Raw genomic sequence first — 144,179 nt, forward strand, 5'->3', positions numbered from 1 at the left:
AAACGCACGCAAGCGGAACCAAGAGATCCAGCCATCATGAAGTCTCCTTTCTGTGTAAGTAAGACCTTCTGGTCATGTCATTTTTAGCTCTCTCTTTCTCTACCCTCTCTGTCTTTTTCTCCCTCTTTCCCCAAAGGTGCAATAACAGTTGAGGTTCATGATGTTCTGAGAGAGAACAGAGATGTTCATCAACCTAAAATAATCATGCCCTTCGAATCGTGCAGAAATCACATTTCTTCATGTAAGTCTACCAGCTCTTGGAACTAAAACAACAATACTGAGGAAAATCTCCAGTGTTCTGATTCAAAACCCTGTATCCAAGCCATTGCCTGCATCCCAAATGGCAGTATATTCCCTATTTAGTGCACTACTTTTTACCAGGGCCCATTGGGAATAGGGTGCCATTTGCAACAAAGACATTTTTCATAATGTACTTGGAAGTAATCCCAATGCCTATTTCTTTGGCACACTGATAATTCAGTAGTTGCTAATTGTTAGAGGTGTGATTCACACATCATGCTCACACGTTATCAAACACCTGTTGCTCACAGATAGCAACAGGAGAGAATGCTGTGCCTGTGTGTCATCTGCTCAGTCTCGTGTACTACAGTCACCAAAGCGTTTCTGGGCTGTATTGAACCCTGTAGTGCTAGATAGAGACAGTGCCAAAATTCAGAAAGGGAAATGATAGATGTAATAAAAGGCTTCCATAAAATGTTATTGGATCGTCTCCCATCTCTACCAGTCGGATGTGGCTTTATTTACTGTGGTGACAGTGGATAAAAACACATCTAATACCCCAGTGCTGAGGACTTGGCCCGGCCAGCTAAACTGTTTCTCATATTCTGTACACAACATATAAATACTACAATAGCATACCATAGAATCCATACAGACATTCCACAACCACTCGTTGAGAGGGTAAATATTACCACTGTGTTATTACCTGGGGTTCGAGCAAAACAAGCAAAGCTGAAATAACAGCTAAGAACAACGTGCCTGCCTTGCTGCATCAACCCTAAGGGGCCTATGTCACCATGAATGGAAAAGTAATTATCTTTCCCCAGAACAGGGCTGCTGTGCGCTGGGAAGGACAGCATGAGGACCAGGGGATAGGAGGGTTGGTCCTCCCCTGATCACCCAGGCACAGTCTCAAAGATCAATCAGGAATGCAGCACTGCTAAGCAACACAATAGCGCTGCATGGCAGGCGTCGCTAAGCAAGCTGCTCATATGGGCTGTGCCTTCTACTGGTTTGGTATGCACTGGATGGCCGTCCACACGCATGTACAAACACACAGTCACACGTACAGACTAGACGCATGCTCATACTCTCTCTCTCTCTCTCTCTCTCTCTCTCTCTCCCTCTCTGTCTCTCTCTATGGCTGTCTCTCTCTCTGGCTGTCTCTCTCTCTGGCTGTCTCTCTCTCTGGCTGTCTCTCTCTCTGGCTGTCTCTCTCTCTGGCTGTCTCTCTGTCTGTCTTGCTCACAGATACGCACGCACAGACTCGCTCACTCGCAGACACACACACATTCCTACGTGAGACCGGCTGGAGCCCTGAGGAGGCGATAGGGGAGGCAGCTCTTTCATTAGCGGAGTGGCACGGCTGATTAAGCGTTCCCCAGCCCACATGCCTGGTTGGCCTAATCGATGATTGGTAATTGGACCTGTAGGGAGGCGACCACTGAGGCGACCAATGGCGGAGAAAGGAAGGCCCTCTGGTGTGAAATGAAACAAATGGCACCACCAGAGAGGGGGGTTGGTTGGTTGAGGATGACCACTCACGCCAATGGCTCCTAGAACTGAACTCCCCATCCTCTCTGTCTATAGGCCTACTAGGCTGCTTCTGTTTCAACACATCAAAGTCTTTTGGCTGTTTAGGTTCACAATGACCACAGATGCTAAACGGGCCTTTGAGGTTTGGTTTTTGACAGGGTACCAAGGACGAGCGGTGGCGATTTACAGGTCCAATAGAAAGGAGATCCATATACAATTGCTATGTGCAGTTGCATTGTATGTTCTCATGGAAAGGGTTCGTCAATTAGTTACAAGTGACAGAAGTGTGAGACATTGTGTAAAAAGCTATTCAAATAGCCTCCTCACCTCAGTGTAGATTGGATAAAGTGGTCATTTACTCATGTAAGTGGAGAATTTGGAAATGAGACAGAATATCCACAGTCCATGATTATGATCAAATTGGAAGGGTTGGAAGGGTAAACATTTTACGTGATAGCCAGACATGTTCTGTACCCACATAGCCTATGGGCCACCCCTCCTTCAGTGACCATAGCCTAATCTGATAATAATTTACAGTAATCTACTGTAAAATCCATAATTACCTTCATGAAGCCTATAGATTGGGTGTCGCAAAATAACAGTAAGCCTTCAGGTCGTGCCCATAGTTTAGTAGGCCTTACGTTTTCATATTCTATGGGAGCTCCACTTTGAACGGTTTTCTCAAACTTTCCTCATCATGAAACATAACTCTGAAACATCAAGAAGAGGTATCAGGGTGACTGATCTTTATCGATTATGTGGTTTACTTCTGTCTGTGCCTAGGATGATGGAAAGGGCTCGCTATCGTCATCTCTAGGCATGGTAGCCACAAGCACCGACAAGATTAGGCTATGAATGAAGTGGGCTCATAGAGAATGATAGAGGCTTCTAGTGGCCAAAGGGCAGTATGTAAACTGGGTGGGCCTTCCAACTAAGGGGCCAGGGTTCCGGCCTAAAAACACAGTTTCGACTGCTCCGACAGTTTTGCTTCGGTACTGCAGTTTAACTGACGCCCGGCCCAGAAAGACAATTTCTATAGACCGCCACATAGAGAAGTCCAATTTGAAAATTCCTTATAAGACACTTTACTCATCACCTTTGTGCACAAAACATCCATTGAATTATTATAATAACTGTCGCTGAGGCCAATTTTTTCCCCCGACACTCACAGCCGAAGATATTAACATTTTATATTCCTCCAATGTCTGCCATGTTTTTGGATGACGTGGTGACGTTGTCGCTGCTCACGCTGCTCCCTGAATGCTAGTGCACATGTCATTTTGGTCCGTATAAACCGAATGCAACCCAGATATAGACAGTCCATAAATTGGCGTATGAGAAGATTAGTAGATTACCTTGAAAACAACGGTCGACATCTTCGGCATAGTCTCCAGTTCGTATTATACCTCAATGCTTCCAACTTCATTGGGTGATCCCGCCTGGTGACCCTGGTGAAATCATGTCCAACCGGGTCATCAGGAGGGATCAGTCAATCTTGAAGAAGAAAATTGACTACTTCAAAATAGAGATTGCCTTAATGGCGTGGCCGATGTGGTCACAGACGCTATAATGGCACAGATACAAAGATGGCTCCTCTATCTATCTCTATAAGTGGGCCCCGGATTATAGACAGAATCCAATTTACAACATTTTGACCCTATACAAATGATCAGGTAATAGCCTGGCTAGTTTATATTTTATAAAGGTGTCATATAAACAATGTTCATTCTAAACTGCGCACGTGCGCTGCCGTGCACTTCCTCCAGGACTGCGCCACAGAAGAAATGCCATGCCGCACAGAAGCAAGATATTGAACTTTACTGAGTTCGCCCCATTAGTTTGCACTATCAACGTTTTTCAGTGATCGAATCAACATTATATCAGCCCCTTTTCAATGCAACAAACCAAAACAAATCTAACTTTGCAAGAGCTCAACAGAGTAGAATTCTATTGGCCGGGGCAGAGCACCAGCGGTCTTTCAATCACCCATGAGTGAATGCACTTTTCAGATCAAATCATATCAGAGCCTTGCATGTGCACACTTGATGATATTCTTTGCTATTTAGCAATTTATTAGCCCGGTTATAGATAATTATAGGTCAGCAATGGCGAGTTGCTGCTTCCTACAAGAGCGCAAAATATGTAGGCTACATTTCAAGCTGTCTTTGAAAAGCCAGTCAGGTAAAAAGATTCTAGCTGTGTTCGAATACCCATACTAACATACTGTGTACTACATACTTAATGAGTATATACTACATACTATTAGTTCATTTTAGTATACTGTAAACTAAATCTATCGTTTCAGTTGAGCGTACTAGAAATGTGCCTGTCTACCGGAAGTTGATGCTGTTGCTATGCAAACTCTTGCTAGCTTGTTAGCATAACAAATGACTAGCTAAACATTTTACTATTTTGGGTGTGTTCGTCAATTCAATCTGGAGTGCCAAAGTGCGCTCTGGACGTTTGTAAATCCAGAACGTTGTCAGATTGTCCATTCGTAAATTCAGAGCACACACTGAATGCTCTGGCCGAGGAGTAGGGTTGATCCTGTAGTCTATCACAGTACCATCCGTTTTGTCACCAAAGCCCCATATACGACCTGTTTGCTCTCGTTGGCTGGCACTCGCTTCATATTTGTCGCCAAACCCAATGGCTCCAGGTCATCTATAAGTCTTTGCTAGGTAAAGCCCCGCCTTATCTCAGCTCACTGGTCACCATAGCAGCACCCACCCGTAACACGTGCTCCAGCAGGTATATTTCACTGGTCACCCCTTAAGCCAACTCATGCCTTTGGCCACCTTTCCTTCCAGTTCTCTGCTGCCAATGACTGGAACGAATTTCAAAAATCACTGAAGCTGGAGACTTATATCTCCCTCACTAATTTTAAGCATCAGCTGTCAGAGCAGCTTACCGATCAATGCACCTGTACATAGCCCATCTGTAAACAGCCCACCCAACTACCTCATCCCCATGTTGTTCATATTTTTATTTTTTGCTCCTTTGCACCCCAGTATCTCTACTTGCACATTCATCTTCTGCACATCTATCACTCCAGTGTTTAATTGTTTAATTGTAATTACTTTGCCACTATGGCCTATTTATTGCCTTACGTCCCTAATCTTACTACATTTGCACAGACTGTATATAGACTTTTCTATTGTGTATTGACTGTACGTTTTTTTATCCCATATGTAACTCTGTGTTGTTTGTGTCGCACTGCTTTGCTTTATCTTGGCCAGGTCGCAGTTGTAAATGAGAACGTGTTCTCAACTGGCCTACCTGGTTAAATAAAAGTGAAATAAAAATAAAACAAATAAAAAATCTGAGCGTTCAACGGATAGTCAAGCACCCAAGCTAACTGGCTAACGTTGGCTAGCAACTTCCAGACACAAACGAGAGAAATCCTCACTCTGACCATTTTACTCGCCCTAGCAGATCTGGTTAGGCTGTTTTCATGTTATCCAGAGGGTTGGTGACTGTAAACTGTGCTGCTGGCAATAATTTAATTACGCCTTTTTTTGGCAACGTTTACACCGGCCATACTCAACAGGTGTTGAGCGTTTGTAAATTCATCAATTATTCTGTGCGAAAATGCTCTGAAATCTGAGTAGATTAACAATGTCCATTGAAACACACAATGACTACATACCACTTAGCTAAGAATGATGTGAATAATCAAGTCAACGTTAACGTTAGCTAAATTGACTTGAGAGTAAACTAGGCTTATTAACACTATCTAACTTCACCGTTCTGCTAGTTAACCAGCCAGCTGACCAGCCGTAACATACTGCTGCTTCGGATTTCTCAAGCCAAGCCCTGGGTGTGTTCGCTGACACATGTGTTTCAAGTCACCTTGCATTGAAATAAAAATAAATGTTACTGGTCCAATGATGAGTTTTAACACTCAGTTACTTTGTTTCAGACCACAGCACCTGAAATAATAGAGACAGAAGCCCAAGAAAGAGAAGGAGCACAAGCACGGAGGCCAAGAAAATAGTAATGTAATTAGTTGCTAATCCAATTATAGTTAATCAATAGTTAGTAATTAACAGTTTTATATTGTATTTTGTATTTCCTTGTTGGTTAAATAAATAAAAGGTTATGTATTATAGTCCCCTTTCAGTCATGTAAATAGTTATCAATCCAATCATAGTTCATCAAGAGTTAGTAGTTAACAGTTTTATATTGTATTTTGTATTTCCTTGTTGGTTAAAAAAAATTAAACTTATATAGCTGAAATTTCTTGTCTTTATTAGTTGAAGCCATCATCGCATATAACACCTATTATCAACGTTAACCAACGTTTGTTAAACATTGGCGAACGTTGATGGACGTTTGAAACCCAACCAAACCAACGTTGTAAAATACACCTATTATATATTATATTATACACCTACGTTTGTTAAACGTTGGTGGATGTTCATTAACATTTAAAAAGGAACTAATAGCCAACGTTGTAAATTACACTAATACCAACGTTTATCAAACGTTGATGAAACCTATGACAAACGTTTACAAAATGTCATCTGTGCCTTTAACCAAAACCGAACATTTATCTGAATGCATTCAGAATGTTTAGACAACCAATCCAACACATAAAAAAAACGTTTATAAAATCTGTTTTTGCTACCTGGGTGCTGCTTTAACGCTATGCGGTTCGTAACGTAACTTATTTCTTTATTACATTGCTCATCATTTTGTTAAAATGTATCATAATTAGTTAGAGCAAGGAATTTGTATCCGCTCTCTTCGGACTTCAGTTGCATATTTTCAGACATTTTCTTCAAATCTGAAAACGTTGTGAAGCCACGCCCATTTATGAAGAATTGCATTATGTTGCTCTAAAAGTGCGGAAAAAGTGTCCACTGCATGTACACTTCGTATTTTGGCGAATTTAGTACAACATCTGCGAAATTTTGGCATACTAACTATATCCATACTATAACCAATAAGCATACTATATACTCAAATATCGTCACAAATAGTACGGTTAGTGTGGTTAGTATGAATATTCGAACACAGCGTCTGTCTTAATTAAAGGGGCAGTGTTGTGTTTTGAGACAGGCTTGAATGTGTAAATAAGCCAATATGCAGAGGGGTAGCCTACATGATCTAATTCTCTGTATGGTAATAATAATTAAATGTATTTTGCAACTGGTTTCTTGCATCATACAACACAATACCGTACAATTTACAGTCATCTACTTGGCCCATGGTGTTACAGACCAAGTAAACAAATATGAATTAATGTCAAGCCCATGCAATGTATTGTACACCACTTATAGGCTACTAAAGGCTACATCATATAAATCAAAAGCTATGTCAATGTGAAAATGTTATGGGATTTGATCCATTAGTTTTGTTGGTAGGCCTGCATTATGCTCAAATAGCCGCAATAGCCCATTGACTACTGTCTAAAACTGTATGGGTACAGCCTCAGTGTTCACTGACGAGCGGAGGAAGTTGCACAAAATTCTCACAATGCTCAAGTTTCCACTCACAAGATCTCAAATTTGCTCAGTTCCCCCCCCCCCCCCCCCCAAAATTGAGGGAACATTGCATATAACCTCTCCTGTAGATAGCAACGACAATGGGTTCTGTTTCCTCTGCTATTATGAACAACATTTTGGTCCAATAGGCCTAGATGAATGCTCCCCTTTTCTTCTCCCAGTAAAATACTAATTTGTTTGAAGATTAGGCTAATTTGTGAAAATGATACAAATGAGTTTTAAGAATATAGTGATGTTTTAATTATTCTTAGCTAAAAGCAGTGGATTATTAGCCTGCTCTATCATGAATAATCAAATCATCATCACAAAATAATTTTTCACTCTTGATCCGTTTTAATCCAATAGGAAAGGAATACATTTCCTCAAATCAATTGTTTGTCTTGGCCTATTCAAATTCATATTTTGGGATTAAATCGAGAGTTTGACAATTTACGGTTAAATCATTTGTTCATTGGAATGTGCTTGTTTTATTAAATCTACTTTACTCGATGCGCCGCCCAAGTTAACGATTTCTAACAAGCGTGTGCCTCTCCTTTCAATTTGGCTCGTGCGTCCGGTTTGCGTCTTATGTCGTCGATGGCAAACACTGAAAAGAAAAAAAATGCCCGTTTTACCCTCCACCTTTAATCCCGTCAGTGAAATTTGGTCTCGTTTCTTCTTGTCTTGCTCTGACAGGCATGCATGCACCCCAATTTACCCTCGTGACGGGGGGGCTCTAATCTACCCATCCGGCAGGGTTTGATCGCAGGCCCGTGTCCTCGGTTCAATGAGACGCTTCATTAATTTTAATATGCGGAGTGTGCCAACAACTGTCAGGACCTCCTAGGCCTATACCCAACCTCACCACGTGTTACTGAAGCTCTCCAACTCGCAGACCAGTCTTCAATATATGTGTAGCCTATTATTGGTTTATTTACTGTTTTTTGGAGAGGCTGTGGTATGAAAAGCGTGGATTACCGCAGTTACAATGTGCACGGAGAAAAGGGGTCACATTTCTTTAGTGGGCACCGCTAAACGGATTAGTTTAAGCACTGCGTCTGTGGCAAGTCAATTAGCCTGCTGTTAACGTCGCGTTTTTGACACATTTATAATTATTTCACCCAAGGTTTTCCTCTCTTCTGTGAGCGCGAGGCTAGACCCGTGATTTCAAATATAAGGCCTACAAATCACTTTGTGAAGATATGAAGTTATTGTATTTGTAGGCAGGATATCTCACAAAGGCCAATATTATTTCATACAATTTATATTTTCCATGGTTGCAATTATCAAAAAGGTATGTTTTGACTTATTTTGAGCAGAAATAACAAGACATTCATAGCCTATGCTATGCCATTACCCTAAATTTTAATAAAAATAATGAATAGACAACGAGCTCTAAAAGTGGCCTGATCGCACTCCTCCCCAGAGCCAAGCCCCATGCACCCAGTAATCACTCAGATGGACCTAATCCACTTTTGATGAACTTGGTTAATAGACTTCCTGCTGACATTATCAAAGGGTTTCAACTCTATTCATTACGTGCACACGACCCTCGCCACGCCCATACCATCCTCACAAGCTCTGGCGTGTCGTCAATAAATGCTCCCCTCACACCCAAAACTTTAAGGGAAGGGTCTAGAAGTTCAGTTACACGTCTGCACCGTTGAATCTATACCCTATTCAGGACAATGCCACGCCGCAAAAGTCTCTTTGTGCCATTTATCTCCAGAGACGCAGACACTGGTGCGGATTTGAAAGTGCAAGCGCATCGTATAGACGGTCCACATGGAGCTCTTGTGCAGACCAGTTGGATAGAAGAGAGGGCAGAGCGCAGGGGCAAGTGTGACCCGTGCGCTATTGTGGAGCTCAGATTGCCAGGGCTCAGATACATTGAGCAGGACCGGAGCACCATCGATAGAGCGCAAAGGCGTCGGCGTATGGCTGCAAACTCCCGCGAGAGGAGGAGGATGCTCGGGCTCAATGTCGCATTCGACCGCCTCAGGAGCGTCATCCCCAACCTGGAGAGCGACAAGAAGCTGTCCAAGTCAGAGACTCTTCAGATGGCGCAGATCTACATCTCGACGCTCAGCGAGTTGTTGCAGGACAGGCCCTGCGGCACGGAATTCAGCACCACTGAACTTGAGAGCACCGAGCAAGTGCGCACGGTCCCAACTGGCATGCCAACAGTGAACGATACAGCAGAAGACTCAACTGTTGAGCTACCTGGGCCAGGAACATACGATACCGCATGTAGAGACAGTGGGAACTTGATGCGTGCACCCTGCGAAGACCAGAAGACAGAGCTTAGAGGGTTTATGAACCTGTGGGAGAGAACTAGTGGCACAAAATAACTGGTTTTATTTGTTTGTGCTTCGTAATTGTTTATTTTTTTCCCATAAAAAACATGTTGATTCGTGTTTGATACCTTATGTAGATTATCTGGCTCAAGTAAAAACACATTTTAACAATTTGGCATCTGACCTTTTCTCCCCCTCACAGTTCAGTCTACTTTTGCATGTCTGAAAGTTATAGGGGCAGTTTATGCTGCATAAAAGAGCAATAGATTATTCCAAAACATGACACAAAAGTATCAGACACAGATGTACTGAAAGTAGCAATTTTTATTCAAGTTAAAATTATATACAAGTAACCAAAGACATTCTTGAAATTGGTACAAAGAGCATGTTCCTGCATTTGCCTTTTTACACCTTTTTAAATCTGTCTTTCAAATAACACAACTGAAAATGCTGTATAAAATAAATTGGATTGGATTCAGAAAAGTAGTCTACCATTTCTACATTTCCAATATTTACAAAAGTATTTACATTGTTCCATCCATTTCCAGATTTGTGAATAAAGCTCTTGTAAACTTCAGAAGTGTTAATTAAGCCAATTTTTTTTTTTTTTTTTTTTTTTTAAACGACTGGTGTGGCTCCCGACTACAGCGTACATCAGATTGAAATACAAGAGGCTTAACAGCTTAGAAAGTATCGATGAGGGTGTGTGCATGGAGATGGCTGAAGCTTTAATGTCTGCGTGGCTGTGGGTGTGCGTGCGCGTCTTAGAAGAGAAACAAAAACATGTCGTAAATATACAAGGGGGAATGAACGCAACTTTAGGAAATAAAAAGAGGGAAACTTCATCTCCCCAATTCTGTACATCTTAACCCCAAACAGCCCCACGACCGACTAACCTCCGCATTCAAGCTGGGAGAAGAGGATTTTACAGTTTTATAGGAGAAAACTATGGGAAACAGCATATAACCAATGAATTAGCTGACAACGTCACGCAGCCGATAGCAGTCCCAATCAAGCCTGAATTGAACAAAACTGAGAACACTGGCTATGAAACAGGTTAGTTATATAATGGGCATCACATTATGAAACTCAGAACGGAGGGAGCATGGATACAGCAACTGTTAAACTGAGAGGCTCAGTTCATGAACAGCGCTCTTATCAATTCAAGTGCTTAAATTAAAAAGTTTGAAAAGCAAAAAGAAAACACTGTAGTCTTTTAGTCCAGTAGATTTTTTTGAGAAAAGCTTAAAAAGAAATTGCAGCGTTGAAGAGAGGAGGAAGAATATAACTTAATGCCAGACTGGCATGTATTTATTCAGCAACAGAAAACCAACACTTATGTGTTCTACAGCCTTTAACAGCTAGCTGAAGCACTGTGGTGGTCATTCCGACCCAATAGTCTCTGCAATACAAATTAAAGACAAACATCCATACTTTCCTGTTGGCCATAACCAATAATGATAAGGGGGGGGGTATAGATTAAATGATGTAGTTCTCTCACGTTAGTGAAACTACAGATGAGGACCATTTCAGGTTTGTCCTTGAAGACCTACAATCTCCGAAAGTATCGACTTGGACAGAGGTGAGGTGTACTCCATGTACTTCGAAACGGAAAGAAAATCTATTGGTTCATTTCTAAACCTTTTCACACCCTCCCCTCAACGACAGAGGGTTTTTTAGAACACACACACACACACACACACACACACACAAAAAGGACAGTCGCGAAGGCAATAAAAGAGCTTCAGTGCAGTGGGGCCGTTGGGCTCTGGGGGCTTCAGCATTTCAAAGCGGGCTGAGAGCTTTTGCTTCGTGTTCCTATTCCAGTTGTGTGGGTCACTGCTGAATGCTTTCTTCGCATTCAGGGGGGGGGGGGGGGTCAGGCACACAGGCACTTTGATGACAAATCGGAAGTAAACAGAGGAGGGAGGCAGGGAGAGAGACATCTTTTACAGCAGGCAGAAAAAAACAATGGAGGATGTGGCAGATGTAGCAAGAAGGCGACATATTGATTTGGGATAGGAGTTTTTATATAAATGTACAACCTGAATAGCACAATTAGGGGTATCGAATGAAGAAAAAGGGTCACAACCCCCCCCCCCCCCCCCCCCCAAAATCGACATTTAATGAATATCATTCTGAGAATCATAAATTACAATTTCGTGAGGGAACAGAAGACAAAAAACTGTTTGGAACACAGAACGTCTAGAATATAAACGGAAGGTTGTTCTTATTTTCTGTTATCTGCTCAGAGTTCTCCTGTTCCAAACAGACGTCATAATAGGAGCGGTGGAATGCTGAACCAGTGCTTCAGGCCTCGCCTGTTTGAAGGGAGGCCATCACAGTATGTATAGTGAACGTGGTGTTGACGATGATGAAGATAGGTGGTTGTTATTAGCAGGCTGTGTGATGTGTGTGTGTGTGTGTGATGTGTGTGTGTGTGTGTGTGTCTGGACTTGGGTCTACCCAACTGTCCTGGTGTGAGACGAGCAGTCAGCCCCCAGTGTGGTCCCTCCCCACAGAGTCAGGCCTCTAACAGTGCTCCAGATAGTCAATGACCCGAGAGATGGACTTCTGCCCTGCGGTGCCCACATCACACTGTGGAGAGAGCGATGAGAGGGAGTGAGGGAAAGAACGATAGAGCAAAGGTCAGTTACCACACACACTCGCTCCACACAAATCCCTATTCAGATATAAGGCTACAGGGGCCAGACTGGGATATTAGTCATTAGCCTGTACAAGCTCACTGACACAGAGGCCACAATAAAGACCTTTAAGCAGACACTTGTAGGAAGACATTTTATATTTTAAAATGTGAGAACTTACTGTAAGATTCATGAAATTTAGGAACTTCTTGAGCATTTCTGTCATTATTGAGAAATCTCCTTTGGGCAGGTTTTCCCTCACAGTAGTCACATTCATCTGAAAGAGAAGACAATGAATCGACACAGAATCCTTTGTTAGTTCTACTCACATTTCCAACCTCTGATGAAATAAACAACAGGCAGATGCATCACGTTGTGTCAGATAACAGTAATTCTAGTGATAAACAAATGTCCGTATCATCTCAGAGGGAAAACAAGCCGTCACTGTAACCATCCAATCCAAGGTTGGCCGTGTGCAGTAGATTACATGCTGGGTGTCGACGAACGGTGGTGATGCATGTAGAATTGTCGGGGGAAAATTAAAATAAAATGATTTCCAAATGTTCTGTGGTCAGAGGCGCTAGGACGGCCGATCCACTGCTTTTAGGTACACTCAGCCGTCCATTGCTCTGGTGTTTCCTCTTGAAAGCAGTATTCAGGCAAGTTAAGGCTAAAACTTCTGAATTCATTTAATTGAAAACATATCCAGTCCTAGAGTGAAGCTAAACCGTTTTTGGTTTTATTTTAAAGGAGTGGGACACCCTACTCCCCACATATTTTGGGGTGTTTTATTGAGGAGGACAGTGGTAGAGAGTTAACGTAGGAGAGAGCGCTACAAGAGCAATGAGCCGGATTCGAATCCATGCTGGAAGCTGTATGTCTTTCATAGGCAGCTGCTTAGACCGCTAGACCAGGCAGGCTACAACCATTTTGTTTTACAAGACAAACAGAAGTCTGAGGTGTGACCTTCCCGAGTTAAAACACAGAGCCCCTGTCCAGATTAAAACTACAGCCTGGGATCGGTAGAGGTTTGTCAGAGAGAGATAATGACCGTGGCACAATCAATCACAACCTAACGGCCCATTGGGAGAGAGAGTCCATTACTAGAGATGCACTAAGCTCTCAAGGCATCATTGAATCGCTAATAACAATCTTCAAAAGAGAAAAAGGCCATTAAAGCAGGGATAAAAATCAACTCCGCTTTTATTTTCCTCTCGACAGTCGGCCGTGAAACTTTTAAGACCGCAATTCTGAAGGAAAACATTGATGGTCCCTGAAAGGCTTTACAATGACGGATGTTCACTGCCGATGTTCGAACGAGGCGTCGCTGACGAGTCTGTGTCTTAATGATGATGTGGGTTGGGCACATTGGAAAAGAACAGAATATCCAGAAATGTATACGTATCGGGCGACCTCAGCACTAGCCAAGTGCATCTGTACACAATGGATTCGTTTGCCTTCCCTACCTCTGGAAAAGAGTGTCTGCTAAATTACCAAAATGGTACGGAAAACGTAGCCTAAATCTGTGTGTCTAGTGAACAATCCCAAACCAGGGCCATTATGTAATGATGGAACTTATTACAGAAAACTTTTTCGTTATATCTTTGATTCATCTCTTTTATTGCCTTCTGTTTTTAATTTTTATATATATATTTTTTTATCTTCTTCATTTGAATGACTTCTTTTGAAATGCACTTTGTATAAAATTCTAATTTGATTATGTAGAGAAGCCATGGTGCTCAGAACGCCAGGAGAGTTGCCTTACCGGACTGCCCTGGCAGAGACAGCCCAGTAGCAGAGCAGTGTAGGAGGCCACGATGCTGTCCTCCATGTGCTTCCCAGCATGCTGCAGAGCTGCAGGGGGAAGAGAGGAGAAAGAGTCGCCAATATTACTACAACATCCGATTCAGCAATGCCTCATTTATAATCCAAAACACAGGTTCTACTCAATCTCTTTTCAGAGTTACCTAATGTCAGTATGGATCTATTACATTAGCCTTGGTTAGTTAGTTAAACATTGTTTTTATTTATTTTGCCTTTATTTAACCAGGTAGGACATTACCTTTGGTAAGGTCTAGCTCCTCGTTTTCCTCCTCTTTCTTGGCCTTCTCCTTCTCGCTGACGGTGTTGGTGTTGGTGTTGTTGTTCTCCGAGGCCACCCACTGGATCTCGCCACCAGACTCCTGCCACTCGCCGCTCTGGTCCAGCTTGGGTTTGGGCACGTCGTTGATGAAGTCATCCGTCTCCGCCTCTGCCGCTATGGCCGCTTGCTCCCGCTGGAGGAAGAGCTGAGGGCGCAAAAACGCATACGGTCAGAAAGGTTTGCGCTTGCATGTAATCAGTTCATCCACCCTTCCAGATCTATGCCTACGAGATCGTATAACGCTCACTGAAAATGTACGCGGTCTCTACACAACCTGACCTATGAACACGCTCACACACACACACAGGCTCTCTAACCCACCTGCACCAGGGCAGCGATGGCAGTGAGCGATCCTTCCGTCTTGAGCTCCTCTTTGTCAGCCACCAGGACAGAGTTGAAGGGAGCTCCTCCGTCCATCTCCATCTCCATCAGACAGTGGCGGTTCCTGGCACTGTACTCCACCAGGTTGATCAGCAGACCCAGACCCTGCATGGAGAACCATCACACTTGAGACATACACACGCCTAGAGTACCATCACCAAGACCCAGACTCTACCAGTTGTGTCCCAAATGACACCCTCTATGGGTCAAAAGTAGTGCACTTTAAAGGGAATAGGGTGCCATTTGGGAAGCAGAAACAATCCCACCTCAAAATGGACATACACTCCAATATCATCCCCTACACTTAGACCCTCATCTATCAACTAGGTCGAGTTGAAACACATTCAAGTAAGTTCCTTAGAGGGATGGTAATAGAACTGGGGACCAAAACAACAAGAAAAATCTAGGAAGTCAGGGCCCGTATTCATAACGCGTCTCAGAGTTTGAGTGCTGATCTAGGATCAGTTAACTTTCAGATCACAATGATCCCAATTACATGGACAGGAGAGACCTGATCCTAGATACTCCTAGATACTCCTACTCCGAGACACTTTATAAATATGGGCCCTGGAAACCCATCTAACCAAAGCCGTGGCTGCAATGTGATACTTGGGTAACGATGATGCTTACCAGTACTCGGATGTCGAACCTCCTCTCCTGATGAAGGTACTGTGGGACGCGGAGCACACAGTTCAAAGCTGTCATGATCATGTCCTCCTGCTCGCCTGTCTTCGTGCTTCCCCACTCTACACACACAAGGGGTAGAACAAACAGCTGTGACAATACCAGTACGGCGATATTTTCTCCATGGCAAAAATGAAAACATGAAGTAGACCAAACTCTTTGGTCCTTTAAAAAACCTGCTGTTAGTAAAATATTGTGTGCTATAGCTTGGAAAATAAATAAAAATGTGAATCACGATGACAATGTTTGTTTCCAACATTAGAGCTGTTTTCCTAAAGAAGTTAAATCTGCTTTGTGTTATGACTCCTTGCCATGATGCTAACAAGTGCGGCGATACTGGTATTGCCCCGACCCTCGTAAAACAAAGTTACGACGGGACCTCAACAGTTATGTGCACAACACACTTTTGGGAAGCTGAATGTCTTTAGGTGTCATATTAAAGCACTTCTATGAACGAGCGGCGGGTGCACAACGTAGTGTAGGTATTAGAGATTCTGGGTTCGAGTCCAGGCTCTGTCGCGACCGGGAGACCCATGGGGCGGCGCACAATTGGCCCAGCATCGTCCGGGTTAGGCCGGGAGGGATGTCCTTGCCCCATCGCCCACTAGCGACTCCTGTGGCTGGTCTGGCGCAGTGCACGCTGACACAGTCGCCAGGTGTTTCCTCCGACACATTGGTGCGGCTGGCTTTCCGGGTTAAGTGGGCATTGTGTCAAGAAGCAGTGTGGTTTGGTTGGGTTGTTTTTCGGAGGACGAACGGCTGACGACCTTCGCCTCTCCTGAGTCCGTACGGAAGTTGCAGTGATGAGACAATTGGATACCACAAAATTGAGAAAAGGGATAAAAAAATAAAACAAAAAAAAAGATTGTGTAGGTATGCAAATTTACTCAACCATAATTGACGACCACTGCAGTGGCATTGGCCCTGTCTGGTCATCTATATCCAGATGATACTGTGTGAGACCCCTTTTGGGGACCGTGTGTGTGTGTAGCTCTCACCATTGTCGTGGGTGAGGTTGAGCAGCACGCCGATGATGGCCTTCATGCAGTCCTCCACGGCCTTACCCACATTGCTGTGGCTGGCGTATGGCAGGGCGGTGCCCGCCGAGCACAGGGCACTGTTCACCCCAGTCTCCTGGCCGTAGCGCTGGATCATCTCCTCGCAGTGCCACAGGGCCCTGTCAACAACACACAGGGGCAATGGGTTAGCAATGGGTTAGCACGCCCGCATGCTTCACATCCGAAACAGTTTGTGCATATGTTATGACGACATTGTGACATTTGTTTGTTTTGGGTCTTCGGCAAGATTTTTTCCCCGCCTGTTCGTGTACACATTTTTCTCTCGAGGCAAGCCAAAAGGTCAGTAGCCGAAGTGCATGCCCCTTTATCGGTGATTGGTTAACAACAGTAAGTATTCTTCAAATAGGTGTTTAGCAAGAGACTAATTGTTTTCATTAACATATTTCACCTGCGCCAAACATCCTAGATGCAAAAGTGCACAACTAAGAGCCAAATTACATTTTTCTTGAGTTATCTTAGATCAATTCGGACTATTTTAAAGCTATGGTGTCTCAAGAGGGACAAAATACTATTGCCGCTTTTAAAATTTGTTTTTCAAGTAAAGGTCTTTTAAGGGAGTATATGCGAGCACACTCAATTGGTTAAAATGGCGACACCAATAAGTAATTAATTTACGTATCAAGTCAAGCACAACATTGGTATTGAACTAGAGGTACTCGGCTATATAGCCAATTTCCATTTATGGTCCCTTATGCCAATGTCTATTCAAGCTTGATAGTTTCTCATTTTGGCATTGAACTTATAACCTGCCGATTTCGTGCTGGGAAATAACAGTCTTCATATTTGATGGGAGGATCTTTTGATTGACAAAAGACTGGACTGAAAGTATACGGAATCGGGCTCTGGAAGGACTTTTACACAGAATTAAAACACTAACAGAGTGCGTCTTGAAAATAAGCTTTAAAAAAAGTCAAAAAGGGCAACAATTCTTCCTATGAGATTGTTGTATTATTCAGAGACCGCGATGGTACATGGGAAACAGACCCGCAGAAGATACAAAAGCAATAACACACGTCTCTAGCGTTTCTCTTCGCATATAGACATATGCCCTACACCATTAGTCAGACAGCATCCCCGCCAATACCTTTGAAAAAGGCAGTGTGCAGCGGGAGAGCAGAGCGTAAATTTAACCTATAACAAAAAGGTTAGCAACAGCCGTGCACACCGGCTGCATGGCTAACCAGAAGCAAAACAGCTTCATGCAAAATAGCAAAATAATGAGATTAGAGATAATGGGGGTCATTTATTATTAAGGCAGAGAGGAGAGCGGAGGAAGAGCTCATTCATTAGAGTGGGGGGGTGGGTGGGCGGTTGTTAATGAGGGCATCTGAGCTGCTGTGTGGCTCGACCCCTCTGATTTCTCCCCCCCCTCCGTAATTGAATTAGCGCAGCCGCGATCAATGCCGCTAGTGAATCCTCTGTGTAAAATCTGACAGCGGTTCTTTCTTTTACCCAGTCGGAGAGGCCTCCTGGCTGGGGGTGCAAGGGCAGTTCACCAAGGGTGAGGCAGGGGTTAGGAACCAGAGCAGGGCGGTCAGGGTCCCGGCTGCAGTCAACGCACCCTGCCTGGGACGAGGCTAATTCAGTTAAAGACGGAAGAGTTTAAACAGATAAGTGGCTGTGGTGGAACGAGGCGGGTGGGGGACTGGGACGCTTGGAGGGTGGCTGACCCTTACAAGGGGAGAGAAATGGGGGTATTGGTGGAGGGCTGATGGGTCCAGTGGGGGCAGAGAAGTGGCAGAGTTTGCTTTACAGAGGGGAACACGGACAGGGCGAGGGCGGATGCTGTGACAGTGTTAAAAATGAGGAAACGGCAAAACAGAGCCCTGATGAAAATTGACATTTCCCCATGTTTCTCATAGAGCTCCATACAGAAACTTTTGTGCATGAATTATCCTTGCGATATAACCTGTCAGTGAGGAGTCAAGTGCATTTCAAATCAAATCTAAAAAAGGCAAAGAAGATCTATGTGAATTCTTGGAATGGGATGGAAAAAAGCTGTGTAAACGTAAGACATTTGAAGTATGCAGAAAAGATAACGAAACAATTTTTTTATAAAATCTTTGAGCACTAACAATCACCAAAATAAAACCTAGACGGTCAAATCATTGATTTTAGCAATATATATTTTGTTATTATGTTTGAGCAAAAGACCACGCATTAAACATGGAAAAATGCATAGAATTGCAGGACATTTGCTTAAAAACTGCAAAATTCTCTCAGCTCTATTAACGTGGGCCTCAAATTCTCTAAAAAGGCTGACCGCGCCCCCTGCCACAATGGCCACCTATGACTCTGTTTGATCCTGAAAGAATACTGCTGCCATCAGGGGTTTTAAGTCTGCAGCTGTAAAGGCAGATAGGAGTCAGTGGCTCCTGAAGCAGTCAACTGTGGAAGGAGGGGAGATTCACCAAACTGATGCATTGAATCAGCACTGCTACCAAGCAAACTCAAATGATGCCGTCTGGTGATACAGGACTGTGTGTGTGTGTGTGTGTTCCTTCGCGCTCATACAGGACACTCACTTGGCTGAGGAGCAGATAAGCTGAGAGTCCTTATAAGCAATCAGGTAGCCCTGGTTCTCTGGGTTGTGAACAGTTACCTGCACAAATCAACAAGACACAGAGAAAGTTAATTAGACAGGGAATTCAATGCATTAACAGTTCATCTCAAATCAAGAGCACACAGAGCCCCCCTATAGGAGACTCACATTGGATTCACAGACTTGAGTTTGATCAGTAATCTAACCCCAGCAACCTGCTATCTAAATATACACTGTACTCTGGCTGAAAGTGAAACAGAGCACAATTGCAGGCTTAGAGGGGCATGGGCAGCTGTTACAAAGATCAACATTTCCCATCAATACTTTATAACTGATATTAAAGGCACGCTTCGGAATTTTTGCGACTCGTGAGTATTTTTTTCCCACCTCCCGGTTTGGCCTGGATGTGTCAATGTGTAGTTCATACATGCATAATCTATGAGCAGAATTACTGTTTTACCTCAATCAGCCACGAAATCACTAGTTTGAAAGCGACTGTTTACTGGAAGCTGTACGGCGCCATTTTCCCTAAATTAACCCTCGTGGGCCAGCCCCCTAGCAATTCGAGCTCCAGCCAATGAGAATCAGTCCCTTGTCATTTGAGTGACAGCTAGCAAGATGCACACAGCAGAGCTGAAAGAGAGCAATGATGTGGTGCACATATCTGCGCGTGTGACGTAGTATGCAATTTGAGGATCACATTTGACTCATGAGCGCTACTTTCAGAACTACTGGCTAAAAAGTACCGGAGACTATCTTTACATAAGATATAGTAAGGGCTATGACTGACCCTGATTATGAATTTATGTCATTTTCAGCCTTCTAGTAGTCAGAAGTGTTGTCCAACACAGTGTGTGTGTGTGTGTACGTTTTCCTACCTCATCAGAACTACAATGTCTTAACATGTCACCAGTATTTGGGCGATATATCAAATTCATTTGAATTCATGTTTCAGGACAATGTTTCAAATCTCCTTGACTCCTGTGCTGTATGCACCTTCCCACACAGACACCAAGCCCCTCCCCCTGCCACTCACAACAACGAGACGAAAGATCACCTCTTCCTCCATTTGAGGCTTTGTCCGACATAAAAATGGGTCATATGGACACCCAAGCACGTTGAGACATTTCACTGTACTGGAGAAGTTACCCTTTGTAACAATACCCTTAAGTCTCAACTCCCAAAACGTACAACAGGGCAGACCCTACAAAGACAAGAGTATCTTTCTTTTTTTAATTAACGATTTTCTTTCTTTTATAAACAATATCAAAACACACACATACAAAACGACAACGTCATACAAACGTCAACTACATCACACCTGCCCAGACCCCACGAGCACATACCGCCACGTGGCCTGAAACGCCACCATTTTGTTTCTCTACATAGGCCACACACTTTCTATATCTAAATAGCTCATTTGATTTTTCCATTGTGTTAATGATGGCGTATTGATTGATTTCCACTTTTTTTAGTATAAGACGGGAGTATCAATTAACATGATTGTGGAAAGCGCATTATTGGTTTGTCGTACGCGGCGTTGCAGTACCACTTACAGCTAGCAGCATTTTAGCCACAGACTTATGTGCTAAGCAATCTAGTCTGTGTTTTAGAAATGTGAAATGAGCATCGAACGATGCATTTGTATAAGGATTTGGCAACTCGTTCTCATTCTGAGAAGCAAAAGCATCTGATCCAGGTAGATGTTCAAATCAAGTGGCCCATCTAAACAAAATGAACAGGCTGCTGTTGTTCAAACAGATGGAGACGGACAGGAGGGTGTATTCATAAAAGTTCAACTGTTCTAACTTGTTGGCAAGCAAATAGATCCAATTTGGCTAGACTTTAAATATAAAGATCAGCTGGCTACTGACTAGTAGTGGGCTTGTGCTTGAGAGGTTGTTTATGAGACCTGTGTTAATGTTCTATAATGCCTGTTACCAGAAGTCGGCCATTATTAGTGGATGTGCAGAGTTCTGGATACATTTGTAATGAAAAGGGCATTTTCATATACAGACTTGAAAGCCAGATTAGTGATTATTGCCACAAAGCAGGTTCAAATGATAAAATAAGTAAATGATTAGTGGGTCTTATGGTTGAAGGCTTATATTTAGCCTAAGTAGAATTTTACAAGCCCTGAATTCATGATATTATTCCTAACTGTTTGAAATGCAGTGTATTGACCTTTAACTGTGCAACAAAAGCTTGTCAAAATAAATCGATTTTAGGCCATGTCGCCCAGCCCTAACCAGAATGTCCTGACAAGGTAGGAAAACAAGAAATAACATTTTAGAAAAGGACTTTTTTCATGTCCTGAATTTGTTAAAAGGCTTTCTTAGGCTTAAGGGTCAGGGAAAAATAGGTTTTTGAATGGGAATATATTTTTACTCGCCAAAAAGTACAGAAAATTCACAAAAACAAAGATGTGTGTGTGTGTGTGTACTCACGCTCTCCAGCACACGTAGACACCTCTCGGCTCCCCACAGCGATGCCACCAGCTTCTCCTTGTCATCCTCGTGGCTCAGGTTCTCCACACATTCTTTCACTGCAGGAAACAAGATGGTTCAACCACTCAACCCCATCGATCAGGTTAGAATATAAACCCCAAAAATGGAAACGCCATTGAAGAGCCATGACCTCAACCCCATTGAACACCTTTTGAATGAATTGGAACGCCGACTTCGGGCAAAGCCTAATCGCCCAACATCAGTGCCCGACCTCACTAATGCTCTTGCGGCTGAATGGAATTCCCCGCAGCAATTTCCAACATCTAGTGGAAAGCCTTCCCAGAAGAGTAGAGGCTGTTATAGCAGCAAAACGGGGGGGGGGGGACCAACTCCATATTAATGTACATGATTTTGGAATGAGATGTTCGACGAGCAGGCGTCCACATACACTGCATGACCAAAAGTATAATTTTTGGTTGTTGCGTCAGCTGCGTCTCAATCCACCACATCTGCCGATGTCGGCCATCGGCCATCCACATTTGCGGTGAAAGGTGGCAGAGCTACGGCAGTATTAGTGAGACCATAAGACATCCAGAAAATCGTTCTGACGAAAACGTCCAGTGTTCAAAAGGTTTGGTCTACAAACTATGACCACTACGGAAAGACGACCCTCACGAACACAATGGTGTTCACCATTTTGCTCTAACACCCCCACATGCATCACGGGACTTGTCTAAAGTCGGCCCGCCGATCTGCCAACATCTGTCTGTAGCGTCAGAACTGTTTGGGATACACACTAATATGACCCGCCTGTGGAAAGGGGAGACTCTCACGAACACGTTGGTTGTTTTATTCTTGCACGCCCACAAGCCTAGTCTGAAAATAGCCCTGTACCAGTTAAAATGTTTTATGGAAGTACACAAAACATTAGGAACACCTGCTCTCTCCATGAGATTGACCAGGTGAATCCAGGTGAAAGCTATGATCCCTAATTGATGTCACCTTTTAAATCCACTTCAAATCCTTGCAGGGCTCCCGAGTGGCGCAGCGGTCTAAGGCACTGCATCTCAGTGCAAGAGGCGTCACGACAGTCCATGGTTCGAATCCAGGCTGTATCACATCCGGCCGTGATTGGGAGTCCCATAGTGCCTTTGAACGGGGTATGGTAGTAGGTGCACGGGTTTGCGTGTGTTAACGTCAACGCTGCTGGGTTTTTCACACTCAACAGTTTCCTCTGTGTATCTAGAATGGTCCACCCCCCATTCTGTGGGAAGCATTGGAGTCAACATGGGCCAGCATCCCTGTGGAAAGCTTTCGACACATTGTAGAGTCCATGCACCAAGGAATTCAGGCTGTTCTGAGGGCAAAATGGGTTGCAACTCAATATTAGGAAGGTGTTCCTAATGTTTTGTTCACTCAGTGTATATGGAATTAGCTCAGTGCCAAAAAAAGAGGGGTTAAATATGTTAAAATATAAATAAAAAAATCCTGGTCTTATCGCTCTCGGACATAGCCTTTTGACTGTTTTTCCATGTATGAATCGGTTATTCAATGTTAAATCAAATATTCCAATTTTTATTTTATTTTTAAACCTGCAAACTCATTCCTTGGAGGGCCTAGCGTCTACAGGTGTTAGTTCTCCTTTCAATGAAGCCCTGAACAACCAGGAGTGGGGAGTTACTTAATAGTCAATCACGTACAAGGTAGGAGTGAAAACCCACAGACACTCGACCCTCCGTGGAATGAGTTTGACACCTGAACTTCAAAATCAAATAACTAAAAGATCCTTGGTATCACCATCTTAAAATAATTATATATATATATATATAATTATATATAATTATTTTAAGATGGTGATACCAAGGATCGTTTAGTTATTTGATTTTGACTAGCTCTTACCTTTGACTAGGTAAGCTAGACACCGACTAGATATACATATATATATATATATATATATATATATACATATATATATATATATATATACATTGACATCCGGTTTGGAGCGAGCGGTCGCATTTGCATTCGCTCTGCAGGTAGTATAACTTTTCATTACATTTCATTATAGTACAACGGTTTAATTTGTCCAACCTTAGCAATTTCTTCTTAACTAGCTACATAGCCGTCTGTGTATCAAAGATAATTGCGTAATTATCGTATTTCGTCGTCTATCGTAGTCCACACTGCTATCTGCCCAGCAGCTAGCAAACGTCCACCGTCTACCGAATAGTAGTATAACTTTTCATTACATTTCATTATAGTAAAACGGTCTGATTTTCATTTTCATTACAGTACAACGGTTTGATTTGTTTGATCTTAGCTAGCTACATAGCCGTCTTTGTATCAAACATAATTGCGTAGTTATTGAGGTTCGCTAGCCAGCTATTTTCGTCCTAACGTAACGCAACGTAGCCAACACTGCTAGCTAGCCAGCTTGCCACCGAATAGCAGCATTGTAGAAACGAGTGCATTACAACGGAACGACTTGATTAGTGTAGTGTTAGCTGGCTACACAGTTGTCTTTGCTATCTTTGATTTGTTTGATCTTAGCTAGCTACTTAGCTGGCTACATAGCCGTCTTTGTATCAAAGATAATTGTGTAGTTATCGAGGTTCGCTGAGGTTCGCTAGCCAGGTATTCTCGTCCTAACGTAACGTAAGGTAGTCAACCCTGCTAGCTAGCCAGCTAGCCACCGATTAGCAGCACTGTAGAAACGATTACATTACAACGGAACGACTTGATTTGTGTAGTGTTAGCTAGCTACATAGTTTTCTTTGCTAGCTTTGTATCTAAGATAATTGTGTAGCTTTGAGTAATTATCGGTTAGCTAGCCAGCTATTTTCGCCTGCCGCGCTGCCGTCCTCCTACCTAGCCAACACTGCTAGCTAACACTGCTAGCTAGCCAACTTCTACCGAATAGCAGCACTGTAGAAACTTACATTACAACGGAACGACTTGATTAGCGTAGTGTTAGCTAGTTGTCTTTGCTGTCCTTGTATCCATGATAATTGTGTAGTTTAGAGAAATTTAGAGAAATTGTCGAGGTCACCTAGCCAGCTTCACTTTCAACAACGCAGCTACTGCTAGCCAGGCTACTTCACCAGCCAGCAGTACTATATCATTTTAGTCAATAAGATCTTTTATTTTATTTATTTTTTGCAACGTAAGCTTAACTTTCTGAACATTCGAGACGTGTAGCCCACTTGTCATTCTAATCTCCTTTGCTTTAGCGTAGCCTCTTCTGTAGCCTGTCAACTATGTGTCTGTCTATCCCTGTTCTCTCCTCTCTGCACAGACCATACAAACGCTTCACACCGCGTGGCCGCGCCCACCCTAACCTGGTGGTCCCAGCCCGCACGACCCACGTGGAGTTCCAGGTCTCCGGTAGCCTCTGGAACTGCCGATCCGCGGCCAACAAGGCAGAGCTCATCTCAGCCTATGCGTCCCTCCAGTCCCTCGACTTCTTGGCACTGACGGAAACATGGCTCACCACAGATAACACTGCTACTCCTACTGCTCTCTCTTCGTCTGCCCACGTGTTCTCGCACACCCCGAGAGCTTCTGGTCAGCGGGGTGGTGGCACCGGGATCCTCATCTCTCCCAAGTGGTCATTCTCTCTTTCTCCCCTTACCCATCTGTCTATCGCCTCCTTTGAATTCCATGCTGTCACAGTTACCAGCCCTTTCAAGCTTAACATCCTTATCATTTATCGCCCTCCAGGTTCCCTTGGAGAGTTCATCAATGAGCTTGATGCCTTGATAAGCTCCTTTCCTGAGGACGGCTCACCTCTCACAGTTCTGGGTGACTTTAACCTCCCCATGTCTACCTTTGACTCATTCCTCTCTGCCTCCTCCTTTCCACTCCTCTCCTCTTTTGACCTCACCCTCTCACCTTCCCCCCCTACTCACAAGGCAGGCAATACGCTTGACCTCATCTTTACTAGATGCTGTTCTTCCACTAACCTCATTGCAACTCCCCTCCAAGTCTCCGACCACTACCTTGTATCCTTTTCCCTCTCATCCAACACTTCCCACACTGCCCCTACTCGGATGGTATCGCGCCGTCCCAACCTTCGCTCTCTCTCCCCCGCTACTCTCTCCTCTTCCATCCTATCATCTCTTCCCTCTGCCCAAACCTTCTCCAACCTATCTCCTGATTCTGCCTCCTCAACCCTCCTCTCCTCCCTTTCTGCATCCTTTGACTCTCTATGTCCCCTATCCTCCAGGCCGGCTCGGTCCTCCCCTCCCGCTCCGTGGCTCGACGACTCATTGCGAGCTCACAGAACAGGGCTCCGGGCAGCCGAGCGGAAATGGAGGAAAACTCGCCTCCCTGCGGACCTGGCATCCTTTCACTCCCTCCTCTCTACATTTTCCTCTTCTGTCTCTGCTGCTAAAGCCACTTTCTACCACTCTAAATTCCAAGCATCTGCCTCTAACCCTAGGAAGCTCTTTGCCACCTTCTCCTCCCTCCTGAATCCTCCTCCCCCTCCCCCCCCCCCCTCCTCCCTCTCTGCAGACGACTTCGTCAACCATTTTGAAAAGAAGGTCGACGACATCCGATCCTCGTTTGCTAAGTCAAACGACACCGCTGGTTCTGCTCACACTGCCCTACCCTGTGCTTTGACCTCTTTCTCCCCTCTCTCTCCAGATGAAATCTCGCGTCTTGTGACGGCCGGCCGCCCAACAACCTGCCCGCTTGACCCTATCCCCTCCTCTCTTCTCCAGACCATTTCCGGAGACCTTCTCCCTTACCTCACCTCGCTCATCAACTCATCCCTGACCGCTGGCTACGTCCCTTCCGTCTTCAAGAGAGCGAGAGTTGCACCCCTTCTGAAAAAACCTACACTCGATCCCTCCGATGTCAACAACTACAGACCAGTATCCCTTCTTTCTTTTCTCTCCAAAACTCTTGAACGTGCCGTCCTTGGCCAGCTCTCCTGCTATCTCTCTCAGAATGACCTTCTTGATCCAAATCAGTCAGGTTTCAAGACTAGTCACTCAACTGAGACTGCTCTTCTCTGTATCACGGAGGCGCTCCGCACTGCTAAAGCTAACTCTCTCTCCTCTGCTCTCATCCTTCTAGACCTATCGGCTGCCTTCGATACTGTGAACCATCAGATCCTCCTCTCCACCCTCTCCGAGTTGGGCATCTCCGGCGCGGCCCACGCTTGGATTGCGTCCTACCTGACAGGTCGCTCCTACCAGGTGGCGTGGCGAGAATCTGTCTCCTCACCACGCGCTCTCACCACTGGTGTCCCCCAGGGCTCTGTTCTAGGCCCTCTCCTATTCTCGCTATACACCAAGTCACTTGGCTCTGTCATAACCTCACATGGTCTCTCCTATCATTGCTATGCAGACGACACACAATTAATCTTCTCCTTTCCCCCTTCTGATGACCAGGTGGCGAATCGCATCTCTGCATGTCTGGCAGACATATCAGTGTGGATGACGGATCACCACCTCAAGCTGAACCTCGGCAAGACGGAGCTGCTCTTCCTCCCGGGGAAGGACTGCCCGTTCCATGATCTCGCCATCACGGTTGACAACTCCATTGTGTCCTCCTCCCAGAGCGCTAAGAACCTTGGCGTGATCCTGGACAACACCCTGTCGTTCTCAACTAACATCAAGGCGGTGGCCCGTTCCTGTAGGTTCATGCTCTACAACATCCGCAGAGTACGACCCTGCCTCACACAGGAAGCGGCGCAGGTCCTAATCCAGGCACTTGTCATCTCCCGTCTGGATTACTGCAACTCGCTGTTGGCTGGGCTCCCTGCCTGTGTCATCAAACCCCTACAACTCATCCAGAACGCCGCAGCCCGTCTGGTGTTCAACCTTCCCAAGTTCTCTCACGTCACCCCGCTCCTCCGCTCTCTCCACTGGCTTCCAGTTGAAGCTCGCATCCGCTACAAGACCATGGTGCTTGCCTACGGAGCTGTGAGGGGAATGGCACCTCAGTACCTTCAGGCTCTGATCAGGCCCTACACCCAAACAAGGGCACTGCGTTCATCCACCTCTGGCCTGCTCGCCTCCCTACCACTGAGGAAGTACAGTTCCCGCTCAGCCCAGTCAAAACTGTTCGCTGCTCTGGCACCCCAATGGTGGAACAAACTCCCTCACGACGCCAGGACAGCGGAGTCAATCACCACCTTCCGGAGACACCTGAAACCCCACCTCTTCAAGGAATACCTTGGATAGGATAAAGCAATCCTTCTGCCCCCCCCCCCTTAAAAGATTTAGATGCACTATTGTAAAGTGGCTGTTCCACCGGATGTCATTAGGTGAATGCACCAATTTGTAAGTCGCTCTGGATAAGAGCGTCTGCTAAATGACTTAAATGTAAATGTAATATATATATATATATATATATACATATATATATATATATATATATATATATATATATATATATATATATATATATATATATATATATATATATATACATAAAAGTTTAGTAGAACCCCCCCCCCCCCCCCCGCCGGCTTAGACTCTTGGGGGTTAACCATGACTGCTAAACGGAATGGCATGTAACTTGCATTCGGAAGTAACCATATTTTGCTAGCATTGCAAGGCATACATATTCTCTCACACACACAAAACTTATTCAGTCGCCTGCTAAATGACTCAAATGTAAATATCTAGGTCTAGCTTACCTTTATCCACTATGTGGTCCAGGCCTCCCAGGAGCCTAAGCTCCTCTTTAAACCAGTCCCCAGCCCGCTTGGAGGTCAGCGATAACAAGGTCTCCATGGCTAAATGCCCCGTCTGCGCACACACAGGGAGTAATGAAAATACACTTACTTCACACACACGCACAGGGTATAAGTAGACATGACTGACTCTGTGTGTTGTGAATCAAAGATGCTAACTATAACAGACGATAACAGGGTGAGGAATTGGAAGAAAAAAAGATTTCCTTCCTCCTAGTGATGGGAGTCAGGAGAAATCTAGATTGCATGTAGAGTTTGGGTCCAACCACAACAATACTGACATCTTGAATTTCACTGTCGATAGAGATATTAATCATGAAAGTGTTAGCTTCTAACATTAAACATTTTAAAACAAACTGTTGAGCTCAAACGATAAGCGAACATTCAGTTCTTCCACCAAATTTCAATCAGATTCTCTAATGATTAATTCAACATGGACGCTTACAGAAATATAAAAGAGAGTGAGTCCCTGTGATTATTCCGAAGAGAGACCACTTGAATTCATCAAAATCAGTTGGGGGGGGGGGGCCTTGATGCAAATGGTCAGTTCTCTCTCTATGAAGAATAGGGCTTCATCCCAAACATCACCCTATTCCCTACATAGTGCACTACTTTTGACCAGAGCCCTATGGGTGACATTTGGGACACCAACTAGAAAATTAGTGGAGAGGATATTTATAGAAGGAAAGGAAACCAAAAGGCTAAACATCCAGATATCAAGGGCCCCGTCATCACGTCGTCAGATTGAACCTGGTGTTAAAGGCTGTGCAGTATCGCCAGTCCCGATTCAAATACATTATTTCCATTGGCTCTAACGTGCAAAGCCATTGTGCGTCAGGGGCGACTTCATCTCTCTCCACAAGGGGATATGTTATCATTTCACAAACAAAAGTCATGTTTTTTTGGTGACCATCACAGAGACCTCTCATTGCATCAATCAAGCAGTGTTTTTCCCCCAACAATGCTGAAATAATTATTCAAAACCTACAGCGGCGACGGCCATTAGAGGAGCCAAAGCAGGAAGATTATTAACGTAAATCCAAGATTACATCTACACAACACCTGCTAATCCATACTGGTTTAAGGCCTCCATTTAAACCTCTAGTAGTCCATCTGTCGCAGGACAGAGGGGGAGGAGAAGAGTTAGAGATAGACGGGGAGAAAACGAGGAAAGAGTCTCGGGCTCTGAGCTACAGCTAGTCTCCATCCTGTAAGCATAGACCAGGGTTATATTCATTAGGCACCCCCCCCCCAAAAAAAAATAACTGGCCTGAAACGGGGAGGGACTACCTGAACTTGTCCAACAAGTAATTTTTGTTTTCCGTTGCATACCCTAATGAATATGACCTAAGGTAGACTCTCTCTAGGGAACCCGTACCGTGATGTTCTCCAGGTCCAGGTGCTTGTTGTGCACCGTGTCGCACAGCTTGCGGATCTTCTCCTTGACCTTTGACATCTCCTTGGCAGTGAGCTGGTTGTCCTTGGACACAGAGTGGTCCCCCTCCAGCTCCAGCAGGCGGATCATCAGGTCTAGACTGGCCCGGTCCAGGTCCATGTTGAGTCGGTCTCGGCTCAGGATGTACATCAGACTGGCCGTACACAGGGAGAGGTTCTGGGTGAGGGGGGGAGTAATGGAGAGAGGAAAAAGGGAGGAGGAGAAAGGATACGTGAACATGATATCTGGATTTTAAGTTGTGTCACTAACACAGGTTGTGTTACTAAGCGCCAATGCCGTTTGTCACTTGGCAGGCTCGTGTTAAAGGTTTGAGCTTCAATACTGATCGGACAGAAACCAAGTCAAGTCAGGCACAATCTATGGAGGAGCAGCCTTAACTTACCGGGTGCTGTGGGGCATCGTTGAGAGTCTTGAAGACCTGGGCCACCTTCCCTCTGGCCCGCAGGTGCATTCTGAAGCTGGGCATGGCACACCTGGTGGCCAGGCTAATGATACTGCAGGAGAGGAGAGATGAGTAAAGTTGAATTGAACAGAGAAGAGGGGAGAGGAGGGTCACTCTGCTAGATCATCGTCTAGTTTGCCATCGTCTGATGGGAAAGGCAGCGCTGCGAGGAAAACCGTGTCGTTAACCGCAGACCTAGGATCAGATGAACCTTCACTTAATCATTATTTTAAAGCTGGAATCCTTGAAGTGGAACTCTAGCCTTCGTTTCACCTCATTTACTTACAAAGGTACATCTCAATAGGCGGTCCGGGTATGTCATGACCGTAAAAGTTCAACAATCAATGTCAAAGGATGTCTAATGGTGAAACTGCCACATCCGTTTGCAATATTACAACAAAGTTAGTGCAAACACTTTCCCCCCCTGACATCATTGACAAAACAGCAGAATACGCACTCGAATTTTCATTCTCAAGTCATGCGACGCTCCTCACCTCCACATTGTCCACAAAACAAAAACAATAAGAACGGCCATGGGGCGGACAGTGGTGTCGTTTCCCCTACTGAGGATTCCATCTTTAACCATCAATGAGAAGCCAAAGAATCTGACCCCGTATCAGCAGTTAGAGCATTAACTAGCAGCTAGTCTTACCTAAGGCAGCGTGTGTTGAGAGGCTGGCCACTCTTCAAGCCAGTGGCCAGGTACTCAAAGTCATCGGTGAACTCCTGGTTCTCGCCAAACTCCACCACGTCGTTGAAGTGCTTGACATGCTGGACTACTGTGTATAGCTGGAACAAAGTGTTGATGTCATGTCAATGCATGCTGGGCTCATTAAATCACATGGTACAATGCATTTGTAAGGTATTCATACCCTTTCTACACATTCTGTTGCGTTACAGCCTTATTCTAAAATGGATTAAATAAAACATCCTCAATCTACACACAACACTCCATAAAGACAGTGAAAACTGGATTGTAGAAAAGTAATACAAATAAAATTTAAATAACTTATTTACGTAAGTATTCAGACCCTTTGCTATGAGAGTCGAAATTGAGCTCAGGTGCATCCTGTTTTCATTGATCATCCTTGAGATGTTTCTACAACTTAATTGGAGTCCACCTGTGGTAAATTCAATTGACGGGACATTATTTCAAAAAGCACATACCTGTCGATATAAGGTCCCACAGTTGACAGTGCATGTCAGAGCTAGCAATGAGGTCGAAGTAATTGGTCGTAGACCTACGAGACCAGATTGTGTCGAGGTACAGATCTGGGGAAGGGTACCAAAACATTTCTGCAGCATTGAAGGACCCTAAGAAGTTTGGAACCACCAAGACTCTTCCTAGAGCTGCCCGCTTTGCCAAACTGAGCAATTGGGGGAAAAGAGCCTTGGTCAGGGAGGTGACCAAGAACCCAATGGTCACTCTGACAGAGCTCCAGAGTTCCTCTGTGGAGATGGGAGAACCTTCCAGAAGGACAAACATCTCTGCAGCACTCCACCAATCACGCCTTTATGGTTGAGTGGCCAGACGAAAGCCATTCTTCAGTAAAAGGCACATGACAGCCCGCTTGGAGTTTGACAAAAGGCACCTAAAGGACTCTCAGACCATGCGAACAAGATTCTCTGGTCTGATGAAACCAATACTGAACTCTTTGGCCTGAATGCCAAGCGTCACGTCTGGAGGAAACCTGGCACCAGTCCTACAGTGAGGCATGGTGGCAGCATCATGCTGTGTGGATGTTTTTCAGCAGCAGGGACTGGGAGACTAGTCAGGTTTGAGGGAAAGATGAACGGAGCAAAGTAGAGATCCTTGATGAAAACCTGCTCCAGAGCGCTCAGGACCTGACTGGGGCAAACATTCACCTTCCAACAGGACAACGACCCTAAGCACACAAGCAAGACATTGCAGGAGTGCCTTCGGGACAAGTCTCTGAATTTCCTTGAGTGGCCCAGCCATAGCCTGGACTTGAACCTGATCGAAAATCTCTGGAGAGAACTGAAAATAGCTGTGCAGCGATGCTCCCTATCCAACCTGACGGTTTGAGAGGACCTGCCAAGAAAAATGGGAGAAACTCTCCAAATACAGGCGTGCCAAGTCATACCCAAGAAGAATCAAGGCTGTAATTGCTGCCAAAGGAGTTAACAAAGTACTGAGTAAAGGGTCTGAACACTTCTGTAATGACAAAGTAAAAAACTGTTTTTGCTTTGTCATTATGGGGTAGTTTGTGTAGATTGATTTTAGAATAAAGCTGTAACGTAAAAATGTGGAAAAATTCAAGGGGTCCGAATAATTTCCGAATGAACACTACATATACATATAGTAGTGCCCTAGTTAAAGTATAAGTGAATCGGGTGCAATTTCAGACACAGCCCAAATCCCCCTGATACAATGTAACAAACAATAAGGAACCATGCCAGCATCACCAAGTTTCTCACACATATTAATTGCGTAACACATTTCCCTTACTAGTTACGCAACACACTTCAATTGTTAGCACGCTAATGACAAATTCTGATGTGGGGGGGGGGGGGGGGGGAGTAGGGTAAGAGTTTGTGGATTCGCAGTGAATGTGAGGCAGGGATGAGGTAGATACTAGATCGAGCTAGAGAGCTCAGTCCTGCTATTCTTAGCATGAGAGCTATGCACCCGCAGCATGCCTTTTCGGTCGCGAGCCAAGTGTACAAGCACAAAAACAGCAAATGTTAACTGCAGGTGGAATTTAAGAACGTGGGATGCCCATTACGCTGTTCCTGATTATGCGACGGCCCACACTGCAGTTTCTAGCGGGGATAATACTGCTTAGCATACAGACACCCCTCAGACTCATAAAATAACCAACTACAGATGGTTACATGAACCATTGTTTAGGGATTGAGGGATCCTGCAGTATATGGTCTTATAGGAAGGTGGAGTAATTGATGCACGGCCTCAGAATTCACTGTGGTTTGTTTCAAGAGTCTATATTTAAATAAGATGATCTACACCTGACCAAACCAGGTAGATATGATCAGGACTAAACTGGTGCTATTGTTCAAATCCATTTTTAAACATTGTAGACCATGGCCCATTCTCATAAAGTGATCAAGGATCAGGTCCACCTGTCCATAAACATATGAATTATTATCTGGAAGGAAAAACTCATCCTAAAATCAGCACTCCTACTCTGAGGCTTGATCGACAGTTCCAGGGCAATATCTTGTGTTTTTATTTTATTCAACTTTCATTTTAAGCATGGAGTCACTTACAGGCTGTGCTTTATAGATGCCAAGTTACAGACCACAGTGATGGGTTGATGGCTAGAACAGAGAGTGTTGTGTTGGTGCTCACCTCCTTGTGCTCTTTCCTGCATTTCAGTGCAGTGACAATGTCCTGGTAGGGCTCGGTGGGGAACGACACAGACTTGATGACTTTGGGCGGCGGGCATGGCGGCGCTTTGAACAGGCCGTCGTCTTTGTGAGAGTTGGCATCCTTGCTGCTCCCGCTCGACTGGCTTGCCTGGTTGAGAGAGAGAGAGAGGAAGATATAGGAGGGGGGGTTAAAGGGAGGGAGAGAGAGGCAGAGTAGGAAAGACAGGGAAAGGGCAGAAAGAGAGTGGCAGAGGGAGAAAAGCTAAACCAAACACCTGCTCAGCACACGGCCCTGCTGCTGCTGCTGGCAATTCATGTTGTTGAACGCCAGCCAACAGCCTCCTACCCCTTACATAAGAGATAAGGCGCAGTAAAAACTCACGTCCCCCCCCCCCCCCCCCCCCCCCCCCCCCACATAGGAACCGAGTCCCTTCAAGCAGTCTGAGGGAGGAGGGCATTATAGGGCCCTGTAAAACATGACTAACATTATCTGTAAGACTGAGAATTCAACATTCAGAGCAGTGTATTTTTAACAGGCTAATGAATTCCAGGGAAGGCAAGGTGCCACAATGGCTTCTAATGACATTTGGTGCATTATTCAGATCGTGTGCCAAATGGTACCCTAGTGCACTACAAAAGGAAATAGGGTGCCATTTGGGACACCAATTGGAGTAGAGTGGCCTTAAGGGGGCAAACCATGGTTAAGAGACCAATACGAGCATGTGTTTACTCTGGAAAAATGTGTAGCAGTGTGTGGGGGAGGCTCAGTTCTGGTGACTTTACATAAAGGATATTCCACTCCAAAATCAATGAAAATAAAATGATGCTGACACCATCTAAAATATAATTTCCACCTCCAGAAATTAGCCAAATAATAATTAAACATATCGGACCACGTATATAGCCTATGCATGGTCCATATTATCAGGTATGCTATTAGCAATCAAATATAAATTGTTATTTAACAACATTTTATTTGGGATTTACGGGACATCCGCTACAAAGCAACGATACCCACTATAAAAACAACAGTAAGGTAAACCTGTTTAATAAGGTAAGGTAAACCTGTTTAACTTCTTAGGTACAACTTAAAGATGTGTTCATCTATAGCAGCGGATAAGAAGTATGCAAAAGTGTTTGCGTTAAACCACCACAAGGGGTGGCTGGCTGAATGAGTTCAACATAGTCAATCTGAAACGGCACTGTTCACAAGTTGAAAGCATCAAGTTCCTTGGTATCCACATACCAACAAACTAGAATGGTCCAAACATACCAAGACAGTCGTGAAGAGGGCACGACAAAGCCTATTCCCCCTCAGGAAACTAAAAAGATTTGGCATGGGTCCTGAGATCCTCAAAAGGTTCTACAGCTGCAACATGGAGAGCATCCTGACTGGTTGCATCACTGCCTGGTACGGCAATTTCTCAGCCTCCGACCGCAAGGCACTACAGAGGTTAGTGCGTACGGCCCAGTACATCACTGGGGCTAAGCTGGCTGCCATCCAGGACCTCTACACCAGGCGGTGTCAGAGGAAGGCCCTAAAAATTGTCAGACTCCAGCCACCCCAGTCATAGACTGTTCTCTCTACTACTGCATGGTAAGCGGTACCGGAGTGCCAAGTCTAGGACAAAAAGGCTTCTCAACAGTTTTTACCCCCAACCCATAAGACTCCTGAACAGGTAATGAAATGGCTACCCGGACCATTTGCATTGTGCCGTCTTACAGGTACCATATTAAAATATACTGTTATTCAATACAAAATTAATTGGCTATACATTTCAACAACAATGGCATGCACTGCTGACTAAAAACGTTTATGCAGGCAAATGCTTGCCGCACTGGTTTTAGTCCCATGTTCTAACTTAGCTACGGATCTCATCATGAATGCAAGGACATTGCCTGAATGATAGACATGTGCCAACTGTCTTGCTTTTTGCAGATTGCATATTTAAGAAAACAAACTAAATAAGCCCACTAAGTTAGCTAACATAATAGGCCCAGACAGTAACATTGTCACTTTTGTATCAAAGACGAGTGTTCACTTTGCCGGCAATCGAGGTTTAGCACATACGTAGCACAGATAGCTAGCTAAGCTAACTACCTTGCTGGCTAGATAACTAAACTAAATAACAAACATGCTGGCTGGCCAGCCAGCGTTAACTAAGTTAGAATGTGATGAGGACAGGGCTGCTTGCTTGGTGAAGTGTACTTTTGATCATTTACTTATTCAAATACACTGGCTGTGGCAAGCTACTCACCATCAAATCACCACACTTACCATCTCTCTCTCCCCGTTGTAACCTAGGGCTGAATGGTGTTCAACGAGCAGCTTGTAGCACACCCTCTTCAGGAAACTATTAACATTGCTCACTTGCGGTAATTTGGAAACTTGGCTGATATTAGTCGGTCAACCAATTTAACGGTCGGACTACACAGTTAATTATTGCATTAATTCAGGCTTTCGTTCATTAGACCGTACACGCAGGCCATATAAAGTGTAAACCAGTGTGGCTGGTGAAGGTTTGAGCAGCCTACTAAATAAAAATGTAGCCTGTTTTTGCAGCCTATATTAGATTTTGGGAATTCCCTCCCTATGGCATTCGTAATTGGAATATTTATCTCCATAGAACACACAAGCAGACTAGGTAAATAGATAACCCATTAGAATATTTTCAGATTTTTCTATTCATTAGTCGTTTTGTTTTCTGAGGAAAAGAAACTGTGGACTGTTCCAGAATCTTCAAAGTGCGCCTCAGCAGAAATATTAGTTTCAGATCTTTTGGGCCGTGGCGGAAATTATTTTGCTGTGTCGCAGCGCCCCAGCTAAATGACTGCAGCGGAAACACTGACGAGCATCACTTGTGGTGGAGGGTGGGTGTGGGTGAAGCTGGGGAGAATGGGCAGGGTGCAGTGTTCACGAGCTGCAGAAATCTCATACCTCTAGCTAGCTGGGGGGGGTAGCGTCTGTGGTGAGCGACACCCCTTGGTGTTGACTAGGAGGTAACTTACGGGTGCAGTGGTTGATCGGGGTACGTGTGGCGGGGGCAGCTCCTCTGGCTCTCTGTTCCAGTGTCTGGCGTTGTACACAGCTTTAGTGGGAGACTGCAGGGGGAAACAGAAAAACAACTAAACTTACACCGTGATGAGGTAAGTCCATGAAGTTTTACTTCACATTTAAAAAATTGAATCACACAAAAACCCATCAGCCCTTACTACTAGAACCGTGTTAAAACAAATATGAGAACCATTGATCAAAACATACTCCATCCAGCTGCAACAGCCAATTTAAAGTTTATTCAATTTCCCCTAATTCAAGGTGATTTATTTTTACACTGGGAATGATCAGTGTCTTGGAACAGTGCACCTTTTATTTCATTAGTCAGAGGGAGATGTAACAGAGAGATAGAGTGCGGATGGGGTAGAAAACATTGGTCTTTGTTGGTTCGCGTAACAAAACGAGCCCTGTGGGGAGAGAGTGCGCGTCTAAATGAATGCCTATTAAACCACGAGGCAGCCAGGACAGCTCAAACAGCAGGACTGGTTGGAGACAACTGCCAGCACCGTGTACAGACACAGGAGTGCACAGAAAAACCTTGGCTCCTCTCCGCTATGCTTAACAAAAATCCCATTGGCTGTATCTGTTGCTGGGATATTAATAATGAAAAGAAAATAAAGAGAAAAAAAACATTGCTGGCACAGGATAGAGCACTGCAGGAAACAATGAACTGAGTGTACCTCAACTTTCAACCATGATCCTACTCTAAATCAAGTGGACACAGACCGGCAGGTTCACCAGACCGGCAGGTTCACCTTTTTTCTTTCAATTAGGACCTAGACAACCAGGTGAGGGGAGTTCTTTACTAATTAGTGACCTTAATTCAAACAAGCACAAGGGAGGAGCGAAAATCCACAGACACTCGGCCCTGCGTGGAATGAGTTTGACATACGTTAGCCAATAAATACCAGCTTTATATATGTAAAACTGATAATTAGAATTGCTACCAGCCAAATTGTCCAGGAGAAAAAAATAAAGATCCATTGAAAAAAATAATGCTTTTTATTCATTGATGGAAATACTCCCAACTTCAAAAGGCAAATATATCCTCAAGTTAAATAGAAATTAGTGTGGGGGTGTGTGTTTCTATTTTTACTCACGCAAAATATACGAGGTCCTAATAAGGGATTTCAGCTAAGTGAACCCCGACTCTGCAAAATTGGCAAAGACTGTGTTGATTATTCCATCAAGAGGGGATTGTTTCTCCACAACAGAGGAAAGATGGCTTCAAGATCGCGCCTTCTTGAGGAAAAAGTAACGAGGCTAAAGCGCATTGCAAGCTGCTCCAACAGCAGCAGCTCATTTTGAGCAGGCCAAGGCCCGCCCCAAATGCAAGTAAATTAGAGGAAAATTGTGTTGGTCAGGCCCAGTCCTAGCAGTTCGGCTGCAGCCCTAGGCAAGATCAAGATGTGGCGCCCCTCTGTCATGTATAGTATAAAGATTTGGAATGGATTAAAATACTATAGTACAGTAATGATGTGTAGCATGCGCAATTGGTGCATTTCAGTTAGTTTATGCAGTAGCACTTGTAAATGAAAAACTGTTTCCAACTATTCACATCGGAGAATTGATGTTGCAAATCACTAGGCAGCCAACTGTCTATAGTAGGAAAAAGTTATCAATAAGCTTAGGAAACAGTTTCACAGAAGTATTGTAAAAAACTCTCAAATGAACCAACCTTAACGAATTGTTTATTTACATAATCGGATATTTCCTTAATTTTGTGGCCGCCTAGTGTCCACTTTCCACTGATGGTTCTGAATCGTAGTGGGTCGGAAAGGTCATGGCTAGACGGGATCCAGCTTGTCAAAATTAATGTCAAAAGTAGATTATTTTAGCTACACTTAACCTTTTTCCTAACCTTATCCTAACACATTAATATTCCTAAGAATGCTGTGTAAATTCTAACCTGCTACAAAAAGTAAAATCTGCAGTTCATTTGACAAAAGCTGAATCTCTTCTAGCCGGCCCTGGTGTCAGAGAGCCATGTTTTGATATTTATTAGGCCTAATTAAAATGTTCATGCCTACACTAAATTAGAGGCCTAGATTGCATTTGAAAACGGATGTTTTTTTGTTACTTATTCATTCAAAACGTCTCTACAAATAGCATTTAGGACAGATCATTCAAAGATTATATTACACAAATATTAGATTTTGAAGATGTATTTTATTACTGTGTAGGCAACTTGATCTTCTAGGCTAAATGTTTAAAAAAAAAAATATACAAATCTAATGATATTCATTTATGATTTATAGCAGGGATGAAGACAAAGGGCAATGTTTTGCTTTTCACTAAAAACCTGTCATGTTGGTATAAGAACATTCTACTTCATTTCATTAGCACTTTACAGGCTCATTTATATTCTGTTAAAATGAAATAGAATAATGTAAATGTGATTTTGTGCACCGTGAGTGGACATCTTAATGCATCACACCCCCAATGCATATGGATTGCGCTAAATAGAAATCCTACCCGTCCTACATTTCACCGGTGCCAAATTTCCCAAACGGAAACCCTGACGCACACGAGAGGGTTGTTTGTGTGTGTAACACATACATGGCAATTAGCCCTAAGTGCACTACTTCAGCTCCCCCTCCCCAACACGTTAATGTTTACCCAAGGCCCTCTTCATAAGTTAGAGACGAGTACAAGCAAGTACACACACACTACTGTCTTGGACAACACTGACCACTAGAAGGCTGAAAGAGAAAGAGGCTGAGTGCGAGAGAGAGACACGCAGCAAAAGACTGAGGATCATTTACAGCTGCAGAGGGGGGGGGGGGGGGAGACTCACTGGTGAAACCAAACCACTCAACCAGCCATCAGCTGTTGTGGTCCAACACCACCCGAGACAGTAACAGGAGCCCTGCTCTGGCCTTAGACAGGCAAACATTTTATGACGCATGTCTACACCATCTTACACACACACACACACCCAGGGTTTCCTTTAGCCAGTAATTGCTGGCTTTTGTCCTCTCACTCCTTGCGCGCTACGAGAGAGCGAGGGGCCTAGGCTACTGTTGATTGCAAAGATGGAGGCGTTTTACATTGAAGTAAAACAAAAGTTAGAGGAAAAAGAGCATACATATATAGAGAAAAGCCTACAAGGGGGATTTAATACTGCAGTGGACAAAGATGAAAAGAACGTTGGCGCGGCCAAATGCAGGCTAATGCTAACTAGCGTTAGAGCAACGACTGGAAGTCTATGTGTTATCTACTAGCATTCTAGCAGACACCCATAGACTTATATTCTGGGGACGATGACTGATGCTAGACTGCCGTTTGACAAAAAAATAAAAGTCTTGCTCTTTTGTCCATAATAATCTTGTCATGTAGGAATTACCCACAGTACATCTGCAAGCTGTTCTACAGACTATAACGCACGTGCCAATACCAGAGTGGGCACACTTACATAACGCAACATTTGAGACAAAACAATCAGAGTTGAAAAACGAGCGAGCGCACGTGTGAGAGAGCGCGACATGAATTAATCAGAGGTCATGATAACGACGCCCATTAAATCAACCTCTAACATCTGACAGCCGACATCAAAAGACAGGCATATCCAGAGCGCACAGAGGGCCAGAACGTACATACACAAATAATGCATGAAGCACAACTGGTTATGCAGAATGAAAAGTAGAATGGGGAAAAAAAGACAGGGCATTGTTGGATTATCATGCAAAACAGACACCTTTTTTTTTAAAGCAATTTGTAAACAAACTGCAAGAGAAGAACATTCATTGTTAAGCATCACATTTAATTGGTTTTTCAGAGGGTTCTTACAGGCTGCTTCCCAAATGGCACCCTATTTCCTACAATACATAGTGCACTACAGGCCCTGCTCAAAAGTAGTCCACTATATAGGGAATAGGGTGCAATATGGAACTACCCTAAACCGGCACAATTATGCATTACCGCTGCATGCGCCAGACTGCCACTTCACTACCCCTGCAGTTAGCCCAGTCGTAATCGAAAGCGCTACTTTTTGACGACTCATGAATACCCAGGTCATTTTGGAGGGCTATTGTTTATTTTATGTGTTCAGCTCGCCCATTATGTTATCTGCAGGGCAAGGACATTACAGGGCAAGAGATGAGGACTGTGGAGAAAGCCTCTCGGGAAGACTTGGAAGGCACTCTACAGGTTTGTAGTAGCCCAAATGCAAAGAAAAACAATTCATGACAAGCTGCCTTCAAACTATCATTATACGGTTCATTGTATAAACTATAACCTGCACCTAACAACTAGGGTTGTGACGGGAAAAAAAATATTGCGATATTAGTATCATGGCAAAAATGAAAACAAAGCACATCACACTCTTTGGTCTACTAAAAACCTGCTGCATGTCAAATAATGTGTCCTATAGCTTGGAAAACAACTTGATGTTTCCAACATCGGGGCTGTTTTGTGCTTAATGTTTTGTTTCCTTGCCACGATACTAATTAGTACCGCAATACTGGTATCATCCCAGCCCCTACTAACAAACCCAACTCGTATAATGTGTCTGGCTTTCCCACAATATGATTTCAAATCGCATTCTTAACAAGGCCTTGCTCTCAACTTTAAGTCTAAGCCCTGTCTAAGCTAGCGTTTGTTCTGAAGTGTCTGCCCTACATTTGAGATATAAGAAAGATCAGCAAACAAATGTTATATGTATTAAACTATTTATTTTGGGAACTAAACTATCTCCATATATACAGCGCATTCAATAATAGTGGAGCTCTTCAAGATCAAGTCCATCAAAGCGATTGGAGAACAGGCATTACTGGTTCTCTTGATAAATGAGAACCATCTCAGAGACTACAATGACCGTTCATCCCTTCATTCATCTACATATAAATAATCCAACAGGCCGTTTTGGCCGGGCATCTCTTCAGCTCATACAGAGTGTAGTCTACTCCTTCTCTGCTGAAAGTTCTGGGTCTAGTTCATTAGGCACCGAACGGACGGAAACAGGGAGGGACTACCTGACCGTGTCCAACGAAAAGCGCTCTTTTTTTGTTTTCCGTTGCAAAGTGTTTCGCTATGATGTGCCGTTGTGGCCTGGTTAACGCGACCCTGGACTAGTGTTCTATAGGAACTCACCCCGCACTCTTACCTTTTTGGGTCCACTGAAGATCTTCCTATTGGTCTCCCTGCTCTCCTTTGATTTCTCCAGCTGTTTTGCCTGAGGTCTCCTGGGCATCTCTAGGCCCACAGAGGCAGAGTTGTCCTCTGGGAAGTCCATCACATCTACAGGGGACATGCCAAATGTAAACGTGTGTTAGACTAGGGCAGAACATCACAGTTCATTACCAAGTCTATATAATTACATATAGAATTGTGAATCTTTGTGACCAAGTCATTAATCCAATTTGTAAGTCGCTCTGGATAAGAGCGTCTGCTAAATGACTTAAATGTAAATGTAAATGTAATTAATAGCCAAACGTATTTCATTAGAATAGATTAATGAAAATCTATATTCAGATCTACACTGGCATGTATGCGGCGAGATAGACACACAGCGCCTTCGGAAAGTATTCAGACCCCTTGTTAAATTAGCCATATTCTAAAATAGATTTTTTATTTATGAAATCCCTCAATCTACACACAATACCCCATAATGACAAAGCGAAAACATTTTTTTCGAAATTTGAGAATTCATTGAAAATAAACATTAATACCTTATTTACAAAAGTATTCAGACCCTTTGCTATGTGACCCGTAATTGACCTCAGGTGCATCCTGTTTCCATTGATCATCCAACTTCATTGGACTCCACCAGCGACAAATTAAATGGATTGGACATGATTTGGAAAGGAACACACCTGTCTATATAAGGTCCCACAGTTGACAGTGCATGTCAGAGCAAAAACCAAGCCATGAAGTCAGAGGAATTATTTGTAGAGCTCGAAGACAGGATTGTGTTGAGGCACAGATCTGAGGAAAGGTTCCAAAACATTTCTGCAACATTGAAGGTCCCCAGGAACACAGTGGCCTCCATCATTCTTAAATGGAAGAAGTTCGGAACCACCAAGACTCCTCCAAGAACTGGCCGCCCGGCAAAAACTGAGAAAATTGGGGAGAAGGCCCTTGGTCAGCCACGTGACCAAAAACCTGATGGTCTCTGACAGAGTTCCTCTGTGGAGATGGGTGAACCTTCCAGAAGGACAACCATCTCTGCAGCACTACACCAATCAGGCCTTTATGGTAGAGTGGCCAGAAGGAAGCCACTCCTCAGTAAAACCACATGCCAGCCCACTTGGAGTTTGCAAAAAGGCACCTAAAGGACTCTGACCATGAGAAACAGGATTCTCTGGTCTGATGAAACCAAGATGGAACTATTTGGCATGAATGCCAAGCGTCACATCTGGAGGAAACCTGGCACCATCGCTATGGTGAAGCATGGTGGTGGCAGCATCATGCTGTGGGGATGTTTTTCAGCGGCAGGGACTGGGAGACTAGTCAGGATCGAAGGAAAGATTAACGGAGAGAAGTACAGAAAGATCCTTCATGAAAACCTGCTCCAGAGCGCTCAGGACCTCAGACTGGGGCGAAGGTTCACCTTCCAACAGCACATCGTCCCTAAGCACACAACTAAGAAAACACAGGAGTGACCTGGGGACAAGTCTCTGAATGTCCTCGAGTGGCCCAGCCAGAGCCCGGACTTAAACCCCATCGAACATCTCTGGAGAGACCTGAAAATAGCTGTGCAGCAACGCTCCCCATCTAACCTGCAGAGAAGAATGGGAGAAACTCTCCTAATACAGGTGTGCCAAGCTTGTAGCGTCATACTCAAGACTCCAGCCTGTACTCGCTTCCAAAGTGATTTAACATAGCGCTGAGTAAAGGGTCTGAATACATATGTAAATGTCATATTTCAGTGACATTTTTTATAAATTAAACATTTATATAAACCCATTTTTGCTGTGTCATTATGTGGTATTGTGTGTAGATTGAGGGGGAAAAAACAATTTAATCAAGGCTATACCGTAACAAAATGTTGAATACTTTCGAAAGGAACTGTATATATTCATCTATCTCTGACATGTCTGTCTTGTATAGGAAAGAGCTGTGAGTGGGTGAGGATGAGTCTCAGTTTTCTTATTAGGGCTGTTTTGTTTGTTTGTGCTCATCCCAAACACTGCCCCCCCAAAATTGCCCCCGCTAATGGCCTTACAGAACTACCATGAAGGTTGAAACAAAACGTTACTCGCTTTCCTAATTAGCTTTGGAGGACCATACTAACAAAACATTAGCATTTATTGAGGCTCCTGTGTAGAGATCTCGAAGTTTGTGTTATTGACCTCGCCTGAGGCCTAAGTATGCCCTGTAATGATGCCGGTCTGTGGTTTCCCAAGGGGGGTTGGTAGTACTGACCTCGCCTGAGGTCCTGTCCCTGACCTGTGTTGCTGCTGGTCTGACTGTCCAGCTCCTCACTGCTGGACAGGGGGCTGTCCACCCTCATCTCCATGGCAGCAAGGGAGGCTGTGGCTGCAGCAGCGGTGGCTATAGCCCTCTTAGCCTTCCTCTCTTTGGCGTGGGAGTCCTCGTCTTCGTCGCTGTCACTGCCGCTCATATCGTCAAAGCCAAAGTACTTAATCTTGTAATTGGAGCTGCCGGATGCCACAGGGTCAGAACTGCCCTCCTCCTGGTTGGCACCACGGCCTGCCTCGTTTTCCTCGAAGCCAAAGAAGTCCAGCTTGGTGTCTTTCTTGGCCTTGCTCTGTGTAGGTCTGAACCTGGGAGAGAGAGAGAGAAAAAGGATATAATATTGTCCAAAATAATATTACAATATGTAACTATCGATCCGCCCCCCATCACTATTAGGTAGCAGGTCGTCACCTGATGGGCTTGGCCGGTGCTGGTTCATTCTTCTTTTTCAGTCGGCCAGCCTCTCCCGGGTCTGTCAGGGGGGCAGCCACGGCGGAAGCGGGGGTGTATTCCTCCATGACCCGGTCCTGAATAGTGACGTTAAACATCGACAGGCAGGACGGGTGCAGCACTGTGTAGTCTCTCGTCCTCCCACGGCCCGCCGGCTTGTTGCTGTTCTCCGTATTGTTGGTCTTGAGTAGGCTAGATCCGGGCCCACTACTGAAGGATGTGCTGGTACTGGTGCTAGTACTACTGGTGCTGTCAGAGTCCCCGGCCTGCTTGCCTTTGTTGGGCCGGTGGTAGGTCCGGCAGTTGGTGCTAGCCCTGAGGAGAGACTGGGAGTGGTCCTGGGACTCGGAGGGCTCGATGGGGACTTCGAAATCCCTCTGGCCCACTACGTAACTGGGGGTCGGCTCTGGGGATGGCTTGTCCTCCCTGGCCAGACCCAGGCCGTAGCTGCCCGCGCCACCCCACATTGAGGGGTTTCTAGTGGGCTCTGGGGTGGGCGAGGTGGGCCCCAGAAGCATCACAGCATCCCAGTTGTCGTACGAGTACTTGGCCTCACTCTTTAGGGTGGTGGTCTGAGCGATGGGCTTCTTGTCGCTCTCCGAGGCGTTGCTGTACCATGAGTAGCTATGTTTCTCTGCAGTCGCACCCTCATTAGACCAGCTCGGTTGGCTTGGCTTGGCTGGAGGAGAAAAAGCAATGCATTAGCACCACATAAGTCTTGGCAGTTACCGTCTCTGACAGAGATGTAGCATAGAGCAGCTGAAGTGCTCTAAAAACAAAGTCGATGCCTGTCACAATGCCGCATGGGTGCCATTTTCACAGCAGAAAGTGGAGATAACCATGTATTAGGGAGTGTTAACTGCTAGGGCTGTGAGAGGAGCAGCACACCCTCGAAGCTTTTAGCAAAGCTGGAAAAAACCTCAATGCTGAGTCAGATAAACATCTCCAACTTGATTGGTCTCATTCACCACAACAGGAGCAGACCGGGTTAGCCTACATGTGAAGACAGGGTGTGGACATTGAAAACACGGGCACCTGTAATTATTTATGTGGGACAGCAATGACTTCCTAAAAAACTATACTTGCAGTTGAGTTCCAAGAGGCTGCTACATACCACTTGCATGCAGGAAAGCACATTCTGGTGAATCCCCCCCAAAAGGAATAAGACACCCCCAAAAAAAGATTTCTATGATTTACGGTGTTAAATAAGTGTTAAACGGTGTTAAATAACACTTAACATGTGCTAACAACATTTTTTTGTCAGTATAATAAGGTTGGGAGCAACGTGAAAATAGTTTAGGAAATATTTTGCAGCTCAAGATGAATACAAAACTCACAATGCAATGCTCTCTCTGGGCAGACTGGCTGGCCAGCTAGAAAGCAAATGTAGCTACACACAATAATACCAAAGTCAATATGAGCATGTGATTGTAGATAGCTAGCTGTAAAATAACCTAAATAAAACAGCAGTATCAATTTAGGAGTGTATAATCTCACCATGTTCAACCTGGTACAGGTAACTGCCAAAATAAAAGATAACTCTGAGTAAATGAGGGATACAAAGTATGTTTGCGTTGGACTAGTAACCGAAAGGTTGCAAGATTGAATCCCCAAGCTGACAAGGTAAAAAATGTAAATAAAAAAATGTTGTTCTGCCCCTGAACAAGGCAATTATCCCACTGTTTCTAGGCCGTCATTGAAAATAAGAATTTGTACTGACTTGCCAGTTAAGATGTCTAAACAAAATACTCCAATTAGCCAGATGATTACATGACACAAACTTAGCCAGGTGTGTCTGGTGGTGATATGGCAATCTATTTTAGTTCATGAACGTGTGAACAGGTCTAGACAATAGCAACCCATCCACTTAGCTAGATGTGTCTGGGGGATGGTTTGATATATAGTGAATGTGAAGAACATGTTCAGATTTTTTTTCGCCCTAACGTAACGCAACGTAGCCAACACTGCTAGCTAGCCAGCTTGCCACCGAATAGCAGCATTGTAGAAACGAGTGCATTACAACGGAACGACTTGATCAGTGTAGTGTTGGCTGACTACACAGTTGTCTTTGCTATCTTTGATTTGTATTTGTTCGATCTTAGCTAGCTACTTAGCTGGCTACATAGCCGTCTTTGTATCGGTGATAATTGTGTAGTTATCAAGGTTCGCTGAGGTTCGCTAGCCAGGTATTCTCGCCCTAACGTAACGTAGTCAACCCTGCTAGCTAGCCAGCTAGCCACCGATTAGCAGCACTGTAGAAACGATTACATTACAACGGAACGACTTGACTTGTGTAGTGTTAGCTAGCTACATAGTTTTCTTTGCTAGCTTTGTATCTAAGATAATTGTGTAGCTTTGAGTAATTATCGGTTAGCTAGCCAGCTATTTTCGCCTGCCGCGCTGCCGTCCTCCTACCTAGCCAACACTGCTAGCTAGCCAACTTCTACCGAATAGCAGCACTGTAGAAACTTACATTACAACGGAACGACTTGATTAGCGTAGTGTTAGCTAGTTGTCTTTCCTGTCCTTGTATCCATGATAATTGTGTAGTTTAGAGAAATTTAGTGAAATTGTCGAGGTTACCTAGCCAGCTTCACTTTCAACAACGTAGCCACTGCTAGCCAGGCTACTTCACCAGCCAGCAGTACTATATCATTTTAGTCAATAAGATCTTGTATTTTATTTTTATTTTTGCAACGTAAGCTTAACTTTCTGAACATTCGAGACGTGTAGCCCACTTGTCATTCTAATCTCCTTTGCATTAGCGTAGCCTCTTCTGTAGCCTGTCAACCATGTGTCTGTCTATCCCTGTTCTCTCCTCTCTGCACAGACCATACAAACGCTTCACACCGCGTGGCCGCGCCCACCCTAACCTGGTGGTCCCAGCCCGCACGACCCACGTGGAGTTCCAGGTCTCCGGTAGCCTCTGGAACTGCCGATCTGCGGCCAACAAGGCAGAGCTCATCTCAGCCTATGCGTCCCTCCAGTCCCTCGACTTCCTGGCACTGACGGAAACATGGCTCACCACAGATAACACTGCTACTCCTACTGCTCTCTCTTCGTCTGCCCACGTGTTCTCGCACACCCCGAGACCTTCTGGTCAGCGGGGTGGTGGCACCGGGATCCTCATCTCTCCCAAGTGGTCATTCTCTCTTTCTCCCCTTACCCATCTGTCTATCGCCTCCTTTGAATTCCATGCTGTCACAGTTACCAGCCCTTTCAAGCTTAACATCCTTATCATTTATCGCCCTCCAGGTTCCCTTGGAGAGTTCATCAATGAGCTTGATGCCTTGATAAGCTCCTTTCCTGAGGACGGCTCACCTCTCACAGTTCTGGGTGACTTTAACCTCCCCATGTCTACCTTTGACTCATTCCTCTCTGCCTCCTTCTTTCCACTCCTCTCCTCTTTTGACCTCACCCTCTCACCTTCCCCCCCTACTCACAAGGCAGGCAATACGCTTGACCTCATCTTTACTAGATGCTGTTCTTCCACTAACCTCATTGCAACTCCCCTCCAAGTCTCCGACCACTACCTTGTATCCTTCTCCCTCTCGCTCTCATCCAACACTTCCCACACTGCCCCTACTCGGATGGTATCGCGCCGTCCCAACCTCCGCTCTCTCTCCCCCGCTACTCTCTCCTCTTCCATCCTATCATCTCTTCCCTCTGCCCAAACCTTCTCCAACCTATCTCCTGATTCTGCCTCCTCAACCCTCCTCTCCTCCCTTTCTGCATCCTTTGACTCTCTATGTCCCCTATCCTCCAGGCCGGCTCGGTCCTCCCCTCCCGCTCCGTGGCTCGACGACTCATTGCGAGCTCACAGAACAGGGCTCCGGGCAGCCGAGCGGAAATGGAGGAAAACTCGCCTCCCTGCGGACCTGGCATCCTTTCACTCCCTCCTCTCTACATTTTCCTCTTCTGTCTCTGCTGCTAAAGCCACTTTCTACCACTCTAAATTCCAAGCATCTGCCTCTAACCCTAGGAAGCTCTTTGCCACCTTCTCCTCCCTCCTGAATCCTCCTCCCCCTCCCCCCCCTCCTCCCTCTCTGCAGACGACTTCGTCAACCATTTTGAAAAGAAGGTCGACGACATCCGATCCTCGTTCGCTAAGTCAAACGACACCGCTGGTTCTGCTCACACTGCCCAACCCTGTGCTTTGACCTCTTTCTCCCCTCTCTCTCCAGATGAAATCTCGCGTCTTGTGACGGCCGGCCGCCCAACAACCTGCCCGCTTGACCCTATCCCCTCCTCTCTTCTCCAGACCATTTCCGGAGACCTTCTACCTTACCTCACCTCGCTCATCAACTCATCCTTGACCGCTGGCTACGTCCCTTCCGTCTTCAAGAGAGCGAGAGTTGCACCCCTTCTGAAAAAACCTACACTCGATCCCTCCGATGTCAACAACTACAGACCAGTATCCCTTCTTTCTTTTCTCTCCAAAACTCTTGAACGTGCCGTCCTTGGCCAGCTCTCCTGCTATCTCTCTCAGAATGACCTTCTTGATCCAAATCAGTCAGGTTTCAAGACTAGTCACTCAACTGAGACTGCTCTTCTCTGTATCACGGAGGCGCTCCGCACTGCTAAAGCTAACTCTCTCTCCTCTGCTCTCATCCTTCTAGACCTATCGGCTGCCTTCGATACTGTGAACCATCAGATCCTCCTCTCCACCCTCTCCGAGTTGGGCATCTCCGGCGCGGCCCACGCTTGGATTGCGTCCTACCTGACAGGTCGCTCCTACCAGGTGGCGTGGCGAGAATCTGTCTCCTCACCACGCGCTCTCACCACTGGTGTCCCCCAGGGCTCTGTTCTAGGCCCTCTCCTATTCTCGCTATACACCAAGTCACTTGGCTCTGTCATAACCTCACATGGTCTCTCCTATCATTGCTATGCAGACGACACACAATTAATCTTCTCCTTTCCCCCTTCTGATGACCAGGTGGCGAATCGCATCTCTGCATGTCTGGCAGACATATCAGTGTGGATGACGGATCACCACCTCAAGCTGAACCTCGGCAAGACGGAGCTGCTCTTCCTCCCGGGGAAGGACTGTCCGTTCCATGATCTCGCCATCACGGTTGACAACTCCATTGTGTCCTCCTCCCAGAGCGCTAAGAACCTTGGCGTGATCCTGGACAACACCCTGTCGTTCTCCACCAACATCAAGGCGGTGGCCCGTTCCTGTAGGTTCATGCTCTACAACATCCGCAGAGTACGACCCTGCCTCACACAGGAAGCGGCGCAGGTCCTAATCCAGGCACTTGTCATCTCCCGTCTGGATTACTGCAACTCGCTGCTGGCTGGGCTCCCTGCCTGTGCCATTAAACCCCTACAACTCATCCAGAACGCCGCAGCCCGTCTGGTGTTCAACCTTCCCAAGTTCTCTCACGTCACCCCGCTCCTCCGCTCTCTCCACTGGCTTCCAGTTGAAGCTCGCATCCGCTACAAGACCATGGTGCTTGCCTACGGAGCTGTGAGGGGAATGGCACCTCAGTACCTTCAGGCTCTGATCAGGCCCTACACCCAAACAAGGGCACTGCGTTCATCCACCTCTGGCCTGCTCGCCTCCCTACCACTGAGGAAGTACAGTTCCCGCTCAGCCCAGTCAAAACTGTTCGCTGCTCTGGCACCCCAATGGTGGAACAAACTCCCTCACGACGCCAGGACAGCGGAGTCAATCACCACCTTCCGGAGACACCTGAAACCCCACCTCTTCAAGGAATACCTAGGATAAAGCAATCCTTCTGCCCCCCCCCCCCCCCCCCCCCCCCCTTAAAAGATCTGATGCACTATTGTAAAGTGGCTGTTCCACTGGATGTCATAAGGTGAATGCACCAATTTGTAAGTCGCTCTGGATAAGAGCGTCTGCTAAATGACTTAAATGTAAATGTAAAAAATATAGGCCAAGGACTCTATAGCGTATTTTTACCTCGATATGTTACTTATTGTAGGCTACTACTTTCACCCCTTGTTTACTACACTACCTTAAAACCACAACATTTAGCACATGGCCTCACATGAATACTTAGACATGGGTGGTGCTAAGGCTTAAGAGGGTGTGAACATGAATGGACATACTAAAAAAAGATGCTAGTGTAAAACACATTTGAAATAAGCACAACTTTCCCATGTTTCCCCCAACTCCAGTGTATAATTTATTTTTTAAACGTAATCTTTATTTAACTAGGCAAGTCAGTTAAGAACAAATTCATATTTACAATGACAGCCTACACCCGGGAGCCCATGACTATAATATACCATTTTGAAGCAGTCTGTACTTTAATAAAATGTACAAAGCCAATCTTGTAAATGGTACATAAAACTGAAATTGGGAAATGTAGTCACAAAATGTGTCTCATCCAGTGATCCAGTGATGCCAATTTACCAATTTTGTTGCTAGATTTAGCAACTTTTCAGACTACCCTGGCAACTTTTTTCCCCCCCAAACAGCACCTAGCAACAAATGGAGGTACTTTTAAAAATGTATTTGGAACTATTAGCAACTTTTGAAAAGTGACTCAAACGCTAAAATGCACGCATTTTCCCACTAAATGACACAAAAACGATGTTCTCTATCACACACTCAGTCACAACACACGTGCCTGGCTGCAAAATTGCATTGTGAGTGACGTCTACAGCAGGCGCTCAGCTCGTGCACAGGCATCACCCGGCCAGCAGCAATTTCCTCAAATTGCAAATCATTGTTGGCTGACTGCAGCTGCCTGTGCACAAGCTGAGCGACGTCACTCACAATGTACTTTTGCAGCCAGGCATGATAACTACCAATACACTGCTTAAAACTATAATTGTTCAGAATGTGTAGGTTTACTAGATAAAAAGAAAATAAATTTTAAAAAATCAATAATGTGTAATGGTTAAATAATTAAATGTGCTGTGTTTACAAAAATATCTGCATTTCTAAAATGTGTTGTGTTTATATTACATGGCCAGTCAATTTGAGTAACGTTATTACGCAATGATATCACAACGTCATTTAGCAACAAATCGACCTGCCTCTAGCAACTTCCCCTAAAAATGAGTTGGCAACACTGCCCTTATCATAGCATGCACGGTACATGCTCCACTTACTCATTGCTAGCCTGCATTGGGAGTGGGCTGCATCATGTTAGCGCCCCACTCCTACTGCACAGAAGTTAACGCACTTGAATAATCTGACACAGCATGTAGAAATATGTAAATTTAATTCCTAGTCGCAAAACAATGTCCATAGAGGCTAGAACACTTTACAATGCAAGATGATACTGGTAGCGTTCAGCTTTGTAGTAGGTCAACTTTTTCTCCCTAGCTGACGCTAAAGCTAACATCAATTCGCTACCACTAGTACTTTGGTTGTGATAGCCACAATGCAAAATATGCTGATTTCAAAGCTGATTGCAACCAAAAACATACATTCACTTTGATTATCCATTATCTCAGCTAACTGACTACTCCAACTCGGCGCAGGTCTGACAATTAGGCTACCATTAATTCAACATGTCTTGTCAATGGTGAGCTGACATCACATCATTAGCAGCCTACAGCTATATCAAGAGGACATATCAATAAATATTAGTAGGCCTATGTTAATTAATCAGTTAACAGTCTAACAACTTTCTGTTTAGGACGGTATTAGCGAAACATCTCTGCAATGTCAGTTACCATCTATGCTAGCGCACGTTTCCTTGCTCGCCATAAAGCTACTACCGGTGCGAAGTGCCTGGAAGCTGTGTTTCCAGCTGTGCCTGGAAATTATGTAAAAATGTACCACCAGCCACTTTAAACAATGCCACCTAATATAATGTTTACATACCCTACATTACACATCTCTTATGTATATGTATATACTGTACTCTATATCATCTACTGCATCTTGCCATCTTATGTAATACATGGACCACTAGCCACTTTAAACTATGCCACTTTATGTTTACATACCCTACAGTACTCATCTCATAGGTATATACCGTACTCTATTCCATGTACTGCACCTTGCCTATGCCGTTCTGTACCATCACTCATTCATATATCTTTATGTACATATTCTTTATCCCTTTACACTTGCGTGTATAAGGTAGTAGTTGCGGAATTGTTAGGTTAGATTACTTGTTGTTATTACTGCATTGTCGGAACTAGAAGCACAAGCATTTCGCTACACTCGCATTAACATCTGCTAACCATGTGTATGTGACTAATAAAATTTGATTTGATTTGATTTGATTTGAAGTTCAAGCACGTGTGGGGATCGGAATCTGAGGTAATCCTCTCTTGAATTAATGTTGTCTAATATTTGCTTTGTGAATGCTGCAAACTGCGTTTTGAGATGCATAACTTTGAGCTGGGTTGTCAGTCTTAGTAGTAAATCCGCTATGGAGATTCCTTAGTACTTCTGGTAAGTGACGTTTGGGGGTTACCAGAAGTTTTAATACAGTATCTTTCGGGATGGCACATGCACGGTATGGAAAACTGGATACCGCCCAACCCTAGCTGATCCATATGGCGATAGGGAGTGCAGGTAATGTTTCAAAAAGAGTTACGAGTATGATAGGGAATAACAAACTTCTCTCCAGTGATAAGCACCGTGATGACATGGCACAACACGATTTCCTGATTTTCTAGACGGACTACTTAGAAGTTATATCCTGGGGAAAATATATGTTTTACCTACTCATAGAACATAGACCAGTCGTCACCAACCGGTTGATTGCGATCGACTGCTCATTCTCCCAGGCATTCCTAGGCGATCTCCAAACATTTCTGTAAAAACCAACAATAAAGCGTTCCTATTTGTATTTATTCGTCTCGCGCCATTGCATGTAGGTGCACCCGATTTTGCTGCCCTGCACGCCAGGTAGGCGCAGTGTTGCCATTTCATTTGTCTGAAGGTACAAACTGCCTTCCCGGCAGGCCCGGAGAGCAAATCAAGTGCACTATGGGCCTACCCCTGGCCAATCGGATGGCTCACATTACCATGTCTGCAGTAACGTAGCAAGCAAAAGCAAAGTTGATACTGTGAGATTTCAAAAAACCAAGACTAGATAGTTCTCTCTATCAAAGAGCTGCTGTTTTTATGAGTGAGCTCATGTGTAAGTTCTTACTCAGCACTGTCACTTTTATTCAACATTTTATAAGCCATAAAATGCCGTCTTCCTACACTCGCGCTACAACCAGCACTGCAGCTGTAATGAATGAGTAGGAAAGTGTATCGATAGGTTTGCTGTTGGTATTATTAGCGGCTTGGGTCTTTTTAAATATCGCTCAAAATGTAACTTTCTCTGTTCATAGGAGTAACATGGATTTCTGCATGAGAGAGAAATAATGCGGTGCGACTCAAGTTGTCATCATGAGCTGGAAGACGGTGTCCTTTTTTGGTCAGTGTCAAATGGAGGAAAGGGAGAGCGGAGGGACGTTGAGGCTGAGCATCAGATGAGGGCAAAGTAAAAAATACTAAGCAAATTATTTAAAATGTATTCTCACTCAGCTGTGCCTCAAGTACTACAACAGATGCTCTATTACCGGTGTGATTATATAGCCTACCTCAAATTCTCATATACAATTTTTTTCTGAATTGTTATATAAAAACAAATGTATGGTCCTTACAACATGTGCAGGGCAATTCAAGCAAAGACAAAATGCAGTGATATTGTATTGGGCCAATAGCAATGAGGTTTGTGCGGTAGGCTAAGGTACTGTTTTTAATAGGTTCATGTTGCATAGGCTTACATTTTTGAAGTCATGTTAAAAACAAATCTAAACGATAGATCTCGGCATGCATTTTGACTCAAAGTGATGTTGACTCAGAAAATGGTTGTGACCACAGACGCATCACCAAATTGACAGGAGTTTCATTCTGGAGTGGACTATCCCTTTAACCCCGACACAGATTGAAAAATGGCAGATTTGGAAACCGATTAGCGCCTAAATTGGAACACAGTGGCTGTACAGTAACATTATATAAATTACATCAGAGCTCAGGCTCTGCGCTTCAAAGCTGACTGGATTTTTACTGACAGCTATTCTGAGCACCCCATGCGACAAGTTGCCCCCATCCCTCCCGCTAATTGGGCAACTTTTGCAAATGTTTTGTTGTCTGAATGAGGCAAATGTTGTAAATTAGGAGAATTCAATGTATTTCGAAAGATGAGACGTTGAGGAATATAATAAATACTGCTTTGATGTCATACAAGCAAGCCAAACACCCGTTAGTCCAAATGTGCACTTCACATTTCCATATCAGTGTCAACGTTCATGATCACAACACCATCATTAAGTTTGCCGACAACGATGAGAGCCTATAGGGAGGAGGTCAGAGACCTGGCAGTGTGGTGCCAGGATAACAACCTCTCCCTCAACGTGAACAAGACAAATAGGAGATTGTGGACTATAGGAAAAGGAGGACCGAGCACGCCCCTATTCTCATCGACGGGGCTGTAGTAGAGCAGGTTGAAAGCTGCTACTCATGCATAGTCAGTCACTTTACCTCTACCTACATGTACATATTACCCCAATTACCTTGACTAACCTGTGCACTCGCACATTGACTCTGTACCAGTACACCCTGTATATAGCCTCACTACTGTTATTTTATAAATAAATAAATTGTAAACACTTTAAAACATTTTTCTTAACTCTATTGTTGGTTAAGGGCTTGTAAGTAAGCATTTCACTGTAAGGTCTACACCTGTTAATGTAGTTACAAGTAGAGGTCGACCGATTGGAGGACCAAAACAAAAACGATACCTATTAAATCGGACAATTTATTTATATATATTTATATATTTGTAATAATGACAATTACAACAATACTGAATGAACACTTATTTTAACTTAAAATAATACATAAATAGAATCTATTTAGTCATGTTCAATATGGTTTAAATAATGCAAAAACAGTGTTGGAGAAGTAAAAGTGCAATATGTGCCATGTAAAAAAGCTAATGTTTAAGTTCCTTGCTCAGAGCATGAGAACATATGAAAGCTGGTAGTTCAATATTCCCAGTTCTTCAATATTCCCAGTTAAGAAGTTTTAGGTTGTTGACATTATAGGAATTATGACGAGTCAACTACACTGCTCAAAAAAATAAAGGGAACACTAAAATAACACATCCTAGATCTGAATGAAATATTCTTATTAAATACTTTTTCTTTACATAGTTGAATGTGCTGACAACAAATCACACAAATGATCAATGGAAATCAAATTTATCAACCCATGGAGGGCTGGATTTGGAGTCACACTCAAAATTAAAGTGGAAAACCACACTACAGGCTGATCCAACTTTGATGTAATGTCCTTAAAACAAGTCAAAATGAGGCTCAGTAGTGTGTGTGGCCTCCACGTGCCTGTATGACCTCCCTACAATGCCTGGGCATGCTCCTGATGAGGTGGCGGATGGTCTCCTGAGGGATCTCCTCCCAGACCTGGACTAAAGCATCCGCCAACTCCTGGACAGTCTGTGGTGCAACGTGGCGTTGGTGGATGGAGCATCATGGATGGACATGATGTCCCAGATGTGCTCAATTGGATTCAGGTCTGGGGAACGGGCGGGCCAGTCCATAGCATCAATGCCTTCCTCTTGCAGGAACTGCTGACACACTCCAGGCACATGAGGTGTAGCATTGTCTTGCATTAGGAGGAACCCAGGGTCAACCGCACCAGCATATGGTCTCACAAGGGTTCTGAGGATCTCATCTCGGTACCTAATGGCAGTCAGGCTACCTCTGGCGAGCACATGGAGGGCTGTGCGGCTCCCCAAAGAAATGCCACCCCACACCATGACTGACCCACCGCCAAACCGGTCATGCTGGAGGATGTTGCAGGCAGCAGAACGTTCTCCACGGCGTCTCCAGACTCTGTCACGTCTGTCACATGTGCTCAGTGTGAACCTGCTTTCATCTGTGAAGAGCACAGGGCGCCAGTGGCGAATTTGCCAATCTTGGTGTTCTCTGGCAAATGCCAAACGTCCTGCACCGTGTTGGGCTGTAAGCACAACCCCCACCTGTGGACGTCGGGCCCTCATACCACCCTCAGGGAGTCTGTTTCTGACCGTTTGAGCAGACACATGCACATTTGTGGCCTGCTGGAGGTCATTTTGCAGGGCTCTGGCAGTGCTCCACCTGCTCCTCCTTGCACAAAGGCGGAGGTAGTGGTCCTGCTGCTGGGTTGTTGCCCTCCTACGGCCTCCTCCACGTCTCCTGATGTACTTGCCTGTCTCCTGGTAGCGCCTCCATGCTCTGGACACTACGCTGACAGACACAGCAAACCTTCTTGCCACAGCTCGCATTGATGTGCCATCCTGGATGAGCTGCACTACCTGAGCCACATGTGTGGGTTGTAGACTCCGTCTCATGCTACCACTAGAGTGAAAGCACTGCCGGCATTCAAAAGTGACCAGAACATCAGCCAGGAAGCATAGGAACTGAGAAGTGGTCTGTGGTCACCACCTGCAGAACCACTCCTTTATTGGGGGTGTCTTGCTAATTGCCTATAATTTCCACCTTTTGTCTATTCCATTTGCACAACAGCATGTGAAATGTATTGTCAATCAGTGTTGTTTCCTAAGTGGACAGTTTGATTTCACAGAAGTGTGATTGACTTGGAGTTACATTGTGTTGTTTAAGTGTTCCCTTTATTTTTTTGAGCAGTGTATTTATCTTTACCATTTGTATTTCATATACCTTTGACTATTGGATGTTCTAATAGGCCCTTTATTGCCAGCCTAATCTCAGTATTTGATAGGCTTGAAGTCATAAACAGCGCTGTGCCGCAAGCATTGCGAAGAGCTGCTGGAAAACTCAGTAAAGTGCTGTTTGAATGAATGCTTACGAGCCTGCTGCTGCCTACCACCGCTCAGTCAGACTGCTCTATCAAATCATAGACTTAATTATAATAAACACAGAAATACGAGTAGTTGGACATTAATATGGTCAATTCCGGAAACTATAATTTCGAAAACAAAATGTTTATTCTTTCAGTGAAATACGGAACCGTTACGTATTTTATCGAACAGGTGGCAACCCTAAGTCTAAATATTGCTGTTACATTGCACAACCTTCAATGTTGTCATAATTATGTAAAATTCTGGCAAATTAATTATGGTCTTCACACAGTTTGCAACGAGCCTTTACACCTTTACATTTATGACTTCAAAATAACTAGTTATTTCATGGTGTTGTGGTTTTTGCTGAGAATGCCAAGACATTTAATGAACTGGCTGTGATTGGCATTTCCCTTCCTCCTGTGTAAATTATTTTAAATGGGAATGTTTTATTATTTCCAAATCCTTTGCACTTGAGAAAATACCTGATTAGAATCTAACCAGAGCTGTAACAGACCTTGTTCATTATGCAGTCGGTCCTTTGGAGGGATTGAGACAACCCTCTCTCTGTGTCTGGGCACTCAACGCAGAGACGATCACACCTTCATCACCATCACTGAACGCCTCAAGCGTTAACGTTTTTTGGGGTCAAATTAAGCTTATAAACGATTAGCCACATTAAAAATGGGCGGAACACTAAGCTTGATGAATCCTTAATGGAGCTCAATAAGTATTACCATCATTACCAAGTTCTGGCTCTGAAAAGTGTCCTTTAATCTCTGGTCTGCTCGGATTGATTTCCCCGCCAGCCAAACAATGAGTTTCTACAGGTGGACAAGTGAACACTGGGCCTTAGAGGATATCCTGGGTTTGTGTAGGAACATGGCAGTGTTGTTGCTAAATGTGCAAATGATTGATACTTTCAGTTCTCATAGACTGAAAGAATATACACTCAGTGGCCAGTTTATTAGGTACAATTCACAAAATTGGTTCGCTCCAACAGAGTCAGTCACGTGGCTTGCTTTATAAAGCAGGCAGACAGAGGCATTCAGTTACTGTTTGATTGAACGTTGGATTGGGCAAAACTAGTGACCTAAGAGACTTTGAGCGTGCTGTGTTTGTCGGTGCCAGGCGCATCTCAGAAACGGACGGCCTCCTGGGCTTTTCACGCGACAGTGTCTAGGGTTTACCGAGAATGGTGCAACAAATAAAAATGTGTGTCAGCGGCAGTCCTGTGGGCGAAAACAGCGCATTGGTGAGAGAAGTCGAAGGACAATGGCAAGAATCGCACAAGCTAACAGGCGGGCCACAATTAGGCAAATAGCGGCGCAGTACAACAGTGGTGTGCAGGACAGCATCTCTGTATGCACAACCCGTCAGTCCTCGTCATGGACGGGCTATTGCAGCAGACGACCACACCAGGTTCCACTACTATCAGCTAAAAACTAGAACAGGCGGGCACACGATCACCAACACTGGACAATTTCATATGATACAGGTAACTGCCAAAAAAGGAAACAGTTTATATACAATAAAAATAGTTTAACAGTTCTTTTAAGTGATAGCCTACAGTCCAGTTAAAAAGTGGTGTGCGCGCGAGACAGGAAGAGCAGTTCTTACACCATTGTTCGATTCAATCACCCTCAGCCAGTTCCTTCAAACAAGTGCACAATTATCAGTTATCTGGTTTCAGTTACCCATTCACGTCATTAATTTAGTGAAGAAAGAAACATTAGCACCTGGCACCAAAAGTAAGATTTCTAACTCCCCCTTGCAGTGACGCAATGTGCCAGACATGTACCTTAATGCGCTGCAGTATAAACTTAATTGAGGAACCACTGTACATCGTTTTCATGCTCATCAAACCCTTCAGTGACCACTCGTACCCTGTGGATTAGGACATTGGCTATGCCGCCATAAGATGATATGGTAGACAAAATAATGGCCTGCCCAGCATTTTTATACATGACCCTAAGCATGACGGGATGTTAATTGCTTAATGTACCCCTAAATTACTTAACAGACACCACACCTGGGTCAATCTCACAACTGTTTTTTTTAAGTGTCATTTTTCACTGAGATTACAATATATACTCATATTTAATACCCTTTTTAAAAATTAGATACTATACAACTATACATTAAGAACATTCACAAAATTCTCATTACCGTAACAGTTTTCGCAGTCCAAAAGAGTAAACAAATCCATAGTATTTGTTTTACATTGATCTCCCAATGAAAAAGGCCAAAGTTAAACATAACACTGAAAATAAACATTTTAAATGAAATTATATAATTCTAAACTAAAAAACATCTGCCTTTTCCCCCAATTTGACCATGTCAGTAATGAGAAGGCCAAGTGGGATAAAGGGAGTGTTGGAGAACTTCAAACATCATTCTGAAGGCATATAAGCGAATAAATTAACGTAACATCATCCTCTAGATCAATGGTTCCCAAACTTTTTATAGTCCTGTACCCCTTCAAATATTCAACCTCCAGCTGCGTAAGGGGCTAGCACCAGGGTCAGCGCACTCTCAGATGTGTTTTGCCATCACTGTAAGCCTGCCATGAGTGTGAGTTTGTCACTTCCCACGAGCCAGGTTGTGACAAAAAGCTCTTATAGGACCAGGGCACGAATAAGTTTGCTCTTTATTTAGCCATCTTACACATGAAACTTAATTTGTTAATCAAAAATAGTGAATACAGCGCCTTGCAAAAGTATTCACCCCCTTGGCATTTTCACTATTTTGTTGCATTACAACCTGTCATTTAAATTGATTTTTTATTTGGATTTCATGTAATGGACACAAAACAGTCAAATTGGTGAAGTGAGAAAAATAAAAACTTGATTCCAAAAAATTCCAAAACAGACAAGTGGTGCCCCCTTTGCTATGAAGCCCCTAAATAAGATCTGGTGCAACCAATTACCTTCAGAAGTCACATAATTAGTTAAATAAAGTCCACCTGTGTGCATTCTAAGTGTCATATGATCTGTCACATGATCTCAGTATATATATATATACACACTTGTTCTGAAAGGCCCCAGAGTCTGCAACACCACTAAGCCGGGGGCACCACCAAGCAAGCAAGCGTTACCATGAAGACCAAGGACCTCTCCAAACAGGTCAGGGACAAAATTGTGGAGAAGTACAGATCAGGGTTGGGTTATTAAAAAAAATCTGAAACTTTGAACATCCCAAAGAGCACCATTAAATCCATTATTACAAAAATGGAAAGAATATGGCACCACAACAAACCTGCCAAGAGAGGGCCGCCCACCAAAACTAAAAGACCAGGTAAGGAGGGCAATAAATCAGACCAAAGATAATCCTGAAGGAGCCACAAAGCTCCACAGAGGAGATCGGAGTATCTGTCCATTGAACCACTTTAAGCCATACACTCCACAGAGCTGAGCTTTACGGAAGAGTGGCCAGAAAAAAGCCATTGCTTAAAGAAAAAAATAAGCAAACACGTATGGTGTACCCCAAAAGGCATGTGGGAGACTCCCCAAACATATGGAAGAAGGTACTCTGGTTAGATGAGACTAAAATTGAGCTTTTTGGCCATCAAGGAAAACGCTATGTATGGCACAAACCCAACACCTCTCATCACTCCGAGAACACAGTGAAGCATGGTGGTGGCAGTATCATGCTGTGGGGATGTTTTCCCATCAGCAGGGACTGGGAAACTGGTCAAATTTAAGGAATGATGGATGGCGCTAAATACAGGGAAATTCTTGAGGGAAACCTGTTTCAGTCTTCCAGAGATTTGAGACTGGGACGGAGGTTCACCTTCCAGCAGGACAATAACGCTAAGCATACTGCTAAAGCAAGACTTGAGATGTTTATGGGGAAACATTTAAATGTCTTGGAATGGCCTAGTCAAAGCCCAGACCTCAATCCAATTGAGAATCTTTGGTATGACTTAAAGACTGCTGTACACCAGCGGAACCCATCCGATTTGAAGGAGCTGGAGCAGTTTTGCCTTGAAGAATGGGCAAGAATCCTAGTGGCTAGATGTGCCAAGCTTATAGAGATATACCCCAAGAGACTTGCAGCTGTAATTGCTGCAAAAGGTGACTCTACAAAGTATTGACTTTGGGGGGGTGAATAGTTATGCATGCTCAAGTTAACTTCTTATGGCTGCAGGGGCAGTATTGAGTAACTTGGATAAAGGTGCCCATTTCAACCGGCCTCATTCAATTCTTGCTCGTACAATATGCATATTATTATTACTATTGGATAGAAAACTCTAGTTTCTAAAACCGTTTGAATTATATCTGTGAGTAAAACAGAACTCATTTTGCAGCAAACTTCCTGACAGGAAGTGGAAAATCTGAAATCGATGCTCTGTTCTAGGGCCTGCCTATAAATGGACTTCATATATATTAGTATACATGCACTTCATACACCTTCCACTAGATGTCAACAGGCAGTGAGAAGAAATGGAGTGTATAACATGATCTGAGGTCGAATAAAAGCTCTTGGCATGACGCGACCCCAATTTCCTGTTTCCTGGAACGCGCGAGAAGGGACCTGGTATTGCCCTCTGTAAAGCTGTCGTTATAGACGACTAATATCTCCGGCTTTGATTTTATTTGATAAATGTGACAATATCATCGTAAAGTAGGTTTTTTCAATATAGTTTTATTAGATTATTGAATTTTTTTTCGGGACTTTAGGCGTGTTGCTTTGTCTGCCTTTGTTCAGGAAGGAGAGCTTCGCGCTACTTTGCTAGCTTTCCGTGCTAATTGACTGGAGAAGAGGACATTCTAAATCCAAACAACGATTGTTCTGGACAAAGGACCCCTTGTACAACATTCTGATGGAAGATCATCAAAAGTAGGACCCATTTTATGATGCTATTTCATATATCTGTCGAACATGTGAACTAGTAGTTTGCGCCCAGATTTTGGGCACTCTCTCGCTATAACTAAGCTGGATGTCGTAATGAAGTTATTTTTTTAATTCTAACACGGCGATTGCATTAAGAACTAGTGTATCTATCATTTCCTATACAACATGTATTTTTTAGTAACGTTTATGTATAGTTATTTGGTCAGAATAGTTGTGTCATAAAAATATCCGCACATTCTGGGAAAAAGATGCTACGTTAGCACAATGTATAACCACTGATTTCAGCTCTAAATATGTACATTTTCGAACAAAACACAAGTGTATGTATAACCTGATGTTATAGGACTGTCATTTGATGAAGCTTATCAAGGTTAGTCAAAAATTATATATATTTTGCTGGTTTGTTACGATCGCTAACTTTTGCTGCTGGTAAACGGCTTGTGTTTCTAGCTATTGTGGTAAGCTAATATAATGTTATTGTGTTTTCGCTGTAAAACACTTGACAAATCGGAAATATTGGCTGGAATCACAAGATGCCTGTCTTTCATTTGCTGTACACCATGTATTTTTCAGAAATGTTTTATGATGAGTATTTAGGTATTTGACGTTGGTGTCTAATTACTCTGGCTGCTTCGGTGCTATTTCTGACGGTAGATGTGATGGTAGCTGCAATGTAAAACTGATTTATAGCTCAAATATGCAAATTTTTCGAACAAAACATAGATTTATTGAATAACATGTTATAAGACTGTCATCTGATGAAGTTGTTTCTTGATTAGTTAGGTTGGCTTTGTGCATGCTACCTGTGCTGTGAAAAATGTCTGTCCTTTTTTGTATTTGGTGGTGAGCTAACATAAATATACGTGGTGTTTTCGCTGTAAAACATTTTAAAAATCGGACATGTTGGCTGGATTCACAAGATCTTTCATATGCTCTGTATTGGACTTGTTAATGTGTGAAAGTTAAATATTTCTAAAAAATATATTTTGAATTTCGCGCCCTGCACTTGAAGTGGCTGTTGTCATATTGTGCCCGGCTTCTGGCTTGCAGCCCAAAGAAGTTAAGTTGTCTTATTTCTTGTGTCACAAAAATATTTTGCATCTTCAAAGTGGTAGGCATGTTCTGTAAATCAAATGATACAACCCCTCCAAAAAATATATATTTTAATTCCAGGTTGTAAGGCAACAAAATAGGAAAAATGCCAAGAGGGTTGAATACTTTCGCAAGCCACTAACTCACCACAGGTCAATGAGAAGGGTGTGCTTGAAAGGATGCACATAACTCCGCAATGTTGGGTTGTATTGGAGAGTCGGTCTTAAATCATTTCCCACACACAGTCTGTGCCTGTATTTCGTTTTCATGCTAGTGAGGGCCGAGAATCCTCTCACATAGGTACGTGGTTGCAAAGGGCATCAGTGTCTTAACAGCGTGATTTGCCAAGGCAGGATACTCTGAGCGCAGCCCAATTCAGAAATCTGGCTTCTGATTCAATTACATTTCCACAATTGTTGCAATTTTGATGAGGCTTTCTTGTTCAGCTATCAGTAAGTCACTGGAGGCAGGGCATGAAAGGGATAACAAATCCAGTTGTTTGTGTCATCCGTTTCGGGAAAGTACCTGCGTAATTGTGCGCCCAACTCACTCAGGTGCTTCCCTATATCACATGTGACATTGTCTGTAAGCTTGAGTTCATTTGCACACAAAAATCATACAATGATGGAAAGACCTGTGTGTTGTCCTTGTTAATGCAGACAGAGAAGAGCTACAACTTCTTAATCATAGCCTCAATTTTGTCCCGCGCATTGAATATAGTTGCTGAAGAAGTCTCTGTAATCCTAGATTCAGATCATTCAGGCGAGAAAAAACATCACCCAGATAGGCCAGTCATGTGAGAAACGCATCATCATGCAAGCGGTCAGACAAGTGAAAATCATGGTCAGTAAAACTTTAAGCTCATCTCTCAATTAAAAACTTGATAGCCAGCGCACTTCTGTATGTTGTAAAAGCGTTACATGGTCGCTGCCCATATCATTGCATTGTGCAGAAAATACAGAGAGTTCAGGGGCCTTGCTTTAACAAATGTAACCTTTTTCACTGTAATGTCCAAAACGTCTTTCAAGCTGTCAGGCATTCCTTTGGCAGCAAGAGCCTCTGGGTGGATGCTGCAGTGTACCAAAGTGGTGTCGGAAGCAACTGCTTGCACGAGTGTTACCAATCCACTACGTCTCCCTGTCATGGCGTTCGCGCCATCAGTACAGATACCAACACATCTTGACCACCAAAGTCCATTTGATGTCACAAAGCTGTCCAGTACTTTAAAAAATATCCTCTCCTGTTGTCCTGGTTTCCAGTGGTTTTCCTTAATTGACCCCCCATAAACATAACAGACATATACCAGGTGCTGTGCCAGGCCCGCCACGTCTGTTGACTCTTCAGCTGTAACGCATAGAATTCACTGGCTTGTATGCAAAGCAGTGATTGTTTCAAAACATCTCCTGCCATGTCACTGATGTCTCATGGAACAGTGTTTTTTGACGAAGGCACTGTCTTTATAGATTTTTTGGCCTTTTCCACCAGCATTGTCCCAGCCATATCTGCGGCAGCACGAAGAATTAAGTCCTCCACAATAGTATGGGGCTTGCCTGTCCTAGCCACTCGGTAGCTCACCATATAAGACGCTTCTAGCCCCTTCTCATTAAATAGTATCTGTTGCTTTTATACATGTCTTACTACTCAAGTCTTCTTAATTCTCACATGTTTTGTTTCTAAAATGTCTGCGCAAGAGTGAAGGTTTTGGCGAGTTGTGAGATAGTACTTTTGCACATATAAAACACACCGTGGCTAAGGAAAGGCACTACTCCTAATAAGTGAACCCCAAATCAATGTAGTTCATCATATTTGCCCCTCTTCGATGGTCCAACGTCCCTGTCTGTTGTTCTGTGCTTTCCCAGGTAAGGGGGCAGTAGCTCTTTGGGCTGCATCAGATTCACAACTGTCAGTGTCCATGCTAGCTGGGCTAACAGATGTAGAATTACTGATGCTAGCATTTGATGTACTCGTGGAAGCAGAACTTGTCGCCGACAGGTGCAGTACTGCTGGTAGTAACAGTACTACCAGTAGCACTGGTATGTCTCTATGGATGCTGGCCTTACTTTTTTAAACCATTTATCAATTTTCAAGCTAACGGAATGAGCAGCAGCTACGTTTGCCATTAGTGGAATTCCCGTGAGAGAGTAACGGTTAACGTGATTGGATGTTAATTATTTGACTAGGCTACCTGTAATTGACATTGTGTTATTATTTCGCTGAACACTAGGCAGTTTAATTAGATTTTTGGCAGTGAAACGAGGCAACTCAGGGGGGGGGGGGGGGGGGGGACCTCACCCAAATGTATAGCCCCGTTGGAAAATATAAATGGAATGTTTGAAAAAAATACTATTTCGTTTTATTTAATTTTTTAAAATGTGAATCACATTTTTATTTATTTGGCGTACCCCCGACGGCATTGCGCATACCCCAGTTTTGGAATACTTGATCTAGACGATGCATCATGGGTGAATAAACGTTTTTTGTTTTTTTAACTGCCTGGAGATTTCACAGGAACGTGAGAAAGTGTTACGTAATGACATGTCCACAAACACTATGTTATTAATATTAGTTTAAATGTAAACTTCAACTAGTATACCATTTCTAGGATTTATGGACAAACTACAGTAACATTTGTGTTTTATTCAAAAGTTGTTTTGCTAAAGAATTTTTACGCATTTCAGTAATGAGAATTTGGGGTGAAAATGTACAAAGTCAAGTGTAAAATGTATTTAAAATTAGACACTTCCAAAACCTACATCTCAGTCCTGAATGATGACAGTTTATTTTTGCAAATGCATCATGGTTTTGCAACTCAATCTGACACAGACATTTTAAAAACTGGTTTCATGAGAATCACCCACCTGTGTGGAAGCACCCGCTTTCAATATACATTGTATCCCTTGTTTACTCAAGTGTTTCAATTATTTTGGGAGTTAACTGTAGGGCATACAGCAATATGCAGGGATTTTAAATTATGCAATACTGTTTTGTGGTGGACAAGGCACACACCAGCAAGCAGCATTGCTTTGAAACGGGCCCGTAACTAGAGCAACAAGTTGCTGCCTTGATGCAGTAAATTACATTCAGCGTGTCTACTTAAGCCTGTTCCATGCTTCCAAGTCGAAACAGTTGGCGCATATATTACGACGAAATTTGAAGTTGTCGTCCGTTGGTGTTCAGCAGGTTTTATATCAAAGTTTGGTAGGCAAAGTCTGCACCCCTACGTCTGTGAAGGATCAACAGTACTACGACGCCTAGTAGGAGTGGGAACTATGTACGGGATTCTTCAGTGAAGCGGTTGTTGCCATTCAACGAGAGACATTTTTTCACTTGAGAAATACTGTACCAAACATCTTAGGTAGATGTAAAATTGCACGACTAAGACCTCAGCAAAAACATAAAAATTACAGATTTCTTGATTTATCTTGGATTCATTTTGAGGAAGGGTTTCTGGCTATGTTGTTGCTACGGTTGCTCAAGAGGGACAAATGGCAATATTGCCCCTTTTTGTTTCTCGAGCGAAAGGTCTTTAGGGAGTATGCGAAACAGACTTTTGCGTCGCCTAGCCGAGTTTTAGGGGCAAACAACCTAATATGCGGGCGCCTTTAGCAATGCTGAATACAATCATGAGAAGAGACAGAGAAGCCGGCCTCCTAAAAACGAGGCTACCCCTGTCAGGTGGACTGGTTTTATATAAGTGAAGCGCGTCAACATAAAGACTGCACATTCTGATGGGTTTGCATCTCCCCAGTGAACACGCTTTGGAAGTAACCCACGAGAGGCTGCCAGGCTGACAGTTTGTCCCCAATATTCCAGTCCAAAGGGAGCCTGTTGAAGCCTGCTCCAAAGACAGAGACAGATTAGAGGTTTGTCTGTTCCAAGAGTTGGGAAACTTTTCCAAAGTCAAAAGCTAACAGTGTTTGCAAAGTGGTAAATTGTCACAAGGCAGGGTGTTGCATTCAAAATGGCCACTCGTCTGAATCATGAGGTCAGCTACCAATCTGATGACTAAATCAGATGGGTGGATGACATATGGTCTGAAATGAAGAGACTCAATTGCATCCTAAATGAATAACTATGCATATTCTTTTGTAACCTCACTAGAGGAAATGTCTTCTTTACTGCCCAGGATTGGATCACTAAATCTAAGGACAATCAAAATATTTAGTACCTATAATTACCTTGTATTCATTCGCTTGTAATGAATTACAGGAAATCAATCTATTTCAATAATTGTAACTAAGGATGGCTGACTTGGCACACTATTTCATCTTAAAGACATGCTCCAGAACTTTGGCGACAACTAAGTATTTGAGCTTGGTGTGTCAATGTGTAGTTCATACATGCATAACCTATGAGCAGAATTACTGTCTTCTCAATTAGCTGCAATTAGCCCTTGTTTGAAAGAGTCTTATTCTGGAAGCTGTGCTGCACCATTTTCCCCCTCGTGGGCCAGCCCCTAGCAATTTGAGGTTCTTGCTAATGAGCATCAGCCCCTTGTCATTTGAGTGACAACTAGCAAGATGCACAGGTCAGAGGGAGAGAGAGCAATGACTTTATACGCAATTTTCAGGGACCACTTTTGGCTTGTAAACACTACTTTCAGTACTGGCTAAACGTCTACAAAAGTACCTAACAAATAAAAACTGCCAAATTCCAAGGCAGAGGAAAATTCCATGCATGCACAATATTTAGATATGTTCGACCCTACACCCTCTGGAAGCCAAAGTCTTCTGGTCCCATCTAACATTCTACAATGTATTATTAGTCCTACTTTGCAACATGAGTTGCCTCCTACCTGTTGTGGGGGTGGTGTTGAAGAACCTGGCTGTGTCCTCGGTGACCCTCAGTTGGGTTCTGTCAATCCCCAGACTAGAGGTTGCTCTACTGGGAGCAAGGCTGGTTCTGCTGCTGGACTCCAGGGACAAGCCTGGCCTCCCTGCCGGGGGCAGTTCTGTGGATGCCGGCTTGACTGGGGAGGCTTTTGCCTGTGGGACGCGAGAGGTGACCGTCTTTGACTCCTCATCGCTGTCAAACCCAAAGGGGTCCTCGGAGCTCTCGTTGGAGAGTTTGGGCCTCTTGGGCTGCTCTGCCACCTCAGTCTTCTGGCCGGGGCGCTTGGAACTCACCTTGGCCTTGTATGTCGTCTCGCCCCATTTGGTGCTGAGCGTCGCTCTCTTGTTGGACAGGACCTCGTCAAACTTGGATGATGAGCCGTCGCCTCCCTTACGGCTGTAGGTTTTACCAAATCTAGACGTCATCGTGACACCTGTCTCATATTCTCTGTGATGGGTACAAAATATGAAATGCATTATTTGCAGTCATCATATGCAATTTCTCATCAAAACAATTAAGTTCACTTTTACTGTAATGTTTTTATGTAATAAATCTGGACAAATGGGGTTTTAGTTCATCTCTACCCAAATACTATTTGGAAGCTGTCATTTCACCACAATTTTTTTCTACCGTGTGATCCTTCATTTTCAGGTTCAGCAAACTGAGGCTCCGACTGCTCTGGAAGTGGCTAACGCAATGTGCAGTTAGGTACAATACATCCCCATTAACATAGACACTATAACATTAGGTAGCTAGTCAACTAAATCAATCAACTAACGGTATTAAAGAAACAATAGTGTGTCTAACGTTAGCAGCAGGACATAAACGAAGTTTACTAACGTTAGTTGGGATAATATAGTAGCTACATACTACTAGCTAGTATTTCAGTGTTCAACAACCAAAACAGACCCATATGGCTAGCTAGTTACGATGTTAGCTACCTAGATCAATTAGCTAGATAGCTAATGTTCACTAACTAACTAGCCGCTAGCTTCAGATGACACAGTCGAGGCTGGCTACCTAACTAGCAACATAACGTAAACAATTCTCGCGAAAAATCAAAAATAATGCAGCCAGTTACAGTAACTAGCTAGCTTACGTTAACTACTTGGCTAGTAGCTAGCTAGCTTACGTTAGCTAGCTGGCTCAAGCTAACAGACGCAACATGATAGATGACATCCAATGCTCACATTGATTTTAAGGTTAAGTAGTTTGAAAATCTGTGTATATTTCACAATTGCGTTGAATATACAACTGCCTCACTTACTTGGTGAGCGAATAGACCGAACCACTCAACAACACACTCGGAAGAAGGCGGTCGCTTCCCGCACCAGATTGGGCCTCCCGACCCTGTTCAAAGCTCGCTTGCAAAACAATATAAACAAGGCTCAACTGCCTGTAGTTATGACAGATATAGGACAGTCAAATACTGTAAAAAGTCCCGTGTATCCTGGGTAACAATGTTATTTTGATAATGTTGGTTTTACGTCTGATATAGTCATTTTTTAAAGCTCTATCAAACTCGATTGTCTCCTCTGTGTTGCACCGACGCCTTCCATTCGAGTTCCCCCTCCCTCGTCTTTTTGCTTCCAACGGCATTGAGGGAGTTATTTTACCCTGTCTCGGCTTGAACCGGTCAATGGCCCGTTACGTGTTCGGGCTAAAACTGGGAAATAGTAGCGCCCTCTTAAATCAAACAGTAATCTGCGCCACTCCGTTATGTTGTCAACAAGCCAGCATGGTGCATCTTTCCATAAAATAAATGTTTGCATTTTCAAACAATTTTTTATTGGGAAAGCAGACAACGCATTTTTGTCTAAGCAAATCACTTTTGCATGGGAAAACAGAATCCTACTAATTACTACACGTCCTTAATTACGTCACTTTTGTTTTGAGCCCGTCGTACAGAGCGGGGTACCTGGATCACGGCCGGGAGGCAGCCCATTTCCAAATCGAATGAATCAACTTTCAGCCGGTGCAAAATACGCCAGCACGCGCGCCCGGACGAGATTAATCGAGCCCCCTCACTGTCACATCACCGCAAGTACAGTGTGGTCCAATCAGGAAGAGAGATCTTTGAATGTGACGGAGAACTATCGCTGCGAAGCACTATTCTTCCTTGTGATTGGTTTGAAAGCCGAGAACACCTGAACAACTTCTTATTTCATTGGACTATGGAAAGTGCTCTCCGGGATCATTGGGACGCCCCTACCATAAACCCTAACTCCTACCCTAACCTTTACCTAACCTGAACCTTAAAGGCCCAGTGCAGTCAAAAAGTAGATTTTCTGTGTTTTATATTTCCACACAATGAGTTTGGAATAATAGGCTACTGTGAAAATGATAATGCCCTTTATAAGAGCTGTTTGAAAATACCGCCTTAAATGTCAGCCTGTTTTGGTGGGATGTAGTTTTGGCCTGCCTGGTGACATCACAGAGGAGTTCCCAACAACTGGATGTTCTGGTTTTCAGGAGAAATGGAAAGAGAGCCTGTGACACAACTTCTGCTTTTGGAAAAAGACAGCACTCCATCTTAGCTCCTCCTCCACATTTACTGGATTGGTTGAATAGCGCAGAAGAGAAAGTCAAGACCAGTATGTAGGGGATCTAGTTTCAGACATGTATTTTTTGACTACTACATTAGGTTATTCCCAGACTGTCCAAGCAAAATTGTTGCTTTAGAAATTGCTCTTTGCTAAGAAGCTATTTTTGACAATTTTAATTGCAAACAATCACATTAAGTTACTTAATTGTTACCCAGAAATTATTTGATATTGATTTGATACAGCATTGGACCTTTAACCCTTACCTTAACCATTTTAAATTTGAACTTCAATGGGGTAGGGATGTCCCAACAATTCTGGATAGCAAGGACCATTGGACTGTTGGTGAGAGGTGTCCTCTTTGGGGGTGTCATCGAAGCTAGTGGAATGAAATGAGTATGGTAACTGTAGTGAAATTTGGTACTGAAATAAATAATCAATCAATCAAATTACATTTATATGGCACTTTTGACTAGGTGCTGGCCTAGATCCCAAAGTAACAATTAGCCTACAGTGACAAGGAGAGAAAAAACACTTGAAGACCCTATCAATAGCCAAAATTAGCCGCAAAATAAAGTGCATTCTAACATGAAAGACACTCGACCATAAAGTAGATGAAAATGTGTCCACCTGTCCTGGAGAAGTCTATAGGCCTACAATCAAATAAGTGATGGTTTTATGGAGAGCCATAGTTTGATGGGCCAGTTCCATTGAATTATGCATCCCACCAGAACATACGTCCCCAGCTACCTTGTCAGAGTATCATTCCTCTGAAAAAAGAGTCAGTCATTTTTTTGAAATGTTTGTTTATGGTCATGTGGGCGGCCGAGTACGTTTTAAACATAAATATTTACTGTTGTAGGTGCCCATTCACCAGATAGATTTGTAGGCTGACTCTTCTGCGATTCATACATGTAGCCTGCACATTATATCATTTCTTACATCTTTGATGTGTGAAGTACATTTTGTATACAGTAACTACGTTGTATTGTAGGCCTATCCACACCCACTTTTCGTGTTGTTTGAAATGTGAATATATTTGGGTATGTGTGCACTTCTGTTTGACCTGATCAAGTTTCAGCCAGATAGGTGGTAATTCTGTTCTTTTCAAATTAATTGATACCCAGTTGTGAATTACTTGGAGATAATATCCCTCACTTAATTTCTGTCCTGACTGAAGTTGTTGGGCCCACATAGTTTGTGACATGAAGTTGAGAGTCAAATAAGTTCACTGCCATCTACTGGAAAGGCTTTTTGACACGGCGACTAATGTGTAGTCCGAGACATGATCCCTATGATAATAATATGGTTGCACAGATCAATTACATTTCAAAGATCAAGGAATGGAACAGAGCACCGATCCTTGCGTGCGTAATAATCACCTGTCGCTAGTAGAACATCTTGATTCTCTGTCCATATCGGAGAGAGTTTGCCGGGGTTTTTTTTGTCATCCAAGTCACACTTTCCAAACAGTCCTTTTTTTCTGTGGCTGGTGTGAAGGGGAATCTTTAGGGCGACGACGACGACACATATATTGCCAATGGGTGGGTGTGGATGCAGCTCGCGCAACGCCGTGGGAAAAATCTTCGGAAACCATTTCTATCATACGGGTGTAAAGTATGGCTTTCAGTCCATGTAAGTCAGGGGGGATAAAATACATGACTCTGTGATTAGCTGTTATTAACGGTACGGAATACACATTCCTGATCATGTTGTTCATAAGGTCAGTGTTGAAGGTTCCTCTCAAGGCATTCCGAGGCGGTCTGTCCCTGGAGGGAACAGTAAGAGACATGTTGTAAGCACCACGTTATCCTTACCAGTGCTGATAGTTACTTTTGTCATTTGTTTTTATTTGACTCCTAAGTAGGACTACAGGGGTAGTTAGTTGTAGGACTGGGAGTGAATAGGGATGAGAGGAGCATGGATGTGCGGCCTAACATTTCTATCATAACCATATGGGTCCTCGTTTTTTTCCCATCTTCTTCTATCTATCTAATCGCTTTTGACTGGTTATGTGTGTCCAACCGTCTGCCTGGTCACATACGGGTTGTCAACAGAGACGAGCAGGCCACACCAACCGAGACGAGCAGGCCACGCCAACCGCTGGCAACTGTGGTCACCCGCTTGGCAGTGACCTGCTGGGGCACGCGATAAGCTGAGAGAGCCGTGAGAGTGGGCATCGACATATCCATCACGACCATAAGGACAGATGTGTGTGTATGTGTGTGTGTCTGTGGCGGTCAACAATGTCTACTGTGTGGCAGAAGTGTTGGCATTTTTTATCCTGAGATGGTTTTGAAGGGTACAGTATGGAGATTAGTTCAGGTTGGCAGAGGGCCCAGGGTTCTTCTAGGTACTCCTCCTATGTTACCACAGAGTTCTTAGCCAGCAGAAATCTGTACGTAGCATGCTGTGTCCGGAGGGCCAAAGTCAGTGTACCCCAGCCAAGAGCCGTGCGTACCAGGAGGGATGCTAGACACGATCAGTGCCAACCACGCCAACCTGGTGTTGAGAAACTGGCAAAGTTGTGTGGAGATTGGCACCTGTCTTTTTCCAATGAGACTGGCAGTGCCATCCCAGAGACAATTGGGCCTTTGACCACTTCCAGATACGCTGTGCGAATCTGTGAGAGCAGAGAAGAGTCACAGGGGAAACAGTTACAGAGAAATGCAACTATTATGAATACTTTGCAAAGGTTCCATTGGGATACAGAATACCAGATCAAGTTGAAATGAGAAGCTTTTCAACCCTGGTCATTTGGGGGCTTTTATATTATCATAATTTCACCTCTGAACTTAAAATAAAAGTTTGCCATTGTTACTGTCACAGTAACAATGTTACTGTTGAGTCCAAACCCCACTGTGTATCACCACCCTCCTCACCACACCTCCTCCTCCTTCTGTCTGTTTTCCAGCTGACTCTTCACAGTCCTGCACGCATGATGAGCCCCCCCTACCACAGCTTACCCTCCCAGCAGGCACCAGCCTGCCCAGCAGCCCCAGACGCTGGTACGCTGCCAGGCCCACAGGGGCACATACTGACAACCATAGAGAAGCAGAGACAGAGGGAGGACAGTTGATCAGACATTTGGGACACATCTCCCACCACGGGCCTGCTGCCAGCTGCATGCAACCAGTATGGAGCAGGCTGCTTGCCACATTGGAACATGATTACCTTTCATTTGGTCTGCTTTTGTGTGGAGTACAATGGCCACCATAAAGGGGGCAGAGCCACCTGTAGAGTTAATGAGATGGTCACGCTTGGAGCATTTGGGCTGGACGGGAGGGGTGATTTACGATGGTTGTGTTCTGAAGTGCTCACCTTGTTTGTTTGTTTGTCTTTTCAAGTCACAGACAAGAGTTCACACACAGTGTTTACAGGAAATAAGTGTCTACAGTTTTGAGTTTTCAATTAGCATCTGTGTACGCTTACGATGTTTCTTTCTTTGTATGTGTAGTGTGCCAGGTCATCCCAGCAAGGCTACTCCAGAGGACCTGCTCCTCCTCCTGTCGCGCAGGGTTGTCCATAACAACCAACCAGGTTTTTATTTGCCCGTCCATCCGTCTGTTCTCTCTTTCTCTTTTCTACTCTCTCTGGCTCTCTCTCTCTCCCCGTCTCCTCTCCACGAATGTGGTTTTCATTTATTATGCTCACCTTTTGCTCCTTTTAATGAAGTGAAATATTTTCAATGTTGAAAGTACGGCAACGAAATGCTTGGAGGGTGCTGCCTCACTGAAAGGTTGACGACCCCCAGTGGAAAAATGTGCCATGAAAGGTCATGATACCGTAGCAGTGGGAGCTGTCAGAAAGCGTAGACAACAACAACAACAACTCGCCTGGCTCAGTGTGTTGTCTGTCTTTTTATGGTCAATGGGTTGTCAGACGTGGTGTTGGAGTGCCTGGGGAGCCAGTGGGAGCTGCACTGCCCTCATCTCACCGAGTCAGGCACCCTGAGTGACCTCTACATGTCAGCCAGGCAGAAGAGGGCAAGGAGCCTTCAGGACAGTGCAGGTGTGGCGCTTAAATGTCGCCCCCCCCCCCCCCCCCCCCCCATCTACCAGAGTTTATCCGAGTACAGCATATCTGCAGAGTTTATCTGAGTACAGTATCTCTCCATCTCTTACTGACTTTGCCATTTGATCTCCATCATAACCCAATGAGCACAACTGTAAGTCATTTCTCATTGGTTTCACACACAACGCACATTTTTGCAAAACAGTAAACACAACGCTCTACAAAAGATGCCAAATTCAGTTGAGTAAATCACCCAAAAAAACGGAAGAAAAAAAATTGTCACAGCTGATACAAATTACTCCCATGAATGTGAACCTCTTCCGCACATGTGCTAAACTTCTTTGCACAATTGTTCAATCAGTCCTTATTCATGCATAAAAGAGGTCACCTCTGAGATTGCTGTTTGCAAGAATGGATCAAGTAAGAGGCAGAGGGAAAGGAGAGGGAGAGAGGGGCCCTTAGAGGAAGATTGTCAATAGTTCAGCTCTCAGTTACAAAGGTCAAATAAAGCCTTTTATTGACAGATATTCATGCTCTTGAGTGACATTCTTTCTGCATTGGTCATCTTTGGTCAAATAATTTTAGGTAAAAATAATACAGCCCATGCTGTGATATGTTTACTTGCCCTTTATGGTGCACACTATAATTATAGTATCAACAAATGGCACAGACATTGCTAGGGTATATTGATAGCTGTAGCTAGTATTTATTGGGCCACTGTGTACCGATTGATTGAAATAACTTTTCATTAGATAACAAGTTGTATATTTTGATGGAGGTAGTTGATTTTGTGTCATGTTTTGAATGTTTTGAGAGTCTTAATGCATTTTGCAAATGAAATGTGTCATTTTGACCAACGTGTTTCAGTTCAGGGCTGCGTATTACTTGTTTTGAAAAAAGTTGATTCTGTTTGGACAAATCAAGCAATCGAGAAAAACTATCTGCACTGGAGTGTTGGAGATAACAGTATTAGAGTCCTAATGTCTCTGCATCCTATCATTGGGCCTATCTGGTGTGGGAGACAGACATGGCCCTAGTCACAGGAGTTAGTGCCAAATACTTATCCTCTGATAACATTTTGAGGAAATGTATGTTATAGTGACAATCCGGAATTCATTTTATATGAGGATAGACAATTTTTGTCAGTCCCTTCTGCAAGGACAGAGGTGATTAGGTTATTGGCTTTGTTCTCCCTCGGCATATTGGTTTCATTTTCTCATTCAGTAAATCCAACCAATAAGTGTTGTCTTGTTAAATATATAAAGGGTTATTTTTCATCACTGCCTTATCTCAATATTTGTATTTTAGGTGTATGTGTTTGTGTGCATATCTATGTCATCTGATTACTTCTGCCATAATTGTAGCATGTGTTTGTTCTTGCATGGACCAGACAGTGGTAAGAGTGGGAGTGACAAATCACACAGTCGACCAGGCAGCAGCAACTCGAACAAGGACAAACAGAATGGGGGGGGGGGAAACACACAGGCCCCCTGGTCCTCCAACTCTCTGTGAAAGATGCCACCAGCACCCATAACATACATTTTTCGTTGGGGACATCAACACTCCTGTTGTGTTCGTTTCATTTTTAATTCCTTCTGTGTTCCCAGTCCAAAATGACCGCCCCATTATAGCTGATTATAAATCCATAATAATACATATATTATCACCTAATGTTGTGTTAGATCTTTTTATCAACTTAAGTTCTTGAGAACATTACAAGTTTTGAACTTCTATTTGCTATTTATGGCCTGTAGGCCTCATTGACCTGAGTTCATGCAACAAATTTTTGAGTAAAATAAGCATAATGTACAGTATAATGATTTTGATTATTTTGACTATAACAAATACTCAGATGAGACATTGTGCTAATTTATCACAGACTACTTTGTGTCAAAGTTTAACAAGGACTCTCTCCTCACCAGTGTCATGATCAAACAAGAGCCTCACATACAGTATATCATTTGGTCATTGTACTGCCACAGAATGGATTGTGAGCAAGGCCTCAAAAAAGCTTTATATACCAGAGCTTCGAGAAAAGTTCTATATATTATTGAAACGTTGTTGCGATTGTTTGAGAATGCCAACAGGTGTGGTTCCCGTGGGGGACAGATTCTATTGGGGAAAGGTTCCTGTGGGGGTTGCCATGGAAGCTAAGGAGGGGAGTGAGGTGTGTGTGCTCAAACACACATGCATGTGGGGGTCTGGGAGAGGAAGTGTGTCCACCTGATGAATGGGCATGTGCCTGAACTCAATTTTATACACTAATTGTAGTCTCACCCAATCATTTCTAATGGCCGGTCATTTTTGACCGGGAACACCACAAGTGTACAAAAGTTAAATACAACACCCAAAATTTTATGAAAATCATCAAAATATATTTTGTGTGTTCAGATCCCCTATGTGGACAAAGTCATGGAACCTTATGACAGATTAAATTAACTACATTTTTCAGAGAGAACTTCAACCGGAACACAGCAGGAGGGTTAAATTAAATCCTAACTCCAATTGACAACCCGTATATTTGGTTAAATTTCAGTTCATGTACCCATAATCGCTCAAACAGTATACTGATAACCGATGAATGAATTGAATGGTTAGACTGTTAAGCTTGTGGTTTCCCCCAGCCCTCTCCTTAGCCGTCGGGACCTATAACCCAGAGGCATTTCCTGAACACTGGGGAGAGGGGGTGCTCTCTGCCATGGCCCTGCCACACCTCTTCCAGAGGAGCCAGACTACCACAACACACTATTCCTGGGAAACCCATAGGAGTGCATATTTGTAGCACTGAATCACCTGATTCAACAAATCAAGTGCTTGATGAGTGTTGAATCTGACAAGCTAGTACTGGGTTAGAACAAATATGTGCACCCCTGTGGGTCACCAAGTTCCATGTTTGAACTTCACTATACTAGACTGTCCAGCAACACTGTTGGGAGGGACTCCACACTGTAAACAGTGCTGTGGCTTGTAAACACAGGCAATCACTCAGCCAAAACCAATACATCCTATTTTCAACAATAACAAGGTCAAAGAGGTACAGGGATTAACTTTTCCCCTGCTTGTATAAAGTGATGTCAGATTGGATAACTCATTTTGTAACTTATACTATGATGCCTCCAGAATACACCCCATCTCTTGTGGGACTGACCTCAGTTGGATCAATCCATGTCAAACTTGCCCATGTTTCCTCAGCTTGTCCTGGAATGTACTGTAAGATATTTCAAGCTGAATTCATAAACGCCCATACAAGAGTCCCACCCAGTCAGTGGTGTAGCGGAGGGTATACGCCTTATACCCACTTGTTTATTCAGTTAGCATTGAGTAAACAATACATTGCACTATAACGGTGACAAGGATGCCCACAAACTGTCTACGGCCTACATAAAACTGTCCCAACAGCAGAGCTTTCTTTTCAGCACCATGGAGTGAATCCTTACCACCGCTACACCTGGTTATCAGCGGAGCCTTGTCTGGCAGCAAAACAGTTCATTCAGCCTCATTTACTAACTTTTTAAAAAACATAGCTGATATGGCTGACTTGCTTGAACAAATGTGGCTTCTACTGGTAATTGAGATGCACAAACTATGGCATAAGGGGATGACGAACGGATAATCCACAATTTCGATTAAGACATTAATGAGCCAGCTAAGACGGACATAGTCAATATAACTATTTGTTCAGCACTTTTGAAATGTACAGCCATATAATTCAGAACACGGGAGTTCTTACAGTGTTGTCCCTGCACACCAAGTCAGAACTTTAGGATAAATAAAGGGGGCATATAAGCAGACAATGAAAGCTCTTACAATAGTCAATGATTGCATTTCTCCAAGACAGGTTATAGGCTACATGTGCACCACCAAGTTAGAACAGTAGGATACATTATAAGGGGGAAAGGGACCAAATTATTAGGGTAAGGCACATGGGCTACTAACAGCTTATTACACAACATGCACTTAGTATTACTTTTTTAGCTACAGTACCGGTATACATATCTCCCTGGTATATTACATAATTTATGCAGCAGCATACAATACATTTTTTGGAATCACCTTGTTGTGCTGTGCTCATTTGAACAGGAAGGTGGCACTGCGGTCCTTGTGGGCAAATTTTGTAATCAAACTTTGTCATCAAAGTCTGACATTCTCTGGATTCATGCTGCTTTCAAGACAGCTGGGAACTCTGGGTTGAATCATGACGTCAGTGATCTTCATGTCGGAGCTCTAGAAAGAGGCCAGAGTTCCCGACTTGGAATTCCGATTTGAATGACTGTTTAAAATGTATTTTCCCAGTCGGAGCTTCTGAGTTTTTTTCCTCCAGTTGTCTTGAACTCACTGATGTATGAGATTTCCCAGTTCAGAGTTTCCAGTTGTTTTGAACGCGGCAGAAGTCATGCTGGATCGACAGCAAGAATGTTTATCCTTTTAAGCTTGGAAAAGAGACCCTTAAACCCAGACTTGGACCACACACCCACTCCACTGTATAGCAGGCTAGTGATTGCTTTGCAACCCCTGCAGTTAGCCATTCATTCCTTCAAAACCACTCATTGTTGAATTTTCAATTTACAACTTGTTGTGCAATGTTCATGTCCAATTGCCAATGAGTACCGATACTCTTTATCTATAATTTCTCTTCATATGACAACGATTGAAAAGGATTTGCAAGTAGATTGTCGACGGGATTCATGATGATGACTGCTTGCTAAGATTTTGAAAGAATGATGTTGACATGAACAGTCCAATCAAAGCTATGGTAGATATAACGTGATTTGACGTAATTTTATCTGTGGTCAATGACCTTGAGCCTTCTTGGATGGGCACTTCTAATGTAACTCTATGGCAGCACTCAATGAGCTTGAATTTTTCGAGATCTCCCTGTAGATTTTGCGGTGAGACACTGACCCATGAGTGACAGCACACTGAGCCAATCACGGCGCAACTAGAGAACATGACGAACCCCTACGCTCCGTATTTTCCGCTGGCTGCCCCACCACAGAAAGCACTGAGCTAGACTGAAACATCTGCATTTTGGAGCTGCCTTACTCAGGAAAGCAAAAAAATAGACCATAGCTGTGTTGGAATACCCATACTAACATACTGTATATTACATACTTAATGCTACATACTATATACTAATAGTTCATTTTAGTATACTGTAAACGAATGGTTTCGTTTCAGTTGAGTGTACTAGCGCTTCGCCTGTCCCCCGGAAGTTGATGCTGTTGCTATGCAACCTCTTGCTAGCTTGTTAGCATAACAAATGACTAGCTAGACATTTTTCGATTTCGGGTGTGTTCGTAAATTCAATCTGGAGTGCAGGGGGTGCTCTGGGCATTCATAAATCCAGAGCGTTGTCAGATTGTCCATTAGTACAGCACACACACTGAATGCTCTGGCCGAGGAGTAGGGTTGATCCGAGCGAGAGAACACCTCACTCTGACCATTTTACTCGCCCTAACAGAGCTGGTTCGGCTGTTTTCATGTTATCCCTAGAGTTGGTGACTGTAATTGTGCTGCTGGCAACAATTTAACTATGCTTTTTTTGGCCAACATTTACTGACACCACCCATATTCAACAGGTGTTGACTGTTCTGAAATTCATCAGTTATTCTGCGCTCTGGCACACTCAGACAAGAGTGCTCTGAAATCGGAGTAGATAGCCAGAATTAATAATGTCCAGCGAAACGCACAACAACTATACCACTTAGCTAAGAATGATGTGAATAATCAAGTCAATAAACAATGGGTAGTTAGTTAGATATAAGATACAGTAGTTAATATACTGCCTGGCAAGTTTGATGTAGTAGTAGTAGCCAACTAACGTTAGGTAACTAATGGTACATACTGTAGTAATGCTATGCAGTTCGTAAGGATAACGTAGCTAACAAATTGTCAGCCAATGTAACTTATTTGAAAAGTCATGACTTTATGACATTGCTCAACATTTTCTTAACATTTGTCATAATTAGTTAAAGCAATGAATTTGTATCTGCTCTCATCTGACTTTTTTAGCTAAACAGGTGGCGCTAACCTGCCCTGAACGACAGGAATATTACGTAAAAATTACGTAAAAAGCCCAGGTTTCAAACGATTAAGGAACAGGAAAAATATAGAGATGCTAATGATAGGCCTAACCGTACTCTGGTAGATACCCTTCTCAATAACATTTGAACTAGCTACGAAGTAGCCTATGCCTACTTGGCAGAATTATATCATTATTATTTGCATCAATTCAGTGGCCATTTTGTTTTGCTTCACCTCATATGCTACAGAAACACCTCTAACTAAACAACAGTGCTTTGTGCGCTTGAATTAAAGGGTAACTACACACACAAATATATATATACACATTCTGTTCAAAAGTTTGGGGTCACTTAGAAATGTCCTTGTTTTTGAAAGAAAAGCTATTTTTTGGTCCATTAAAATATCATCAAACTGATCAGAAATACAGTGTAGACATTGTTAATATTGTAAATGACTATTGTAGCTGGAAACGGCAGATTTTTTATGGAATATCTACTTAGGCGTACTCAGTCTCAAGGTCAACAGTGAAGAGGCGACTCCGGGATGCTGGCCTTCTAGGAAGAGTTGCAAAGAAAAAGCCATATCTCAGACTGGTCAATAAAAATAAAAGATTAAGATGGGCAAAAGAAGATAGACACTGGACAGAGGAACTCTGCCTAGAAGGCCAGCATCCCAGAGTCACCTCTTCACTGTTGACGTTGAGTGGTGAACCACTCCCTTATTGGGGGTGTCTTGCTAATTGCCTATAATTTCCACCTTTTCTCTATTCCATTTGCACAACAGCATGTGAAATTTATTGTCAATCAGTGTTGCTTCCTAAGTGGACAGTTTGATTTCACAGAAGTGTGATTGACTTGGAGGTACATTGTGTTGTTTAAGTGTTCCCTTTATTTATTTGAGCAGTGTATATATATATATATATATTCGATTTTCCCAGAACTTTAAAGTGGTCTCATGATGTGGTTTAAGCATTGTTATGGATTTACAATATCCAGTTTTGTTGTTCTATTAACAAAGTGTGACTTTGAGAGCAAAACCCAGAAAAAGCTGAAACCTGTGAATTTCTGACTCGGTTGACAGCCTCGTTTACCTGTTGCAATAGTAGGCCTACTATTAGTCTACTTGCACAGTGCAGCTTGGGTTGGCCTGACTGTGAAAGACCAATATGGGATTTACAATTTCAGGTCATTCAGAGTGTCAATGTTTCTCATAGAATGTTATTTTTTTGTGCAAAATTATAGTATACCCACTTTTCCAGGCACCACTGCACCCTGCCACTTAAAAACCCTGGCCTGTATCGTAAATAGAGCAGAAATGCATTATGGTCTATAACAGAGGTGACAGACAATACTTGTGTGATTGACAGGTGCCTAACGGAGATGATAAATGAGATAAGCTCTTCCACTGCGTGTGACTTTCGCCGGGTACCTGCAAGGTAAGCTGCGGTAGATAGCGCCTGCTTTGTGTGTGGGTGGGTGGGTAAAAAAGTTGATTCTCAGAAATATACAGTAGGGGGAGCCAAATCTCCTCCAACACATATCCATTGCTTTAAAACAAAAAAGGAAAGATTATAACCATAAACAGGTGCTGAGTGGCATAGGACCCATTTGTGGTCATCGTTTTTCCTTTTCAAATACGATTCTCCTTCAAGAGCACTTGTGGTTGTTGTGGAATACCTGAAGAGCTCCTGATACTTTTCTTCAGCGTGTACACTGCTGTCTGAAATGTGTGTCCATCCATGTTTGTCTGTTGTTGTTTCTGTGACATTTTGTTTGTGTGCATGTTGATATATGTTTTTGTGCACATCTGTGTGAGTGTGTGTTTGCTTATTTTTCTGTGTGGTTCAGTGTAACGAAACCAGTCTTCAGAGAGCATGTGAACGATGGCTGGAGCTTTACCTGGTGACTAAGTTGACATGTTTCATCTACCTTAGAGACTTACCCTTTGAACTCCTCCACGAGACCGTAAGCTCACCCAGGTAGCTGCTAGGGGCTAGTACCACCCTTAGAGTAATGTCAAACTCAAATGACACCCTATTCTAGTCATAACTCACACAGTTGGTTGTCTACGGCCTTCTCGGGCTCCTGAGTGGGCCAGCAGTCTAAGGCACTGCATCTGAGTGCTAGAGGCATTACTACAGACCCTGGTTCAATTCCAGGCTGTATCACAACCGGCTGTGATTGGGAGTCCCATAGGGCGGCGCACAATCGGCCCAGCGTCATCTGGGTTTGGGTTTGGCTGGGGTAGGCCGTCATTGTAAATAATAATTTGTTCTTAACTGACTTTGTTCTTAACTGACTTGTTAAATAAAGGTTAAATAAAAATATTCTCCAGGGTCTTTGCTGCCTGTGAGTACCAGCTCCTGAAGACAGTGCTGTACTGGGTATTGCTACAGTGCTGCTCAGATCCTTTCCTACCATAGGTTCGTTATGACCTTGTTCTCCAGGTACAGATCACATAGGGCTCAAGGTGGGAGTCTTCAGGCGTAAGTTTCGTTTTATGTCCATTCAAGTGGAGGGAATTCATAGACAGTGGTGTTAAGTACTTAAGTAAAATCATTTAAATGACTACTTTAGTAGTTTTTTTAATATATGTACTTTACTATTTATATTTGTGACAACTTTTACTTCACTACATTCCTAAGTAAAATAATGTACTTTTTACTCCATTCATTTTCCCTGACAACCAAAAGTACTGGTTACATGTTGACAGGAAAATGGTCCAATTTACACACTTATCAAGAGAACATCCCTGGTCATCACTACTGCTTCTGAACTGGCAGACTCACTAAACACAAGTGCTTTGTTTGTAAATTATGTCTGAGTGTTGCGGAGTGCCCCAGGTTATGCGTCAATAAAAAAATAAATGATAAATGTGACGTTTTTTTGCTTAATATAAGGAATTTGAAATGATTTATACGTTTGATACTTAAGTACATTTTAGCAATTCAATTTACTTTTGATACTTAAGTATATTTTAAACCAAATACTTTTAGACTTTTACTCAAGTAGTATTTTACTGGTCATTTTCTATTACGGTATCTTTACTTTTACTCAGTATGAAAATTGAGTACTTTTCCACCACTGTTCGTAGGCAACTGTCCATGGATAACATGTTCGTTCTGTTTGTTTGAACATTGATTCTGGTAGACATGTAACTACACTGCCCCACAAGCTTTCTCTCTCTCACTCCAGTTGGCCGAGGGCTGGCGTCTTCCTTCTTTTGCTCTTGTTAACTTAGCGCATTAATTCATGTTCAAAAGGCCTTTCATAGTGCAATGTGTTCATTATTACTATGTCGCAATGGTGTAAGGAGAAGGACTTAACTAAAGACAGACCTGTTGGCCGTGGCCTCTGTATGTGACTACAACACACTGGAGCTCGTGTCCGTCCCATCGTGCAGCTGGAGACACATGCAATGTGTTGCTGCCGGGGCCGGCTGACTAGTGGTCCTTAGGCGAGCAGACAGTTTTAATATCAGTTTAATATTAAAGAACAACACAACGTGACTAGCCTCCCAGTGTAATTCTGATAAACAGCCTCCTCTACTGTGAAAACCAAGCACAGTACACACCTTGGCAAATGCCTAAGTGGGCAAGCTCCCAGGCAAATAACAAGTTCTCAGCCTCTGCTTAGATTCCTGGAATCATGGTGTGACTCATTCTGAAACTCTGCAGATGTCTTTTCTTTTCATTGACTTGAGGCACTGAATGTGTTAGTCAACATTAAATGAATCTCAGACCACTGGCGCCAGCCATAGATTATCACTGGCGGGTTGTGATTTTGTTTAGGTGTTACATGGCAACTGTTAACAGCTTCCACGTAGTTGTTTGGCAGTCATCAGAGGTGGTGTTGTGTGTGCGTGTGTGTGTTTGTAAAAGGGTAAATGTGAGTGACGTTATGGTGAGTGTTCGCTTGATGCTGAACCCTTACCTTTGACCCCCACCTCTCTTATCCCAGCTCCACAGTGGAGGAGACATGCAAGGAACAGATTGCTCCCAACAAGCAGTGCGCTTCAGCATGGTCATTAAGAGGGCAAGTCTAAATTACTGTTAGGTACCTTACTTGGTAAAATGGCAAATGGTGAAAACACATTTTTTTGTAAGTCATTGGTGTTATTGTTTTGGTGTCATCCTACAGGAGCCTCAGTATTGCACGCAAACCATTGAACTGTATGGCTTCTACTTCCTGGCCAAAGCAGCCAACGTGAGAAAGCCAGACTCGGATAGCTTCTCTTTGCAGGTCAGGGTACATCAACACTGTGTCTGCGTCTAAAATGGCATACCATTCACTATGGGCCCTGGTCAAATGTAGTGCACTATCAGTGACGATTTTCGCATGTAAATCTTGGTGTGGCAAACTCCCCCCGATTTCTTTTGATGCATGCCAGCAAAGCCACTACACACCACAACACTAAACAATATATGAATTGCACTACTGATGGTGACAAGCGGTGCCCACAAACTGTTAGGGCCCACATAAAACTGTCCCAACAGCAGAGCTTTCTTTTCAGCACCATAGAGTGAATCCTTACCACCGCTACACCTGGCTAACAGCAGAGCCTTGTCTGGCAGCAAAACAATTCATTCAGCCTCATTTACTGCCTTTTTAAAAAACATATCTGATATGGCTGACTTGCTTAAACAAATGTTGTTTCTAATGACAATTGAGATGTACAAACTATGGCATAAGGGAATGATGAGTGGATAAGAGGAAATCCGTCATTTCGATTAAGACATCAATGTGCCCTAAGACGGACATAGTCAATATAACGATTTCAGCACTTTGGAAATGTACAGTGACAGAATTCAGAACATGAGCCTTTTCACAATATTCTCCCTGAACACCAAATCAGAACCATAGGATAAATAAAGGGTGCATATAAGCAGAAAAGCAAAGCTCTCAATATTCAATTACATTTCTCTAAAACAGGCTATAGGCTACATGTGCACCACCAAGTCAGAACAGTAGGCTAAGTTATGAGGGGGAAACGGACCAAATTATAAGGGTGAGGCACATTGGATACTAACAGCTTACTACACAACATACATTTAGTATTACTTTCTTAGCTACAGTATACATATCTCCCTGGCATATTACGTCATTTTTGCAGCAGCATAACAAGACGTTTTTGGACTAACCTTGTTGTGCTGTGGTCACTTGAACAGGAAAGTGGCGTGGTGGTTCTTCTTGTTGGCAAATTTTGTTATCAATCGTTGTCATCAAAGTTTGTCATTCTCTGGATTTATGCTGCTTTCAAGACAACTGGGAACTCGGAAAAAAACACGGTTGAATCATGATGTCAGTGATCTTCAGGTCTGAGAGGCTCGAGTTCCCAAGTTGGATGACCGTTCAAAATGTATTTTCCAGTCATGGCTATTTTTTTTTTTTGAGTTCGCAGTTGTTTTGAATGCGGCAGAAGTCATGCTGGATTGACAGCATGGCCAATGTATTCAACCTTTTCTGGCCCATTGTGTTGCATTTGAATGTCTATCCTTTTAAGCTTGGAAAAGAGACCCTTAAACCCAGACTTGGCCCACACACCCTTCCCACTGAACAGCAGGCTAGTGATTGCTTTGCAACACGTGCAGTTAGCCACTGATTCCTTCCAAACCACTCATTGTTAAATTTGCGATTTACAACTTGTTGTGTAATGTTTATGTCCAATTGGCCGATGAGCACTGATACGTTTTATCTATAATTTCTCTTCATATGACAAGGATTGAAAAGGATTTGCCAGTAGATTGTCGACTTGATTCATGATGATGACTGCTTGTCTAGCTTGCTAGCTAAGATTTTGAAAGTATGATGTTCACATGATCAGTCCAATCAAAGCTATGGTAGATATAACGTGATTTAACTTAATGTTATGTGGCCAATGACCTTGAGCCTTCTTGGATGGGCACTTCTAATGTAAATCTATGGCAGCACCCAAGGGGCTTGAATTTTCAAGCTCTCCCTGTAGATTTTGCAGTGACGTAGTGTCCCCATGAGTGACAGAACACTGAGCCAATCACGGCGCAGCTAGAGAACATTACCAACCCCTACGCTCTGTATTTTCCGCTGGCTGCCCCACCACCACAGAAAGCACTGAGCTAGGCTGAAACACCAGCATTTTAGAGCTGCCTTACTCAAGAAAGCAAAAAAGAGACCATGTTTGTATGAGGCTTTATTAACTTAACATTGTTTGCAAACTGATATGTGACCGTATTAAATGACAAATTAACATGCAAAACAGGAAAAAATACGTTTTAGCTTGACAGGTGGGGCTCAAAACAGGTGGGACTCGGCCCCACCGGACCTGAATGATGGGTCGCCACTGTGCACTATAAAGGGAATAGAATGCCATTTGGAACACAACCTGTGTCATCAATAAATGCTTCAACACATACGTCAGCCAGACAGCTCCTCACAAAGTATAATCTACCGATCACTGTCCATGGTCCTGAAATTGCGACATGTCTATGCAAATCGATGATAGGCTTTCCGGGGTGCCAGAGCATGTAGCCTACAGCTTTGCTTTAGCTCATGGATAAATGTTTATTGGTAGGCCTATCTGGTCGTCATTGTCTTATGTTAAAGCCTAATATTTCACGAAAATATACACTGTGTCGCAAGGCTGCCATGCTGGCTGGCGGCAATAATGTTGTTACTTGTTCAGTAATTAAAGTTGGAAATTCAAACGTTGCAGATTGCAAAATGTATTTCTATACAACATCATACTAATTAGCAACCAATAGATTGTTTTTTTAATATACAATTATCCTGTGTAGCCTACCTGAAGCTAAACGCCATGAACCGTCCTCGCTAGAAAGCTGTGCGTAAAACCAGTCTGTTTATGCCAGATAATACAGTCAGTCCACCCTCCACACTAGCATACTATGGATTGTTTCATTATGCGGTCTAGCCTACCATCTATATACAGTATTTAGATGCTATTTATAATATTTTTATAAAAATTACACATCAAATAGCCTAAAAATTAGGGGAAAAGTAGTCAGCTTGATGACAAATGAATCCACTATTGTTGAACTTAGCAGGTTTTGTCTGGCTAATAGCCTACACCAATGGGCTGCAATCTCTGGTAAATTAAATTAAATCCAATCCTCACCTGGTCTTCTGAGGTCCTTTTCCTGCTTCTGCTTTGCTCTTTCTTTCTTTTAGAAAAAAAGTTCCCTCGTTTGTACTTGTCTCTCTTTTTTTACACATACATTAGAGGCCTATAGTAGCTACAGTATGCGACTGCGTCTCCTTGCATTCTTGTGTCAAATGCTTTCACCACGGCCTGTAGGTCCAGGTTGCGGGCCTGTTTTCCTCACTGAGAAGAAACAAATACTTGGCTTCCTAGTAAATATGGATATTAAAAAGGTTTATGAATTAATTTTTGGGGGGTTAATATCAAAATGATTTATAAAATAAAATAGAGCGCCCCCCCCCCCACCTTGTGTGGGCTGCGGGTGTGTCAGGTACGCCAGTGATCTCAAGACATTTCTTGTACATGATCTCATTTGTACTACAGATCAGTGGCAGGTATATGCTTTTCAAACTAACTCCACTAGGTGTCACTAGGACTATTAGAACCATAAATCAGGATATTTGCTCTCAAAAGTGGAATAGGGGATACCTAATCAGTTGTACAACTGAATGCCTTCAACTGAAATGTGTCTTCCTCATTTAACCCAACCCCTCTGAATCAGGTGCAGGGGGATGCCTTAATCGACATCTACGTCTTCGGCGCCCATATTTACCTTGTCAGCTCGGGGATTCAATCCAGCAACCTTTCGGTTACTGGCCCAACGCTCTAACCACTAGGCTACCTGCTCAAGTGCATATGGCAAGGTTAAAAGCAATAAGCAGCAGATAAATTACACCAAGTGAACACAGTATTGAACGAGGAGTGAACGGCTGTGTACCTGTGGTCCACTGCAGAGACTGAAACACTGGGACATTGCCATGTCTGTGCGGGCGTGTGAGAGGCACCCCTTCAGTATGATAACAGAGCTGGTCGTGTCCTATCAGATCAATATGCAGGCCCGTGTGCTCGTCCAGTGGCAGGAGTTCAAAGGTAGTCCCATCAACCAGGAGTTTGGGCTGAGTAAGCACACCTGCAAGAGCCAGGTATGAAGGGATGATGCAGGAAAAGGGAGGGTGGAGAAAGTGTTTGTGAGATTTCAGTACAGGAGATAGGGTCTAGTACTTTCAGGATATGAGTACTGCAATGTTGTGGTTTAGTTGGATAAAAGGAAATTGATAACTTGGGTAGCTTAAACAAATAAACTTCAAGATGATTGACTCAGATACTAGCTAACAGGGCATTGTTTTCAAACTGATGTTGTATTTAGAGGGTTCTGATAGATGAATACTGAACTGCTTTACCTCTTCTTTCCTCCGTGTGCAGGTGTTCATGGCCACAGCTTGCCCATCTTCGTGACCTTTGCCCTCGCCTTCCCTGCAGTCTGATCCCCTGCCAGACAGTCTCCATGGTGCTCATTAACACACGTAAACATCACACTTCCTGTCTGATTTAAAGTATCCAGACATATCCAGGCAGGAGGACTTTTCTCCGTGGTGTAGCCTTGATAGAAAAGAAGATGTGGTTATCTGTTAGGCAAACAGCCTGTTTTAACCCAAGCCAAGCGCAACCAAGCTATGCCCATTGACTAAACCAGTTAAAAGAGCAGTCTTCCTCTGAGACAGGTCATGGTTTACTCTGTCGAAGTAAAAGGGACACAATTACAGTAATTAGACAAGGAGCAGATTCATGCACTTTCACATCACTTGGCAGTAGTTTTGACCAGAACTCTATGGGCCCTGGTCAAAAGTAGTGCACTATAAAGGGAATATGGTGCCACTTAGGATGCAAACTGTGTTGGCTGTAATGTATCCTAACCACACAACCCGGTCTCAGAGCATTTTGTCTTATTATGTATATGTAAATCCGAGACATTCCATTTAGTATGATAAGTTAGGTTTCGTATGGTATGTATTAATTTGTGGATGTATGATATGTTACAAATTTGCAAAAAGTACAATATTTTAAGATTTTGCAAAACGTATGATATGTTAAGAATTCCAATTTGTTGTTGCTAACGTTGGCTAGGCAGCTAATGTTAGCTAGCTGGCTAACATTAGCTAGGCTAGGGGAAGGGTTAGCTAACATGCCTAGTAGTTGCAAAGTAGCTAATTAGCTCAAGTTGTCCTTGATGAGATTCGAACAAGCAACCTTCGGTTTGCTAGACCTTCGCACTATATGCCTACCCATCCACCCACTCTCCTCTCGTGTTTGCTTCAAGTAACCTTATGTCTTATGTAACCATCCTAAATGTAACACATCACACTAATTTGAGTGTCCAGGATTTACATTCACTAATGATGTTACATTTGATACCGGAGCTCTGAAACATGCGAGCAGCGAACTTCGAAGCAGTGTGCCAATGCGTGTATAACTTTATCAGAAGCACATCATCAGGGACGTCCGAAGCTTTGCTTCATCACATGCTTTTTTTTTTTTTAAACCGTGTGTTGCAAAATGCAAGATCCCTCTGATTTCGTTGTGGTTCTGGTGCTTTCTTCAATTCCAAGCTGCTTTCAAACACTGACCCCTACTGAACACCGTACTTATAAATATAGTAAGGATTTTTTTACATGCAGGGTGTTTCTCAATATGCTTACTACCATGCTCCACACTAATGCTCCGAGTGCATTCTCCGACCACCTTCTCTTGAGTACATTCTTGTGAGGACGAGAGGGTGGGGAGTGCATAAAACAATACATTTGAGAAGCACCCGCACTCCCCCTACTGTATTACCTCTACAGTAACTAGGCAGGTAAACATGCCAAAATTAACATATTAATTTTTAACATATTAACATACAAAGATAAAATAGTGTAGTCAGGCAACTTATGAGATAAGAATAGGCCACATTTCATTCTGAATTCAGAGTTGATCTTCCCTCGCGTCAAATCAAAGTTTATTTGTCACGTGAGCTGAATACAACGGGTGTAGACCTCACAGTGAAATGCTTACTTACAGGCTCTAACCAATAGTGCAAAAAAGGTAGTAGGTGAACAATAGGTAGGTAAAGAAATAAAACAACAGTAAAAGACGGGCTATATACAGTAGCGAGGCTATAAAAGTAGCGAGGCTACATACAGACACCGGTTAGTCAGGCTGATTGAGGTAGTATGTACATGTAGATATGGTTAAAGTGACTATGCATATATGATAAGCATAGAGTAGCAGTAGCGTAAAAGAGGGGTTGGCGGGTGGTGGGTGGGACACAATGCAGATAGCCCGGTTAGCCAATGTGCGGGAGCACTGGTTGGTCGGCCCAAATGAGATAGTATGTACATGAATGTATAGTTAAAGTGACTATGCATATATGATAAACAGAGAGTAGCAGCAGCATTAAAATACGGGTTGGGGGGGGCACACAATGCAAATAGTCCAGGTAGCCATTTGATTACCTGTTCAGGAGTCTTATGGCTTGGGGGTAAAAACTGTTGAGAAGCGTTTTTGTCCTAGACTTGGCACTCCGGTACCGCTTGCCATGCGGTAGTAGAGAGAACAGTCTATGACTGGGGTGACTGGGGTCTTTGACAATTTTTAGGGCCTTCCTCTGACACCGCCTGGTGTAGAAGTCCTGGATGGCAGGCAGCTTAGCCCCAATGATGTACTGGGCCGTACGCACTACCCTCTGTAGTGCCATGCGGTCAGAGGCCGAGCAATTGCCGTACCAGGCAGTGATGCAACCAGTCAGGATGCTCTCGATGTTGCAGCTGTAGAACCTTTTGAGGATCTCAGGACCCATGCCAAATCTTTTTAGTTTCCTGAGGGGGAATAGGCTTTGTCGTGCCCTCTTCACGACTGTCTTGGTGTGTTTGGACCATTCTAGTTTGTTGATGTGGACACCAAGGAACTTGAAGCTCGACACCTGCTCCACTACAGCCCCATCGATGAGAATGGAGGCTTGCTCGGTCCTCCTTTTCCTGTAGTCCACGATAATCTCCTTAGTCTTGGTTACGTTGAGGGATAGGTTGTTATTCTGGCACCACCCAGCCAGGTCTCTGACTTCCTCCCTATAGGCTGTCTCGTCGTTGTCGGTGATCAGGCCTACCACTGTTGTGTCGTCTGCAAACTTAATGATGGCGTTCGAGTCATGCCTGGGGACTGAGCACGCACCCCTGGGGAGCTCCAGTGTTGAGGATCAGTGTGGTAGATGTGTTGCTACCTACCCTCACCACCTGGGACCGGGCCGTCAGGAAGTTCAGGATCCAGTTGCAGAGAGAGGTGTTTAGTCCCAGGATCCTTAGCTTAGTGATGAGCTTTGAGGGTACTATGGTGTTGAACGCTGAGCTGTAGTCAATGAATAGCATTCTCAAATAAGAGTTCCTTTTGTCCAGGTGGGAAAGCGCAGTGTGGAGTACAATAGAGATGGCATCATCTGTGGATCTGTTTGGGCGGTATGCAAATTGGAGTGGGTCTAGGGTTTCTGGGATAATGGTGTTGATGTGAGCCATTACCAATCTTTCAAAGCACTTCATGGCTACGGACGTGAGTGCTACGGGTCTGTAGTCATTTAGGCAGGTTGCCTTTGTGTTCTTGGGCACAGGGACTATGGTGGTCTGCTTGAAACATGTTGGTATTACAAACTTAATCAGGGACATGTTGAAAATGTCAGTGAAGACACCAGCCATTTGGTCAGCTTAAATAATTGATTTCAATCAATTTTACGTAATTTTTTACTTGGTTGCATCATTTCTTTGCATACTTTCTGTTGAAGTTTGCATCGATGCATGCGAGAAGTGCCCTCCGCTTCGTATACTTTGATTTGGACTCGTACTCTGACCAACTCATGCTCGGCATTTTGAGAAACACCCATAGTTTCACCTGACCGGTATCTTAACAGGTAGAGTAGGGAACTATGAAACATTCAGGAACATGAGGGTATGACGTTGAATCCCATTAAAGGAACACTATTTTGAAAGTAGTTTTATGTGAAATGACACTTTCTGTACTGTTTTTTAAAATTTAGTTAGGTATAAACTTCTGTCTTACAATGCCATAGATTCTGTTTAAAAAAAATAATAAACTTTAAGGCAAAAAAGAGAAGCATAATGTGAGAACCTGGTATTCCAACTTATTATAGGCTGTGCCACGGAGTTTTGATGAAAACAGTGGAGAAAATAAAATATCTATCTGATTATCACACACTGCTATTTATTGCTGACAAGCAGATGTCACTAATGTGCAATGTAAACCGATAATGAAGCTCTGTGTAATTAACTGTTTTTCAGCACAATTTGATGAAAGCTCTGAAGCCTTCAGAAAGCCTCGGTCTCCAATCACTACCGTTTACTATGTTACATCTAGTGTATAAGACCAGGATGAACCACAAGGGACATTGCACACCCTCTCTGGGGAGATGGCTCTTTGAAGGCAGTTGCTGGCCTTGTGGTGAGCAGTTGTCTGGAGGCTTTATAAATGTTGACCCATGTGGTTCAGGCCCCTGCTCTACCAGGAAGCAGAGTAATAAGTCTCTCTGTGTCTAAAAAATGCTGACTGTCAGTGGGTAAAATTCTGACCAGTGGAGTTATGTACTGTAGGGTCAGGTACAGCTGAGAAAACACAAATGTAGAGCCGCCCAGGAAAACGGAGGTTTATTGGCAAACTCATGAGTCAATGCAGTGGCGGTCTGTGACATTTAAGATGAGGGAGGACGAATATTTTTTTTATGAGCATGGCCTTATTTCTATTACAGCATATTGGATGACTTTCATTAATTTTCCATTCACCCACCTCAATGTAACATCGACTGGTTTAGGTTACTACATGATACAAAATGTTGACCTATACCCATCATGAGGTTACTACAACCTAGCCAATGAATGAAAGTTTACAACGTAGGTGCACAGTTCCACAGAATTTGTTTAGTAATCAAGGTGACAGTGACACATTCAATATAGCAAACTCTTGCCTGTATCTAGCTTATCTTGCCTGCATCTAGCTGATGTAGGGTGTAATCATTAGTCCAACAGTTGCAAATGGAGTTTCTATTGGAAAAATTCAGGTATGTTTATCCCTGTTTTGTTCCATTTGCTTCTGTTTAAGAAACGTTTTTCAACAGAATCGGCGGAATGAATACACCCCCAATCACAGGCAAACCCAGTTCACTTTCATAGCAGCCACATACAGCATGAACATTTCGCACGTTGTATAATTCCATCTCACCTTTTCCCTTCACTTGTGGACTTCAGTGCACAACACATCAGCTGTCTGTGACAAGGTGAAAAAAACAATAATAAAGCTTACCTTAACTTGGAAGAGTTCCAGTGTTGGATAACTATAGCCAGCTAGCTAACATAACATCCCTCTCTGTTTGAGCCGGGTGTTTGAGTAGGATAAACTAGCTAGCTGCAGTCCCTAGCAAAGTGAATGTGAAAAAAAATGCTCTCTCTTATTTCTCCATCATTTTTAAAGGAATCAATTTCTTCAGAACTGTTCAACTATTGTCTTTCTCTCTCTTTGAGTCAACTACTCACCACATTGTATGTACTGCAGTGCTAGCTAGCTTCTGCTTATGCTTTCAGTACTAGATTCCTTCTCTGATCCTTTATCGGGTGGTCAACATGTCAGTTCATGCTGCAAAAGCTCTGAAGTTGTCATAATTACTGTGCATACGGAAGGGGGTCAGAACCATGAGCCTCCTAGGTTTTGTATGTAACTTAATGTCCTCCGGCTACACAATGGTGCTACCCTACAGAGTGCTGTTGAGGCTAATGTAGACCATTGCAAAACGGTGTGTTTTAATCAATTATTTGGTGCCGTTAATATATTTAGTCTAGTTTAATCTAAAAATGATTACTTTTTTAATGTTTCACAATTTAAATGTTTATTAAATTCACTGTGGAAGATGGTTAGCCCCTTCCACCTCTGAGGAGCCTCCTTGAGTGACTGATAAACATGGTTCGTATTTATATACACCTGGCAGGAGCACTTCATGTGGATTGACTGTTCTTTAGATGTACAGTTTTCGTGAGCAGGTCATTAGCAGGGCCTGCCAAGACTCCAAATTTCTCATTTCTTTTACCACGGATCTATCCAACCTTTTTATGCGATAAAAAAAAAACATTCAAGACAGGCCTAATGGAAACAGCAAATTTGTGTACATTTTCCAAATTGCGATTAAACAAAATACGCTAGACAACGTGGAATCTTTTTGTGTTGGTAAAATTAATTATGCGATTAATGGCGGTGGAAACCAATTTTTCGCGCAAATATTGATATAATAACCATCATATTGAAGTAAACTTGGAGTCACGCAATGACATGTGTGGTCCTCCCTCTACGACTCGGGAAACAAGCACGCAGTTTATTAGGTTACAGATTAAATAAATGATGATGAATTTCACAGGGTGGTGAAAGTGCAAAGTGATGAGCTTGATGCTCCTTTCCAATACATATTGAGAGTGTTATTCTGGTGAAATGCTGATCGATGCTTGGCTGCCTTTTGACGAATAAAAATTATAAATTATTTTGCTCTTTTGTCCACAATAATCTCATGTAGGTTATATCCTCACTATACCGTATATGCACGCTGTTGACTAGAGTGGGCACATTCGCTATATAACGCAAAAACATTTTGTGGGGGGAAAAAACAGAGTTGAAAATGCGATGCAAACCAATTTAATGTTGTTTTTTATTTAAACCGCAAAAGTAATTTTTATGTGCACTACGTCATCACGCACAATTTCATTGGTTGGAAACTGCGCATATTGTTTTTATGCAGATCTTTTATTGTCACATGAAAATCTGTTGCCAATTGGATGAAAACCTAGCTAGTGATGCCAGTTCATCTAAAATGAACATGTACCAGAACATACACGTTGAATATCGTCTCAATTGTAAATGCTAGTTTGATTAATTTAGGAAACATAAGTCATACCATTCATAAATTACTTATTGTTAAGTTGCACACTAACCTAAATTTCTATATTGCTCAAAATAGAGTGCATAACCTCAGGCCTTTCAGTTCAAATACACTGAGTGTACAAAACATTAGGAACACCTTCCCAATATGGAGTTGCACCCACTTTTGCCCTCAGAATAGCCTCAATTAGTCTCGGCATGGACTCTACAAGGTGTCAAAAGCATTCCACAGGGATGCTGGCCCATGTTGACGCCAATGATTTCCATAGTTGTGTCAAGTTGGCTGGATGTCCTTTGGGTGGTGGACCATTCTTGATACACACGGGAAGCTGTTGAGCGTGAAAAACCCAGCAGCGTTGCAGTTCTTGACACACTCAAACCGGTGCGCCTGGCACCTACTACCATACCCCGTTCAAATCTTTTGCCTTGCCAATTCACCTTCTGAATGGCAAACATACACAATCCATGTCTCAAGGCTTAAAAATCCTTCTTTAACCCGTTTCCTCCCCTTAATCTACACTGATTTAAGTGGATTTAACAAGTGACATCAATAAGGGATCATTGATTTCACCTGGATTCACCTGGTCAGTGTATGTCATGAAAAGAGCAGGTGTTTCTAATGTTCTGTATGCTCAGTGTATGTTGCGTGCACGGCTAATGTTTAAGAGAGCTTCAATTATAGGAAACAAGGGAGCATGGTTTCTCTGTAGTTGATGTATTGGGCAGACTGCACTAAGGAAGAGTCCAATCCTGTAGCTCCTATCGTGGACCAGCCCCAGCCCAGAACTGAGTAGATATTTCAGGACGGACCATTGCAAATTCAAAGTTGTTACACTGCTGCTCCATGCTCCCTAAGGCTGTGCAATATTTCCCCCACCCACTTTGTGGCTCTGGTAACCAACACACCACTCTCAACTCCTGTAAAACACCCATCATGTCAGGATGCTGTGCAATATTTAACCGACCACTTATGCCGGGGAGCTAATTGCCATGGAAAAACTGGTGTCTGCATATCACAAGGGACTGTCAAGAATGGATTAAGCGATGCCTCAAAAATCTAATTGCATCTATATTCCGATCTCTCCATTGAGCCTATGATCTCCTTTTTAAGGTTAGAGAGACTGAAAATGCACTGTAGTGGAAATGCAGTGCACGGCTCCCACAGTGAGTGGGTACGAGAGGATTCTAGGTCACACTGTCTGCCTGTTTTAGCGCAAGTGTGCATCTTGCTCACGTCTTTAAACTTGGTTAAACTCACGTCTTCACAAAGACCCTACTGTCTAAACACAGAAATGCACTGCATCCGAGAGCAACTCGCTGCATATTAAGGATCAGTTGAGGGCTGGGAAGTCCCCCTGTCAAATGTAAAATGGTAAACCAGATGTTGTTTCCTTGTTATGCCTTCATCCAGTCCCAGGTTGCGCCCTGATAGAGAGCGAGACATGGCACATATTTCAGTCAATGTACAATTCTCAGGAAAGTATTCGTCAGCAAGTAACTGGGGTGCTCTGACCAAAGACCAAAATATTTTGTACCCAAGAAAGTGAATGTAACTGAACTAAATGACTATTGCCCCGTAGCACTCACTTCTGTCATCATGAAGTGCTTTGAGAGTCTATTTAAGGATCATATAATCTCCACCTTACGTGACACCTTAGACCCACTTCAATTTGCATATAGCCCCAATAGATCCACGGATGCCACAATCTCCATGGCACTGCGCACCGCCCTATCCCATCTGGACAAGAGGAATACCTATGTAAGAATGCTGTTCATTGACTATTGCTCAGCATTCAACAACATAGTACCATCCAAAATCATCATTAAGCTCAGGGCCCTGGGTCTGAACCCCTCCCTGTGAAACTGGGTCCTGGACTTCCTGGTGGTGAAGGTAGGCAACAACACCTCCACTACACTGATCCTCAACACGGGGGCCCCACAAGAGTGCGTGCTCAGCCGCCTCCTGTACTCCCTGTTCACACTTGCCTGCGTGGCCAAGCACGTCTCCAACTCAATCAACACGTTTGCAGACAACACAACAGTGGTAGGCCTGATTACCAACAGCAACGAGACAGCCTACAGGGAGGAGGTGAGGGCCCTGGAGGGGTGGTGCCAGGAAAATAACCTCGCCTTCAACATCAACAAAACGAAGGAGCTGATTGTGGACCTCAGGAGACAGCAGTGGGAGCACATCCCCATCGACGGGGCCGCTCTGGAGAAGGTGAAAAGCTTCAAGTTCCTCGGTGTACACATCACTGTCAATCTGAAATGGTCCACGCACACGGACAGTGTGGTGAAGAAAGAGCAACAGTGCCTTTTCAACCACAGGCAGAAGAAATTCAGGACATCTACAGCACTCGGTGTCACAGGAAGGCCAAGAAGATCATCAAGGACCTGAGTCATGGCCTGTTCACCCCACCTCCATCCAGAAGGCGAGGTCAGTACAGGTGCATCAAAGCTGGGACGAGAGACTTAAAAAGAGCTTCTATCTCAATGCCATCAGACTGTTAGATAGTCACCACTAGCCGCCACCCGCCCAGTACCCTGCCCTGAACATTAGTCACTGTCACTAGGCGGCCACCACCTGGTTACTCTACCATGCACCTTAGAGGCTGCTGCCCTATGTACATAGTCATGGAACACAATGCTTGTGGTAGGTAGGAGGTAGGAGGTAGGAACACAAGCATTTCGCTACACCCACAATAACATCTGCTAAATATGTGTATGCGACTGATAACATTTGATTTGATTTGAAGCATGCATCCTTTTTTACTGGGAGGCTATGTGAAATAGTTGTATTTTGGTGAGTTAGAGGGGATATAAAAGTCTTTGATAGGTTTGAATTCTGCTGGCAAAGGACCTTAGTGGCTTTCCAGAGAGCAGAGTAGAATAGAAGGATCCGAAGGGAGTAGAATAGAATAGACAGAAACCAAATTAAATAGAAGAAGGGAACACAATAAGCAAAAGTATGATAGGTTTGAATGAATCTGTCTCATTATACGTTTGAAGCATATGAACTAAGGTGGGGAAATTGAATATGTGGCCTCATAAAGTTTGTATTTTTTAAATGTAACCTTTATTTAACTAGGCAGGTCAGTTCAGAACAAATTCTTATTTACAATGACGGCCTACACCTATGGGACTCCCAAACATGGCCGGTTGTGATACAGCCTGAAATAAAGGTTGGTCTGCCGTATAAAAAAATATTAATGCTAGCCTACTCTAACCATAAAAACTGTAAGCTCTCCTCTACACGCCCCACCTGCCTGCCCTCCACCCTCTACCTATTCCCAAAACGTTGGGACAGGAAGGAATATACACCTGTGTGAAGCTAGCCACAATAGGGAATAAAAGTCCTCCATTGAAAGTAATTTCAAAATGATACAAATAGCAGAATCATGCCATTTTTAGGCTAGATAATGTTAAACATTATGATCTTATATAAATTCAACAATTCAACAAAATATGTCATATGAATGTTTAGTACATAGTAGGTTGACTGGTGACTTAATGCTGCTCATTTCATACCGATTTCAAAGTCCAGCAATATGTGCTACGACGCAAATATTTGTGAAAACCCTTCATAGTTGTGTTCTGTGGGTGTCCCCGAGTAGGCTGATACCCCATTTCATGGGTGCACAATCTCTAGTTTAGGCTGTACAGTCCAATACGTATGTTCAATAAACACAATAGGCTGTGTAGTGAGCTGATTTCCCACAGTTAAAGTTCCCTAATAAGCTCTCTAATAAGAGCTAAGATGCTAATATTTGTGTAAACTCTACATAGTTGTGTTCTGTGAGAGTCACCGAGTAGGCTGATAACCCATTCCATGGGTGCAACATCCATAGGTTATGCTGTACAGTGCATTCGCTCTGCATTCGCTCTGCAGGTAGTATAACTTTTATAACTTTTCATTACATTTCATTATAGTACAACGATTTAATTTGTCCAACCTTAGCAATTTCTTCTTAACTAGCTACATAGCCGTCTGTGTATCAAAGATAACTGCGTAATTATCGTATTTCGTCGTCTCGTTGTCCACTGCTATCTGCCCAGCAGCTAGCAAACGTCCACCGTCTACCGAATAGTAGTATAACTTTTCATTACATTTCATTATAGTACAACGGTCTGATTTTCATTTTCATTACAGTACAACGGTTTGATTTGTTTGATCTTAGCTAGCTACATAGCCGTCTTTTATCAAACATAATTGCGTCGTTATTGAGGTTCGCTAGCGAGCTATTTTCGTTCGAAATTAACGCAACGTAGCCAACACTGCTAGCTAGCCAGCTTGCCACCGAAGAGCATTGTAGAAACGATTACAATACAACGGAACGACTTGTTTTGTGTAGTGTTAGCTAGCTACATAGTTTTCTTTGCTAGCTTTGTATCTAAGATAATTGTGTAACTCTGAGTAATTATCGGTTAGCTAGCCAGCTAGTTTCGCCTGCCGCGCTGCCGTCCTCCTACCTAGCCAACACTGCTAGCTAACACTGCTAGCTAGCCAACTTCTACCGAATAGCAGCACTGTAGAAACTTACATTACAACGGAACGACTTGATTAGCGTAGTGTTAGCTAGTTGTCTTTGCTGTCCTTGTATCCATGATAATTGTGTAGTTTAGAGAAACTTAGAGAAACTGTCGAGGTCACCTAGCCAGCTTCACTTTCAACAACGCAGCTACTGCTAGCCAGGCTACTTCACCAGCCAGCAGTACTATATCATTTTAGTCAATAAGATTTTTAATTTTATTGATTTTTTGCTACGTAAGCTTAACTTTCTGAACATTCGAGACGTGTAGCCCACTTGTCATTCTAATCCCCTTTGCTTTAGCGTAGCCTCTTCTGTAGCCTGTCAAATATGTGTCTGTCTATCCCTGTTCTCTCCTCTCTGCACAGACCATACAAACGCCTCACACCGCGTGGCCGCGCCCACCCTAACCTGGTGGTCCCAGCCCGCACGACCCACGTGGAGTTCCAGGTCTCCGGTAGCCTCTGGAACTGCCGATCCGCGGCCAACAAGGCAGAGCTCATCTCAGCCTATGCGTCCCTCCAGTCCCTCGACTTCTTGGCACTGACGGAAACATGGCTCACCACAGATAACACTGCTACTCCTACTGCTCTCTCTTCGTCTGCCCACGTGTTCTCGCACACCCCGAGAGCTTCTGGTCAGCGGGGTGGTGGCACCGGGATCCTCATCTCTCCCAAGTGGTCATTCTCTCTTTCTCCCCTTACCCATCTGTCTATCGCCTCCTTTGAATTCCATGCTGTCACAGTTACCAGCCCTTTCAAGCTTAACATCCTTATCATTTATCGCCCTCCAGGTTCCCTTGGAGAGTTCATCAATGAGCTTGATGCCTTGATAAGCTCCTTTCCTGAGGACGGCTCACCTCTCACAGTTCTGGGTGACTTTAACCTCCCCATGTCTACCTTTGACTCATTCCTCTCCGCCTCCTTCTTTCCACTCCTCTCCTCTTTTGACCTCACCCTCTCACCTTCCCCCCCTACTCACAAGGCAGGCAATACGCTTGACCTCATCTTTACTAGATGCTGTTCTTCCACTAACCTCATTGCAACTCCCCTCCAAGTCTCCGACCACTACCTTGTATCCTTTTCCCTCTCGCTCTCATCCAACACTTCCCACACTGCCCCTACTCGGATGGTATCGCGCCGTCCCAACCTTCGCTCTCTCTCCCCCGCTACTCTCTCCTCTTCCATCCTATCATCTCTTCCCTCTGCCCAAACCTTCTCCAACCTATCTCCTGATTCTGCCTCCTCAACCCTCCTCTCCTCCCTTTCTGCATCCTTGGACTCTCTATGTCCCCTATCCTCCAGGCCGGCTCGGTCCTCCCCTCCCGCTCCGTGGCTCGACGACTCATTGCGAGCTCACAGAACAGGGCTCCGGGCAGCCGAGCGGAAATGGAGGAAAACTCGCCTCCCTGCGGACCTGGCATCCTTTCACTCCCTCCTCTCTACATTTTCCTCTTCTGTCTCTGCTGCTAAAGCCACTTTCTACCACTCTAAATTCCAAGCATCTGCCTCTAACCCTAGGAAGCTCTTTGCCACCTTCTCCTCCCTCCTGAATCCTCCTCCCCCTCCCCCCCCCCCTCCTCCCTCTCTGCAGACGACTTCGTCAACCATTTTGAAAAGAAGGTCGACGACATCCGATCCTCGTTTGCTAAGTCAAACGACACCGCTGGTTCTGCTCACACTGCCCTACCCTGTGCTTTGACCTCTTTCTCTCCTCTCTCTCCAGATGAAATCTCGCGTCTTGTGACGGCCGGCCGCCCAACAACCTGCCCGCTTGACCCTATCCCCTCCTCTCTTCTCCAGACCATTTCCGGAGACCTTCTCCCTTACCTCACCTCGCTCATCAACTCATCCCTGACCGCTGGCTACGTCCCTTCCGTCTTCAAGAGAGCGAGAGTTGCACCCCTTCTGAAAAAACCTACACTCGATCCCTCCGATGTCAACAACTACAGACCAGTATCCCTTCTTTCTTTTCTCTCCAAAACTCTTGAACGTGCCGTCCTTGGCCAGCTCTCCTGCTATCTCTCTCAGAATGACCTTCTTGATCCAAATCAGTCAGGTTTCAAGACTAGTCACTCAACTGAGACTGCTCTTCTCTGTATCACGGAGGCGCTCCGCACTGCTAAAGCTAACTCTCTTTCCTCTGCTCTCATCCTTCTAGACCTATCGGCTGCCTTCGATACTGTGAACCATCAGATCCTCCTCTCCACCCTCTCCGAGTTGGGCATCTCCGGCGCGGCCCACGCTTGGATTGCGTCCTACCTGACAGGTCGCTCCTACCAGGTGGCGTGGCGAGAATCTGTCTCCTCACCACGCGCTCTCACCACTGGTGTCCCCCAGGGCTCTGTTCTAGGCCCTCTCCTATTCTCGCTATACACCAAGTCACTTGGCTCTGTCATAACCTCACATGGTCTCTCCTATCATTGCTATGCAGACGACACACAACTAATCTTCTCCTTTCCCCCTTCTGATGACCAGGTGGCGAATCGCATCTCTGCATGTCTGGCAGACATATCAGTGTGGATGACGGATCACCACCTCAAGCTGAACCTCGGCAAGACGGAGCTGCTCTTCCTCCCGGGGAAGGACTGCCCGTTCCATGATCTCGCCATCACGGTTGACAACTCCATTGTGTCCTCCTCCCAGAGCGCTAAGAACCTTGGCGTGATCCTGGACAACACCCTGTCGTTCTCAACTAACATCAAGGCGGTGGCCCGTTCCTGTAGGTTCATGCTCTACAACATCCGCAGAGTACGACCCTGCCTCACACAGGAAGCGGCGCAGGTCCTAATCCAGGCACTTGTCATCTCCCGTCTGGATTACTGCAACTCGCTGTTGGCTGGGCTCCCTGCCTGTGCCATCAAACCCCTACAACTCATCCAGAACGCCGCAGCCCGTCTGGTGTTCAACCTTCCCAAGTTCTCTCACGTCACCCCGCTCCTCCGCTCTCTCCACTGGCTTCCAGTTGAAGCTCGCATCCGCTACAAGACCATGGTGCTTGCCTACGGAGCTGTGAGGGGAACGGCACCTCAGTACCTTCAGGCTCTGATCAGGCCCTACACCCAAACAAGGGCACTGCGTTCATCCACCTCTGGCCTGCTCGCCTCCCTACCACTGAGGAAGTACAGTTCCCGCTCAGCCCAGTCAAAACTGTTCGCTGCTCTGGCACCCCAATGGTGGAACAAACTCCCTCACGACGCCAGGACAGCGGAGTCAATCACCACCTTCCGGAGACACCTGAAACCCCACCTCTTCAAGGAATACCTAGGATAGGATAAAGCAATCCTTCTGCCCCCCCCCCCCCCCCCCTTAAAAGATTTAGATGCACTATTGTAAAGTGGCTGCTCCACTGGATGTCATTAGGTGAATGCACCAATTTGTAAGTCGCTCTGGATAAGAGCGTCTGCTAAATGACTTAAATGTAAATGTAAATATAAGCATATACGCACGCCCCAATGCAATTCTAAAGTCTAATACATCCACAGTGCGATTTTTTTGTGTTAAATTAGTTGTCTTTTGTTGCATTTATATAACAACATTCAGACCTTGTTTAGCATTATCTATTGCAAATATGTCATGATTCCACTAGTTGATTCCACTAGTTTGAATCACTTTCAATGGGGGGATTTTATTTTGAAGGCAAACCGCAAATTCCTCTATTGTGTCTTATCCTTATTGTGGCTAGCTTCACATAGATGAAATATACGTGGTGGAGAGATGTGCTGAAACTCCTTTCGGTTCATCCAAAAAGATCTCTCAAGCTGCCAATAGCATTCCGAAAGAACATAAATATGTAAGTATTCCTGAAAGGTTATTTAATGTGTTAGCATTCGATGTTAGGATACAACGTAGCTTCGCATGAACACGTAGAGCTCGAGGGACATTGCACGCACCCTGAATGTAAATATAGCCTACATAGCCAATTTTACAGTAGCCGACTTCATTCGATGTTACACTTTTTGATACTGTGTATCAGTACATTGTTAGAATCAAAGTTACTTTATACAATGTTACGGTCGCACATGATATTTAGGCCTATGCGTTTCTCGTCATATCAGGGGAAGTATTATGGTTGTGTGGAATGCTGAACTGTCCTCAATGTGTCACTGTCTGTTATTGTTGTTCATACAAACTGCTACGTAACAGGAGCCTATAAATCTATCAAATTCAAAAACAACCCGCTAAACCTGATCTACAATGGGCAATTCCACGAGAACGGAATTACGCCGAGACTCTCAGATGTTTCACTTTAAACTGTATGCCAAACAAAAACCATTAATTTCAAAGTGTAACAAATCATCCAACTCTATGCACAAGGACTACGTTGGAACAATTTACACATACATTTTCACAAAAACACATTTACTTGGAGAACTGTGCAGATGCAACGTTTGGGAACGGTATTACGGTCAGATCTCCCTCACGTTTTCCAAAAACGGTTAATTATCTGCTCAGAATTAAGATTCAAAGATGTCTGCAGAAAGAATGCGGTGTCAGCTATGACATGACACCTTGACTTTGAGAAAATCTATTTTGGTTATTGAACTACACTGTCAGTGACGTGGATTTACACCCAGTAACGGAATTAAATCATAGGTCCCCCTTTCTGTACATAACATAAATTATTAATTATGGATATGAACGTCATTCTCTACAAGGTTATGCATCCTGAATAGGTACACAAAGGTAGAAATATGCAATATCAGCCTTTGCATATATGGGTATTATTCTACACACTGGCTATTATTCTAATGAGCTCCGCCCCCAAACAAGACTACATTTGGGTCGCTCAGTAAAAGACCAAATCTGAACCAATCATAGACGTCTATATTTTACAAGTCTAGACATCACAATACAGCACATCACAGTAGAGTTCAGTACATTATACTGTACTGCACTCTACTGTACTTTTCTTTACTGTACTATACTGTGCTTCACTGTACTGTCCAAGAATGCATAATTGTGAGGGATATAGAGAGCAGGTGTAGCTTCGAGGTAACTCTACTTGAAAATACAGTACATGATCCAAGTGATTCAATAGTTGATATTCAGCAGTCATAAAAGTATGCCTTATTTACTTTGAAGAACTACAAAATAGGGATTTTGTTAGACAGCATAGACAGCAGCTCTATAGAGATGAGATGAATGAAATAATAGTCATCAAATAAAACCAATGTAATATTCACAACTGAAATATTTTTGTAAAGTAATGTGAATACATATGGTTAATAAGTGATAAGCAGTAATGGGAAGTCACTAGCCTCATGGGACTTTTATTCATTGTTTTATTCTGTGTTATAGCATTCAACCAATATAATCGAAAGCGAAATGGAAAAAACTATTATTTTTTAAATAATCGAACCAAAACCATAATGACCTCCAAAAAGCACTAATTGCTCAGCACTACAGGGTAATCAAATTAAGATCCTACATCTGTATATGGGTCATTCTACAGAAGTGGTGCAAATTGGTGGTTAAAAAAAAAGCTAATTTGTATCCCATTTTTCCCAAACTTTCAGCGCACATGCCTTCCAACATATCTCAGGTAGAAACACCTGTACAATACAGTGACTTGCGAAATTATTCCCTTGGCATTTTTCCTATTTTGTTGCCTTACAACCTGGAATTAAGATAGATTTTTGGGGGGGTTTGTATCATTTGATTTACACAACATGCTTACCACTTTGAAGATGCAAAATATTTTTAATTGTGAAACAAACAAGAAATAAGACAGAAAGACAGAACGTGAGCGTGCATAACTATTCACCCCCCCAAAGTGAATACTTTGTAGCACCACCTTTTGCAGCAATTACAGCTGCAAGTCTCTTGGGGTATGTCTCTATAAGCTTGGCACATCTAGCCACTGGGATTTTTGCCCATTCTTCAAGGCAAAACTTCTCCAGCTCCTTCAAGTTGGATGAGTTCCGCTGGGGTACGCAATCTTTAAGTCATACCACAGATTCTCAATTGGATTGAGGTCTGGACTTTCACTAGGCCATTACAAGACATGTAAACGTTTCCCCTTAAACCACTCGAGTGTTGCTTTAGCAGTATGCTTAGAGTCATTGTCCTGCTGGAAGGTGAACCTCCGTCCCAGTCTCAAATCTCTGGAAGAATGAAACAGGTTTCCCGCAAGAATTTCCCTGTAATTAGCGCCATCCATCATTTCTTCAATTCTGACCAGTTTCCCAGTCCCTGCCGATGGGAAAAACATCCCCACAGGATGGTGTTCTCGAAGTGATGTTGGGATTGCACCAGACATAGCGTTTTCCTTGATGGCCAAAAAGCTAAATTTTAGTCTAATCTGAGTACCTTCTTCCATATGTTTTGGTAGTCTCCCACATGCCTTTTGGCGAACACCAAACGTGTTTGCTTATTTTGTTCTTTAAGCAAGGGATTTTTTTCTGTCCGCTCTAACGTAAAGCTCAGCTCTGTGGAGTGTATGGCTTAATTTGGTCCTATGGACAGACACTCCAATGCCTGCTGTGGCGCTTGGCAGCTCCTTCAGGGAAGGTAAATGGTTACATCAGATCTTACTTAGGGGCTTCATAGCAAAAGGGGTGAATACATGTGCATCATTTTTTTTTCATTTCACCAATTTGGACTATTTTGTGTATGTCCATTACATGAAATCCAAATAAAAATCCATTTAAATTACAGGTTGTAATGTAACGAAATAGGAAAAATAGCAATGAATACTTTTGCAAGGCACTGTATATACTACTGGCACACTTTATTTGAAGTATTTACCTGAATTCTTTAACACCACTAAATTTGTCACTACATAAACAGAGTGGAATGTTGCAATAAAGGGAGAATCATGCACCGTGGTGATCATTTTGATTAAGCTCATATTACAAACTAATTTTAGAGATATTATCTCTTGTTCTCTGTAAAAATGTTCAATGTTGATTGTATGAATCTGAAACTTAAATGATTGAATGAATAATGCATCTAATGATGTGGTTAGATGTTTCAATTATCACTTTACCTATCTTTATTTGGCAGAATAACAGGCATTTCGGTGTCAAGTGTCAATCACAGAGAAATGAAGAACTGTAGATGGATATAACTTGTTTTAGTATAGATATTGCCTTTGAGGGCTTCCACTGTTTAAAAGTAGTCAACTGGGTGGGAATTCCTATGGGTTGGGAGTGATCAGCCAATGATAAGAAAGCATTGTCTTCAAATTGGGTTGCCCATGGTTTGTAAACCAAAGACTAAGGTAATATCCAGGAGCCAAGACCAATATCTATACCAGGACATTGATACCAAGATCCAGACCCAGTATGTTGAGACCATGACAAGTTAAAGACCGAGTTCTTGTTGTCCATTGGCCTTGATCAAGAGTACATTGGCCCGGTCTTCAATTGTAAGAAACTCAAGTAGAGTAAACTTGAGTACTGTACATTAGGGTACAGTACAGTAGAGTACATTACAGCAGTGGTTCTCAACTGGTTTTGTATCGGGACCCAAATTGAACCAGGTTGTCTGTCACAACCCAATATTCGCATGAAAATAATAGGCCAAAATGCAATCTGTAAAACAATTTTTAGTGCTATATTGATAGTAAATGTGACAATAATGACAAGGGAACAACATTCCCACCTTTTCCATTGTTTATAATTACATTTTGCCCATATTCTTGATTTAAGAATATTAAGAAGCTCACTGGTTTGAGACCACAAGATCAACTACATCTGCTAAATAGCGTTAATAGCTCTACATTGAAAATACTGGGATTAAATAAAAATTGTTCAGGGATTAAGTTATTTTAAAATTTAAAAAGTATATTAATTATAATTTCTAAACACTTTCTACCTGGTTTTAGTCAGTTCAGTTCAGACTGGAGTATTTTTTTTCATTAACATTTATTTTTTAGACACCCGCTACCCACTCAAAAACCATTCAAAAATGTGGGTTGTGACCAATCAGGTGAGAACTGCTGCATTACTGTACAGTACATTATAGATGTCTATGTTTTGGCCATTATTTGGGCTCTTGGAGCGTTTGAGCCCCCTTGCTGGCTATGCATCTCAATAGTCTACACTTTTTCCTATAGTGTGCACTTGTCCACAACCCACATGGAGGTCCTCTGTAGCTCAGTTGGTAGAGCTTGGCGCATGCAACTTCCTGTCACAGACGCCATAATGGCACAGATACAAAGATGAGACCTATATATATTTCTATGGTGTCTATTGTTTCAATTTTGACCGTTCTGGTTTGGACAATTTTTTTTTTTGGGGGGGGGACTTTAAAGAATCCCCCATAGCTAACATATGGCTGGCTATCTTTAATTTGGACAGATGTATGTCCTAGGAAACATATATTTAAATCCCAAAACGGTAGTTTGAAAAATACATGAAGATATACCAACTTGCGTACTCATATTCTCCAAAATGTTTGCAGACAGACTACTCACCATGTGGCCATGCTGGAGAGGTGTGCAATCCCATCACATGGAGCTATTTGTAGGGGTGTGGCTTAAGGCACATTCATTCTACAATATTTGTATGTACAGTTGAAGTCGGAAGTTTACATACACTTAGGTTGGAGTCATTGAAAGTCATTTTTCAACCACTCCACAAATTACTTGTTGACAAACTATAGTTTTGGCAAGTTGGTTAGGACATCTACTTTGTGCGTGACACAAGTAATTATTCCAACAATTGTTTCCAGACAGATTATTTCACTTATAATTCACTGTATCACAATTTCAGTGGGTCAGAAGTTTACATACACTAAGTTGACTGTGCCTTTAAACAGCTTGAAAAATTCTAGAAAATGTTGTAATGACTTTAGAAGTTTTGATAGGCTAATTGACATAATTTGAGTCAATTGGAGGTGTACCTGTGGATGTATTTCAAGGCCTACTTTCAAACTCAGTGCCTTATTGCTTGACATCATTGGAACATCTAAAGAAATCAGCCAAGACCTCAGAAAAACAATTGTAGACCTCCAAAAGTCTGGTTCATCATTGGGAGCAATTTCCAAATGCCTGAAGGTACCATGTTCATCTGTACAAACAATTGTATGCAAGTATAAATACCATGGGACCACGCAGCCGTCATACCGCTCAGGAAGGAGACGCATTCTGTCTCCTAGAGATGAACGTACTTTGGTGCGAAAAGTGCAAATCAATCTCAGAACAACAGCAAAGGACCTTGTGAAGATGCTGAAGGAAACAGGTACAAATATCTATATCCACAGTAAAACGAGTCCTATATCGACATAACCTGAAGGGCCGCTCAGCAAGGAGGAAGTCACTGCTCCAAAACTACCATTAAAAAAGCCAAACTACGGTTTGCAACTGCACATGGGGACAAAGTTTGTACTTTTTGGAGGAATGTCCTCTGGTCTGAAGAAACAGAAATAGAACTGTTTGGCCATAATAACCATTGTTATGTTCGGAGGAAAAAGGGGGATGCTTGCAAGCCGAAGAACACCATCCCAACCATGAAGCATGGGGGTGGCAGCATCATGTTGTGGGGGTGCTTTGCTGCAGGAGGGACTGGTGCACTTCACAAAATAGATGGAATCATGAGGATGCAAAATTATGTGGATATATTGAAGCAACATCTCAAGACATTAGTCAGGAAGTTAAAGCTTGGTCGCAAATGGGTCTTCTAAATGGACAATGACCCCAAGCATACTTCCAAAGTTATGGCTTAAGGGCAACCAAGTCAAGGTATTGGAGTGGCCATCACAAAGCCCTGACCTCAATCCCATAGAAAATTTGTGGGCAGAACTGGAAAAGCGTGTGCGAGCAAGGAGGTCTACAAACCTGACTCAGTTACACCAGCTCTGTCAGGAGGAATGGGCCAAAATTCACCCAAACGTTTGACCCAAGTTAAACAATTTAAAGGCAATGCTACCAAATACTAATTGCGTGTATGTAAACTTCTGACCCACTGGGAATGTGATGAAAGAAATAAAAGCTGAAATAAATCATTCTCTCTACTGTTATTCTGACATTTTGCATTCTTAAAATAAAGTGGTGATCCTAACTGACCTAAGACAGGGATTTTTTACTAGGATTAAATGTCAGGAATTGTTCAACTGAGTTTAATGAATTTGGCTAAGCTGTATGTAAACTTCCGACTTCAACTGTATGTGTTTCGGTAGTGACCACAAAAGGTGGGACAGCTTTATTTTAGAGAAATATGTTGAAAAAAGTGTAAAAAATTACAAGTTAGATCAGTATCTTTCAATGTAATAATACTCAGTGTTTCCCCTAGGATATTTTTTTGCATAGTTGGTAAAGTTAGCGTTGGTGGCGAGGTAGTGGGCGTGGCCAATGCTGCAGCCCTCCTCTCCTCAGATTTAGTTTTTTAAAAGCTAATGTCCTGCAATTGTACACATTTTGGCATGGGACTGAGAACATTTCTAGACATTCTGTCATGGAGCTGAGAGTACATTTGTAGTTTTAAAGCTTTCCTGCAATTCTACACAGGGATAATGCCGTGTTCTTATGCGATCTGAGTAACTCAAACATTATAACAAAATCAATGCAATTTTTTTAAATGTTAGATTATCCCTGTCTTTTTTTTTTATGGTTGTTGTTAGTTCTCAAAGATGATTTTATAAGTATATAGGTCCATTACCCTGCATACCACTGCTGGCTTGCTGCTGAAGCTAAGCAGGGTTGGTCCTGGTCAGTCCCTGGATGGGAGACCAGATGCTGCTGGAAGTGGTGTTGGAGGGCCAGTAGGAGGCACTCTTTCCTCTGGTCTAAAAAAATATCCCAATGCCCCAGGGCAGTGATTGGGGACACTGCCCTGTGTAGGGTGCCGTCTTTCGGATGGGACTTTAAACGGGTGTCCTGACTCTCTGAGGTCATTAAAGATCCCATGGCACTTATCGTAAGAGTAGGGGGTTAACCCCGGTGTCCTGGCTAAATTCCCAATCTGGCCCTCAAATCATCATGGTCACCTAATAATCCCCAGTTTACAATTCATCCCCCTCCTCTCCCCTGTAACTATTCCCCAGGTCGTTGCTGCAAATGAGAATGTGTTCTCAGTCAACTTACCTGGTAAAATAACGGTTAAATAAAATAAAAATTATCTTTTCTAAATACTTTATCTGGTTTTATTCGTTTAAGTTTACACTGAAAATGTTTTACCATCCCTATTATTTAAAAATCATATTTTGGAGTGGCGGCAAAGATTTAGCAGTGGCGTCCCGCTAAATTAATATAGGGGACACATTGATAGTAATATTAGAACAACTCAAGATGTTTTATTGAATTAAAAATATACAAAAATCAGTAAATTCTTTATTTTCAAACATGAAGTTTGGGAGTCAGAGTTTGGGACAGCCACCTCTAAATAAAAATAGCTGTATAAACAATACATTTGTACTACATTAATTAAAAAATGTTTATTATTGCCTTGGATTAAATTATAGCATAATATGATGTGAATAAATGTCCTAAATTTGGAGACTTAACTGTTTTTAAAACCTTTTTTTGGAGTTGGGACTGCAATTTGCAGCACTTCTTTAGAATCACCCATTTAGGGAGTAGGTTGCCATTTGGTACACAGGCCAAGTGTGCTGTGCCGCTATGTCTGATGGAAATAGTGATGCATACTTCAGGCGAGGCGATACTCCCACAAATCCACTGTAACAAGGTTGAGGCTGCGCCCTTCAACCACTAGACAGCTGTTTGAATACCAGCCAGCACAAGTGGGCAATGCTGTAACACAGTAGTCACACCACGGTTATGGTTTGGGGTTTTATAGGGAAATAGATGTCATACATTTGAAAGACCATCTCATCATGCTGAAGACAAATGGGAGACATTTTTTAAAAGTTGCTCGGCCTGAAGAAAGTGAAAAACAAACACACATTCATACAATGTGTGTAATCAACCACGACGAGGAGGATCTTTGCACCTGTGCCTATGTGTGTAGCCAGCCTATATCATTCTGAAACATATTAACACATCTACCATTGTCTGGAGCTGAATGCAATGGAACCATGTCATTTGCGTCCTTTTCATATAGGCCTACATAGCACACTGGCTGAGAACACCTACGCCAGAGGAATTTCAACCTTTCCTAATGTAGCAGTAGGTATTCATATACTGTATAGTCAGCTAAGCAGATGATTGTATTCAGTGAAGTGACAGGAAATGGAAATAACACATTGAAGTATTACAATGTAAATGTACTTTTTAATCCGTCTGTCTGCATATCTCAAGACATGGCATATTTTGGGTGCAGTGAGATACCCGACGGGTTGGACGATACTTTTCTCGTCAATCGTCTTCAAATCATTTAGACTTTTAACTGTAAATCAACCAATCCTCCAGCGTTGACACAATGGAAAGGTCAAATTCTTTATTATCTAAATGCTGAAAGTGCGTGGGCGGCGGAGAGAAACTGATGGTGCCATTTGAGGCCATGTGGTGGAGAGTGATACGGGCGCTGGAGATGGGGGTGTGAGCAGGTGGGTCCGGACAGGGCTGATGTTGTGCATACAGGGTCCGGGCAGGGCTGATGTTGTGCATACAGGGTCCGGGCAGGGCTGATGTTGTGCATACAGGGTCCGGGCAGGGCTGATGTTGTGCATACAGGGTCCGGGCAGGGCTGATGTTGTGCATACAGGGTCCGGGCAGGGCTGATGTTGTGCATACAGGGTCCGGGCAGGGCTGATGTTGTGCATACAGGGTCCGGGCAGGGCTGATGTTGTGCATACAGGGTCCGGGCAGGGCTGATGTTGTGCATACAGGGTTCGGGCAGGGCTGATGTTGTGCATACAGGGTCCGGGCAGGGCTGATGTTGTGCGTGCTTGTATGCATCTGTATTGTTATCATTTGGATGTGTATATTTTGTATTATTAAAAAAATCCGTTATCATAAATAAAAATTTAAAAAAAGGAAATAACACATTGGGAGTGTGAATCAGGGGTGTGAGCACGTGGTTGATGTGGCCAAAACCAATAAAGGCCAATTGTCTAGAAAAAAAACGCCACATGTTTAATATAATAATATTAGCTATAATAGGCCTAACCATGTTATTACACCAATCAATTGAACACTGACGGGAGTGAGGTGTATTTCAGGCAAAGTCAATTTCTTCGTACTTCATACCTGTACATTGCTCGTTTGTTAGCCCAAAAAACACACCATGACTGTTTGAATAACCGAAACCCCCAAACCACACCTTTTCATTGCGCTGTTCTATATGTCCCATATACTGTCCCCTATCAGTGATATGCAAAAGTAAGCATATAACATAATGTAGGAGGGCGTGTGTTGATAGGTATTGGTTACACAGCGGTTGAGTTCAGGGCCTTGTGCACTCGCAGTGGAAACAAGGACATGAGTCAAAGACGTGTGTGTGTGTGTGTGTGTGTGTGTGTGTGTGTGTGTGTGTGTGTGTGTGTGTGTGTGGCAGCTTGCATGTGTGGTCGACTATATAAAAAGGTTGAACGTCAGCTCGGCCACATTCAGGTTCTCTTTTCTCTTACTCGCTTTTTCACTCTCTGTTTTCTGGTCCTAAAAATAATACCAAAAACCCAATTCCCTGGAGGGTGTGTGTGTGTTCAGGCAACCATGAGATCTGGGAGGCTAGGACTAAGTCACAGCTGTACACATACAGAGAGAGAGAGGGCGAGAAGAGAAGGGAAAACTGCAAAGAGAGAGAGTAAACAAGGGATAAAGTCAGAGGGAGGAGAGAAGCAGATGGAGAGGGAGGGAGCTATTCTGAGGTCCTGGTACTTTGGCCCCAGGAGGGCCCCTGCTCTGCTCTGTGTGTCGCTCTGGACATAGGTCTGCAGCCAGGTGGCTAGGTGGTCTTGCTTTTGTTCCAGCGCAGCACTGACACCTGATTTCAGCTTGTCCACTTATTATGGTCTTCAGTTTAGATAGTTAATTGAAGTCTTTAATTGTCTCATATTTTGACAGTTAGTTTTCAGGAATGTCTTTCCACAGCTAACACAGGTAGCATACAGTGTTGGTTTTCATTTGACGGTTTCGCCTTCTTTGGAAGCTGGTGTACAACAAAACAGTGGTGTATCTATCTTTCTCATGCTCGCTCTTTCTCTCTCCACCCCCCTCTTTCTCCCTCTCTCCTCCCCCTCTCTCATTATCTTTGGTTGGTATGCAAACACTGTTTATCTTCCTTGTGTGACCCCATTAGACAGATATTTTTGTTGCATTCCAAACACACTGTAATTAGGCTGAATGACTGAAAGCACATCCAAGTTGTTACACTAGGCCTACAGTACACAAGTTAGATATGAAAAGAGCACCCGGTCTATTAACTTAGTGCGGGACCCGTCCAGGCAGAGGGCACATTCGTAATGGCACTCTATTCTCTAAAGTGCTCTACTTTTTGACCAGAGCCCCTGGTCAAAAGTAGAGCACCATCTACAGAATTGGGTGGCGTTTTCAGAAAGCAGCCTGAGCGTATGGCCCAGGGAAGGCAGTGAATGATCCATGAACACCCGAGCTTTTACATTTACATTACATTTAAGTCATTTAGCAGACGCTCTTATCCAGAGCGACTTACAAATTGGAAAGTTCATACATATTCATCCTGGTCCCCCCGTGGGAATTGAACCCTGGTCCCCCCGTGGGAATAGAACCCACAACCCTGGCGTTGCAAGCGCCATGCTCTACCAACTGAGCCACACGGGATATAATGGATATGTGCTGTAGCATTCAGGCCCATAGCCAGAGACCCAGTCAAGGGGCATCAGCGTGTCACAAGTGAACAGTTGTCGTGGAAATCAGCCTTGTTTACATAGCGGGGATGAAAAGAACCTCATTTTGGCTGTACTGGTCTTCCGTAATTAGAAGCATTAGCGCATCACACTGTTCGTATAGCACTGGACGCTAACAGCTCGATTCCCGTTGTGACGTAGTGGTGGACACTTTGGAGTGACAGGCCCCAGGAATGTTTTCATGGTTTCAAATATCTGTCCACAACGCCTCAGGCGACCTGTCATCTCGACACCCTAACCTCACGGAAATGTCTGGAGGCTGAGAATGACTGACTCTTACATCTTACTGGGCGTGCCTCTGCTTCCTCACCACAATGCACACACACACACACACACACACACAGTCACACACACGCATGCACTGAGCCGTGCATTGTTTGTACCGTCACTGCAGACTCTGTTCCTCATTTCCTTCGTTATAGCATAGCTGCAGTGTCCTGTTTGCAGGACACCGCTGCTGTACAGACCTGTGTGTGTGTTTTTAAGTTTTAACGTCACGGGCACAAGTACAGTGGAATGGCTTTATTGCAAGCTTTAAACGCAACAATGCAGTAACGGATATCAATGTAGTACTAAAAATAACAAAAGGTAGAACAAAAACACTCAAGGTATGAAAATAAGAAGAGCACGAGAAAGTAAGTAAGCATTATATTTACAGGGTCAGTTTCCGTACCATATTTACAATGTGCAGGGATACTGGAGTGATAGAGGTATAGGGGTAAGGTGACTAGGCATAAGGATATATGATAAACAGAGTAGCAGCAGTGTATATGATGATCGTATGTAAGTGTGTGGCGAGTCAGTATAAATGTGTGTTCATGTTATGTGTATGTGAGCACATTGTGGGTGTGGGCGTGTCAGTGTGCGTGAGTCAACTCCCGATTTGTCTGTGTATCCATTTTGTTTGCTATTTATCAGTCTTATGGCTTTCGGGATAGAAGCTGTTCGGGATCCTGTTGGTGTCAGACTTGATGCACCGGTATGGCTTGGGTGGCTGGAATCTTTTCAGGATTTTCCTCGCCTTCCTTTCACACCACCTAATATAGAGGTCCTGGATGGCAGGGAGCTCAGCTCCAGTGATGTACTAGGCTGTACCTCACCACCCACTGTAGCGCCGTGCGATCGAGGGCGGTGCTGTTGCCATACCAAGCAGTGGTGCAACCATTCAAGATGGTCTTAGTGGTGCAACTGTACAACTTTTTGAGGATTGCCAAACCGTGCCAAACCGTTTCAACCTCCTGATGGGGAAGAGGCACTGTCACGCCTTCTTCACGACTGCGTGCGTGTGTGGTCCATTTAAGTCCTTAGTGATTTGGACACCGAGGATGCCTACCACCGTTGTGTCGTCAGCAAACGTGATGATGGAGTTGGAGGCGTGCGTGGCCACACAGTCGTGGGAACTAGGAGTACAGGAGGGGACTAAGAACACACCCCTGTGGGGCCTCAGTGTTGAGGGTCGATGTGGCGGAGGTGATGTTGCGTACCCTGGGGTCGGCCTGTCAGGAATTTCAGGATGCAGTTGCAGAGGGAGGTGTTCAGTCCCAGGGTCCTAAGCTTGGTCATGACAATGGTGTTTAACGCTGAGCTGTAGTCAATGAACAGCTGTCTCACATAAGAGGAATACCTATCTAGTTGGGTGAGGGCAGTGTGGGGTGCAATTGAGATTGCGTCGTCTATGGATCTGTTAGGGTGTTATGCAAATTGGAGTGGGTCTAGGGTGTCTAGGATTATGGAATTGATGTGTGTCATAACCAGCCTCTCAAAGCACTTCATGATTACATATGTGAGTACTAGAGGGTGGTAGTCATTGTGGCATGAAGCCTTAGAGTTCTTGGGAACAGGGATGATTGTGGTCATCTTAAAACATGTGGGGATTACAGACTGGGGCAAGGAGAGGTTGAAAATTACTGTGAGTATGCCTGCCAGCTGTTCTGCGTATGCTCTGAGAACGCGCCCTGAAATACCACCCTGCGGTGTGTGTGTGTGTGTGATCTCCAGGGCACCTGGCCAGGCTAAGTGTGTTAATCCCAGTGTGTTTACTCACCCAGCAGTGCTCTTCCTGTGCATCAGCCTGAACCCCTGAGCCACAGCCTTAACGCTGTGTGTTAGTTATTCCCACTGGGCCAGAGGTCACGTCACTACCTAGCAGCCCCTCTGAACACCAAACGCTCCCCCCAACACTTCAGGCTCAACTTCAACGTTCCCCGATGCCCGTGATTGACGGAGGAGGGCGACATGGGAAACTGGCCTTGGAGAGATCCCATGGTCTGGGGGCATGCCATCCCGCCAGCTGAGCCTCGCACTGGAGCGGGGCGGCCTGTTTGTAAGTAGTCCCATGCCCCAGCCACGCTCACACTTCCTCCCCCTGGACAGACCCGGGGCGGCAGGAAATTTGGACCGTTGGTCTGTGTGCATACGTGCATGGCCGGGCCTAGCTTTCAGCACCATTACCTCAACACCACATACAGGAGCTGGGGCCTCAGGCCTGGGCCCTTTGATGTCAGAAGGCTTTGGATAGTTGAAGATGCAGTCTGGGATTTTAAGCACTTACAAATTCGTAACATATTGTACAAATCTGAATTGCATTTTTGTTTTTAATATACTGTATATATTTTTTTGCAGGATGTAACATAACATACTAAATGGATGATACAGTACACAACTGTGCACAATTTGTGGGGACCTGTTTTGGCTCGTGAGCACTTCTTTCAAAACTCCTGGCTGAAATGATAGAAAATCTCTCGAGCGTCACTTTAAGCTACACAGGGACAGCATATACTCTACCCTGCCTGTATGGCCTCAATACAGCACGCTCACCATGGTCGTGTTCATGGGCACACTAAATGTTCAAACATTTTGCAACTAAAAGAGCGTGTCTTATTGGACAGTTCCAGGTAGTCCATCCCTGTTTGGTCTGTCTTCTGTTTGGTGCCTAATGAACACGACCCAACAGCCTCTGGTATTTGCAGTGTCATTTTATAACCGTCGAGAGCATCAGCAGATGCACCTTTTTGAAGCTTTGCACGGTGCGACAAGGACAGGGACTATGCAGGGAGAAGTTGTGTCTACAAGGACAGGGACTATGCAGGGAGAAGTTGTGTCTACAAGGACAGGGACTATGCAGGGAGAAGTTGTGTCTACAAGGACAGGGACTATGCAGGGAGAAGTTGTGCCTACAAGGACAGGGACTATGCAGGGAGAAGTTGTGCCTACAAGGACAGGGACTATGCAGGGAGAAGTTGTGCCTACAAGGACAGGGACTATGCAGGGAGAAGTTGTGCCTACAAGGACAGGGACTATGCAGGGAGAAGTTGTGCCTACAAGGACAGGGACTATGCAGGGAGAAGTTGTGCCTACAAGGACAGGGACTATGCAGGGAGAAGTTGTGCCTACAAGGACAGGGACTATGCAGGGAGAAGTTGTGCCTACAAGGACAGGGACTATGCAGGGAGAAGTTGTGTCTACAAGGACAGGGACTATGCAGGGAGAAGTTGTGCCTACAAGGACAGGGACTATGCAGGGGGAAGTTGTGCTGTAGTTAGTCGACTAACCTATTGGGGAAAGTAGAAAAGGTCACTGAACGTTACCACATTAACATTTAGATGGCCTCTTTTTCCTGTGCTTCGCGTATCATTTATGGAAAGAAACACTTTGTTTTCAGAGAGATTATAAAGAGAGTTGGACTTGTGTTGAACTCATCAGTGTTTGGCTGTCATGACATTTTAAAGGGGCAGTCTGGGATTCAAGGGGCTACAGGTGAGTGGGAGTGCGTAAGCAGCATAAGCCTTCCACCTCTCTCTGTAGCCAGCGTTGAAATGTTGACTTATGGCATTATAAACCCTCCCAAAGCCCCTTGTGAAATCTGCCCGCTTGTATTCATATCAGGGATAAGCCGTGCCTCTCTGCTATTGGTGTGGTAGAGCGAGAGAGAGGGGGAGGGAGGGGAGTGTTGAATGTGACTGTCCCATAAAGAGTAGGAATGGTGTAGTAGCTGTGTACCGTTGACTACAGCTGTAGACTAGACTAACTTAACGCTTCTTTGGCTGCTTAGCTGAAAGACCTATTTTTGACTCCTGCTCGCTCTCTCTCCCTCTTGTCTCTCTCCTATCGCTCTTCCACTTCCTCTCTCTATCACCACACGCATACTCCTCTTCCTCTCTCTCTCTCTCTCGCCTCCTCATCATCTCCTCCTTAGCAGCAGTGGAATGAGCAGGCTGAGGCGGGGAGATGCCTTACGTGGATCGGCAGAACAGGATCTGTGGCTTCCTGGACATCGAGGAGAATGAGAACAGCGGCAAGTTCCTCCGACGCTACTTCATCCTGGACACCAAGGAGGGTAGCCTGGTATGGTACATGGACAACCCACAGGTAGGACAGCAGAGGAGTGCACAGGAGCAGACGCAGTCACACACAGAAGCAGACACACATACATAGAACATACCCTGGGACGTGTAGTTCTGGACTACATACATTTCACAGAGGAGATCATGAGTTGGGCTGTGACGCTCTCACTACCCTCAACAGTCGTCATTGTCTGTCTGTTTGCTTAACGCATGCATTTAGGCTGATGTCATTACTTGAATGGGCAGCAGCTGAAGCTGACTTGTGTACTTACTGTGTGCACTGTAGTAGGACAATAGCAGTAGGATGGATTGAATAGCTGCTTGTGTTTGGACTGAGCTAATCTCATAACGTGTTGGACTGGATTGATCCGTCTGGTCTGGCCAGACCTCTCTGGGCCCCATCAAGAAGAAATGTGTGTGTCGTCCGCTGGGGAGATGATGTTACATCTGGGATAACAAATCCCCCCCCCCACACCGCAACCCGTACGTCTGCCCAGCCATCCGTCGGTCCATTCGTCCGTCTACCTGTCCCTCCCCCAGGTCTCTACTCTCGTGACGTGTGAAGTAAGGCTCGTGACTTGAGCTTTTTCATCTCTGAACTTGTGGGATTTTACGCTCCCGTCGATATATAAAGTATAGCTGCTTTACAGTTGGAACAGTATAATAGTGCTCTTTAACAGGGGTACTCGCGTACTATTTGAGAAGGTCCGGTCACCCAAATTTCCTAGGTGGCAAAGGTCCGGGTGGATAATGTAATTTATCGGCATAGTAACAAACCCCCACACCGCAACCAATGCGACCCCCCCCCCCCCCCTAAACCCTCTTGTTGGCGGAAGAAAATGTTGCTGTTTTAAAGCTAACTTCCTGTAATTATATGCGTTCTTTCATGTCTTGTGTGCTTGTGATACCGGGGTCGAAGCCTGACCGTTCTGGTCCGTATTGACCCCGTTCTGGGTCCGGATCCGGTCTGTGGTCCGCCAGTTGAGTATGGAGGCTCCTATAGTATAACAGCAGTGTTACTGATTTGGACATTCCTTTACATGGCATAAAATGACAAGAGAAAGGATTCATCTTGTAAACCTGATGTAGATGCTAACCAATCAATCAAACTTCGGTGTAAACAGAAAAAGAACTCTCCTGAGAATGCAGGCCATTTTAAATGCATGTCATCTTGTTTGGCTGGGAGTGGGAGCTCAGTGAGGAATACTTGTACAAAGACCGATTTGGTCATGCCCCCAAAAAATATGTAATTTATTGATGCTGCCCTGGGCTCTGAATTATTTAATTCAGTTTAGTTTCCATCTCCTTCTCCAAGACCTGCTAAAAGTTTCATGCTTTATCACTGTTGAATTTCTTTGATTCTCAGACAGTTTTCCGACTCTTAAGTTCTGTTCTCAAGTTCACTCCGGTTCTATTCTCCTTCCGAACCTTCTCTAGCTGTCCCTTTGATTTCCTGGTCTACCACTGTCCTATTTAAGCACTTTATATTATGTTGTTTTCAGGTTTGCGATCTCACAATTTCTCTCCTCTCGCTTTCTCTGTCTCATGTTTAGAACCTGCCCAAAGGAGCTGAACATGTTGGCTCCCTCAAACTCTCTTACATCTCAAAGGTCAGTCAAGTTGTCGAATTATATCTCGTCTGACAGACACAGACATGGCAAACCACAGTCTTAGGTGTGAACATCCAGTGTTTCCCTTAGGTTTTTATTTATTTGGTGGTGGCAACCGTCGTGGGGAGTGGTGGGGGTCGTAATAGCCATGGTCAGGCCATTGGCGTGGTTTAAATAGGTCCATATTTGGCGGCAGAGAGAAAAATGTGCAGTTTTTTTTGGCACATTTCTTATTATTCTGTACATTTCCATGGAGCTGAGACATTTTTTTTTTTTTTTTGTGAAAACAAATTTCCTGCAATTCTATGCGTTTTTCCATGGCTAATTTTGTGTTTTTATGCTCAAACATTCTAATATAAAACCTTTGGGGACGCCAATCGTTGTCCCTAGGGATGTGCCCTGCGTGTCCTGTCAGTAATCCAGCCACCACAAAAATGCTCCTAAATTCTTATTTACTTTTTAATTCTCCTTGACAGTCTAGCTTTTATTTATGGGGTTTTCTAGTTCTTAAAGATTTATATTCCAAAACAATATATAGGTAAATGATCTAGTCTACATACTTTCTGTTTAGTCATTTTTAAGGTTCTACTGAAAGGGTTTTTCTTTCCCGAAAATGAATAGCCTCGATCAGGTGCCGTTGCTAAGTGTCTTTATGGGAAAGATTAACATCTGCCCCACTTTCACTCATTCTCTTCCTCCTCTTTCTATCACTCTCTCTCCTAGGTGAGTGATGCCACCAAGCTGCGACCGAAGGCGGAGTTCTGCTTCGGTAAGTCCTACAACCTCTGGATTTGACACAGTGGATCCGTGAACCAAATGTTTGCGACACTCGACGGTGGTTTTTATATGTGTATGAGTACTGTATGTTTTGGCCAGCGCAGAGGTAAGTATTGTCTCTCAGGTTGGCGCTGGTTGGTGGCATTGTGCTGTCTGAGGGGGCTCTGAAGGAGGAAGCAGGGGGCACTGGGGAGGGAGCGCTCGGGGATTGGTAGTAGGCTTGTAGCAAGGAGGCCCCTAACCTTCAGCTATTGTTCATCAGAGTAGACCGGACAAACACACTGTAGGGGGCTTTGTCAACTCCTCCCCAGGGGATTCAAATGAGAAACCAGGGCCTCGTAACATGTGCTTTACACACACACACACACACAATACTTTGTCTTCAGTGTCATTCTCTCAGGGCCCCTTTATACTAATTGGACTAGAATGAGTTAGTTCACTAAGGTGGATGATGTGAGGCCCCGTGCAGCTCATAGATGGTAGCCAGTAAATGCACTGTTCACCTGTCCCCTCCTTCCACAGTCTCCTTTTCCCTCTTTTCCTCCCTCCCTACGTTGCGGAGGTTTGGATGGGACAGTTTCCTATATGACGTGCTGTTGTTCTACAGGCCCTTTGTCCCTCAGCGGCCCCACTCAAGAGTATAGCTCCCCCACACTCAATAGAAGGAAGCAGTAGGATGACCCGCCAGTGACTGCAAAGCGCTGGCTCGACCCAAGCATGTCATTGGATGAGGGGGGTTGTCGGGGTCTCGCGCTTTCCTGCATGACAGGATGCTGGCGTCCCAATCGGAACCCCCCCTCTCTAAATCTCTGGGATATTTTTAGCCTAGTTATTTGCATGATCCAGATCCACTTTTGGATTCCTCCCCCAATAGTCCCATCAATCTATTCTGCCACCACAGTTTTGTGTTGTGACTGCAGTTTTAGGACTAGCTACCTGACTGTCGAGGTTAACCTCTCTAGGGGGTGTGGGACGGTAGCGTCCCACCTGGCCAACATCCAGTGAAATTGCAGGGCGCGAAATTCAAAAATACTCAATTCAAATATTTAACATTCTTGAAAATATGTGTTATACATCTTGTTAATCCAGCCGCCGTATCAGATTTCAAAAAGGCTTTTTGGCGAAAGCAAACCATGCGATTATCTGAGGACAGCACTCAGCACACAAAACATTACGTACAGTTATCAGCCAAGTAGATTAGTCACGAAAGTCAGAAATAGCAATACAATTAATCACTTACCTTTGATCTTCGTATGGTTGCACTCACAAGACTCCATGTTACACAATAAATGTTTGTTTTGTTCGATAAAGTCCCTCTTTATATCCAATAACCTCCATTTTGTTGGCGCATTTTGTTCAGTAATCCAATGGCTCAAATGCGGTCACAAGAGGCAGACCAAAATTCTAAGTAGTATCTGTAAAGTTTGTAGAGACATGTCAAATGATGTTTATAATCAATCCTCGGATTGTTTTTAGCCTAAATAATCGATAATATTTCAACCGGACAAAAGCTTTGTCAATATATAAGGAAAACAAGAAAGGCGTGCTCTCGGTCGTGCGCAGTAACCAGCTCTGAGGACATCCCAGGGTCCACTCAATCAATGTTGTCATTCTCCCTCATTTTTCAGAATAAAAGCCTGTCTAAACAATGTCTAAAGACTGTTCACAACTAGTGGAAGCCATAGGGAATGGAATCTGGGTCCTATCCCTTTAAATGGTGGATAGGCTTTCATTGGAAAACAGCCATTTCAAAGTAATGGCACTTCCTGGATGGATTTTCCTCAGATTTTCACCTGCCATGTCAGTTCTGTTATACTCACATACATTATTTTAACAGTTTTAGAAACTTTAGAGTGTTTTCTAACCAAATCTACCAATTATATGCATATCATAGCTTCTGGGCTTGAGTAGCAGGCAGTTGACTTTGGGCACGCTTTTCATCCGGAGGTGAAAATAGTGCCCCCTACCCTAATGAAGTTAACCTTCCTCAGCCCTGACTGAGTCTAACATACTGCGCCATGTTTTTATTTATTTTATTTCATTTAACATTTATTTAACTAGGCAAGTCAGTTAAGAACAAATTCTTATTTACAATGACGACCTACGTTAAGGATATGCTCGTCATCGACAAGGAGTAGGGAGTTTTTTAGGATGTAAAGAAACTGAATAGAGCTAAGCACAGGCAAAATCCTAGAGGAAAACCTGGTTCAGTCTGCTTTTCAACAGACACTGGGGGACAAATTCACCTTTCAGCAGGACAATAACCCAAAACTCAACTTGTAACAGAGTAAAATGTGGAAATAGTCAAGAAGTGTATCACTTCATAATCGCTGCATTCTATAGATGGTATCTAGTTACACTGTTTATGCAAAATAGTGTATTGTAGTATAGGGCCACTGAATAGGTATTGATTAGTGGCTCTTGAGGGTTGTTGAGGGCATCCGCAATGGTCCAATTGATGTAAAAGGCTGGATTTTTTTTTTTTATCACCAATTGCATAATTTCTATTACATTTGTTAACCAGCCACTGAACTAATGGCTACAGAATGATTCGGTAACATATTTCATTAAATAACTTGTACGGGGCCTCCCGGGTGGCGCAGTGGTCTAGGGCACTGCATCGCAGTGCTAGCTGCGCCACCAGAGTCTCTGGGTTCGCGCCCAGGCTCTGTCGCAGCCAGCCGCGACCGGGAGGTCCGTGGGGCGACGCACAATTGGTATAGTGTCGTCCGGGTTAGGGAGGGTTTGGTCGGTAGGGATATCCTTGTCTCATTGCGCTCCAGCGACTCCTGTGGCGGGCCGGGCGCAGTGCGCGCTAACCAAGGGGGCCAGGTACACGGTGTTTCCTCCGACACATTAGTGCGGCTGGCTTCCGGGTTGGAGGCGCGCTGTGTTAAAGAAGCAGTGCGGCTTGGTTGGGTTGTGCTTCGGAGGACGCATGGCTTTCGACCTTCGTCTCTCCCGAACCCGTATGGGAGTTGTAGCGATGAGACAAGATAGTAATTACTAGCGATTGGATACCACGAAAATTGGGGAGAAAATGGGATAAAAAATAATAAAAATAAAAAAAATACCTTGTACGGTCAGAGAGCATCACTTTAAAATCACGATGGTCAGGGACATAAGAGATCATAATCACCAATGTTCCTTTTTAGAGAACATTTGTGTTTGCATATCTTTGTGTTCAGAATATTGGTTTTATTAATTGCCATCTGTAATAGTCTGTTGTATAGCAATGACCAGCATTCTAAAGGTGTCCTGTCATTTGTTGAGTTATCCCAGGATGTTCCAGATTTGGATGACTGGGGCTTGTATTATTTCTCAGTATGACAAATTTCCCCTAAAACAACCCCAATTATGTTTTGTAACATTATTGTTTCAATGATGGATCATTAGATCTGATGGCAAATATTTACCAAATTCCGTGGTTTTTAAGACAAGATCCACCCAATACAATGTTCCATTGTTGTTTGAAACGGTAATTTTCAATGCGAATGTTTACATTCCCACTTATCTCATCATTCCTTTATCAGCCGGCAAACATTCTATTGCGTAGACTCCCATAAACAAGATATAGAAAAGTATGAAACAAAAAAAAAAGTGACTATTTTGGAGTGGCTATCATATTTTAATACCATCAAACCTTTGCCACCCCAAAGTGGACACATTTTACCTCTGGCCCGTGGACTAATAGATTGCTATTTGGGATGCAATAAAAGTTCTCTCTGGATTCCGAACTTGGGATCCAGTCGACTGTTAACAGCATGATATTCTGAGTGTCAGACTAGTTAGCAGGAATATATTACAGCGACGCATATGGGCCTGACTGGCAGAACTGCTACTGTTCTCTGTTTGAAAACTGACCGGAAATCTGTCTCTTTCTCTCTCTCAAGTCGTCAATGCTGGTATGAGGAAGTTCTACCTCCAGGCCAACGATCAGCAGGATCTGGTAGAGTGGGTCAACGTGCTCAACAACGCCACCAAGATCACAGTGAGTGCCCCGCCCTGCTACCTGTCATAAGTAGCACTTTGTCACAGCCCCCTACAGGCACCACCTCCTGTAGTACAAGACTGCTCCCATCTCAACCCCTCTGGGAAGGATCTGTTATCCCATTTCAGCTAGCGTGAGTGGAAGTTTTACAGGACAAGAAGGGCGTGATGGAGGAGGATGACAAGACAGGGCATACCACACGTGTCTACTGTCAAGTCAACACGGGAGAGAAATACCTTATGAAACAGTCATTGCACACAGTGTTACGGTCTGCTGGGACCAGGAGCCCATGTCTGTCTCCTAGAGGGCATCCAAACCCCTCTGGACGGGGGGGGGGGGATCATTTCCCTGAGTGCGTCACTGAGGGCCAGGGCAGCGAAAGTGGCTTACTCTGCTCCTCTCCCTCCCCTCTGACTAGCCCTGGAATACACGCGTGCACACATACACACAGGCAGGCACGTACACGTGCACACACAGACCAGAGCAGGCAGGACAAAGGGGAAGGCGAGTGTCGTGAGTCACGGACTGTCTCTACAGATTTGAGAGAATAACGCTCTCCCTTTGAAAAGGCGGTGCAGGGACAGAACAGAGCTGTGTGCCTATGGATCAGCTTTGACAAAGATTCAGTGGAGAGGATGTCTCACTCCAATTACTCTTAAACCACATCCATTTATGAGGAAGGGACTGGGCGTTGAGCATAGTAACGTAATAATGAACTTTTATAATGACTTCAATACAGTGTTGTGCTCATCATTGAGTTATATCCTGCTGCTGACAGACTACAAAACAGCCGCACTGTTACTCAACAAGCTCCCATACACAGTCTCACTGTTACTCAACAAGCTCCCATACACAGTCTCACTGTTACTCAACAAGCTCCCATACACAGTCTCACTGTTACTCAACAAGTTCCCATACACAGTCTCACTGTTACTCAACAAGCTCCCATACACGGTCTCACTGTTACTCAACAAGCTCCCATACACAGTCTCACTGTTACTCAACAAGCTCCCATACACAGTCTCACTGTTACTCAGCAAGCTCCCATACACAGCCGCACTGTTACTCAACAAGTTCCCATACACAGTTGCATTGTTACTCAACACGTTGACCATACACACCCGCACTGTTACTCAACAAGCTCCCATACACAGCTGCACTGTTACTCAACAAGCTCCCATACACAGCCGCTCTGTTACTCAACAAGCTCCCATACACAGCCTCACCGTTACTCAACAAGCTCCCATACACAGCCACACCGTTACTCAACAAGCTCCCATACAGTCGCACTGTTACTCAACAAGTTCCCATACACAGCCGCATTGTTACTCAACAAGTTCCAATACACAGCCACACTGTTACTCAACAAGCTCCCATACACAGCCGCTCTGTTACTCAACAAGCTCCCATACACAGCCGCTCTGTTACTCAACAAGCTCCCATACACAGCCGCTCTGTTACTCAACAAGCTCCCATACACAGCCGCTCTGTTACTCAACAAGCTCCCATACAGTCACACTGTTATTCAACAAGCTCCAATACACAGTCGCTCTGTTACTCAACAAGCTCCTATACACAGCCGCTCTGTTACTCAACAATCTCCCATACACAGCCGCTCTGTTACTCTACAAGCTCCCATACAGTCACACTGTTATTTAACAAGCTCCAATACACAGTCGCTCTGTTACTCAACAAGTTCCCATACACAGCCGCACTGTTACTCAACAAGCTCCCATACAGTCGCACTGTTACTCAACAAGTTCCCATACACAGCCGCACTGTTACTCAACAAGTTCCCATACACAGCTGCACTGTTACTCAACAAGCTCCCATACACAGCCGCACTGATACTCAACAAGCTCCCATACAGTCACACTGTTATTCAACAAGCTCCAATACACAGTCACACTGTTATTCAACAAGCTCCAATACACAGCCGCTCTGTTACTCAACAAGTTCCCATACACAGCCGCACTGTTACTCAACAAGTTCCCATACACAGCCGCGCTGTTACTCAACAAGTTCCCATACACAGCCGCGCTGTTACTCAACAAGCTCCCATACACAGCCGCGCTGTTACTCAACAAGCTCCCATACACAGCCGCGCTGTTACTCAACAAGCTCCCATACACAGCCGCGCTGTTACTCAATAAGCTCCCATACAAAAGGCCCTACTACACACACACACACTCCATATATTGTGCCACACACTGCTATTAATAGACCGATGGCTGTCAATGTTTGACTGTGTGCGTGCACTGGAGTGTGAGCCCTGGCCACTAGTAGAGGGGTGGGGATGTTCCCTAATGCCTGCGGGCCACACACACACACACACACACATCAATCGATGACCCCAGTCACCACAGTGTAGCAGTGGCTCTCTGAATCCCCCAGGCTAGAGTTGATGGAAAATACACTAACAAGCAGGCAGGGAGTACATCACATCACTACAGAGACTGCAGAGGGACACATCTAACAAGCTATCGGAGCGTGTTGTCCACTCTGCTAGTCCTGGACTCCTGGCTCCTGATGCACTCTGGGAGTTGATGTTTATTTAACATATTCCAGGTGCCAAAGTCGGGGGACGGCCAGCCCAGTGCAGAGATGCCTCAGGAGGTGCTGGGTTCCATGAAGCAGATCTCCTATAAGACTGAGATCATAGGAGGGGTACCCATCATCACTGCCACACAGGTAAGGAAGGATCACCAGTCTGGCCCAGCACTTAACGAACCCTAACCTTGCCCACTCATATGAACATGCAAAAAATTCAAGTAACTTTAATGAAGTTCTCAGGTTTTCCAGAAGTCCTGGTTAGAATATTCCTGGAATCAGCAGGATATCCAGGATTCCTTCACCTGGGATTTCTGGAGAAAGTGGGACATTTCTGGCATTTTGGGAGAGTTACTGTTAACTTCTGGACATATCTGACATCTTGACATATTTATGTCATATCTGACATATATTTGAAGGCCACCTGCTCTGTTGTGCCTTGGAACAGTTCAGTCAAGTGTAGTTTCAGACAGTTACACGCAAGGACATTCCGAGACTTGTCCCGAAGCCACTCCTGCATTGTCTTGGCTGTGTGCTTAGGTTCGTTGTCCTGTTGGAAGGTGAACATTCACCCCAGTCTGAGGTCCTGAATGCTCTGGAGCATGTTTTCATCAATGATCTCTTTGTGCTTTGCTCCGTTCATCTTTCCCTCTGGGTCTCCCAGTCCCTTCCGCTGAAAAACATTCCCACAGCATGATGCTGCCACCACTTCACCGTAGGGATGGTATTGGCCAGGTGATGAGCGGTGCCTGGTTTCCTCCAGACGTGACGCTTGGCATTCAGGCCAAAGAGTTCAATCTTGGTTTTATCAGACCAGAGAATCTTGTTTCTCATGGTCTGGGAGTACTTTAGGTGCCTTTTGGCAAACTCCAAGCAGGCTGTCATGTGCCTTTTACAGGATTGGCCTCCGTCTGGCCTGATTGGTGGAGTGTTCCAGAGATGGAGATGGGAGAACCTTCCAGAAGGAAAGCCATCAGTGTGACCATTGGGTTCTTGGTCACCTCCCTGATCAAGGCCTTTCTCCCCCGATTGCTCAGTTTGGCCATGCAGCCAGCTCTAGGAAGAGTCTTGGTGGTTACAATCTTCTTCTATTTAAGAATGATGGAGGCCACTGTGTTCTTGGGGACCTTCAATGCTGCAGAAATGTTTTGGTACCCTTCCCCAGATCTGTGCCTCGACATAATCCTGTCTCAGAGCTCTACGGACAATCCCTTCGACCTCATTGCTTCGTCTTTGCGCTGTGACATGCACTGTCAACTGCGGGACCTTATACAGACAGGTGTGTGCCTTTTCTAAATCATGTCCAAACAATCGAATTTACCACAGATGGACTCAGTCAAGTTGAATAAACATTTCAAGGATGATCAATGGAAATAGGATGCACCTGAGCTCAATTTCGAGTCTCACAGCAAAGGGTCTGAATACTTACTGTATGTAAATCATGTATTTCTCATTTTTTATTTTGAATGAATTTGCTAACATTTCTAAACATCTGTTGTCACTGTGATTATGGAGTATTGTGTGTAGATTGAGGATTTTTTATTTTATTTAATCCATTTTAGAATTAGGCTGTAACGTAACAAAATGTGGATGAAGTGATGAGGTCTGAATACTTTCCGAATGCACTGTAAATAGACTGTCTGTCTGAAGGTGTCCATGGATCAGGCCATCTTTTAGCTAGACAGACAGTGACAGACATAGAGGACATACTGTTCCACTGACTGAGGAGCTCAGTCACTGTTTGTTTGCCGCTGTGTATGAGCTATGAGCAGTACAAGTCATATCCTGTCTTGTGCTGGTATCTGGTGTATAGCCAGCCAATAGTAGCTGAAAGTGAAAATTCACATCCAGATGCACAAGCTATGGCCTCTGATGTCACTTCCTGTGTGGGTGGTGGTGGTGCAGTGGGCCTCGACTTCTGCTTGACACATGCAACAGGCAGTGAATTCTCTATCATATCTCTAGTCACTGTAGACGATGTGGTGGGGGGCTTTTCCCACACACATCTGATTCTGTGTGTCTGTCTGTCTGCGTTGGCGTGCCAGATTGGTTTTGTAGTTGTGTGTGTTTTATTTATTCAACTTTTATTTAGTAATGGAAAATGCAATGAGACCAGGGTCTCATTTTCAAAGGTGCCCTGAGCACAGCAATACAACAGTACGAAAAATCCATTTTTTAGGTATATGTGTGTTTGTACTTCGTACACTTATAAACTCAGCAAAATAAGTTATCTTTTTCTGGACCTTGTCTTTCAAAGATAATTTGTAAAAATTCCAAATAACTTCACAGATCTTCATTGTAAAGGGTTTAAACACTGTTTCCCATGCTTGTTCAATGAACCATAAACAATTAATGAACATTTGTTAAGACACTAACAGCTTACAGACGGTAGGCAATTAAGGTCACAGTTATGAAAACTTAGGACACTAAAGAGGCCTTTCTACGCACTCTGAAAAACACCACAAGAATGAACTGCATGAACGTGCCTTAGGCATGCTGCAGGAGGCATGAGGACTGCAGATGTGGTCAGGGCAATAAATTGCAATGTCCATACTGTGAGACGCCTAAGACAGCGCTACTGGGAGACAGGACGGACAGCTGATTGTCCTCGCAGTGGCAGACCACGTGTAACAACACCTGCACAGGATCAGTACATCCGAACATCACACCTGCGGGACAGGTACAGGATGGCAACAACAACAACTGCCCGAGTTACACCAGGAACGCACAATCCCTCCATCAGTGCTCAGACTGTCCGCAATAGGCTGAGAGAGGCTGGAAACTTGCATATGCCTTGGTGGAAGAGTGGTGTAACATCTCACAGCAAGAACTGGCAAATCTAGTGCAGTCCATGAGGAGGAGATGCACTGCAGTACTTAATGCAGCTGGTGGCCACACCAGATACTGATTGTTACTTTTGATTTTGACCCCCCCTTTGTTCAGGGACACATTATTCAATTTCTGTTAGTCACATGTCTGTGGAACTTGTTCAGTTTGTCTCATTTGTTGAATCTTATGTTCATACAACAATTTACACATGTTAAGTTTGCTGAAAATAAACGCAGTTGACAGTGAGAGGACGCTTCTTTTTTTGCTGAGTTTATGTGAATGTGTCCTCCCTCCTTCCCTGTGGTGCAGGAGCAGGGCGACGGGGGGCAGAACGGAGCAGACAGGGGGGGCCTGCGGAAGGCCCACAGCCAGCTGCCCTACTTCCTGGGGCGGGGGTTGCAGGACCAGACGCTCATCAAGGCTGGGTACTGTGTTAAGCAGGGAGCCCTGGTAGGTAGACAGTAGAGGAGGACGCTTTCTGGGGGGGAGGGGAGAGAGTGCTGTAGCAGCCTACACTCAAAACCATGGACGTATTCATAAAGGAATGCATTGAAAAACATTTTGCACAGACACTGAAAAGGAGTGTTTCTTATTGGACAAGTCCAGGTAGTCGCTCCTGGTTTTTGTCCGTTTTCCTCTGGATGATACCGAATGAATACACCACAGGCTCAGAGAGATTCTCTGTCAGCTACAAGCATTTAACACTACCAGCGCTGTGTGTTTGTTGTTGTGTTAGGATGATGATGAGTTAGAAAGCAGCTGAGCAGATATTTTGGACACAGCCAGGGTGCTGAGGGTGATTTATATCCTTAATTGTTGTCCTACCCTTAAACTACTGTACCTTCTCTTATCCCCTATAAATAGACCATATTAACCACAGTAATCCAGCCATTCTAAAGCAAACCGTGGTCCTATACAATATCAGAATAGCAATCAATTAGCCACGTTCTTAGCAAGTCGAAGGATTTGGAGGTGCTGGAAATGTTGATGGCCATTTTGTATATGACTTTCGAATGTTTGACTTTCGAACGTTTGTAACTTTCTCTTGCGCAGATGAAGAACTGGAAGAGGAGATACTTCTTACTGGAGGAGAACGCGGTCAGCTACTTTAAGTCAGACCTGGTGAGTGGGAATGTCTCTCCTCTCCACTGCTGCGTCTGTGAGCGAGGTGACACACACTCCACATAAAATGTCCTTGAGCTGCCCACCCGCCTGCCCCATCACACACACACACCACACAATACAAAGGCGCTGTGTGACCCCGTTGGCCAGCAGTTCGTCTTTGTGTTGCACCTGTGTTTCACAGAGCCCTAGAGCCCCGGACAGACGGACACACACACACACACACACCAATCAGATAAGAGTTGACTCCAGGCCTGTGCATTGTTCACGGCTCCCAAAGCTCTTGGCACAGCCACTAATAAATAGGACTTCCAAATCGACAAGCCTGGTTTTGACTTCTCCTCTATGAGGGAAAGGTTAGATTCTTAGCGTTCACATTCTGAACTGTGGCTAAATGACTTCTAGATTGTTTGATAGATCTGTTTTTGTCCCGCTCACATTCTGCACCCCCTCTCTCATGATCTGAGAGGTAGAGAACGAGTTCAGACAAGAGGGACACGTTGTCTGCCTCTTCCCCCTCCCTTAGGAGTGGTTGGTGTGCTGCCGCAGTGGAATTAGCTTGACTCCCATTGGCCCTAACACTGGGCCTGAGTGTGTGCTTTCTCTGTCCAGACCTCTTTGTCTCTCCATCCTCTCCTACTGAAATGCCATTAGTGCCTCTATCCCAGGGCCAAAGACATGCAGAGTTTACGTCTCCTGTAGAAATGATAATGCTGGGGTTGCGCTATTGACTGTCCACGGGATTGCAACGTCAACATATCCAGACAAGTGTAACCGGTCTGAAATGGCTAGCTAGTTAGCGGTGGTGCGCGCTAATAGCGTTTCAATTGTTGACGTCGCTCGCTCGGAGACCTTGAAGCAGTTGTTCCACTTGCTCTGCAAGGGTCGCGGCTTTTTGCGGAGCGATGGGTAACGCGCAGAAGGTCCCTGGTTTGAGCCCAGGTCGGGGCGAGGAGAGGGACGGAAACAAAACTGTTACACAAAGCAGACACACAACATATCCAGACAAACACACACACTGTAATTTCATAGTGTGTGTGTGTGTGTGTGTGGGGTGTTATAGGGGGACTGGGGTATTGCCTTTGGGGATTGTTGTCTCAGCACGTCGTGGATTCCATTCCTGGTGCTCCACTTGTGGACAGCGTAGCATGTCCCAGCCTGTGTGTGTGGATGGGTGGTTGGCAGCAGGTGGGCAGGGATCCTGTTATGTTCCTAGTAATCTAGCATAATGTCAGAGAGCCTATTGTCAATGATCATATGCTTAGTCCTAGAACCTTTTAGCAGATGGGGAAAATGAGGCAAGTCCTCAGTTTAGTCCTACGGTGGATGCATTTTTTGTCCTCTAGCTTCATTCTAGGCCTGTGATAGCTGTTGTCCAGGGTGTCACGTGCTGTTGCTGAGCTTCCCGTAAAAAGCAAGCGTGACGAAACGCCCTGGATCAGAGCTAGGCCTGTGAGGGCAGATCATGAGTACTCCCCTTCATCCCCCTTCTACCCCCTCAGCCTGTCCTCTCTGTTCAGGGCACATCAGGGACTAGCTCCTGTGCTGTCATGTTACACGTTGGATTGCTCATGTCATGTTGCTTGTGTTGAATGAATTATGTATTGTGATGGTGTAACATGTTCCGTGGCTATTTCCTCTTCTCCCTTTCTCCTTTCTTTCTTTCTTTTCTCTCTCTCGTTTCTCTCTCTCTCTCTCAGGAGAGAGAGCCACTGCGTGTGATCCCACTGAAAGAGGTTCACAAAGTTCAGGAGTGCAAACAGAGGTCAGTGTCTTTTCCTCTTTAGTCACTGAGCTAGACAGATTGGTTATCGACACCGGCGGGACAAGTGCCAAGGTGATAGGGGCTGGGAGGGAGATGTGGGCTGTGTCCGTAATGGCACCCTGTTCCCTATTTGCTGCACTGCGTTTGACCAGGGCCTACATACACTATATAGGGAATAGCGTGCCATGTGGGACGCAGACATGGCTGCCAACTGTAGCGTCCTCACAGATGAGAAGTGTAAATGTTGGATATGGACTCACAGAATTGGCTTACTGTCGTCCTTCGACGGTGCTCTCTTACGTTCACACCCAGTGATTTACGTTACTGGGATGTTTGAATATTATTGAAAGAGGTGTTCATGTCTTTCTATCCAGTGACTTAATGCAGAGGGACAATCTATTTGAAGTGGTCACTAGCTCAAGGACCTTTTACATACAGGTGAGACAATTTCTTTCTCCAGTTAATGTCTGCCTATATGGACTGAATTCCATTGAAGAGATACAGTAACTGTCCATTGCCATTGGCACACAGTAACCGATTCCTTTCTCTTTCTTTGTGACCCCTCTTCCTTCCTCTGTAGTCGGACAGTCCAGAGGAGATGCACAGCTGGATAAAGGCCATCTCTGGAGCCATTGTGGCCCAGCGGGGGCCTGGACGCTCAGCTGCCTCTGTACGTATTCAGTCTGGGGCTGGGCCTGAGCCACTGGTCCTCCATACTGGCTCTGCCTGGGACCCACAGGGTGTCACAACTTTCAACACTTTAGTTCCAGCCTTGTATTACATGACACACCTGGTTCACTAACCAAGGGCTTGATGGTTAGTTGAATGAGGTGTGTTTGTGCTGGGCTAGAATAAAAGCCTGCACGACATGTGGGTGCCCAGGAAGAGTATTTTGAGATCTCTGCTCCGAGATGGAGACACTTGACTGTCTTTGCAGGGAACCATATTTGATCGAAATCCGCTGTTCCGGTTTGGCTAGAGTGTCTCTAGTTAGTCTGTTTCTGGCTGTTGAAGAGTAAACGTTAAGATCCGGGTTGGATGTAAACCATTCACCCACCCACCAGCCCAGCTTAGAAACTCCAATCACAGTTGGGGGAGGGGTTCCAGGTTTTTCATTGACATACTGCAGGTGTAGCTTACACTACAGTACCCAAGGCAGTATTCTATCTCTACTCGACCTGGTGACGCTGCTAGATACCCCACCTCGAACCGTAACCGACGGTCACACCCGCACAGAATAGAAACCTCCACCTCCAAATCCAGCCACTCTCCTGTTCTCTCTCTCCTCCTTGCCTCTCTCCCTCTCTTGGCCGGAGTGTCCTCCCCCCATTCTCTCTCTCTCTCTCTCTCTCTCTCCTAACGAAGCTGTGCACTACTGTGTTGTTGCAGATGCGTCAAGCCCGTCGGCTGTCGAACCCTTGTATACAGAGGTATACATTCCGCAATGGTGAATGCAGCACGTATGTGATCCCCCGTGTCAGTCGAGCAGCTTAATTTCTGTTTTGCCAAGTAGTAGTCCTAGGTTGCGTCTGAAATGGCACACTATTCTTTAAACAGTGCGCTACTTTTGACCAGGGGGAGCTCTGGTCAAAAGATGTGCACTATGTAGGGAATAGGGTGCCATTTCAGACACAGTCCTGGTCCAGTATAGTGGAATGAAGCTTTGACTGCTTATTCCCCTCTGAAACACCCAAGCAAGCCCAGTCACTAGATAATAGATAGACTTCCATCTCATGCTTGAGTGCTGTTCATTAGCCCCTCCCCCTTCTCCATCCTAACTGTTCTGGACAGACATCCTCTAATCTGCCATTGATTGACCAGACTAACTCGCCTGGTCCACATGACCTCACTCCTCCTCCTTCCAGAGATCAGTATCGACTGGTCTGTTTTTGACTAGGCTTCTTGGAAAACTTCCTCTGGCATCACTGGTTACCTTCTTCCTCAACTGATTTGAACACATTTCTAACACATTTTGTGACTTCCAGGTCAGTTTGTGGCCATTTTTTTTTACTGAGATCCAATTCCTTTATACAGACAATGGAGGGATAAAATGAAAAGGGCCTTCTATCTGGCCTCCATGTGCAAGCAAATATTCCACATAGATACCACTTACGTCACTGGGTTCCAATGTAGGGTGGGGCGCTGTAGTGCAGTAGTCTGTAGTACAGTAACCTGTCGCTGGTATCTAGGCCTAAGGCTGGTGTTGCATGTTCCCCGATCTATCCTAGAAACACACGCACACACACACACACACACACACAGTATATCTTCATTCATTCTTTCATTCATTCATTGGCTTCAACATTATACACTTACCAACTTTGAGACTTTTTAACACTTCCACGTGTCTTTTAAAGTCTCTAGTTACCGTTTTGGTTTGGGGAAAGTGTGTCTAGTAGTTTGAAGCCTTTCATGCTCTCTAATGACCCAGTAGTACTGTGATTCTTGTCAACATGTCGTCGTGCACCCCCACCCCTTCAACACACACTTACGTTCTCCGAGCTCTACCCATTTATTCTGGTTTCATCCCTCTGTCCTTCTTGTCTCAAATCTCACCCTGTGTGTCACTTTTTCCACTTTTTCACTCGCCATTCCTCAACAGGTTTTTAGCTCGTCGTAACCGGTCATCTTTTCGCTAACGTTTGGCCATCTGTTTTCTTTGTTTTGTCTCTGTCGTGTTTTTCAGAGAGTCAAATGTGACAGTGAGATACTAACATTTCCCAAGTGAGCTCTACTGTACATCCACTCTCTACTGTGCCACCACTGTCTGTGCTGCCATCCTCCTTCTTCAACTACATCTGCTGCCTCAGTCTGCCGCTGCTTCCCTCCAGCTTCCTCCACTACTCCTCTTTGCTCCTGCACCACTATAGATACTACCACTGCTTCAACTACTGTTGATGCTGTCCTGCCTCCCTTTGCCACCCTGTGCCACTGCCCCTGCTACAGTGCTGTGACTGACCTGACTGACTCCCCTGCATCCAGTGCTTCTGAATCTGAATGACTTTGTCCCCCTCCCTACCTCCGTTCCCTCCCCCAACACTCTGCAGGAGCACAGCGACCACACCCCCTCCACCTTCTACTGTAGCAGCAATCAGGCGGGACCCCCCATCCCTCGCTCGCCCATCCAGGCAGAGCTCCCCTACCACCAGCCCCAGGGGGGCCCGGGCCCTGACCTGGGACAGCCAGGACTTCTTGGGCCTGCTGCCCTGGCGAGGCCACCAGGGGGCACCACCACCGCACCGCTCCCGCCTCTCTCTCCAGGAGACCCCCCGTCTGTCCAAGTGAGCGCCTCGTCCCGTTACCCCACCAACGCCCACCAGGAGGAGCTGTCGCCATGGAGACGGCGCAGCAAGGTAGAGGGCGACCAACCGGAACTCTCCTCCCTCAGCTTCGAGGACTCAGACCTGCATGTCAGCCAGGTGTGAGCCTCTAACCCTGACCCCTCCTGTCAGGAATCACACTGACAGAAAGGGGACTGGACATAGTGGACAGTCATCAACAACGACAAGAGGAAAGCCAATCAAACGTGACCAATCCGAGCCAACCTGGCCCTCAGGAAGACAGGAAGTGGTCCCTGGCTGTGACCGTTGATCGTCTACTCTCCCCTGTATCCAGACCCTCTCTTAACACAGCAAAGGGCCTGATGTTTCAGGGCAAGGAGATGCCGTCAGATGTTCTATTTCAGTCTCTTTCGTTGTTGATATTTCTGTTGAGTGTTGCTCTTTCTCTCTTGTTGTTGGTATTGTAATGATTCCTGAACATCCTCCCCTCCCCATTGGCTCAAGAGGTGGACTGGGTTGGCTACTCTGCTGAGAAAGTCACTAATCATTTTTTTTGTCATTATTTCCCACTCCACTTCCTCCTCCCAGGCGTCACTTGATTTACTGTTATCGGGGTTGTTGGGACTAATATATAAAAAAAAAGGGGGCTAGATGTTATTTGTGTTCATAGTTATGCAAGTGAAAAAGTTGTAACTGTTGTCAATGAGACGACCCCACTCATACACGAAAACATACACGTGTGGTGTAGATTTGTGTGAACTTTTAACATGACCATTTTAGTTTCTATCCAAAGCATGCCGTTGTTGAAGCACATCATGAGACATGGAACCACATCCTGAAGATAACTTAGCAGATGAATTTCCCTGCCGCTTTCTTACTTTCAGCTACGTTTTTAGAAAGAAAGTGGGTGTTAAGTGTTATATTTCTGGTTTTTATTCATCATTCAAATAGATACGCTTTGAGTCCTTCTGTTCATCTGAGAGTTACACCTGTTGTGTTTTAGGCGCTCTCTCGTTCTCCCTCTCTCTCTGTCACACACACACACACACACACTGTCACACCTCTGTTTTTTTTTTGCCAAATGAAGTCCTGCACTGTATTGTACGTGCCTGCCAATGTTAGCATGCATTTGAATAGAGACTTCTCCCTCAGGAGGACATAAACAGTACATGTATGTGTACAACACATCTATAGGCCTCTTGGCAGGGCCTTTCAAATGGCACTTTGTGGGCAGATAAGCTGCTCACTGCCCTTGGTCTGTTTTATGGGTGTTCCTTTGTGGTCCGCTTCTCTTTTCTACTGTGCGACTATTTTACTACTTTACCGTACGCTGTGACAGTTTGTGTGTCTGTGGGGAGGCGTTCTGTGCCTCTCAGCTGTACTGTTCCTGTAACTTGTTACTGTGTTGCACACCTCTACTGTATAGCTGGTAAAGTGCCTGCATTCTCTTTATAGAGAGAAGGAAAAAAAAAACAAAGATATTTTGACCCTTTTAATTGTGTACCTGATGTTCTGAATCATGTGCATTATTTATTAAGTGGAGTTTGAAAATAAATCAATGGATTTAAGTTGGAGTGACTTTGCTTCTTATTTGTTTTGACTTGAATCATTTAAATAATGTCTTTTTTTTAGGTTGGATGCGGTCAAAACAGAAAATTGACACTAGTGCTGAAGGAAGGAACCACAAGCCAGTGTTTTGCTCAAATATTTTTCTATTACATGCAATGTCTGCTATGTTCACTTCTTTTGTAACCCCCAACTTTTCCACCGTGTTATTGTAGATTGCATTTAGAGGTGTAACTCATTTTTACAGTGTTTTAAAAGTTGACACATCAAGGCCTGGTAAGACCATAGGAAAGGACTTGGCAACGCAGGGCTCTACTGCCATCTGTTGGCCTTGCTTTTTGGCATCTATGGCCAACTGAGATATTTACCAAATGTCTCTCATTCATCTCAATTTGGTGTTCCGAACAAAGGTGAATTCCATCAGTCTGACTGATCAAGGCCACATCATACACTTAAGACTGTGTCCAGAACGGAACCCTATTTCCTGTATAGTGCCCCAGAGCCCATACGGATCTGGTGAAAAGTAGTGCACAAAACCTAAACTTAGAGATGGCCAGTCCCTCACACTGACCAGTTGGAAGGAGCTGTCTGTTGTGACCGAGATGTCCCTGCTATCTCGTAGTAAACCCAGCTGGAATCCATCGTGCTCTGGGAGCAGGCCAGGCCTGACTCACTGTCACAGTGTTATGATGCACAGAGCCAGGTATGAGGAAACAAATCCTGCTCAAAAGCTCTTGTTTGGATGGGGAACCAATTGAGAGAGAGAGAGAAAGAGCAGGGGGCTCAGTATTCCAACCATGTACTAATGATGCTAGGCCCTCCTTTTCTGCCTCTATTAGTCTTACTATTACACAAACGTACATCTAATAAAAACACTCAGAAATAAAAAACTGCTTAAACATATTGGAACAGGTCTCAAGAGTTTGGATGTTACTGGCAGGGATTTGGTGTGGCCAAAGCTTGTTGTAGCAAATTGCATTGAGGACTCAACAATTGGAATCCCTCGCCATTCCCGAGTTCAGGTTTGAGTAACTCTGACTTTGACTCAAACGGACATTCGTAGAGCTTCGTTAGAAGTGTCAGTTCACACGTAATGGGCTCGTATTGAGAAGGATGTGCTTGCCAGATAGTGGAACTCTAAAGAACACAAGCAGGAGACCCACTGGGCACAGACGTCAATTCAACGTCTATTCCACGTCGGTTCAACGTCATTTCATTGACGTGATGTGGAAACAACGTGGATTCAACCAGTGTTTGCCCAGGAGGAAACGACCACTGGGAAATCTATCTATATTGATGACTGCGGTGAGTGAAGTTGAACAGTTGACCTCTCCTCTGATGCCACCAATGCCAGTTAAAATCAACAGTGCTGGCGGGTTGCACTTCCGGCCATCGTTTTATGTGGATGATAGCGTAAACATGAATCTTCAAGCTGGCCTCTGCTCTCATCTCGAAGAGCCCCCTAGCTGTTATCTGTAGTTATATAACAGGTGCAGAGTTGTTTTGGTCACATGGGGAACTAGCGACCTAGTCATGCAGGTTGGACACCACAGTGTAATGATGCTATGAAGACAGCATGGTCTCTAGCCACTGATCCCAGGTCTGTCCTGCCAGGTCTGGTTATACGCATCTGGTCCGTTCTGATCCCAGGCCTGTTCTGCTGATCCATGGCTGTTAGGGCCAGGTGTACGCATCAGGTCCGTTCTGATCACAGGGCTTTTCTAAATATTTAGGGCTAGTTGTACGAATCAGGTCCATCCTGTCAAACCCAGAGCCCTTGGCGGGGAGTGATGATGTCAGCAATGATGACATGGCCCCTAACAGAGGCCTCTAAGTGAGTCAAGGACAACATAAACAGCTGGAGGAACTCTGTAACCACAACAACGGGAGTAAACAGAGCCTGCATGGTCCGCCCCAATGTGTGTCAATGGCCGCGTCCAGCCCTAGGCTGGGTCCAGCTCATTATTTTCCTAGGGTGCTGAGGATTTCTCCACACTGGTCCCTGGGTGCTTAATGGAGATCACTCACAATGAGAGAGTGGTGTGAGCCTAACATCTGCACAGCCAGAGAACACAGCAATCCAACCCACCCTCTCTACTTCCTTCCCTCCCTCCCTCCTTCCTCCTCGATTCATCGCTCTGTGTGTGTGTGTGTGTGTGTGTGTGTGTGTGTGTGTGTGTGTGTGGTCACTAACACACCCACTTTAGTGTTACTTAAGAGATGCTTGATTCCAGCTGTTACAATGTGATGGAGCAAAAGTGTATCTGAATGTTAGATATGATGCTACCTCTATATACATTTCACTGGTTCTGAGAAACCCCAGACATTACAGTACATGTGACATAATATGGCCAATACATTTCCTGCTCAGCTAATCACTGCTTTGTATGCCTGGCTTCCAGTTTCTTCTTCCATACCTTCTATGATGTTGCCAGACACAGCTGGCAAGCAATATGATCGATCACATGATCTAAATTCGGATAAAGACACAAACAGTCCAAGACCTCCACTACCAAAACAATGTTCAAAACAAAACTGTAGTTAAATTGACCTGGAATAGTTAGCTCTCCACTCTGTCACTGCATTGCTGTAATTAACTTCATTTCCCCCACGTGTATAGTTTATTTCCTGTTGTAAAAAATAATAAGCGCTCCCAGATGAAATGAAAGTGAACAATAAATGTTACAAGAGATTACGTAAATTTGACATCAATGTCACTTCGGCTCACGTTTTCCAACCAACCGTCTACTCTAAACACCAACACAGACCTATAAACTTCCAGACTGCGTTGCTGAAGCACCACTGCTGGGCCCCTGAGGTCTCCTTGAGCAACTTTACAGTCCCTTAATCTGTTAGAAAGAGCTACACTTGCTTCGTCAGCACTTGGTCGACACTTCTAAGCTTCTTAATCAATTTAATGGACCATACAGCAGCACTTCTGCACCTACTAAGAGAAATGGTAGAACTCAGCTGGATCTTTTCCCCACCAGTACGGTTCAGGATAGAGGACAATGTGTTCCCATAGAAAGATGGCTCTCTACAGCCAACTCTGGTTAACAAACATCCCCAAAGATTGCCAATATATTTTGTCAACAGGACAATGAGAATTGGGAGTCTTGTTCAGGGATTATTCAGTAAAGAACATTGTCTCCTGTGACTAATGTGGCTTTCTTTGCCTTCCAGCACCAGTGTGCTGCAGTCCACTATGACTGTACTGTTGATCTTTCTCCCGCCAACTGCTGGTCGCTCTCGTTTCTCAGCCATAATGGGGATGTGCTGTAGCACTGGCAGTAGCATGACATGTGCCAGTAACATGGAAGGTAAACAGGATATGTCCTGGACAAGGGTGGGGAACTAGACGACCTCTGGTCAAAACCCTGTTGGTTCTGCTTGTGGTGTCTGGGCTGGCAGAAATAACATTAAAAGAGCATTGCCATTCAGCCATTCCTGATATTCATAGTGTCTTGTCCCCCAATGAGCATGAACGTTCTTACTTGTCAGCATCCACAGTATTACATGAGCTACAGTAAAGTTATGTTTCTTGTGGTGGTGATGTTGAGTCAAAGGTAAATTGGATCATAGCTGTGGTGATGGGAATGGGTTGAGACTCGTTATCTTTGCGGGTCCTGTTGAGTGTGTCTATGTGTTGATGATGGGGCTGTGAAAAGCGAGCGGGTGTGACTCATATGTACTGGGGCAGCCAGGTTCAGAAGACATGGCGGAGGGGATGGAGAGGGGTGGAGCTCTGTTTGACTCCCCTCCAGCATCACTCATAAACTGTGATGAGATGTCGAGGGTCCCATGAAACGGCCCTTACAACAACAAAAAACACATGAAAAAACACGTGTGAGCAAATCACGTGAAAAATGTCCCAATAATTCTCATGAGTCAGATATGTGGTTTTCAGACATATGTGTGAAGTTTCACATAAAACTTTCCCTCGTGTTATTGTTTCTGGTTTTCACCTCATTTCCACACATCTATTTTTCTCCCATCCCGGGTCCATCAAGGACAATCCCTGCTTAGCTTTAGAAACAAACCAGCAGTGGGACGCAGGGTGCTATGTTGCTGGTATTCATTTTTTGAAACTTGCAGTTGGAAAAAGGCAGCAAAAGCAAAGGCTAGTATAACAGCCATCGATAGGGACAATTACAGGAAAGAGGGAGGTGTTTTATTCAATCGCGCATCCATTTACAAATAATTTGTTACGCGCATTTATAAATGATTTCCTTGCATTATTTTGCCTTGCTATGAATACTTTGGGGTTTATGTTTCTATTTCAATATCATTCTTTTTGTTTGCAATACTAGGAATTTTGTTCTTTATTTATTTAAGCAGGGAGTCGCCATTGAGACCAGGGTCTCCTTTCACAAGGGAGCCTTGCATACATCATTTCTAAATCATAATGTGCTTTAAAACTGGAAAAAACAGATTTACCTAGTTCGGTTGGGACCCGAGGAACCTCAAGAGTTAATCAACCTTGTGAACGTGTTTGGTATCTCATGTTTTTTAATATTTGGAACAGGAAAGTCTGAACCTGGTGCAGTAGAGATTTGCAAACAGAAAGGGAATAATGAGGTGATCTACGGGACTTTAATGAGGACCAGCCAACCTTTTGATACAGGATGCAGCGCTGAGTATTAAAACTGTCCCCTGTGATAAATCGAAGGGCGCTGTAGTAGACAACATCCAAAGGTTTAAGAGTATGCTGCAATCTGTTAAACGGTGTCACCGTAGTCAAAAACTGGCAGGAAAGTTGACTGTACGATCTGCTTCCTGCTATGAGGCAAGATTTATTTCTTAAAAAGAAGCCCGCTTTAAATCTTAGCTTTTTAACTAGCTCATCCATGTGTTTTGTTAACATTACTTTGTCGATCCAAGTGCCCAGATATTTATAGGGGGGAACCCGGTCGATGGAAGAACCATCCAATGAATAAATATGTAGTCCATCTGATTTTTTTTGAGAGAATTAGAGAACAGCATTCTGTATATTTAGACTTGCCCGCATTAAGTAAACGTTTTAAACCAGACAGGGCTTTCTGTCAGGCAACAAAGTCAGATTGCAGCTCTAACATAGCCTGGTCAACAGTTGGGGCAATGGCAAACATAAGTGTCATCTGCATACAGATGAATATTACAAGAGAACTATTTATATAAACAGTCAAGAGAACATGTCCCAATACCGACCCCTGCGGTACACCTTTTGTAATATCCAGGAAACTAGACTTGACACCATCTGAAATCACACGTTGTGTCCTATCTGAAGGATCATTCTCAAATCACTGGCAAGAAGCCTGATCCAGGCCTCTTTCAGTCAGGCTTTGAATAAGAATGTTATGGTCAACAGTGTCGAAGGCCCTGGAAAGGTCTATAAATAAGACAGCACAATGTTTTTAATGATCTAGGCAATTTAACACATCTAAAACAAGTGTAGCAGCTGAAACGGGGCTATATCCAGGTCTAAAACCAGACTGGTGCACATTTAGAATAGAATGAGAAGTTTAAAAAGGATTACCTGAGAGCTGGCCAGGGATTCTAAACCTTTGGAAGGGCAAGATACAGTGCATTCGGAAAGTATTCAGACCCCTTCCCTTTTTCCACATTTTGTTATGTTGCAGC

General features: G+C 44.1%; 3 protein-coding genes across 12 annotated transcripts; 2 read left to right on the forward strand and 1 right to left on the reverse strand.

The window, feature by feature from the left end:
• The first annotated feature begins 8,859 nt into the window (after window positions 1–8,859).
• Window positions 8,860–9,733, forward strand: atoh1c (atonal bHLH transcription factor 1c). The gene has a single exon (XM_055890738.1). The coding sequence runs from the start codon at window positions 8,954–8,956 to the stop codon at window positions 9,614–9,616; it is 663 nt and encodes a 220-aa protein (XP_055746713.1). The 5' UTR covers window positions 8,860–8,953; the 3' UTR covers window positions 9,617–9,733.
• A 135-nt stretch (window positions 9,734–9,868) lies between these two features.
• Window positions 9,869–69,560, reverse strand: waplb (WAPL cohesin release factor b). 3 transcript variants are annotated; one of them, XM_055890735.1, is made up of 20 exons: window positions 69,227–69,560; window positions 67,922–68,406; window positions 44,327–45,044; window positions 43,886–44,223; window positions 41,601–41,734; window positions 36,451–36,543; window positions 33,422–33,589; window positions 30,743–30,879; window positions 30,031–30,142; window positions 29,571–29,804; window positions 28,136–28,247; window positions 21,484–21,581; window positions 19,020–19,096; window positions 16,414–16,592; window positions 15,362–15,477; window positions 14,672–14,836; window positions 14,270–14,495; window positions 13,973–14,061; window positions 12,389–12,484; window positions 9,869–12,160 (listed from the first exon to the last, which is right to left on the reverse strand). In XM_055890735.1, the coding sequence occupies exons 2-20, from the start codon at window positions 68,382–68,384 to the stop codon at window positions 12,095–12,097; spliced, it is 3,621 nt and encodes a 1,206-aa protein (XP_055746710.1). In that variant the 5' UTR covers window positions 68,385–68,406; window positions 69,227–69,560; the 3' UTR covers window positions 9,869–12,094. The 3 variants fall into 3 exon arrangements, with proteins under 3 accessions (XP_055746710.1, XP_055746709.1, XP_055746711.1); XM_055890734.1 differs by having other exon boundaries at window positions 43,862–44,223; window positions 69,227–69,559; XM_055890736.1 differs by lacking the exons at window positions 67,922–68,406; window positions 69,227–69,560 and adding an exon at window positions 53,028–53,066 and having other exon boundaries at window positions 43,862–44,223.
• A 34,106-nt stretch (window positions 69,561–103,666) lies between these two features.
• On the forward strand, window positions 103,667–138,562 carry LOC129829160 (pleckstrin homology domain-containing family A member 1-like). 8 transcript variants are annotated; one of them, XM_055890740.1, is made up of 13 exons: window positions 103,667–103,789; window positions 118,922–119,094; window positions 120,623–120,679; window positions 121,403–121,448; window positions 125,350–125,447; window positions 128,016–128,138; window positions 131,136–131,276; window positions 131,880–131,948; window positions 133,649–133,713; window positions 134,088–134,151; window positions 134,294–134,383; window positions 135,103–135,173; window positions 136,761–137,093. In XM_055890740.1, the coding sequence occupies exons 2-13, from the start codon at window positions 118,954–118,956 to the stop codon at window positions 136,996–136,998; spliced, it is 1,203 nt and encodes a 400-aa protein (XP_055746715.1). In that variant the 5' UTR covers window positions 103,667–103,789; window positions 118,922–118,953; the 3' UTR covers window positions 136,999–137,093. The 8 variants fall into 8 exon arrangements, with proteins under 8 accessions (XP_055746715.1, XP_055746716.1, XP_055746718.1 ...); XM_055890741.1 differs by having other exon boundaries at window positions 135,103–135,143; XM_055890743.1 differs by having other exon boundaries at window positions 135,103–135,160; window positions 136,761–136,896.
• The last annotated feature ends 5,617 nt before the right edge of the window (window positions 138,563–144,179 follow it).

Source organism: Salvelinus fontinalis, chromosome 30 (genome assembly GCF_029448725.1).
Source record: "Salvelinus fontinalis isolate EN_2023a chromosome 30, ASM2944872v1, whole genome shotgun sequence".
Lineage (NCBI taxonomy): Eukaryota > Metazoa > Chordata > Actinopteri > Salmoniformes > Salmonidae > Salvelinus > Salvelinus fontinalis.

Coding starts and splice junctions, on each gene's coding strand:
- atoh1c (XM_055890738.1), top strand. CDS start 8,954: ATGCCACGCCGCAAAAGTCTCTTTGTGCCATTTATCTCCAGAGACGCA.
- waplb (XM_055890734.1), bottom strand. CDS start 68,384: ATGACGTCTAGATTTGGTAAAACCTACAGCCGTAAGGGAGGCGACGGC. Junction 30,880..33,421: donor GCAGGAAAGAGCACAAGGAG/GTGAGCACCAAC, acceptor ACTTTGTTCCAG/CTATACACAGTAGTCCAGCA. Junction 14,496..14,671: donor CCATCGCTGCCCTGGTGCAG/GTGGGTTAGAGA, acceptor TTGCGCCCTCAG/CTCTTCCTCCAGCGGGAGCA.
- LOC129829160 (XM_055890739.1), top strand. CDS start 118,954: ATGCCTTACGTGGATCGGCAGAACAGGATCTGTGGCTTCCTGGACATC. Junction 120,680..121,402: donor AACTCTCTTACATCTCAAAG/GTCAGTCAAGTT, acceptor TCTCTCTCCTAG/GTGAGTGATGCCACCAAGCT. Junction 125,448..128,015: donor ACAACGCCACCAAGATCACA/GTGAGTGCCCCG, acceptor AACATATTCCAG/GTGCCAAAGTCGGGGGACGG.